At 39.0% G+C, this 144,179-nt stretch overlaps 1 protein-coding gene and 1 pseudogene across 1 annotated transcript; one reads left to right on the plus strand and one right to left on the minus strand.

The window, feature by feature from the left end:
• Nucleotides 1–44,253: 44,253 nt before the first annotated feature.
• Nucleotides 44,254–45,114, plus strand: LOC142451625 (proline-rich nuclear receptor coactivator 2-like; annotated as a pseudogene).
• A 6,163-nt stretch (nucleotides 45,115–51,277) lies between these two features.
• LOC142451626 (C-type lectin domain family 12 member B-like) lies at nucleotides 51,278–111,864 on the minus strand. Its single transcript, XM_075553348.1, has 4 exons — nucleotides 111,699–111,864; nucleotides 58,713–58,775; nucleotides 57,133–57,288; nucleotides 51,278–51,438 (listed from the first exon to the last, which is right to left on the minus strand). Exons 1-4 carry the CDS (start codon nucleotides 111,862–111,864, stop codon nucleotides 51,278–51,280), a joined length of 546 nt encoding a protein of 181 aa, XP_075409463.1.
• Between the last annotated feature and the right edge of the window lie 32,315 nt (nucleotides 111,865–144,179).

Raw genomic sequence — 144,179 nt, forward strand, 5'->3', positions numbered from 1 at the left:
TCATCTATTTGTGAGTTAGATGTATGTAATATGAGCACAAAACATGAAAATTTCACTCCTCTTTTATAATACAAATCCTATGATCAGCTCTAAAGAAGGTCAGAGGGAACGTTTTTAAGTGTTCAAACATCAAAGCTCTAAAATAGGTATTTGAAAATATTTGGGGGGAGAGAACAAATGAAACGCAAATATCTTTAACATTCTATAAACTACACACAGAGTTCCCTAGTTTAATCCTAAGAACCATTCACCTCCTGCAAAATATAATTTAATTCATTTTACATATATTGATTTAATTTACTTTTTAATTCATATTTATAAAGTACATTGATAAGGAGGATAATATAAATACTGTTGGTATGGAAGAAAACAGGGGTCACTTAAATTTAAGGTCCTGATAGTTTTGCTGCAGAATTTACAACATACAAGGGGCTTCAAAACATTTAATGAAAAATTCCATTGACTTTAAAAAAAATGTTTAAAAACATTTCATTAGGGGCTCATACAACTCTTATCACAATCCATACATATACATACAACAATTGTATAAAGCACATCTGTACATTCTTTGCCCTAATCATTTTCTTTTTTTTCTCTCTCCTCTTTTTTTTTTACATTTTATTAGGGGCTCATACAATTCTTATCACAATCCATACATATACATACATCAATTGTATAAAGCACATCTGCACATTCCCTGCCCCAATCATTCTCAAAGCATTTGCTCTCCACTTAAGCCCTTTGCATCAGGTCCTCTTCTTTTTTTTCCCTCCCTCCCAGCTTCCCCCTCACTCATGAGCCCTTGGTAATTTATATATTGTTATTTTGTCATATCTTGCCCTATCCGGAGTCTCCCTCCCCCCCCCCGCTTCTCTGCCGTCCATCTCCCAGGGAGCAGGTCACATGTGGATCCTTGTAATCAGTTCCCCCTTTCCAACCCACTCACCCTACACTCTCCCAGCATCGCCCCTCACACCCTTGGTCCTGAAGGTATCATCCATCCTGGGTTCCCTGTGCTTCCAGCCCTCATATGCACCAGTGTACAACCTCTGCCCTATCCAGCCCTGCAAGATAGAATTCGGATCATGGTAGTTGGGGGGAGGAAGCATCCTGAATCTAGGGGAAAGCTGTGTTCTTCATGGGTACTACCTCGCACCCTGACTGACCCACCTCCTCTCCTAAACCCCTCTATGAGGGGATCTCCATTGGCCGACACTTGGGCCTTGGGTCTCCACTCTGCACTTCCCCCTTCATTCAATATGGTATATATATATATACATATATATACATACATACACACATATACATATATATATATATTTCTGGCATGATGCCTTATACCTGGTCCCTTTGGCACCTCGTGATCGCACTGGCTGGTGTGCTTCTTCCATGTGGGATTTTTTTGCTTCTGAGCTAGACGGCTGCTTGTTCACTTTCAAGCCTTTAAGACCCCAGACACTATCTCTTTTGATAGCTGGGCACCATCAGCTTTCTTCACCACATTTGCTTATGCACCCATTTGTTTTCAGCGATCCTATCATGAAGGTGTGCAGCCAATGATATGATTTTTTGTTCTTTGATGTTATCAGGCATCAAATTCTATTGACTTTTTATCAAAATTTCCATGACATTTTGAAGATCCCTCATATTTCTAATTATGCTCAACTTTTTCTGTCTCTATTTTCTGTAGAAAGTTTTTGCTTTTCTTTTTTTGCTTTTGCTAACTGGTTGGTCTAATCACTTCTCGTTTCTGTTGTTTCCATCTCTGCCTTATTAAATCAGCCAGGACTGGCGAAGAGCCCCACAGTATCTTCCTATTACTGCCCTATCATGCCCATAAACACACAAAGCCCCACATACACACACAGAGTTTGTTTTAAATGAAGTAGAATCAGAAATTGTATCTTCCCTTTTATGTTATATGTAGACACACATACACTACCATCACCACCACAGCCACTTACACACATACACATACAAACAACACTCTTGTCCTCTAATGCAGCCTCACCTGGTCTAAGCCTACACTTCAGTTCCTTGGTCAGGTTAGCCTTGAACTCTTCCAAGTCTTTGCTCTCTAATGTTCTAGTATCATGAGGTCTTTGGACGTGACTTCAGTACTTTTCATAAACATATTTTGTTTATGTTAATTACTTTAATTATTTATTTTGTTATCACACTCAAATAATGTTTGACATTTCAACTTACACCTTTTTTGTCTTCACAAAAGAACACTAATAGATATTTCAAATGTAAGTTAGATAGACAAGTATTCTTGACACAAATGGTCTTAATTTATACTATAGAATCTGGAAATATAACCCCCTATTCATCCCAATTCGAAACACACTTCAATAAGCAAACAAACATATAACTAAAACACACTTCAAAATAAGTGGGAGGGTTTTTGTTTGGTTGTTTGCTTGCTTGCTTAAGGAACAGAGATGGAAAACTATGATCTTGTTGACAGAAATGAAAGTAGAGGTTGCATTATAGAATTTTGAAAGATTGATGACTTGTTCATCATAAAAAAATTTTTCAACAAGACAAACCTCTTTCACAGGGGTCTCCCAATTCAAAATTACAGGTATGAAGCAGCAATGAAAATAATTTTATGGTTTAGGGGTCACACACATGAGGAACTGTATTTAAAGTTCACAGCATTAGGAAGGTTGAGAACCACTGCACCTGAAGCACTTACTCAGCTAGGCCACTACATTTGGAAGACAGCTGCTTGGACAACTGAATGGAGGGGTTCCATATTTGTACTCATTCCAAAGAAAAGTGACCCAATAGAATGCTCATATTAATAAACAATATCAAGTTTCTTAATTTCATATGCAATTTTTATATGCAAACATAATTTGGCTGAAGATCATCCAACAAAGGTGTAGCAGTACAGGAAAGGCGTGGGACAAAGTTGTATTCTCTCACCATATTTATCAGTCTATATGCTGAGCAAATCGTCAAAGAAGCTGGATTATATAAAGAAGAGTGTGGCATCAGGATTGGAGTCTGGCTTATTCACAACCTGTGGTATGCAGGTGACACAGCCTTGCTTGCTGACAGTGAGGAGGACTTGCTGATGAAGACCAAAGATGCCACCGTAAGAATAGATTACAATTCAATGGCAAGAATACCAAAATCCTCACAACTGGAGTCAGATCATAATACATGAAGAAAAGAATGAAGTTGTCAAGGATCTCATCCTGCTTGGATCCACCATTCATGCTCATGGAAGAAGCAGTCAAGAGATCAAATGAAGGTTTAATATTGTCCCTGCTCAAGGTAGCTGGTAGCATATCCAATAATTGTTCAGGTTTCCCCTTGTAGCTACTGCTTGGGACAGGGACACTAGACTCTATGACCCAGGCCCCTCCATTTGAAGAAGTGGACAGGCTCCTGATGACCAGTTATGGTGACTCGAATTCCTTCCTCACAATTGATTTCTGGATCAGTGGGAGAACTCCTTTTTATATTATACACAAAAGACTATATATTTACACAAAAGACTGTCACCTAGCGATGAAAACAGTAATGTTTGATTCCCTGGAAGAGTATTATCAGCTATAAGGGTGATTCTTGTTGCTGTTCTAATACTATAAAGGGCTGCCTGTAGGATGGGGAGCATCTGAACTACCCAAATAAAGGGCCCCCCTGGTCAGATATTGGACACTATATAGGGCAATATTAGTGTGCTTTCAGAGTGAGGTTCTTCCCTGCTTACAAAATTGAAGGGGTAGCATCATGGGGCAAGAATTGGACTGCTAATCCCAAGGTCAACAGTTTGAAACCACTAGCCAAACCTTGCGAGAAAGATGAGGCTTTCTATTCCTACAAAGAGTTACAGCTTTGTAAATCTACAGGGGAAGTTATCTTTTCTTCTACAAAATTGTTATAAATTGAGTTTGCTTTAATGACAGTGAGTTTTTTGGTCACCAAAGCCCATGGGAACAGTTGTCTGCAAGACAAAAGAGAGAGAGAGAAAAATGAGGCCTTTATCCCATTTATGTTGGTCTTTCCAAAACAAATACATTAGGTCTCGTATTGGAGTACAGGTATCTTCAGGTGTCACAACAATAGGTTCTGGGTCTATCTCTCCCTCTGGGGGAGGTTTCTTCACGGAGGTGTAACGTATCCAGGAGTCAACACCAGCTAACTGTAGTGAAAAGAACATTAAAGGAACAGGGCCACCTGATACAAGTGCATCTCTGGGTACTGGTCTTTTCAGGTCTTCCAGGAAACTTTGTTTCCTGGATCAGGAGGATCGATAGGAAATTACAAGAGAGAGGAAGCAAAATGGTTGAGGAAAACACTTTTCCAAAGAGGTGCAATTGCTCCTGATGTTCTAATTTAAATTAAAATTGCAAGGTAAATTTCTTCCCTAACCCACCGACTTAAGGAATGATCTCCACTATATTATCCTATGGGGCTCAAGACGAGCCTGCTTCTCAGGGCAACTACAATTCTAAGCAGGCCATGGTGAAGTACTAGGTTAAATGAGTTCTTTTGACAGTTTTTTTTTAATAGAGTTTCTTGAAGTCTCTTTCATCTTCTTTGTCTTCTTAACAGGTTGGAATCTTCAATCGGGGTGCAATTTTCAAGTGAGCCCCACACTTGGCTGATGCCCTCAGATAAATTTGAAACAAACAAACACATTTTTATTATCACTCTGCATATTTAAAGGAATCCTAAACTTGGGAATAGTCCCCTTCAGAAGTGCTATCAACCCTTCCACGAATTTTCAGTTCTCTAGGCATAGGCGTCTCCTAATCTGGTGAAGGTGTCCACAAATCTAAGTGGTACCTTGGTCATGCGAGGCTCAATGATACACTCCCTGAAGTAGACAAGAATGGCATCCATTCCACAACTGGTGCAAGGATGCAAAGCCAAGATCGAATTGGTCTTCAGGTGATTACAGGCTAAAGTTATTTCTTGCACGTTTTGAATTTATCCCCCTGGTCCATACCAGAGTCGGGGCTGATAGACTTACAAGATCGCACAACTCTCTGCTGCCAGACCAACTTGTTGGTTCCCCAGGGCCTCCAATGTCCTGGCTTGCAATGTCCTTGGCAGTAGATGACAGCTAACTGTTGAGGCCCTCGGGCTACATCTTTTAAGTGTTGCACGTTTCCCGGAGTATGCTTGATTTCCTTTTGAGCCTGTGGGTGGTTGTCTTTTTTTCTACATAGCTCCAGGTGTTTGAAGTACAGAGAAGGTATGTACTCACTCTTTCTTAGAAGTAATGTTCTTTGAGGAAGATGTTTCTATGGATGACAAGGCAGCAGCTTTCAACATCTCAGTCTGTATTACCAATGTATATGTTTCTGCTTAGTCCATCAGTGAGCAGCATTACATCAGTCTCACTGAAGGGCCGGCCTATTAAGTCTAGCCTGTGGGAATATATTTGTTTAGTTGTCTGGGCACATTGATGGAATTATGGATGGACTCTTCATTTGGGGGAAGGAGTGTGACTAGAGTCAGGGAGATGACTGCCAGTACCTTAATGCTTTGGGTTGTCTAAAAGATGGCCTGGTATTTTTCAATCTTCTTTACAACTTGTCAGTACCCAACTTGTTGCTCAAGGAGGGATGGGACACGATACGGAGTTTTGTAGTTGTTGGCTGTAAGCAGACTGGCCATCCCTTAATGGCCCTGCCCATTTGAGTAATAGGCTGTCTGTTTTCTGGATGTGCTGAGTGAAGACTCCCTGTACCACACCCTGTGTCTCATGTATGTAAACCAAAAGCAAACCAAACTCACTTTCCCTGAGCTGCTTCTGACTCGGAGTGTCTCTGTAGAACAGAACAGAACAGAACTGCCCCCGTGGGTTCTCAAAACTATAAATCTTTGTAGCCTGGTTTCAAACTGCTGACCGTGTGGTTAGTTGACCAATGCAAAATCCACTTCACCACCAGGGATCCTGCTCTCATAATAGAGAGTGAAGCCTAGAGGTTCTGGATGTCTAGCAAACCTAAAGCAGGAATGGGATTGTACTTTCCACGTAGTTGACTGCCTTTTGACCCTTGAGGGGTCACAGAGGCTGATTCCTCTCTCTCCTCAAGGAAAGAAAAAACATAATCAAAATTCCAAATGCACTGCCAGTAAGTCAATGCCGAATCACAGTGACTCCAGAGGACACTGCCTGGTGAGATTCTGACATGGGGACTCTTAATGGGAGTAGAAAGCCCAGCTTTTCTCCTGTGGAGAGGACGGTGGTTTCAAACCGCTGACCTTCAGGATCATAGCCCAACTTGTAAGTAATATGCCGCCAGGACTCCTCCTCTTCTCCACCCCTGGCTTTGTAAAAAGACCTAGAATTTAACCCTAAATTAGATGTTTAAACTCAGCAGAATCTAGCCATTACTACAAAGTCATGCACTGGGTTTGTCTGCAAGAGAAAGACAAGGACTCCAAAATCTCCCAAAGATTTACAGCTTCCGAACCCCTCAGGGGGCAGTTCTAATTCAATTCATAGGGTCACCAAGGGCCAGAATTCATCCATCCATCCATCCATCCATCCATCCATTCATTCATTCATTCATAATTCAGCAGTTCTTGAAGTTGTCTTCAAGACTTGGAAAGGACTACCCACACCACAGTTTCCCTAATATTTGGAAGCAAATTAGATTTTATACTTGCTTTTTACTAGATGATTTAAAACCTTGGTAGTATTTTATTAGAGTCTTTCTTTGAATCATTTTATTAATAAAAGTATGTTTCTTTGCTGTGGGTTTATAGGCAAAAGTTTGGGTATGCTAGCTTGGTTTCCCATTGCTGCTAACCTAAGATTTTTAAAATTCTTACTTGCCTCTTGCTAGTGCCTTAGGAGCCCTAGTGACAGTGGACCACCCACTGGTCATCAACATACCAATATCAAGGTCATCTTCCCAAATGCACCAGCTACTCCAAGGTAAAAAGGGGAGGTTGTCTCGTCCTGCAAAAATTCAGAGCTTCTGGTCCCCAAATGCAGCTCCACTCATGCCCCATAGGACTGCCACGAATCAGAACCCACTTGATGGGTTTGGGCCTAACCCAAAGGACACAGAGTGGGCCTTGTCCATCAAAACCTGTTTCCACAAGCAATAGGTTAATAGATATTTCGTGGTCTAAGTCTGGGAGAAGGGACTCTGCTGGAGCAGTTTGGCCACCTGATTTTCAGATACTGTTTGCTTGGAAGGGCAAGTCCACATTCCAGCTTTGGGTGTTGTTATCTCAGTTCTGCCCTCCAGACAGAGACAGGCTAATTTCAAGAGCAGAATGAAAGGGAAGCCGGTTGCTGGCTGCCTCAGCTAAAGTCTGAGTTCCAAAAGGGGGGGAAGGGAGACGCCGGATAGGGCAAGATATGACAAAATAATAATTTATAAATTACCAAGGGCTCATGAGGGAGTGGGGAGCGGGGAGGGAGGGGGAGAAAGAGGACTTGATGCAAAGGGCTTAAGTGGAGAGCAAATGCTTTGAAAATGATGAGGGCAAAGAATGTACAGATGTGCTTTATATAATTGATGTATGTATATGTATGGATTGTGATAAGAGTTGTATGAGCCCCTAATAAAATGTTAAAAAAAAAAAGAATTGGAGGAAGCTTCCTATCTTCAGTTGTGTAAATCTCAGGATTTTATATATAAATATTGCAGTTTCTTTAAGAAGCAACAGATTCACCATGAAATGAAATAAATGCCTAAAAAATAAATTCCTCATCCTGGAGAGAAAAAGAAAATCCCTGAATATGAGAGAAAAGTAAATAAGCATGATGGTGGGAGACACTGGAGAAAGTGTTAGGTAGCTTAGCCTAGGGAATTGGGAAGTCCATTTACGCATGCCCAGGAGAGCCAGCATAGGACAAAGCTGTCAGATGGGCTTTACACCTGGAGCAGCCCACCTGGGCCAGGTGATTGCAATTCAGCCAATGGGCTCCACCTGGGGGTCATTCACCACACCTCCCCCAGGAACCCTTGAAAAGACAGGGACCGGAAGGGAGAGGGGCTTGTCTTGCTTGGGTGGTCTGGTTGTCTTCGTGGGAGGTGAGAGATCTTTGCATGACCTGGGACAGTCTCTGCCAGGCTGCATGGTCAAAGGAATCCTATGGGTGCCGCGTAAAACATGATGCTTCTTTGAACTTTCATTAAATTCACTTGGTTCACGAGCCCGGCTTTGGCGTGAAATCTTTCTCACACGGAGCCAAGGACCGAGGCTGAAATCTAGTCCCAGAGAGAGAGACCTAACAAAAGCAGATAGAGAACTTGGAGAGTGAGAAACTAAGACTTCCAAAACGAAGAAATCCTGCTGTGAGATGAGGCGGGGCCACAGTGGTGGCACTCTCATTCTCTGAAAGCAGAACTGTCCTTCATGGACGTCTAGAATCACTCTGAACAGTGAGTTTACATTTGGATGATTTTAGCTATTAGTCTTATTTTTCACTGCTGGGAAGTCACTCTTCTTTGTTGGCAAGTAAAATGTACTCTATTAAATACTCCCACGACAAGCCTGTCCTTGGCAGCAGTCAACCATTTTACAAGCAAAAACGCAGCTTGAGCACTGATGTGGGGATGGAAAAGAACATCTGTGAGCCTTGATTTGCCTAAACACAAGAACCTTCCTAAGCTGGAAGCACAATACCTTCCCTCGTCTATAAATAGAAGGCTGCTGAAAGTTGCAAAAGCAGAAGAAGAATCATTTACCCTTTGGGGCGGGACCAGGCTGAGAAGTGGTAGGAGAGACATCGGTATATTTCTATCATTCTCCTTGCTCTACTCTAAAGTTTTAAAGCATAAATATGCTGTGGTTTGATGGGGAAAAAGGAAGCAGCAAACTCTGTAGCTTCAAGAAGCATAATACATACCGTCCTAATTTGTATTCTTATATTTCTAAATAGGTGGCTTATCCATTCGATGTTCTTAAAATTTTAAATAAACTCTTAAATCATATTTATTTCCCATAACTTTCATCTTATTCAAGTGTGAAAACTGTTCTGCTCTGATAGAAGATTGGAGTTACAACTTGAGAAAAACATGCAGGAGGTTTTGGTTGTTGTTGTTTCTACAACGGTATTTTGTAGGATGAAATAAAATAATATGCACCTCAATTGTATTATGAAATATAACTTTTGAATCACTATGAGTTAAGGTACTGTCAATCAATGATAGTGGGTTTCTATATGTCTGCCTTTGTAATAGTCAAATCAAATTTGGATGAATTCTTTCTCCTACAAAATCTGAAAGCCATCATATGGAGACTACATATTTCACTGTAAGTACTAAATACATTCAGTTATTCTACACAGCTCAGGAGCATTATGGGAATTGTGTGCCTCTCTTAATGCTACTTATGAGGGTACCACCTATGATAATGTCATCTCTGAATCCATTTTTCTATCAATCAACATCCAAAAAGACCTGACACGGAGCATGAACACATTGTCATTTTACTTTCTGTAAAATGAGGCGAGGATGAAAATTCCAAGGCTCTTTACAGGGCATATGGAGTCGTAATGGAGCTTTGGGTTAGACATTGAGCTGCTAACCACTGGTGGGCTGTTGACTGGTTTCTTCTCAGGAGAATGACGAGGCTGCCTGATCCAGTAAAGATGTCCAGTCCCAGAGGCCTAGGTAGAGGCAATGGGAGCAGGGCACATCAGTGGCAGTGGGATTGGGGCTGGGTGGACAGAAGTGGGCATACTGGAAATGCAAAAGCTGGAAATGGAGTTGATATGTATTATTTCATGTCAAGTCCAATCTATTTAAATTTCAACAGAAAAGCACTACAAGAAGGTATGCATAAAATTTAATTTAACATTACAACATATTCAACAAGACATAGAATAAAACTATTGACTTTGAAGATTTATTAATTCAGGTGTAGGTATAGAAATTCCATCAATTTTAAAAGAATTTGTTTCCAAATACACAGAAATGACATAAGACACATTTTTGAACAGCTTACCGCCATCAATTAGTAATAATGTGACACCATTTTGAACCATATGGGACATGGAGTGCTATGCCCCATTACCCCAAAAACTTAGACCGTTGCTTACAGATAAAACGATTTTTTTTCCAACACGATTCAATGATAATCTCTCCCCTTGGACTATACAATGCACATTGCTGTGCAGTTAACATTTGAGGTAGTGAAAATCTGTAATGAAGAAGAAAATGTTGACACGTAAGAAATGATTAAATAACATATTTTTAAAGTATTTGAATAGCATTAACTTATCAAGAAATTTAAGTTTTTCCCTAATAATCACAATTTTCATTACTTCAGAGTAAAAAAATGAGCTATTTTCTCAATAATCAATGGAACTGAGACCAGGAGATTTTTTGGGCTTGATTGCTTTTCGTTTGGCTATTGTCTTTAATGGTCTCAATGTAGGATGGGTTTCATTTCTGTTTGATCCAAGGGTTTGAGTAATCTAGTCTAGGAAAACAAATAAAAGCATATAGTTTGTTATTGAATGATGTTATCAAATCCATGTTTATAATAAACCTAAATATAAGTATAAATGGGACACTTTTAGATTATTTGAAACATAAGAGGATGCAGAGAATATTGGGCTCTCCCATAACAAAGAAGTAATGGATTCAATACTTTCATGAGTGTGTTTGAATGCATTACAAAGACATATTTCTTTATTAAAGTCACAACAATATGTACCAAAGTATTTCAGGGACATGAGGACATTAACATTTGTATGACTTTAGTGTGAATTTGGATGTCCTGAATTGGGCCAAAATTGTATTTGGCTGCCTCAAATCCCTTTTCTGTGAACTCAAGCTCTATGCTGCGTAACTCTGTGCTTGTGCTCCTGGGAATTATCTGTACTGATGAGATCTAAGTATAAACTCACAAAGAACAGAAAAGGTCCCTGACTGTAAGAAGCTTACTGATCCTGGGCGACAGCAGAGCCATCCTCCCACAGCCAAGCACCTCTTGTTTCGTTGTAAGAGAGACCCAGCCAGTAATAGCGCTCACGCTGTCTGCAAAAACCCTGTTGGAAAGAAAGACAATCTGAGATTAATGAGCATCGGGCAAACCCAAGTTCCCTTTCGTTTCTCTTACAGACGTGCTCACTCACAATCCAAGGGCTCTGATTTCTCATTTATTAGGTTCATTAGTTTATGGAGAAGAAATCAATACCACAAAATCTCACTTCACTAGAGTCAAATATATTACAAAGGGAGTTGGAGTCTTATGAAAAAACAACTTTTCAAGGGATCACCACTGTAAATTTTATCACAAATCAACAGTATTTTAAATGATTGCAATTTTTGGTTAATCTACTACATTCGTACTCTGCACATGTTTTGCATATAAAGAGAATGTTTCTTTTTACTTTAGAAGTGGATAGTTTTGATAATTATATCTTCTACACTCATTCCAAATTTTATCTCAAAGGAGCAAAAGATCAATAATTACAGAAAACATGGGGAATTCAATGAAGAGAATAATTACACTTGAAAAAATGAGTAAAAGTATGATCTATCAATTATTCTTTGAATTCTTTTTTCCCTTTGAATTCTTACAGAAGAGTGTCTTGTACTTTATAGAATATGTGGATTTTCATCCCTATGGTATAAATCCTTAAGGAATTATTATTAGTAGTTTTAGGGATTAATTGAAATATATATGAGTTAAATAAGTCATTGTTCAAACAAAAACATTTGCTTATTTCCTGATTGAAAATTTGAGCTAAAATAAATACTCAGATTGTCTCATGCAATATTTTTAGGAAAATGTTGAAAGATAAGTAAATAAATAAAATACATGCCAAATCATCTTTGCTTTGTAGATATAGTAGCTTGGACTTAAGGGAAGCACAGGTGTTCCTACTTCCTGTCAAAGTTTCTTCCTTATTAAAAATGATGTAACAGTTGGAGCAGTACCCAATCCACTTTTCTGGACAAGAATAGCAAGAGCCTAAGAAAAAAATATAACAAAACAAAACGATTTATGGCACTGAGCTTTTCAAATTTTTAATGCCATTTATTTATTTCACAAAAATTATTTATTTATTCATAATGTATTCTTTGAGATTCTACTATAATGGTACATGGGCACAATATGCTATATCCAGAAAATATTAATGTGTCCAAATCAAACATGACCTTTTTCCCAATGGAAATTGCACTCTAAAAATAGAGTCAAAATTGTATGACTTTCAATCACTTATTAATTACATTAAATAATAATCTTACTAAGTACACAAAAGAAATACACAATATAAATACCATGTAGCAGAAAATAAAATAAACAAAGTTAGAAGAATCATCTTTGAAAATTGTTTTCAAAGAATTGGCACATGTTGAGCTAAATTGTATAAACAAAAATTAATTAAATCACAAGAGAAATGCAATGAGGAAAGTATTTTAGCATATTTCTTGAGTCCGAAAAGAAAACAATGCTTTGTCAAGATTATTATAAATGTATTGGTATATAGATTTATAAATACAAATTCTAAAAATAAAGATAAACTTGTACTACCTCTGTAGAAAGCAATATGACCTATCTAAAATAACCGGGATAAAAATATGCCATGACCAGCAATAACTTTGCCTGGAATATACCCCAAAGAAATAAGAGACAGAAGATGAACAGACATGTGCTCCCTATGTTAATATCAGCTCAGTCGATAATAGCAAGAAGCTGGGAACTACCCAAATGATCCTCCATAGAAGAATAGATTAAGAAATTATGGTACATACACACAATAGAATATCATGCATCCCTAAAAAACAGAGATGAAACCATGAAATACCTAATGACATGGAGGAACCTGGAAACCACCATGTGGAGTTAAGTGAATCAATCACAAAAGGACAACAATCACATGACTCTACTGTTATAAGAATTAGTACCAAGATGAAGGCAGGCTTCTGCTCCTAAATCATGCAATCTTCTATTCCCATCTCCCAAGTAACAGGATAAAGATTCTATCTAGCGTTCATAAAACCTGTATCACCCCCTCTAAATGTACATCTTAACTACCACTTCAAAAGAGGACACCTCATGTCAGCCGAAGTCGGCTTTTCAAGACGTGGGGAGAGGGAGAAGACCACGCAGCTGCTACCAGACAAAACTGTGCTCAGGTCTCCCTAAATCAACAGACGTTCCTGCCAGAGTGAGAAGTGACTCTTACTGGAAACCCAAGTGAAGGGGAAAGGAGAGGAGTGAACAGGACTTACATAGAACCCAAGGAGAGAATATACCTGGGTCTATGTTCCTAATTGGAAAAGAGTTTTCACCTAATTTCTGTCCAGCCCTTGGTGACCCAAGCCACATGCCACAGCTTACTGGGACTATAGACTGTGTTCCTGGAGGCACAGCACATCCTTCATAGGACACACCAGAAGGACTTGATGTGGAAACCCCACAAGTAGGCTGCGCTTCAAACTCACCTACTCTTGGACTTAAGGCTGAAACTCTCTAGTGTGGGAAGAAGCAGATGCCTGCTATCCCAAGTGTGTAGAACAGGTGTGATTACTGGACTTTGAGGTGGCTCGGTGAATGGTGGCCCAGGGCTACCAAATACTTACATTTTAAGGCCATCTTTGCTTTATTATGACATGTCTTAATCTGGTAAGCATGGTTCTGCCTTTGTGAATGAATCTGCCTTTGTGCAGGAGAGCATTATTAAAAATTGTGCCCTATCACCAACCCCACTGACAAGTTTATGCGTATATAGTGTCCAGCCACTTAAAAGTTTAACCAATACCAGTCAAAAATGTATGTATTGTGAAGCATAGCTGTCCTATATTTTTATAATTTCCTTTTCTTAGTGTTTTAAATATTATACCATTGACAAAATTAATGACATTATCAATAGAATTACCTTATGCCCAAGGGATGATTTATAATGTTCTCTAACCTAAAATGGTAATGATGCCCTAAGGTGAACTAAAAACACATATAAACCATATATCTGTGAATAGATTTGGGGCTCACACTTAATTCTAGTCCCAATTTAAGAACAACGAAGTATTCTTATGACATGGCCTTGCTTGGTGCTCACTCTCCTGAAGAGATCACTGAAGATTTGGGTACTGTAGCAAGTGTGGTGAAGAATCTAGATGGTACCCAATTATCAAAAATTATAGGATTTGAAGTCTTAAGGGATTGTCTTCAAATAAACAATCATCTAAGTGAAGGATCAATGAAACACACATGGAATAAGCATAGCAGCCTATGTAAATCAATGATTGTAAATAATAACATCCAAGTCCAAAGGAGGCAGTGACAGCAGCTTAAACTGTGAATGGCTGGTTTGCAGAGGGCATGGATAGCAGTGGGAGGATAAAACCCAGTTGCATTGTCCACACATGGATTAAGTCTCCAGGAAATCCCCTCCGATCGTAATTGAGGAATGTGTACAGCCTTGGTATCAGGCAGAGAGCATGGTAAAGTCAATTATGGCAGATGTAGTTAGGCTACAATGAATTATCTTATTTGATCTCCCTTTTGACACATATAAATTTTGTTCTACTTTTTAATCTTGTCTACTTTCTTTTTGATTGAAGTGTTTCTCTGTGTTACTTTGCCATTGTTAGTCTTTGTTCATTTGTTTTATGTTTCTCTGTATATGAAATCCAGGATAGTTAAATCTATGGAGACAGTAATTGAATTAGTGATTTCTTGGGGTTATGATAGGAGAGGTAGGGGGTAATGGGGAACTAATATCAATGAATCCAAGAGAGAAGAAAGGTTCTAAAATTAATTTTGGTGGTGACTGTAAGCTTAATAAGACTGAACTTTTGGAGTATATGATGTGAATTATACATTTAAATTTTTTAAAATCAAGATAAACCAAGCCATTAGCTTAAAGTCCAAAATACAAGAACAATGTCTTCAAAGATTCTTATCCTCGATGATAAAAGTTATGATGACTGGTTGTCATTCAAATGAGGAAACAAATGCATAGCTCTTAAGTCTTGGAATAAAACATAAATTAAGTGCTATAAGACAATAGATGTTTGGGGATCTGAAAAAAATAGTGAAATAGAATGACTCTTAGTAGGAACTAGACTTACAGAAATGACATTGAGTCTGAGTCAAACTAAAGCAATATGAAAATAAGAATTAGGAATTAGGAAAAAACACAGACGATTAATCAGGATTAGCTGTGATATTTACTGTTGCTTATTTTTAGTTTATTACCTAATAAAGAACACTGGAAAGGAAAAATAGATATCATTTTAAAATGAATAGTTTACTATTTTAACATAAAAATGATGTACACAATGTAATATAATTGTTTTTATTAGAGAACAATGAAATTAGAAAGTTTGATAACCAAGAATGCAAACATATATGATTATATTTCTTCAAGCCACATACGCAAAACAAGAAACTGTCCATTTTAAATTTCTTCCAAAAATGAGTCGAATCAATTCAACAATATGGTACACCAACACTAAGTTTTTTGAGTTTTCAAAAAAATACTTTGGTTTTCTAAAGTATGGTGCCTACCTTTCTGTGGTACTGTGGTGAGTCTTGGTAAGACAGTTGACTGAATATTTTGTTTATCAAATGCTATAAGAAATTATTAGAATTTTACACAATTAGATATACATTTAAGGGTACCCGTGAGACAATAAAATACTACTCATTGGTAAAATGAGGCCATATTACGAAGTTGTTCATAACAGTCTTAATCTTTATAAGGCCTTTGCAGAAAAACTTACACTTTTTCAGTATAATTCCAAAAGGAACCATCAAAAAGAGACACATTACTCCTAAAATACCAGATATCAGTCTCCAAGGAGTAGTCTCAAAAACTGTAGAAAAAGAGAAATTGGGTAAGATTTAAAGAACAAGAGAGATGTAGTTTTTTTTAAATACAGAAGCCAAATAGAAACTTCCCCTGATGTCCTTTTTGATAAATTTGATGACAATCATTTTGCTAAGGAAAGTGAAAAACAGACATTCTGCTTAAAGCTTTAAGTTATGCCAATGGCTTTATACAGTGTGCTTTATTTTCAGTGCAATTATCCAGATATTTGCTGCTCTACAAGTCTGCATCTAGAAGATAACTAATTTAACATTAATATCTTAACTGGAAAAGAAATGGAGAAATTTGGAGTAAAACGTGAGCAAGAGGCCCCACCATATGGTTTCTGAACTTCCAGAAAAGACCTTCATTTTTATCCTCTCAAAAAATACCACAAGGTTATGAACATGATTATCATTAGGTAGGTGGTAAAATGTTATTTTTACATGGTACCAAAGAGAATGAGTATTCACATAAAAATCTCAATGTGTCTACACCCGTCATCTTTCATTTAGTACATCCTGAAATTGTCGCTCCCAATAACACTATTGAGAGTGTACGCTTCTGCTCATCTTAATGCAGGCTCTGCTCTGAGGATGTCTTCCTGCTCACACACGTGTGGCGGCCTTACAGGGACGAGACAAGATAGAGCATTCTGGAGCTGACTGGCGGAAAACTTCCACAGCCAAGGCATGGCTAACACCTGGGTCTGCTTTCTTGGCTATCAAATTGTGATACATCATTGAATTACAATACATAAACAAACTTTATTATAAAAAAACCAAAACATTTTCTCAGGTGTCAAATTTGCCTCCTGACTCTCCCCCTCAAACAAGGCAGCTTTAGGTGATTCTGTATTAACATTAGCACACGGCCAATGACTGATGATTTCATCAGGAGCAGGATATGTCGAATCCATCCAGCACTTCTAAGTCTCGCATCAATAATTTTAAGCATTCTCGGTTTCTATGATAGAATTATGGTTAGTCACGATTTAACCTGACGAATTCAGAGCTCATTCACAAGATAGATTACCTTTTCAGAGCCACTCTCAACCTCTTGGAAGAGCATCACAAAACAATCTCAAAGAACCAGAACGAACAAGCAGGAAGTTAAAATTAATGTGGAAAGTGCTGACACATGGCTAACATAAACTGTCCACTATTAATCAGAACCATGCCTCCCCCAAAGCACCGTCTTCACATCGCTCGGTGCCGTCAGAAAACTTGGATGGCTGCTTTTATTTGTACATTCTTAACAGAGGACACACATACCTGCCATGAGAATTGATGCTTCTAGGTCGATGGCGATGAAGGAAAGGTGTGATGAGAGCTTTTCGGAGAAGAGCTGTCCTGGAGCACAGAGATTCTCCTGAAGATAAGTAATCAGAAATCATATGTGTAAAACATTGTGTGCTTCAATCGTTTCTTTCATTGCTTTCAGTGAGCAAGGTATGTAGCGTGAGAGAAGCAGTATAGCTGCCGGCTTCTGAAATGTTCCAGACATCACAATACAGGAAATTATCACTGACCTTTGTAAAAGGACACCTTGTGACTGGAACAAGAGAAGGTAAGAGGGACTTGGTTTTTAATCTTTTAAATTCAAAGGTATCTAGAATAAAAAAACCCGTTTAAGCCAAATAAAACATGAACAAAGAAGGTGCATTTATTTTTCTAAAGAAAAATTCTTTGTTAATAATAAAAAATCATATACTAAGCATTTATAATGTGCCAAGTGGCATGAAGCATTTTACATATATTACCTTGTTTGTTTGTCACAAGGTAAAAATAAAGAAGATACAAATATCCTTAATTATCAATGAGAATACCCAGGTCTAGTGGGGTAAGAGAACTTACCCAGCATCACTTAAGACTAACACACAGACAACTTTACACCAGAACACACAGTTTTAGACACCATGTCCACCTAACGAAGCCCACCTTTTCTGTAGATTTACAATGTGTCTCTTACACAGAATGATTTGTTGAACCATCCCTCGTTTTATATTTACCTTTAGGCCCCATCAAGCCAGCCAGGAAGGGCAGAACAGCCATTCTGCTCTACATATACACATACACACACTCAGACACCTGTGCTATAAGTCCTTATTACACTGTAATAAGCTCATACTAAATATCTTACTCACCTTGAATTCTTCTTTCAACCCCTCACTTTCCAATGTCTCATTCCTTAAAACTCTTTGAATATGACTGCAGCTACTCTGATAAATTTTATTATAATGAACATATTAATTGGAAAATTATTTACAATACTAGATCGTTTGGATAATCTGTTGATATTTCAGTTTAGGCCTTGGGTGGAATCTGTGGCTTAGTGGGTGTCCAATGAAAGGTGACCCAGAAGTGCCATCTATTTGGAACCTCACTGCTCTCCTTGAGTTAATATGACAGGTTTGAAGCTTAGAGGCAAATATTTGCCCTTGTAAGAAATGATGCAGGAACTTTCCCCCAGCACCAACTCCCATGCTCAATGGAAACAGAGCTCAATCGATTAAGAAATCAATCCTCTCAAAGCAACACCTCATGGATTGCACTTGGCTGTTAGACTATACTCACATAAACTCCTCATATCATTATCACCTTAAATTCTGTGCCATTGGGTAAATTATTGATGTTATCAACATATATATTATTTCCCTTGGTTCACCCCCCCCCATTGTATTTACCTTTTATAAGCCATTTTGTTTTTTACAATGTAAAATGATGTCCAGATATGCATACAGAATGACTGCTCAGTATAAAATGAATGTTAACATTTCATTGAGATTTGATTATTTCTAATACTTTGATGCCAGAAGTTGGCTTCAGAGGAAAACTGGGGATCCATGCAAAGAGGTCACTATGTTAGTATCCCCTCGTGTGGTGATATCAAACCAATGGTACCAGACACGGACCACTTGCATCTAGTTGCTTCCTAACCATAACTTGGGAACTTAGTTTTTTTTAAAAAGCCTTCATTTGAAGTTGCTTTTTGGCATTGAACATTTTGATGTAATGACCAAGAAGTTATGAGCAACTCCCTTTTGGCTGCAACATCACGCTCTCTTCATGGAACGACTGCGTTCCCTTCCGCGCTTTCCTTTCATTTCCCCTTCGAGGAAGTTTCTGAGGTTTGAGTTTCACAGGGAGTTTCCCCGTTTACATTATCTGAGCATTTTTCTTGGACTAGCTTCACGAGATATCAAATCGATCTCAATAGAGGTCATTTTATTGGAATATTTGACCCAATTTGGGTGCAAGGGTCCCCAGACTGGGTTAAAAGAATAACTCAAATAATATTAGCTGACTACTTGGACTGAGTTTAGGATAATCCAACCAGGCTTGAGGCAGATCTCAAATCATTGTATAATAGGTCCACCTGACTGAAATAACTTAGAATTGCCTAGGTACTTTGTTGCGTATAGATTGCCACATTTGGTGTTATGTTCTAAAAAATAGGGTATGTTGCCATTGACATCATATTAACTATTGATGTTATAAACTTGTTATTTTTGCTGGCTCCCATGACAAGAAAGTATGTCCTTCTCATCAAAATGGCATCAACGTGTATGCATGTTCTGGTGGGTCATTTTTATGGAGCTAACCATGTCTCCACAAAATAATATTGTAAATCCTAGCCTCTGTGGCTGTAGTTATAACTTCATTTTAGGAGATATTTTCTTTGTTAGGTTAATAACAACAGCAAAATGGGGTATGGTGTAGCTTGAATCAATCTTCGGGATATGAAAGATATTAAATGAGAGAAGCAGCAGAAATGAGGGAAAGGTGGGTGTCTAACTATATGAAGATATATGAAGAAAACGAAGTTCACAAGAGACAAAGGCCTCCAAAACTAAATGTCGACTTGTAGACTCTTAAGCTGCAAGAAACTCATTTCTGCCTGTGTAAAACAGAGATACCCACCTGTGGCATTTCTGTTACAACAGCACTGGATAACTAAGGCCAAACCAACAAAGAAACAAAACTCACCATTGATGCTGACTCATAGAGACCCTTTAAGACAGGCTAGAACGATACCAGACTCCTTTTTTTCTTTAAGTCATTTTATTGAGGGCTTATCTAGCTCTTATTACAACCCATTCATCCATTCATGTGTCAAGCACATTTGTACATATTTCCATCATCATTTTCAAAACATTTTCTTTCTACTTGAGCCCTTGGTATCAGCTCATGCCCCCCACCCCATTTACCCTTGATAATTTATAAATATTATTTTTTCATGTGATCAATAATGAGAGTAAGCAATACCAGAAGGGGAAGGGGAAGGGGAAGGTGAGGGTAGAAAGGGTCAACCAATCACATGATCAAATATAACCCCTCCCAGGGGAACGAACAACAGAAAAGTGAGTGAAGGGAGAGAGTGATCAGTGTCAGTCTCTATTAGAGCCCTCTTTGTCTTTCTCCAGAGAAGTAGATGATGGTCTCCAACTGCTGACCTTACAGGTGTGCCTGGTCACTACTACTGCACTAAAAAACAGTTACCTATGAAAAGCGAAAACACTTCTGTCTTGAGGTCTTTGGCTTTGACCTAGCGCGATCATCCAGTTTGTTACATTTTTGTGTTTTGTTCTTGTGCCATCGTGAAGTCTCTCTCAGTGTTAGCTGCAAGAAAACTTGCTTTTGTTCCTGTCTCAAGATTTGGCCTTTCAGCACCTGCTCTGAGAAACTTTGATTCTAATAAATGTTAGAATTCTTGGGTGGGAAATACCTGGGTCCTTGACTTCACATGAGAAATTCATGCCAGAGCCTGGTTTGTGATCCAAGTGGGTTTTTATAAAGGATGGAGGAAGTTTTAGGATTTACAGTCTCAAAAGGGCACACTCTAGACTGCCAAAGAGTGCTGAACCACGTATGAGCTGCAAGTTAGGCTCACCATGGAACACGTGCAACCTTGTGGGACTGCACCCCCACACGTAGTGACCTGAGGCCAGAGAGACTGAGGCACAGCTGAGTGAGCACAGGAGCAAGGTCAAGGGGAGAGGGCAAAGGGTCCCAAGGGCGAAAAAGGGGCAGTTATCCCACCGCTAAGGTATTTAAACCTCAGGCTGGAAAGGCATGGTTGATGGTCTTGGTTGACCTGTTGGCTGAATCAAGCCCACCTGGGCCTAGTTTGGACCACCCAGGTGTACCTCCCCCTGGCTTGTTGGCCTGAATTGGAGCATGACTAGTTAAAGTCTTCATAGGTGCCTAAGGCTCGCCTAATTCTCTTCCAACCTCCTTTATGGGGGCCTTCAGATATAGGGAGGGACAACCCCGTCCCTTTTCTGCTACCTAGTAAATAAATTTGAAAAAAAATTATGAAAGGATAGATTGCGGATTTGAGTTTGTAAATTGTCTCCTCCAAGGTGTGAAGCCCCGCCCTGGATCAATTGAACTCAATCAGTAGCCACTCCAAGTTGAGCAGAAGAACAGATAACTGAGTTTATTAGAAGCTGATCCCTCCATTACACTCTCCCAGTAATGGAGACTGTGTCTGAGTGATTCTCAGTTTGCAAGCATCACAAAGGCTGTGTACTTGGCTAATCCCTTACAATGATTTACAGACAGGTGGGAATTCCATTGGAGGAAGCTTATTACCCAAGGTTGCCTGGCTTTCTCCCAACTCTCAAGGAGTACCTCTTATTATTAGCACCACAAACGATTTAGGACTCCAGGAATTAATTAGCAAAGGAAGACTCCTTTTTTAGCCTCTCAATCTAAAGTCTGTGGCTTTAGTCGAAGTAGACAGACCTGTTTGCAGAAAACCAGAGTTGCTATATATGACATGGTTTCTGATTTTGGACCTTCATAATGAGGTCACCAAAGGAAAAATATTATTCTGAATGAATTTCTCCAAAATATTCTTTAAACTGGGGCCGAGGCATTGCTGTTGCTCAGAATCAGCGGGCAGAAATACCGCTAGGTCATCCTCCCTGCCTCTAAACCCCCTCACAACTGTGCATGTTCAAGTCCACGGTAGCCAGGCTGTCAATTCCTTTCATGCAGTGTCTTCCTCATTTTCTCTATGCCTCCACATTACCAAGTTTAAGGTTCTTCCCCAAGGACTGATCTCTCCTGAGTATGTGTGACAAAGTGTGGCCATTCTTGCGTCCAGGGAGCGTTCTCGCTGTACTTCTTCCTTCTTTCCCCCCCACCCCATCCATTGTGTCAAGCACATATATACATTTGTTGTCATCATCATTCTCAAAACATCTGCCTTCTATTTGAGCCCTTAATATCAATCAGCTCCTCATTTTCCCCCCTCCCTCCCCATGACCCCACCTCATGAACCCTTCATCATTCATATATTATTATTATTATTTTGTCATATGTTACACTGTCTGATGTCTCCCCCTACCCTCTTCTCTGCTGTCCCTTCCCCAGGGAGGAGGCTATATGTAGATTCCTGTAATCAGTTCCCCCTTTCTACCCCACATTCTCTCCACCCTCCTGGCATCGCCACTCTCATCACTGGTTCTGGAGTAGTCATCTGTCCTGGATTCCCTGTGTTTCCAGTTGCTATCTGTACCTATGTACATCCTCTAGTCTTTTTTTTTTCTTAAATAGTTTTATTGGCATATGTCTCACATATCATGCAATTTAATCATTAGCTTAGGGGTTTGGGCATCCATTACACATGCTCAGAGGTCCCGAGCTACCAGCTCATGAAGGCTCAGGTTTCCGGTCAGAAAGGGGAGGTACCCCTGGGTGGGTGCTGCACCTGGATTGGCGCACCTAGGCCAGGTAAATTCAATTCAGCTAATGGGTTGACCAGGGTCTTCCACCACGCCTCCCGTTAAATAATTGAAAAAGGCAGGAGCCTAGAGTGACCACCTGACTTTCTGAGCAGCTTCTAGGGAGGCTGCACAGGGTGAGGAGCCCTGCGAGTGCCTGTGTAGACCTGAAACTTCTAACTCTCATAAAATGCACTTGGACCACAAACCAGGCTTCAGCGTGAATTCTTTCTCACACAGAACCAAGGACTGAGGTATACCTCTCCCTGAGAGATATAACAATAATTTCAAATTATAAATGTGCAATCATCACCACAATCAATTTCAGCACATTTTCTTTTCATTCACTGAGGTCAGCTAGTCATTTCCCTCACCCTGACCTCCACTTCCCACCCCATTCTGTTGATATCTTTTCGCTAACTCTGGAAATCTTGCTCCTCACCTGGGACACGAACTGAGAGGAGGAGAGGCTTGAAAGTTCGAGCCTCCCTCTGCTAAGAATGCAACCTCATTAAAACCAGGACTTGAGAAAAGATAAAAGCCTGGACTAAGACCTTGTTTTCTCTTTGAGCTAAAGAAAAATCCACACACCATCAGTTTCTGTTTGTTTTTGTTTTTCATATCGTGAGTTTTAAGGAATACTTTTTCCTGTAAGTTAAACCTTTCGGCAGACTTAAGTACATATTTTAAAGAAATATTTTAATGTTCTTAAGGGGATATCTTGACACAGATATTTATCAGAAGTCCACTCAGCAGCTCTTAGGACATGTGTAATCACCCTATAAAACGCCTTCCGCCATTTAAGCAGACGACTCCAAATGGACCACATCCTTGTCTCCCCCCAAGAACTACCTGCCAAGCCCTACCTAGAGTTGTTAAACTTCCTAAACGTGCATTTTTTCCATCAGAATATTATAAACTGGTTTCAGTCCTACATCTGTCCTCAGTAAACAGTCATCCTGGGATTTATTGAACTTCACTCTGTATAGAACAATGCCTCCCCATGCCAAAGTTTATTATGATTTCAGAAAACATCATAGCTAAATTTTAACACACTCTAAGAATTGTACTCTAGGGCACTGAAAATCTATGGAATATGTTAAAAACTTACAAAGCTGCTCAATTTTGTTTATTGATGTCAACAGTAATAAAAAATTTATTCTTATGTGTAATCTGTCTAGGAATAAAAGATTCAGCATCACCAGTTTATATTAACTTTTACAACTTCAATTAAGAAAACCAAACCTCATAGTTATTAAAACACTAAGAAATTAACTATTCAGATTTTTATTGTCACTTGGTTAAATTAATATTCATCTTGGTGACCTATGATAAATTCCTAATAAATTAAAAATTTTATGAAAAATCTATCAACAATTTGTTCCCACTTTCTAAGAAAAAGGATGCTAAAAAGAAAAATAAACCAACCTATTTAAAATGTGGTTTCAATGAACTCTGTGGTTAAATCAGCAGAAGTGTTTAATTTGGGGAATTAAACGTTTGTGTCAGCATCTCCTATTTTGTCTAACAATAGAAAGCAAGAATGTAGTATTATTAGTTCTCTTATTGATAACATATGTACAATTTTATTCTATAATGTATAGCTGTGTCAGTGTCAATGGGTTTCAAATAAGGTTTAACTGTATTTACCCCCAAAGTGTTATTAATATTCAGATGTGAGAAAGTGATCAATTTGGTATATACTTTTATATATTCTAATTATATACTTCATAGCCATATTATGTTGTTTCCTAGTTATTGTATGTAACATCTAAAGTTTTCTTTTCTTACTGAGATTTATTCTTATTCACTTTTCAAAATGGGAAAGAATGTTAAACACTTTATAGACAATTTTGTCTAATTTTGCGTGGTAGGTTGTCTTTTATTTTGTGTAGCAATTTTGATAATTTTGTGTGGTAAGTTGCCTTTTATTTTGCAAAGCATTACTTGTTAACAAATTCTTATGAAGCTTTTTACTTGTGTGAAAGTATTAGTAGTAAACTAATATGAATATGTTTTAGTTTTATTATCTGAATACATTATTATATTTACAACAAATATATTTGTAGAACATAATGTAGAATTGCTCCTGTCAGTTTCTGTTTCAAACTATGAACCTTGTGGTTTGTAGCCCAACACGTAACCACTACATCACCACAGTTACTTGCACAAAATAGCTGTTCACATAAAACAAGGAATGACTTCATGCTTCAAAATCAGGAAAGGTATGTATCAGGGTTGTATACCTGCCAAAGTACTGCTGCAACCTTTTTTGAATGATCCTTCACAAAACCCAAATGAAGGCTGAACATGATACTGAGAAAAGAGGAAGTAAAAGGAAATAGAGGAAAGAACTAGGAGGCAAAGGACATTTATGGAGATCTAAATACAAGCATGTAAATATATTTATATATAATGATAGGGAAATAGATCTATGTACATATATTTTACGTTAAGCATTAGGGCAGCAGACAGACATTGGGCCTCTACTCAAGTGCCACCTCAATGCTAGAACACTTGTCCTACTAATCCAGCACACTGTGATGCTCACCTTCCCTGACACGATCATTGAAGACAAAATGGATGCATAAGAAAATGTGGTGAAGAAAGTTGATGGTGCCTGGCTATAAAAGATTTAACATCTGGGGTCTTAAAGGCTTGAAGATAAACAAGCGGCTATCTAACTGAGAAGTAACAAAGCCCACATGGAAGAAGCACACCAGCCTGTGTGATCATGAGGTGTCGATGGAATCAGGTATCAGGCAACAAAGACCCAGAATAAAAAATCATATTAATGTGAATGAGGGGGAGTGTGCAGTGGAGACCCAAACCCATCTAGACAATTGGACATCCCTTACAGAAGGGTGACAGAGGAGACAAGCCAGTCAAGGTGCAGTATAACGTCAATGAAACATACAACTTTTCTCCAGTTTTTTAATGCTTCCTCCACACCACTATCGTGAGCCCAATTCTACCTTACAAACCCAGCTAGACCAGAGCATGTACACTGGTACAGGTAAGAGCTGGAAACACAGGGAATCCAGAACAGATAAACCCCTCAAGACCAACAATGAGAATACTGATACCAGAAGGAGAAGGGGAAGATTAGGGGGACAATGGGGAAACCAATCACAAGGATATACATCCTCTCAGGGGACGGACAAAGGAAAAATGGGTGAATGGAGACAGCAGTCAGAGTAAACAGCAGTCAGAGTAAGACATGAAAAAAATATATATATATATAATCAAGGGTTCATGAGGTAGGGAAGGGGGGGCATGAGCTGATATCAAGGCTCAAGTGGAATGAAAATGATGATGGCAACATGGATTATGATAAAAGCTGTACAAGCCCCCAATAAAATGAGTTAAATTTTTAAAAAGTCTTCATGAAAAACTATATAGATTTGATCACAAATCAACAGTTTTAAGGAGTAAAGCTTATAGGTAAATGCTACTAAAGATTGAACTTTAGCAAACATTTTTATTTTTATCCTTATAATGTCAATCTTTGAGGCATTTTATGGGATCTACGATGATTCTTTCTTGCTATGGGGAATCAAAAGGCCATTGTTTCAAGTACATTTATAAACTTGGCTTTCAGAGAATAGAAATAGTTCTTATACCTACAATAGTACATAATAGAGCTTAGAAAATTAAATGTAAGAAAGTTATGCGATACACAATCATGATATACATCATTTAATGCCTCTATAAGTAAACTGTACAAGTAGCTTATGATAATTCCTATAACCGCATCCAGGTGATGGTACTCAGTGAAAATCTTGAATGTCCATGAACATGCTCTGTTTCCGGACTCCAGAGGGCTTGTAACCATGGTTCACTGGGGCTGTGACTGTCTTAGTAAGGATTCTGTTTATGACGTTTTTTCTTTCCAATTATGATTTGAGTGAACCTTTAGAGAGTTATCTACTCAACAACTAATAATGCTTCATAGTATTTTGTGCATATTGCTTGCTTATATGTTTTCTCTATGCTTATATAATCTTCAATATCAAAGATTTTCTGTTTAAAGTTGCTAATAGGATTGTATATAACTACTTTGAAATTTTTATTAATTGTAGCACACATTTACTTGGTAAGGGATATTTTGTCCTGTTGGCAAATTGACTATAAAACCTGCATAATATAATAATCTGTTAATGGTGTTCTGAATTGTTTATATTTAACAAAGTATAACCATCTATGAACTAACTAGTTTCAGGGTAGAGTCAAAGTGTACAGCTAATTTTGGTGTTATATATTTCTAACTCAAAAAAATGTTGAAAAACAAAATAAAGCATACATCATTTCATCTCTGCATTCCAACTGAAGTAGTTTGGAATTCTGAGAAGCACAAGAATTCCTACTTTCTGCCCAAGTTTTTGCTTCATTAGAAATGAGAAACGCTCCCACCCCGCCAAAAATTTTTAACAAATAAATGAGATGACAGTTGCATCAGTATCCAACCCACTTTTCTGGGCAAGAGTAGAAGTTAGAGTCTAAGAGGAAAATAAAAGGTGATCGATGACAATGAACATTAAACTTTTTCAGTGCTATTTACTCATTAAAATCACTTATAACTTATTAACATGTTCTACAAATACTTTTTGAGAATTGACAAATGGGCTTCAAAAACATTGTGAGAAATTTACATTATATTTTCATCTTTTCACAGGAACTTTCTAAAGCCCTCATGCGTATGTTTCTATCACAGTGTGCTATATCTGGGGATATTAATGTGACCAAGTCAGAAATGCCCTTTTCCCTCTCTGAAATCATGCTCTGGAGATAGAAATAGAATTATATCATTTCTAACCACATATGAATGACCTTTAATGAAAACTTTGGTAAGTATACAAACTAAGTTCATTATATTAAAACAATCAATAGCAGAACACAGGATAGAGGAAGGTAGAGAAATCTTTTCTTTTTAAGGAATTGACTCAAAGAAGAACTCAGCAATATAAACAAGATAACTAGATCAAAGAAAGATTTAAATAGGGAAAGACTTTTAGCATATTTCTTGAGTAGGTAAAAATGTAGTGTGCGTTGGTAGCTTCCTGGCAGCTCAGTGGTTAAACACTCAGCTCCTAACGCAAACATCAGAAGTTCAGAGGTTTGAATACATCAGCTAGTCCAGGAGAGCTTGGTGTGGCGGTCTGCTTCCCAAAAGACGGCAGCCTTGTAAACCCGGTGAGACAATTCTGCTCTGCCCTAGAGGGCACCTAGGAATAGGAATCAATGCATGGACTCCTGAAGAGACTGTTGAAGGTATAAGTGCTATATACAAAGTATGGTGAAGAAAACACACTGTGCCCAGCTGTAAGAAGGAATAGTATCTGGTGTCTTGAAATTTGTTGGTTTGTTTGTTTGTTTGTTTGTTTGTTTTCAAATAAGCATCCAGGAGCAGCACACCAGCCTGTGTGATCCAAGGATTGTCAATAATAAAATCCAAATCCAAAGGAGAGAATACTACGAGAGTTAAAATGGTGAACACCTGGTTTGCAGAATGCAAGTTCAAAATCTATTTGCAGGGTCCATACATGGATTAAGCCTCTAGCAAATTCCCTCTGACATCAGAGAGGCATGTGACTAGCTTTACTCTCATGCAGAGTGCATTGGAAGGCGAGTTACAGACGACACAATTAGGTTACAATTTAACACCTTATCATTGGATCTCGCTTTCGATCCATTTCATATTTTTCTAGATTTTAATATTTTCTGCTTTCTTATAGATTAAGTTTTTTCATTTTATTTCATTGGTGTTGTTTTGGCATGTTTTTCTTTACTGAAATCCAAGACAGGCAAATCGAGAGAGAGCATAATTGGAGTAATGGTTTCTTGGGTGTATGGCAGGGAAATTGGGGGTGTGTGGAATGGGGAGCTAATAACAATCAGTAGAAGAAAGAAGAAAATATTCTATAATTGATTATGGTAATGATTGGACAACTCCTTTTAATATGATTCAGCTATTGAATTATATGCAATGTTAATTGTATGTCAAGCAAACCGTTAAAATGTGTTTTTAAAGAAACAATGGCTCTTTAGAGATGGCTGATTGAAAAAAAAGAAATGCATAACAATTGTATTTTTAATCCTGGCTATTAGAAAGAAAATCCACTAATATGAGGTAAAAGTAACAAGCATAGTCGCAGAAGAGGGAAAGAAAAGACAACGGGAAGCTTCGAGAGAGAATGTAAGGCGCACCAAGACGAAGGCTCCCTACTTTGAGAAGGGCACACTGGGTGGTTTCAGGTCAAGCACACTGGGGGCTACAAAGAGGCTTCCATAAAGTTTCGTCCCTTGAAGCCAGTGCTCTTCTTCAATGTCCCGAGTCACTCTTGGAATTGAGTGAATGCTGGGGAGATCTTACCTATTATTTTTATCAGTACCTGGAGATAATTTCTTTAGAAATCAGCTAATGTGAATCTTAGTTAATACTACCAATACAAGCCTTTGTTACTCTGGGTAGACTAGAGAAACAAATCCATGGACACACATATGTGTATAAGGAAGAGCTTTATATACAAGAGCAATTGAATATTAAGAAAACATCCCAACCCAGTCCAGACCAAGGCCATAAGTCTGATATTAGCCCATATTTCTGATACCAATCTATAAAGTCCTCTTCAGACTCACAAAACACATGCAATGAAGCCAAATGCAGGACAATTACCAGCATCAGCAGCCAGTGGGTAGAAAGTCTTTGGGTCCAGTGGCATTGTAAGCACCTCAGTGCTGGCAGGGATCTCTCTGTGGCATCTCTGGCTTCAGAGGTCTAGTTGCATCCATGTGGCTTGTCAGCTGCCATGTCTTCCAGGCAGTGGCAGAGAGAGAAGTGTCTCCCGCCTGGATTTCCTAGAACTCTCAGGAGAAAGCCATGCCCACACAGAGACCTCATTGGCTATGATCTGATTGACAAGCTAGGCTCCAGCCCTAAACTCTTAATCCTCAAATTGACAAATGATTTTATAACTACCACAAAGCCTGTCCTTGACATTATTCAAATTCTTTTTAAAAAATCATTTTACTTGGGGCTCATACAACTTTTATCACAATCAATAAATCCATCCATTGTGTCAGGCACATTTGTACATTTGTTGCCACCATCATTCTCCAAAACTCTTAACAGCTATCAGCAAACACAAACTATCCTCTAGTTCTTTAATATATTGTCCCCTTATTATTATTATGGTCTTTGTTTTACCTCATTAATTTTGTTAGACCTGAATATGTTCATTTGTATATTTAAGAGCACTCAATGCATGAAAGCCAAGCTAGATAACCCTTGAGAAACAGTAATGGGGCTAATGATTCCCTGAGGGTACAGGAAGAGAGGGGAGGAAAGTGGAGAAGGGGAAACTGATAGCAATGATGACTGTATAACCCCACGTAAGAGGAATGAATAACAAAATTGCAGGTGAACAGACACATGGGATGGTGTAAGATAATAATAATATATAACAATAAAGGTTCCTGAGGGATGGGGTAAAGGGAGTCGATATCAAACAGTTTGAGAAGAAAGAAAATGTATTGAAACTGATGATGGTAGCATTTATCATTTATGATTGTTTATCTGTACGAGCTCCCAATAAAATGATAGACAAAAAGCATAGGTTTGGGGATGCTTGGGATAAGTTGATCTCCTGGGGAAGACTCAGACATGTAATTATGTAAATGGAATAAAATATATGTGTGACTCAAAACAAGGTCAACAAGAAGGCATCATTGAACACCAGTTTGCAGAGGAAACGAGTATTTCTGAAGATTGATTTGGCTAAGCAAAAGAAATGTGCGCTCCCTCCTAGGCAGCAGGTGTAATCTCCTCCTTACTCAGTAAACAGGAGGCTGATGCAGAGAGAAGGCAGAATGAGTGTAACCCACCCTTGGAGAGGGCGGGGGAAGAGAAGTGGGACAGGGAATTGTTGGTTTGTGCAATCCATCCTTCTCCACTCCAGAGTTTTAAAACAAATGTGTGTTCTGCTTACAGTTTGAAAAAGTAAAGAAACAAAATTTAGATCTCCCCTGTACATAACTCAGCTTAGCTTGGGTATATAAGTTTTTTTTAAGCATTTTATTAGGAGCTCATACAACTCTTATCACAATCCATGCAAATACATACATCAATTGTATAAAGCATATCTGTACATTCTTTGCCCTAATCATTTTCTTTCTTTTCTTTTTTTACATTTTATTAGGGGCTCATACAATTCTTATCTCAATCCACACATAGGGTATATAAGTTTTTAAAGATTATGCTTCTCTATCTGCATCTCATACCAAATTTCAGCAAACTCTTCATCTTACTCAAGAGTGAAGCATGCTCTGGTTAAATAGTCACATTGCATTTACAGCTTGAGGAGCGCATGCAGGAAGTTGTGTTATTGTTATCTCCTGTAGTGATATTTTGTGTGAGGAAACAAAATATGTATCAATTTTATTATGAAATATAAAATTTGCCTCCCTATGAGTCAGAGCGGACTCTATGGTAGTAGACATATCTTTCTGGCTCTGTGCACAGTAAAATCCAATTTAGGTTCTTAATTATTATTGCTTAATGGAAAAATGAACCTGGAAATGAGATAGAGCTGTAAGCCCCAAATTTTTAAAGATAAGAATGCAATAGTTATAGAAGAGAAGCTGTCTTTGATGACTGGTAAGGCACAAGGATCCCGAGCCTGAAACATCACTGCGACCGGACCCCTGCTCTCAGAAACTCAAAGTAAACCAAAAACCAAACTGCCAACTCACAGTGCACTCCCTGTGGGTTTCTGAGACTAGCTATTTAGGGGAGTAGAAAGCCCAGTCTTTCTTCCATGAGCATCTGATGGTTCCAAACTGCTCACCATGTGGGTTACAGCCCAGTGCACAACCTCTATACCACTGGGGCTCCAAGATTCTTCAATATCCTCCCTCTGCCCACCCCACCCTGGGATGGGGACCGTGCTCTCTGATAGATGTGATGGTGATTGTACAATTTCCCTTGATATGCTAGAATGATTGAACTACTCAGCTGTATGCTATGTAAATTATATGCTAAGAAAACTCTTGGAAAAAGTAAAAAAAATAAAACTCTGACAGACTTAGTGAAAGAGCTACAGCTGAAAGAGGTGCTGGCTATGAAATATGCAGATAGATAGATAGATAGATAGATAGATAGATAGATAGATAGATAGATAGATAGATAGATATAGATACATAGTTATATACGCTATGCCCTCATAAAAGGGAATCATGCAGCATTTGGCATATGGCTAGCAGGGAAATCTTTTTGATTGATCAGATAATAAGATCTTCAACACATGTACAAATGATGATTTCCCTAATGGATAAACATAATGCAATAAAGGTCTGTGGGATATAGCATGGTGAATTCATGTGACCAGGTTAGAATTCTCTTTCTCTTAAGGAGAAAGAGTCCTGGTGGTGGAGTGGTTATGTATTGGGCTACTAACTGCAAGGTTAGCAGTTTGAAACCACCAGCCTTTCTGCGAGGGTATGAATGAAGAGTTCTACTCTGTAAAGAATTCGTCTTGGAAACTCACAGGGACAGTTCTACTCTGTCCTATAGGTTGCTCTGAGTCAGCATTGACTCGATGGCAGTGAGTTTAGTTTTTGGGTTCTCTACTTACAAAATGTGTTGAAGTCCATCGTACGAGACTTTATATTTCAATGTAATGGCCAAAGCTCTGTTATTCTTCAGACCTCGGGAACATTGACGAAGAACAGATAAATGTGTTCTCCTCTTAGTGATATTTATATGGATGCTGAGTTAGTTTATTGTGCCAACCTGGCCAATAAACACATGTGGGATTAATTGAAGGGCAGAGGGATAAATGGCTCAATGAGCCTCAGGTCTCTTGCTTTCTGATGGTTGCACCAAGGTGCAGCTGCCTTAACCAGTTCCCTGCTTCAGCTGGCAAGGCTCACTTCCTGCAAGACATCCCTGAGGAGAAGCCACATGGACCTACCCCGATGCAGCCCTGGGTGCTGGAGCTCCCGTGTGGAGACCCCTGCCAGCACTGAGATGTTTATACATTAACTGACTTGGCTTTCCTCCTGCATTCGGCATCATGGTGTGTGTTTTGTGAGATGGAGGAGGATTTTGTGGATTGGGGTCAGACATATGGGTTAATGGGTTAATGTTAGACTTTTGGGCTTGGGCAGCACTGGGTTGGGATGTTTTCTTGATGTACACTTACCCTTTACAGAAAACTCTCTCCTATGCATGCGTTTCTGTGGATTTGTTTCTCTAAAGCAACAAGAGTAACACAGTTACCAACTATGAAACTTTTGTCTCTAAATTTATATTTCCATAGGTGAATAGAGAAAGAGAGCTGGAAAAGAGCATTAACCTTTTCCCCTTTATGTTTAGGACAATAAGATAAGGATGAAAATTCCCAGTATAATATATCATACAGACATTGGCCTAAGGATCCCTGGGAGGCATACAACTGCAAACCACAAGGTTGAGGTTTCAAATCTTCCACTCGCTCTGAAAGAGAAAGGGAAAGTTGATTGTTATCATAACATGTACAATTTCCGAAACCCTCCCCGGGCTTCATGCGAGTCAGAAGTCACTTGACAGCAGTGGGTTTTGTTTTGGTTGGACAGAGTTTGGATGGGCATATTATAACTATGAAACGTTTAAATGAAGCTCATGCATCTATTATTTGGTGTTAAGTCAAATTTAATTTTCAACAGAGAAAGTATACAAGAATATGTGCACAAACTACATTAAATTTAATATAAAACATATTCAATAAAATTCAAATATAAAATTATTAACATTGATGGTTTGAATTTCAGTTGTAGGCACAGAAATATCATTAATTTTAAAACCTAAGGTTTCAAGGATATGGAAATTACAGGATGACACAATTTCCAACATTTTACAATAGCTAGTTAGTAATGATATGGCATAAAGGTACATTCTTAGGAATCTTGGGGTAATAGGACGGCAAGGACCCACACCCTATGACTCAAGAAAACTTAGATGACTGTTGTTGACAGATATAATGGTTTTTATTTCCACAGGGCTCAGTCAGAGTCGTTCCTACTGGATCGTACAAAATGCATTTGTCTGGAATTAAACCTTGAGAAGATGAAAATCTGTAACGAAGAAGAAAAGGGTGACATGTTAGCAAATAAAATGAGACTTTGAAGGAATACCGTCTTAATTAACATTTTAATGTATTTAAACAATACCTTAGCATATGGATACACTCATTATATTTTCCAAAACAATCACAATTCTCATGATTTCAGAGTGTTGTGAAAAGAAAGCTGAGTTACTTCCTCAATAAGAGATACAGTGAGTCCAGAAATTTTATTGGTTTGTTTGTATTTGTTTATGCTCTGGTCTTTAATAGTCACAATGTTTCATTTCTATTTTCTTCAAAGATTTATTGGCTGATCTAGTCTAGCCATAAAATTCAAAGCATATAATTTCTTATTGAATAATGGCACAAATTCTATGTTTATAATGAAAGTTAAAATACATTTATATAGATGATAATTCCAGAATATTTTAAACATGAGAGGAAGTTAAGAATGTTGGGATACCCCAAATTTAAAAAAAAGGATATAACATTTTTTGTGGCCATTTCAGTATGTGAGTGTATTTATATGCATGCGCACAGCATGTGTCTCTATAAAAGCAATTTATATGTCCAAAAACCAAACTTGTTGCCTTCAAAAGTCAGTGCCCACTCACGGCCACCCTACAGGACAGGGAAGAACTGCCCCTGTATGTATTAAATGCAGTAGAAAGCCCTGTCTTTCTCCAGCGAAGTGGTTAGTGGTTTCCAACTGCTGCCCTTGCAGATCATGGTCTATGGTAGATAGATGCTTTTATGTCAGCCAGACACTCCTGGCTATGGGTGGAGCCAAGCCTGTCAATCAGGTGACAGCCTGATGCTGTGTCCTTGGAGGTGTGTCCTTATAAGCAGGGATCCTGGGTTCCACCCTTTCTGACTCTCCCTCATCACTGTCCTGCTTGCTGACCACCCTGATTGTTGCTAGAGCCCGTGATGTTTCCACCAACCCTTGATACCACACTACACTACACCCACATGCTGCTGATCTACCTGCATTCTGCATCAGTGCATGTGGCTGCATGAGTCTGAAGAGGGACTTATAGATCTGTAATGGATTTATAGACTTGAGTTCAACTGGGCTGGGATGCTTTCTTCATATATAATTACTTCTCTGCATAAACCTTTTTCTTATATGTGTATGAGTATCATTAGACTTGTTTCTCTGGTCAACCCGGCCTAACACATAACCACTATGCCACCAGGGCTCCAACAAAGGTGCACTGTCTAGGATCTGAAACCACAGAAAAGGTGTTAGGTGCAGCAGAAGACAATTTCAGCTCCACTCAGAACATACAAATCCGTGCTCAAATCACATGAATGTTGATATCTTTATGTCCATAAAATAACTTGTATTACACACACACACACACACACACATACAAAGGGCCATCCCCACGCCCCACCAATGGAAAAAGTTCCGCTGGGTGAAGCTTCCTTAATAAGAATTTTCCCAGCTAGGTGAACATCGAACAACTTGCAGATCTGTCAAATGTATTCAGTGTAATGGCGAGTACTTTGAAGGTGAGAAGGTTGTTTTGTAAAAAAATTTAAATACACAGCTTTGAAGGAAACCTTCCAGTTTTTTTAGTATCCCTCATATACACACACACATTATATACACACATATACCGTATTTACCACACATAAATAACATATTATATATAGAGCGATGTGTATGTTTAAGTGTATACGTGTGTTATATTTATAAATACTAAAACTTATTTACCATATATACACACACAAATACCATCTGTTATTTACCACATATATAAATGGTGTGTTATGTATATATTGGCTATATTACGGTATCTATATCTATATATGCTCTAAGTTATTTACTATATTTTTCATAAGTTACTTTATGGACATGAAAATATCAACAAATTTGCATGTTTTGAATTGAACTAAAATTTTATTCTGTTGCCCCTAAAATGCCCTTTCTGTGATCTCAGACCCTAGACTGCATCCCTTGGTTGTAGTCTCCTAGGAGACACCTGCACTGATGACATCCAAGGAAAGTCTCACAAGGAACAGAAAAGTTACCTTTTAGAAACTTACAGATTCTGATTGAAAGCCGAGCCATCCTCCCACAACCAGATGCCATGCGTTTCATTATAAGAAAGCCCAAGCCAGTAAAAGCGTTGACTGTGTTTCCCAAAACTCTGGTTGGAAACAAAATCCAGCATATCAACCTAATTTTAATCGACTCTGGGATTAATGCTTATCAGATTCAATCTATCAGCCATGCAAATCAAAATCCTCCCAGTTCTAATGTAGGAGGCACAGTTAGGATTCAGATGTCTCATATATTTATACACAAAACATATCACAAAATCTCAGTTGACTATGCAGTGAAACATATTATAAATAGGAGCCGCTGTTCTTAAGCAATTTCTTCACAAGAACCATCATTAAAACTTTATCTCTAATCAATAGTATCTTAAGGGATAAACCCCATAGATATAAAACTACTAAATTCATATTCAGGACAGGTTCTGTATACAGAAGATAATTTTAAAATTTATTAAGTGGATAATTTTTGTTAATATCCTTTATAATAATTTCACAATTTATCCCAAAGAAATAGGAAAAGCAGCATAATTACAAAATAAATTATAAATTCAATGAAAAAGTGAAATACAGTTCTTTAGTTGATTACTTGAGTAACATTTTTAAGAATCTTAGCACTTCTTCCTTGACTTCCTACAGAAGTGTTTCTTGCACTCTATGTAACAATTTGATTTTCACTCTCATATAAATCTTTGAGGAAATTTATGTATATTATAAAATTATTTAATTCAAGATATAGAAAGTTAATTAATCCTTTGTCAAATATAAACACCCACAACCTAATGAAAAACTTGAGTCAAAGTACTCAGCTTATTTAATGATATAATTTTTCAGACTGAGTAAAATGCTGAAAGGAAAATAAAGTACGTGCCAGATCATCTTTGCTTTTTAGATGAAGTAGCTTTGAGTTTTGGGAAGCACAGAAATCTCTACTTTCTGTCCAGGTTTTCTCCGAAATAGAAATGAGGTAACAGTTGCAGTGGTACCCAATCCACTTTTCTGGACAAGAATAGCAGTCTGGGTCTACGGGAAAAAGTAAAACATGATTCATGACACTGAACATTTCAAAATCGCAATGCCATTGAGGCATTCTTCTTATTTATTCATATTTTTGAAATCTTCTCTGAGAATCTACTATAAATGTTCATATACAGAGCATGCTATGCCTAGAAAATATTCAAGTGATCAAGTTACACACGACCTTTTCCCCCATGAAGATAATATTCTAAAGATAGAGTCAGAATTATATCATTTCCCATCACCAATTAATTATATTGAATAATAATCTTAGTAAGTGCACAAAAGAAATAAAATATATTAAAACAGCATGTAAATGTACATAAAATAGAAGTATCATCCTTTTTTCATAAGAATCAACACAAAGCTGAGCTAAGTTTTTTAAGCAGGAGTTAATTAAAGCAAAAAGAAATACAAATGGAGAAAGCATTGTATCAACTTCCCTCAGAACAAAACCCAATGCATTGTCAAAAGTCTGATATATGTTATATAGATATATTTCATCTATATGAACAAAGCATTAAGGTGAAGTCTGTGTCACCGTTGTAGGGAATAGTGTCTTTGGTGTTTCTTATTCACAATAAAAGTCTTAGCCCACATTAGTCATTCGAGCAGTTACCACATCAATGACTATAAAGTTGTTGGGATAAAATACACATTATGTGCTATAATAAAATGGATGAGGAGGATTGGAAAAAATGAATGAAAGAAAAGCGGCTCTTGCTGGATGAATGAGATTTACAATGACAGAAAGGTCGGAATTGAATTCTGGGCACAGTGGAAGCAAATGAGAAAAGTATGAGTCCGAAAAAACAGGAAGGAGATCAGAGGTAGCTGTTATATTTACTATTGTTTATTTGTAACTCGTTGCTTGATTATGAGTACTCATAAGGGAAATATATCTGTCATTTCAAACCATTCTTTTATTATTGTATCATAAGTTATATACACTTAATAGAAAATCATATTTACATTCGAGAACAATGAAATGAGATGGTCCGTTAACCAAGGAGGTGAACTTGTGTTACTATTTGTCAAATGTTATCAGGCCACCCGTGGAAAAGAAGAAACTGTCCTTTTCCATTTTCTACCAACAATAGTGTGTCAGAATAAACACGATAGTAATGGGGTATAGGACCTTAAGTCTGGTACTTACCTTTCTGGGGCTCCATGGTGAGTCCTGGTGAGACAGTTGACTGAATATTTTGTCTACCAAATGCTATAAGAAATTATTGGAAGTTTACACACTTAGGTACAAACAAGTGTATCGATTAGATAATAAAATGTAGTCACTAGTAAAATAACATATTTGGCACTAAGTGATTTATCACAGTTTTTACCTTTATACAGACTTGCCTTGAGAAACTTACAATCTTTCAGCAAAATCCCCAAAGTAGCCACCAATAAAAGACATATTGCTCCTAAAATAGCAGAAATCACCCTCCAGGGAGTAGTCTGAAACACTGTAGAAAAAGAGCAACAGGGTAAAGATTAAAAAAGAAAAATACAGCCACAAATCTTTTAAAATACAGAGGCCAATTAAAATACTTCTAAAAATTCTCATAAAAATTAGAAAAACAAAGACATCCCATGTAGAACTTTAACTAAACCAACATTTTTATATAGTATACTTTATCTTTGGTGAGATTATCTATATGTTTATTGCTCTACCCGCTCAGTCTCTAAAAAAGAAAACAAACTCACTGCCAGGAGGAGACAGAGCCCCGGGCATCTTATGAAGGGGAAATTCCACAGCAAATGCGGGGCTAATCCCCTGGAATCTGAGTTCATTTCCCAGTATAATAAATTAGCTCAACTCTTTGCATTGAATCTATTCCAAGTCATATTATGATGCATGAATAACCTTTATGACAAAAAAATATATTTGCTCATATTTTACCTATACATTTCCCCCTCAAACAAATCAGCCTTAAGTAATTCAGTATGAATATGATCATACCCCCAGCTAGTTATAATTTGATTGTAAACAACATAATATGGCAATTTCATCATTTGGCTGATCTTTTCATGTTATAATACAAATATGTTTTTAATATAATACTTCTAAACCTGTGTCACTTTTTGCATTCCGTATTTCTAGGAGAGAATTACGTTAGTCACAATCTAAATGACAAATTTGGTTCTCACTCCGAATATAGGTGTACCTCTGTCAGAAACCACTTTAAAAGCTTCTTGGAAAAACAGCACAGAATCATTCCTAACTATCAGAATGAAGAGCCAAGGAGCCCCAGTTAACGTGAAGAATAGTAACAAGCGGCCCACTTATAACTGCACCCATTGATCCCCAACTCTGCCATGATATTAGGCAGAGTCATTAGAGAAGATTTTGGCGATTTTTATATTTTAAATTCCTGATTGCGGATGCACATACCTGCCATGAGAACTGATGGTTCGCGGTGGATGCAGGAAAGGTGTGCTGAGTACTTTTTGGGAGAAGATCTATACCGGATCACAGAGCTGGCCGGGAAGTTAATAAATGCCCTAGTTGTATGAGCATAAAATGTAAAGTAAGAGAGAATGAAAAATTATCTATTTAACTGATGCTCTTTCATCCTCTGGTAAAGCTGCCAGCTTCTGAAGCGTTCCAGATATCATAATACAGGAAATTATCGTTGACCTTTTGTGAGAAAAGTCTTGTGATTGGAACAGCAAAAGGTGAGAGGGAGGTGTTGCTTTCTAAACTTTCAAAATCAAACTTCTCTAGAAAAAAAATTTAAGCCATCTAAAGATATGGACAAAAGAACATGCATTTATTTCATGTATTGAAACTCTGCAAAAATTTTTCTTAATAAAATTACAAATTTAGAGGACATTTACAATTAAAAAGCAGGCTAAAGCTCTCTCTATATATACTCATCTGTTTCTCAAAATGCCAAGATAAAGAAGATATTCTTAATTACCAATGAGAACAGGGAGGTCCCATGGGTGAGAACCTTGCCCAAAGTCACTTAAAACCGAAACACAGGACAGCTTTACCCCAGAACACCTTTGAGAGGCACCATGCCCAACTAATCATACTGACCTATATTTTCTGTCGATTTCTTTCTTCCTTTTTCTTATTACCGAGAGTTGTTTGTATAGCCATCCCCCGGCTTTGTGTTTCACTTCTCTTCTTCATCACACTAGCTGGGAAGGCCATGATTCCATTACTATGCTCTGTACACACACGCACATATTCACAAACATGTGCTATGAAGCCTTTTCACCAGAATGAAACCACATTTCATTGTTTTGCTGACATGAACCTCCCATTCTTCGTTCAAGATCTAACTTTTCCATGTTTTTTTTCTTTTCCTAAGGTTCATTGAACATAGCTGCAGCTTCTCTGATAAACATTATTTTAATTCAGACCTTAATTACAATTATTTAAAGTATTATTTCATTCTGTAAATAATGATCACAACTAAGGTCTTAATTACAATAAAATGTATTAAAGCAATGGAGTGATCAACGAGCGTTCGGAGCTGAACATTGGATCGTGTTTTGTTTCTCAGGCTGTTGGAATGAGGGAAAGCCTGTGGGAAGGACAAAGCAGCCTATGGAACTGTCATTCGCTGATGGGGTTTGAGTAAAAAAAATGGTTAAGAATCTAGTTGAAATATACAAAATATGATTTTAGGAAAATTGGACGTTTTCAAAAATCAAAAGAATGCAAAATATCGCTACTGTAGGTGTTAGTGAACTGAAATGGACTGGTATTGGCCATTTTGAATCACAAAATCGTATCGCGTACTGTGCTGGTAATGACACTACCAAGAGGAATGGTTTCGCATTTGTTATCAAAAAGCACATTTCAAAATCTATCTTGAAGTAGAATACTCTCAATGATAGTATTTTATCTATCTGCATTCAAGGACGTCTCCTCAATGCAACCATTATTTAAATTTATGCACCAACCACTAAAGCTAATGATGAAAAAAAATGAAGAATTCAACCAACGTAGATTATGCACTGCACAGAACCAAGCAGTGGTTCACTCTGTTGGGCATATGGTTGCTATGGGTCAGAACCAGTGTGATGTCATATAACCAACAAAACAAATTCAGACTGAAGCCAAAGAAAATTAAAACAAGTGTATGATACACGAAATCTGACTTTCAATCTAGCCCACCTGAATTTTGAGAACATCTCCAGAAGAGATTGGCTGCATTGAACACTAATAACAGACGACTTGATGAGCTGTGGGAGGATATTAAAAGCATCACTCATGAAGAAAGTGAAACATTATTAAAAATATAGGGGGCTGGAAAGATCAAAAAGACTTTAGAAGGTAAATTAACTGAGGCACATGGAGGAAAAGATGAAGTAAAGACCTGGACAGAACATGTCAAAGAGCAAGTAGAGAAGAAATAGTAAAATATTGCAATGAAATGTGCAAAAAGGAAGAACACATCCTGCACATCTTAAGTGGAGAACTAAAATTAGTCCAAACCTCAAGTTGCAGTATTGAAAGATTCTATGGGAAAAGTATTGAATCATGCAGGAAGTATCACATGAAGATGGAAAGAATACACAGTCACTATATGAAAAAGAATTAGTTACAGTTCTACAATTTCAAATGGTAGCACATGAGCAAGACCCAATGGTATCAAAGGAAGAAGTTCAAGCTGCACAGAATGCATTTGCCAAAAAACAAGGTTCCCGTATTTGGTGAAATGCCAATTGAAGTGTTTCAACAAGGTGATGAAATACTAGAAGCACTCATTTGTCTATACCATGAAATTAGGAAGACCGTTCTTTGTTCAACTGACTTGCAAGAACTATATTTGTACCATTCCAAAGAAAGATGACAACACAATGCTCACCTATAGAACAATATGTTTCATATAACATGCAAGTAAAATTGTGGCGAAAATCAGCCAACAGAGATTGCAGCAATGCGTTGACAGGGAGCTGCCAGAGATTCACGCTAGATTCAGAAAAAGATGTGGAACAAGCGATGTCGTTGCTGATGTCAGATGGATCTTGGCTGCAAGCAGAAACAGCCAGAAAGATGTTTACTTGAGCTTCACAGACTCTGCCAAGGCATTTGACTCTGTGGAGCATAAATTATGAATAGCCTTAGGAAGGATGGGAATTCCAGAACATCTTTATTGTGCTCATGTGGAACCTGTACACGAATTAAGGCGCAGTTGTGCAAATATAGAAGGGAATGCCGCATGGTTTAAAATGAGGAAAGATGCGTGTCAGAGTTGTAACCTCTCACTATATTCCATCTGTATGCAAAACAGCTATCAGGAAAGCTAGATTATATGAAGAAGAATTCGGCATCAAGATCGAAGGAAAGCTTATTAAAAACCTTGATGCAGATGACACCACCTTGCTTGCTGAAAGTGATGAGGGCTTGCACTTGCTGATGAAGATCAGAGATTACAGCCTCCACCATAGATTACAACTCAATGTTGTGATGAATGTAAAGAAATGTCAAGAAAATCAAACTCCTCACAACTGTGCCAACAGGTAACATCATGATAAATGAGAAAAGATTGAAGTTGCCATAGATTTCATCTTGTTTCAATCCACAATAATGCTATGGAAGCAGCAAGTCCAGAGACCCATGACTTTGCACTGGGTAAATCTACTGCAGAAGACCTCTTTAAAGTGTTAAAAAGCAAGGTTACTTTGAGGGATAATGTACCGAAGTCATACATTTTCAAATGCCTCATATGCATCTGGAAGCTGGACATTGAATAAAGAAGACAGATGAAGTACTAATGCACCTGAATTGTGGTGCTGGCAAAGAATATTGAAAGTACCATGAAGTGCCCAAAGAACAAACAAATCTGCCTTGGTTCAAGTACAACCATAATGCTCCTTGGAAAAAAGTTTGCTGAAACTTTGTCTCACGTATTTTGGATATGTTTTCAGGAGAGACCAGTCCCTGGAGAAGGACATCATGCTTGATAAAGCATAACTCACTCACTGCTATCTATTCATGCTGACTCATGGAGACACCCCCACCCCAACCCCATGAGATTCAAAGACTGTAACTGTTTATGGGAGTAGAAAGTCCAGTCTTTCTCCTGCTTAGCTGCTGGTGGTTTCGAATTGCCAACCATGAGGATTGCGGTTCAATATGAAACCACTGTACCAACAAGACGCCATTGGTAAAGTACAAGGGCAGTGTGAAAGAGGAAGATTCTCAATAAGGATTGAGGCAGTGGCTGCTGCACTGGGCTCAAATTGAAGAATGATGGTACAGATAGTGAAGGATGAAGAAATGCTTCTTTCTGTTGTTCACAGGATCACTCTGAATCAAACCCACCTGTGGCCCCTAACAATGACAACATTAACTCAATCAGGTAATATATTGTTATTTCTGCTTAGTGTTTTTTGAAAACGTGGCATAGATATGTAGACTAGGGCCATTGAGAGTAAGACCCTTGTGAGAGCTGAGCTATGAAATTACCTCAATAATAAATTGTGCTTTTTTTCAAAGTATTCTTTTTACAGATTAATATTCTTACAAGATTGCATTTTTCATTAATCAAGTCAAGGTTGTGGTTTTATTTCTCAGTTTCCATCAAGTCAAAGGTTTTTCCCCTTTTCAGTTGGTCTCTAATATATAGGAAGGAACCTCGATGGATTAGTGGTCACATGCTGGGCTACTCTCCTAAAGTCCAGCAGTCTGAAACCCCCAGCCATTCCAAGAGAGAAAGATGAAGCTTCCTACTCACTCCTATAAAAGGCTACAGTCTCAAAACTCCCTTGGGCAGTTCTACCTTGTCCTATAGCATCACTATGCATTGGCATTGACTCGATGGCAGTGAGTTTGTTTTAGTTTTTTAGCATTTGTTAATATAGTTACTCGCACTCACTCACCAAGATTGCTAAAATCTAGATTCTTAACTGAAAAAATGTGAATGTGCAAATTCCTCTACCCGGTTCTTATGCAAACCCTATGTTGTGTTGAGTTGAGTTCTCTACAAAAGCAAAACTAGTGGCACTTGCATATGTTTGAATATAGAAAGAGCTTTATTTTTCAGCAATTCATGCATACATTTTCATAATAGTTGACTAAATTTCCTTAAATGCAGACAGATATTGTCCTATCACAGACAAGAATGTCCTGTCACAGAAAAGAATGTGCTTCAACATAGATCTTGACATGTACTTTTTACCAATGAGTGCAAATGCAACATCAATTCTCTTAACTGGACATCCCTTGCGGAGGGGTAGTGGGGAGGAGATGAGTCACTCAGGGTTCAGTGTAGCAACAATGAAACTCAAAATCTTCCTCTAGTTCCTGAACGCTTCCTCCCCTCCCAATTATCATGATCCCAATTCTGCCTTGCGGATCTGGTTAGACCAGAGGATGCACAACGGTGCAGTAGGGATCTGGAAACACAGGGAATCTAGGACGCATGAAGCCCTCAACACCAGAGGTGGGAGTGACGACACCAGGAAGGAAGAGGGTGTAGAAAGGGAGAACTGATCTTGGAGATCTGTGTGACCTCCTCTCTGGGAGATGGGCAATGGGAGGGTGAGTGAGGGGAGAAGCGGGACAGTGTAAGATAAGATAGAAAGAGATTTCTACTGAGAAATGGATGGCTTACACAGTTGTAGAAATAGGTAAATCCGGGCGGAAGCAGGCGGCGGCGGCCAGGTCGGAGGCCCCGAGGTGGTCCCCAGCTCCCTTGTGTGTGCTCACGGGCTTCCCTGGTCTCCATCCTCATCGCTCTGGGCAGGGGAGGGAGGCGTCCGCGTCGCGCAGGAGCCGCCGCGGCCATCGTTCCCAGCTCGAAGTCGCAAAGGCTTCTCTGGAGCGTGTGTGCGGAGGAGACTCAGATGTTGGCCTCAGCCCCCAGGGTGGACTCGGCACATCCGCCCATGAGAACGTCTGTGTTCAGACAGACAAAGGAAAGGACTCTTCGGAAAGCACCTATTCTCCAGGGCTTGGCAACAAGGAAGAGGGCAGACTGGAAACCCTGCAATCTGAAAAGCAGACCGAAAGGTGACAGAAAAGCTGAAGAAGGGGGGTGGAGAGAGGTTTAACATTGCAGTCCCCCAATCTAGAAACGTTAGCAAGAACCAACCAACAGCTTAATAGACAGAAGACCAAGGACCAGAATTCCCAGATGAAGATTGTTCATAAGAAACAAGAAAGAGGCCACAGCTGTAATGCATCAGCAGTTGCGTGGCGGGCAAGTGGGGGGAAGAACAAAGTACATTTTCCAAATAATCAAACTTGGGACTCTAGCTTATCAAACCCCAGCCTACTTTTAGGTCTCAAACAAATCAGAACTATGCTGGAGCCAAATTTAGAGAGCCGCCATCCCCCAGTGTTCCCCTCAACCACCAAGCCACTGGGTTCCTGTTTCCTTTCATCCTTCTGATCAAGAAATGATGACATTTCAACTGAAAACCTTACTTAAAGTGCAGGTATAAAATAAGTACTAATGTTTACATTTAAGTAGCCTAAAAAATAGTGGGTCTGAAACAAATCCACTAGCAAACTAATCTATTTCTGTAAAACTAATATAGAAAACAATTAGACTCGTTTGATGTGCACTGTGGTGTACTGATTTTATCAGTGCAACTTATGACAATATTTACTTGATAAATATTTTTTCATTTGACTTAACTCTGTAATTGTGAAACCATTCCAGTTTAGATGTTGGGAATGATGAGATGAATCAAGCTTTTTCTACTTTTTATTGAGGGAAATACTAATTTATCATTCATGGTTTAGTAGATTTACTTGTTGAAAACAAGTGGTTGAGATTATAAGCAGATAGCTCCAACAAACTAGGGTTGAAATCTTGAAGGTTTACTGTTCTAGAAACACTTGACCAGTAATAGCCCAACTTGATGTATTGCTAGAACATGTGAATTTTTCTTAGTGGGTAGTTGTATTTTAGCAATTAATGGTGAAACTAGGTAAGGGCATTAGGGTCTTACTTAAGTGGCACAGTACACACCAAGAGCCCTATTTATGAATGTGCAGTAGAAGGGCATCTATTAACAATTACACCAAAAACATTTCCCACACAGTACTGACTGCTGAATAGCTTTCAAAGTACACTTGTGTCCCAGCACTGCATGAGCTATTGACAGTGACAAGAACCACGCTGTAAAGCTTGCTGCAAAGCAGAGGGTTGCAAAATATGTTTCAAATATCTAGGAAAGAGCCATGTAAATCATGTAATACACTTGTGGCATATGTAAGGTTTTGTTGGCTTTTAGGCTACAGAGATGATTTCAGTATGAATTTGCTGAATGTAAGACCATCGACTGTTTTTATACTACAACCTAATTTGAAAGCTTCAAACAATGTTAAGTTTGCCTTTGTGCTAGAGTGCCAGTGTATGTACGTTCTAATTGGTCTGTTTGTAAGCTATATTTCAAAGAAAATTGTAGGGTAAGATGTCTTATAATGAAAAAAGTTTAAGCTGCTGAAACACTTTCTATTTTTATGAGATGTGAAATGTAGCACATACCATATATACTCGAGTATAAGCTGACCCAAATATCAGCCAAGACACCTATTTGACCACAAACTACATTAAAAATGTACTGAAACACTCGGCTTATACATGAGTATATACGGTAACTTTTTTCCCTTTAGCCCAAAGATTAAGTATTAAAAAGATCCTGCTAACAACCTTTAATATTTTGACTTAGACCAGATTTTGTAACCTGATACAAGTCACTCAATGCCAGTGTACTTTTGTTGTCATGAGGAAGTGGAGCCCCACGGTGGCCACATAAGCAAACTTTCTTGCACAATATTTTGATCAACAGTAATCTTTGCCTAATGAATTGCCCCCACTCCCAGTAGCAATTTAAGATAAAAATGTGGGAGGTTAATTATAAAATTCTCATGGCAAAAGCCATTTTCTAGTTTGGCAGCCTAGGTGTGTTTATAAGCAGAATGACTAAATGAACTTCAAATAAATCCAGATGAAAAGAAAATGTCCCAGTCTAATACTGGTATCCTAAAGACAAAATTATACAGTGCTGTATAAGAATTTGACACATGAAATTTAAGTAAATAAATTTTCTGCCCCCGGCCCCCCCCCCAAAAAAAATAGGTAAATCCAATTCGATCTGGTCCAACCAAAGTATCTGTTTTGTAGTAGCAAACTTCATTTAGATCCCACTCATGCTAATCTGTTTACCTGAGCTAGTGTGTGTGCCAAAGGGAAAGAAAGGGGCTTGGAATGGCAGGCCCAGGGTTCTCCCTGCTTCGCTTGTGCCTCACAAATATAGTATCCCTGGAATTACTCTCAAGCTTCCTCTCTTGTAGAATTTGTCTTTCGCTATGTGTATATGCAGCTGCTTTCAGTCTGTCCATTTTGTATCTTAGAAATGATGAGGTTTAGGACACATCCTAGATTGATAATGGTCTCATTAACATAACAAAGAAAGCCCTATATCTTAACCAGGTTACTTCCTTGGCATAAGGGTTAAAGTCCCATACATAGTAGATTTTTATTGGGGAGGGGGTTGATAACACAATTTAATTGATACTATTGAGCAATTGATAAGTTTTCTCTACCCAGATAATGAAAAAAATATGATATATTACACACCAATTACCAGTCATCCCTACTTGTATCAGATGTTGATATCATCCCACTCATATCCCTATAAACTTTTGATGAACTTTGGTTAACATTTACATCTACTGTCTGGAGCCTCCTTTCTCCTAGAACTATAGGAAACTTCATAAGTTCACTTGCACAAATCTCAGGATTTCATATAGACTTATGCCAGTAACTTTTGCTTCTTCAAGAAGCAGTTGCTCTTCAGAGTTGTGTGTTTGAAACATATATACATATATGTATGCAACAAACATATATTCCTTATCCTGCAGAGTAAAAAGAAAATCCCCTGAGAAGAGAGAAAAGTGAATAAACATAATGATAGAAAAAACAAAAGCAAAAAGTACTTTTACAGGAGTAGAAAGCCTCGTGTTTTTCCCTCATAAGTGATTGGTGGTTTCAAATGGCTAATCTTGCAGTTAGCAGTCCAACTATGACAAGTAGCCACTATGACAATAAGCCTGAAATCTATGCTAGACCGAGAGGATAATATTTTTCCTCTGCCCTTAAAAAGGAGGCTGATGAAAGGGGGGGGGGAGGAGTAAAAATAGAATTAGACATTAATCCTTAGGACATGAAAAAGTCTAGGAAAAGATAACTTGTTAATTTTCATTAGTCTTTCTCTACTATAGATTTTTTAAAAGTATATGTGTTTTGCTTTCATTAAGATAAAAATAAAAGAAACAAATTTTAGATCTCCAAGAAGCACAATATAAAACTCACCTTAGTCTATGTATATATATGTTTTTAAACATAGTGTTTTCCCAGTTTGAATCTCATACCAAATTTAAACAAACTCTCACCAAGAATATTTCTCAAAATTTTCATCTTATTCAAGATTGAAAATTGCTCCACTTAGTCACATTGGACATGCAGATTGAGAAATATATGCAGGAGGTTTGCCTGTTTGTTTTTTCCTATGATAGCATGATGTATGATGAAATAAAATAATTGCCTCAATTTTACTATGAAATATAAAGTTTGAGTTCCTATGAGTCAGAACGGACTTTATGGCAGGAGTTAATATCTTTCTGGCTCTGTGCACATTAAAATAAAATTTGGGTTCTTAATTATAAATGCTTAATTGAAAACTAAAACTAGAAGTCAGATATATTAAACCCAAGGTTCTTATGACATAGATGAGACAGTTATAAAAGAGTCATTTAATTGCTAGTATGGCAGGACCACACCAGCCAAGCTATACATAGATCTCAACCCCATTAGTGCCCCACACTAACACATTAGGAAATTCTTCAGTAAGATAGTTTTTCACTACAACTTCAAAAAGTATTTGACTCATGACTATTCAGCGGTTAGGGGAACGTTAGCCTTCTGAGATAAGATTTTCAATGCACATACAAATGATTATTTCCTAAAGGAGAAACATAGGCAATATTATTTTCCTGATGGATAAAAGGTCTGTGGGGTTAAGAATACAGCATTATGATTTCATGTGGCTGGATTTGAATTCTCATTCTCCTTACAAAACCTGAAAATCACCGTATGGAGACTACACATTTCAATGTAATGACTACTCAGTTATTCTGCAGAGTTCAAGACCATTAAGGGAGACTAGCTTAAGGCGCTCCCCTCTTATGATACTTATGAGGATACCAACTATGATACTTTCATCTCTTCATTTGTATTTCTATAAATAAATGTCTACAATGAGTTAATATGAGCTAAATCAATGACACTGTATGGAGAAGGTCCTTATGCTCCAAGGAGATGATCAATTAGATTCACCACCATAAAATAACAAAGGTGTCTCTAAGGTGAACCTGAGGCAGAAAGAAAACAAATTCAGGAATGAATTTGGGGTCTCTCATTTAATCCTAGCACCTATCTAAAAACAATTAGTTCTTATGGCATGGCTCTGCTTGACACTCACTCCTGTGAAGGAAACACAGAAGATGAATGCTATAGCTCAAGATGTGAGTGGTGAAAAAATTAGATGGGTGCCTGGCTATCACAGAGAATGATGTCTGGAATCTTAAAGGCTTGTTTTCTCTTGTTCTTTTTTTTAATCAATATAATTTGTTTTTTGTCTTTTTTTACTTTTCTTTTTAAAAATTAACATATTGTACACAATCCAATACATCCATTCACATGCATTCCTGTTGTTCAATCCCATCCACATTGGGTAAGGTTATACAATCAGCATTGCTATCAGCTCACCATTTACCCTCCCCCCCACTCCCTTCCTTTCAAGGAATCATTACTCCTGTAACTGTTTCTGAAAGGTCATCTTATCTTGACTTTCATGTACCACATAATCTTAAATATCCAAATAAATATATGCAAAACAAATTAGATCAATGGGGCACAACAAGTAAAAACGATAATAGTAAGGGGGGAAATATTAATAAACTAGAGGATAGGTATGTGGTTTATCAGTGCACCCTGAATTTATCATCCATTCCATGTGGCCTTTCTGAGAGGGACTGCCCAATTATCTTACAGGCGGGTTTGGGGTCTCCACTATACCCATGCCCCTTCACATTCATTTGGCTGTGTTTTGGGACTTCTGGTACCTCTGCCCATTGACAACTCGTGATCACACAAGCTTGTTTGCTTCTTCCATGTGTGTGGGAAACAGAAAGATTTCTTCCAAGTTGTGTCCCCCAAATATATGCCAAACTTAGCTGCTTGCTACACGTAGCAAGTGACTATACATTTGGAGGTCAACAGCTGTAGGTCAGTGGTCATTCTCCCTAAGGGTTATCAGCCATCCAGAGCAAGCAGACACCACTGTTAATCCCACAGCAAGTAGGCCACACTCCCTTCTAATAAGAATAGTAGTAGATTGTTTCCCTGAAGGAGATCCTAGGGAGGTCAAGCCCACTCAAGGGTGGCCAAGGTTAGGCCACTATCATGAATCATGGGTCCACCCTTCTTGTCACATGTATACCTCTATTTCTACCCCTTCCTATCAGGTGCACACCCCTAGTTCATCCCCTTCCTGTCACACTTATGTCTGTTGTACATCCCCTTCCTATGATGTGTATGCCTACTGCATTGCCCTTTCCTGTGACTTGTGGTTACCTGTAATCATACCCCTCCTACGTGGATATAAGCCTTGGTTAGCAATAAATGGAGGTCTCTGCCCCACTTCCAGCCCTGTGCATGGACCTGGCTGGTAAGATCATTGCCCTCGAGGAGGTGTGCATGCTACTATGAAATATGTCTGATTTCTTTATTTTACCCTCTCTCCTATCTCTCTCATGCTCTATGACTTTATTGTAATCTTTATGTATCTTAACTGTACAGTTGTGCTTATCGAACCTGTGATTAGTTGTGGGGGTGCTGGCCTTTCCCCCACACATGTGGGCTTTGTTGCTTCCCTGCTAGATGACAGTTGGTTTAACTACAAGCTTTTAAGACCCCATATAGAAAATGATATATCTTTTGATAGCTGGGAACCATCATCTTTCTTCACCCCATTTGCTTATGCACACATACTATCTTCAGCAATTGTTACAAGGGTGAGTATTATATAATGTCACATTGTTGGAACAAGCCATCTTGAACTGAGGCAAGATTTAAGCAGGACCCCAAAGTCCATCTGCTTCCTTGTTGCAAGTGCATATACATATATATAAACAAATACATCAGAATTTATATATATACATACATACATTTTCCTATTCCACTATTATGATTACCTAGCATTCACCTCTCAGTAAATCCTCCCAGATATAAATCTATTGAACAAACACAATCAGAAAAGCTACACCCTCCTCATCGTCATCAAATTTAGACTACTTATTATTCCCCACTACCCATCATTGTTGCTCCCTGTTCACCTCCCCTTCCCCTCCTCTCCTCCCATGACCCCCTAGGCCCATCAGTCTATAAGTTTGCCTATTCTGCCTATCTTGGATTGATAAACAGCAAGCAAACAAACACAAACATACAGATAGTCACAAGTCTAACAGGGACTATGACATAGAACAGATGAGTGTCTCTGTGTTACAGAGAGAGGAGGACATGTTATAAAGCATCCCTCCTGACCCCAGTTCTTTTAGGTTTTCCTGTCCCGGGTCCCGGCTTGTCTAACAGCACATACATCCTTTTCATCTTCATCCATAGTGTTCGAAAGGCGAGCATCCTGTAAGACCACGTTGCTATTGCCGAGGTCAACGATGGAGCCTTCTAGAGACCCCCACACATGCCCAATTAGGCCTTTAGAGAGTTAGACCCCTTGTGAGCAATCCTCAACCAGTTCAGATGGGGGTACAAGCGCTGCCCCCCTATTCAGAAGTCTATGATCATGATCCTATCTTGGCTCCCTTCGCTGATCGGTTGCACACCTCTCATGTTTTGTCCCCCAGGTGGGAGGGTGAGACCGGCCTCTCTCCTCAAACTGTGTCTTCAGGACTGTCCTCTGCAGCCCTGTCATTAAGGGAGAGGGTGCCTCCTCCGAAACGGTGACTGGCTCTGCAGTCAGCTATGGGAACAAGCAAGTATGTCACCCTCATGAGTTGCCACCCAGCGAGGTGGTCTACCCTCGCATTCCTTTCCTGTGGAGATATAAACAAGACCCTCCTCTTGGGGTGATTAGAACACTGCCTTGGGGTGATTAGCACACTTAAATATTTATTTTCAAACAAGCAACAATCGAAGTGACATGTCAACTAAGCCCACAAGGAAGAAACACACCAACAACCGTGATCCAAGGACTGTAAATTTTATCATCCAAATTTGAAGGGGCATAAATTGTATGATTCTGGCGAGCACAAGGCTATGGATGAGAGTGGAAACCCAAAACATATTTGCAGGATTGACATAGAGAATAAGCCTCTGATGGTTTCCCTCCAATCACAATTGAGGGATAGGAACAACCAGTCGATCAGAAAGAGAGTAGTGTAGGGAAGACTGTAATAAATTAAAATGATAAACCTGATTCAAATGGTTAAAACCCTGCCATGTGAATAAATAAATAAATAAACAAACAAACAAATAAATAAATAAATAGACCTTGCTGCGTGATCTCTGGTTTGATACAATTTGTGCTTAATCTGTTTTTTAATATTTGCTGTGTTGTTTGTTAGTTTTTCATTTCAGGGTTTATCTCTTGTATTTTGACATTGTTGGTACCTTTCTTGACTCTTTTATATATTTTTAATGATTTTTGGTATGTGAAACCCAGAATGGATGACACTATGGAGATAATAGCTAGACGCTGATTGTGGTTGTGATTATGCAACACTGCTTGGTATGATTGAACTATGGAAAGTATGATGTCTAGATTAGGTCCTAATAACATAGTTTGAAAGAAAAACAGAGTTAACAAAGAACATTAACATTGCCTTTGATTTATTCTCAAGACAATGAGATGATGACAAAAATTTCCAATTTAATATACCATAAGTTTGGCATAAGGTGCTCTCATGGTCATTATGCCTCATGAGAAATATAAGGCTGACTGTGCCCAAAGATTTAGTCTTGGGAACCCGATACACTCATAGTTGAATTGATGGCGGTGGATTTGGTTTCCGTTTGACAAACGTTGCTCTATTATAAATATTAACCTTTAAATGATGTTTATACATATATTTTTTGTGTTCAGTACAATGTAATGACATTCTGACAGAGAAAATATGCAATGATGCATACACAAGTCCCTTTAAATTTAATATTAAGACATATTTAATAAAAATACATGTATAAAATTATTGACATTAGTGATTTATAACTTTTTAGGTAGACACAGAAATTTCATCAATTTAAAAATAATAAAAATTCACAGATATGGAAGTTATATGAGACATAATTTTCCACATATTCCAATAGCGAATTGGTAATAGTAAACATAAATGAATTGTTCTTAGCAATCCAGTGTCTGTTCCCCAACACATGACCCAAGAAAACATAAATAGACTCAGTGCTGACAGATGTAATCATTTTTTTCCTCGCAAAGTCCATTCAAAATCTCCTCCTTTGGACTATATAAAATGCATTTTTCTCAATCTGAAATTGAAGTGAATAAAGGTCTGCAATAAAGAAGAAAATATTGACATTTAAGAAACAAAAATGAAAATGTTAAGGAATGCTCTTTATGGTATTTGAATACATTAAAATTAAGAAGCATTACTTATTTTTAAATTTCATAATTGTTTATTTTTACCAGTTTCACTGACATAAAATTCACATATTATATACTCCCTTTTTATCATTTTATTGGGGGTACATACAGCTGTTATCACAATCCGTACCGTGTCCATTGTGTCAAGCACATTTGTACATTGGTTGCCATCATCATTTTCAAACATTTTCATTCTACTTGAGCCCTTGGTATCAGCTCCTCATATTTTCCCTCCTTCCCTCCCTCTCACTGCTTCCCTCCTTCCCTCATAAAACCTTGATAATTTATAAATTATTATTTTTTCATTCTTACACTGCTGATGTTTCCCTTCACCCACTTCCCTGTTGTCCATCCCCCCTGGGAGGAGGTTATGTGTAGATAATGGTGATCAGTTAGGTTTCCCTTTTCTCCCCTACCTTCCCCTTCCACTCCTGGTATCACTACTCTCATTATTGGTCCTGAGGGGTTTATCTGTCCTTGATTCTCTGTGCTTCCAGCTCTTATCTGTACCAGTGTACATGCTCTGGTCTAGCCAGGTTTGTAAGGTAGAATTGGGATCATGATAGTGTGTGTATGTGTCAGGGGGTAAGGGGGAAGCATTAAAGAACTAGAGGAAAGTTGTATGTTTCATCGATGCTTTACAGTGCTCTGATTGGCTCATCTTTTTCTTGTGACCTTTCTGCAAGCAGATGTCCAACTGTCTACAGATGGACTGTGGGTCTACACTCCACAATCACCCTCATTCACATTGATATGACTTTTGGTTCTGGGTCTTTGATGCCTGATCTTTGATCTCATGATCACAAAAGATAATGTGCTTCTTCCATGTGGGCTTGTTTGTTTCTTAGCTAGATGGCCTCTTGTTTATCTTCAAGGCAGTAAGCCCCCAGATGCTGTATCTTTTATAGCCAGGTGCCATGAGCTTTCTTCACTACATTTGCTTATGCACCCATTTTGTCTTCACTGATGGTGTCAGGAAGATAAGCATCACAGAATGCCAAGTTATTAGAACAAAGCGTTCCTGCATTGAGTGAGTACTTAAGAAGAAGCCTAATGTCCATCTGCTACCTTAATACTTAACATAAAATATAGGTACATAGATCTATTTCTCAACCATTATATATAAATATGTTTACATATGTACATGCCTGTATTTAGACCATTGTAATTGTCCTTTGCCTCCTAGCTCTTTCCTCCATTTCCTTTTACTTTCTTGTCCCACTATCATGTTCAGCGTTCATTTGGGTTTCAGTAATTCCTCTCACCTAGATTGACCTTGATCAAGCCCCACCAGGCATCCTATACCCTCCTTGCCATCAATTTTAGATCACTTGTTGTTCCCTTATCCCTAGGTTCATTGACACCACCTTCCCTTTCCCCCTTCCCCCTCCCATGTTCCCCCAGAACCATTGGTCCCATTGTTTTCTCTTCATATTATATATTTCAATAGTTCAATCACATTCATAAGTGTATAACCATCATTAAAATCAATTCCAATACATTTCTTCTTTCTTATATACTTGTTAGTTCACCATTTTTGCTATCCTCCCCTGTCATGTCCCTTTGCATCTATTGATCCAGTTGTTCTCCCTCTAGATTTCCTTAATCTAGATTTCATATACAGAAAATCACACAGAATGAAGACAAAATACAAAAAGTCCAACAACAATAACACACTGAAACAAAGGAAAACCTCAATTGATAACAAAGCAGAAAATATTGAAACTGGGGTAATTACACGTTGGGTCAAGAGAGAGAGCACTGACAAGGTGTCACATTTTGATCTATGTATAATTGATATGATCTTCCTGCAATGTACTTTGTCTAGTTACAAGGTCTTTCCCATCTATGATCCATTGTGAGAGGATCTTCCCCAGTGGCTTAATTTATATGGGGGACCAGCAGAAGAGTTTTGGGCTTTCTCTGTCATCCACAGCCTTCTGCAAACTGGATGTTCAGAATTTAAGCTCTAATACCAGTCCTTTTTCTGGATTTGGATTTCATTGTTTACCATTCTCAGATAACACAAACTTGTGTATTTCCTCCCGGGGAACCACCTGAAGCCTCATTTAGATGGCTACTTTTTTTAAAAGAAGCTTTTATCACTCTGGATGCTATTCTTTCTGATAGCTGGGCACTATCTGTTGTCTTCAGGACTCATATCTTCAGTGATTACTTTATGTAGGTAAATATTGAGCAGGGAGACATTCATTTATTATTTTTTCCTAAGTAGCCATAATCTTCATGATTCTGAGCTAGGATGATATAGGAAACTTAGTTATTTCCTCAATAATAGCTAGCAGTGAGACAGGAACTATTTTTTGGTATGTTTCCTATTATCTTTAATAGTCTCAGTGTATGATGTGTTTCATTTCTATTTTATTCAAAGATTTATTGGCTAATCTTGTCTAAGAAGACCAATCATATACTTGTTTATAAATGATGGTATAAATTCTATGTTAATAATTAAAATAAAGATACATATAGGTACAGAAGATAATTCATAATATCATTAGAGGATCCCCAAAATATTTGGCTTCCAAGAATAAAGGAAAAAAATCAATATAGCACTTTTGTTGACTACCTCAACATGTGTGAACATGTTTTATACATATGCACAGTTTTGTGTCTTTCTAAAACTCACAAAAATAATATATTAAAAGTTACTTTTTATCCATAAAGATAAAAACATTCATGTGACTTGAGAATGAGTTTTTTTGTTCTGCATTGGACTAAAATTTTATTCTGTTGCACCTAATGCCTTTTCTGTGATCTCATACCCTGGACTGTGCACCCTAAGTATAGTGCTCCTGGGACGTATCTGCACTTATGAGATCTACATATAAACTCAGAAAGAACAGATAAGGTACATGAGCGTGAGAAACTTACAATTGCTGAGATAAAGCAGAGCCATCCTCCCATAACCAGATGTCACCAGTTTCATTGTAAGAGAGCCTAAGCCAGTAAAAATGGGGACTGTATTTCAAAAAACCCTGCTTAGAAAAAGACAGACATATTAACTTAATTTGAATCTATTCCGGGATTGATGAGCATCAGACTCGGTCTGTCAGTCATGCGAACCAACGTTCTCTTTCATTTCTAATCTCTGAGTGACAGGTGTAGGCCGCATATTTCTAATTTATCCACTCATTTATGAAGAAAAACAATCGAAATGCAAAATCTTATGTCACTATGAAGTGGAACATGTTATATAAAAAGTAAGAATTTTTATGGAACAATTTCTTCACCAGTGATTGCCATTTAATTTTTATCTGAAATCAACAGGGTCTTAAGGGATAAATCCATAAGCAGAGTCTACTTAATTTGTACTTGGTACAGGTTCTTCATACAGATAAAATAATCTTTAATTTTTCTCAAAAAGTGAATAATTTTATGATAATATCCTTATAATCTTTTCATCACAAAGAAATAGTAAAACTCACATAATTAGAAATGAAATGATAAGTTCAATGAAAAAACCTAAAAATTATACTTGTTTGGTTGGTTACTTGAATAAAATGAGCAAAGGGAGCAATCTAACAGTTCTCCTTTGATTTCTTTGAAGTTTCTTGCCCTTATATAAAATCTTGACTTTTACACCTCTGTTATAAATCTCTGAGGGAAGTTATTTGGACTTTTAATGACTTATTCGAGATGTAGAAAATTAATAAGTAATTTTTTTCAAACAGACCCATCCCTTTACTCTGTGTTTGAAAATGAATCAAAATAATCAAGTTACTTGGTACTATATTATTTTCAGGCATAGAAAAATGTGAGAAAAAATAAAGTACATGCCAATTGATCTTTGCTTTTTTGGTGAAATAGCTTGGAGTTCTGAGAAATACAGAAATTTCTACTTTCTCCCCAAGTTTCTTTTTTATAAGAAATGAAGTAGCAGTTGCTTTGGAAGCCAATCCACTTTTCTGGACAAGAATGGCAGTCAGAGTCTAAGACAAAATAAACATGATATGTGACAATAAACATTTAAAATTTTCAAAGACATTTTACTTAGTATTCAAAAATGTTTTCCATTTACTCATTTTATGGTAACAGTATCTGAGAACCTACTATAAATGTACACATGCACAGCATGCTATTTCCAGAAAATATTCCTGTGCCCAGCCAGACAGGATGTTTTTCTCCATGAACATTACATTCTAGAAAGAGTTAGAAATATTTCACTCCTAATCACTTATTAATTGTATAGAATAATAATCTTAGCAACTACACAAGTGGAATATGGTGTACAAAGACAGCACATAGCAACTGAAAACAGGGAAGTTAAAAGAATCACCTTTAAAAAAATAAAATTTATGCAAAGACAAATACCATAAACAGAACTTAACTAGATCATGTTTTTCGGTATGTGAAACCAAGGACAGGTAAATTTATAGAGACAGCACCTGAATTAATGATTCCTTAGGGATGTGTCAGGGGGAGTTGGGGAGAAATGGGGAACTAATAATGTTGAATACAAGAACAAAGAAAATGTTCTAAAAGTGATTGTGATGATAATTATACAACTCTTGTTGATGTGATTGAAATATGGGATTTCAGGATTTATGAATTATATGTCAGTAAAATTGTTTTAAAAATAATTAAATCATAGAGAAGTGTAAATGGACAAAATATGTCAGCATATTCCCTGAATTAGAAAAAAATGCTATACATTGGTAAAATTCTAACATGTAAACTTCTTAAGAATCAAGATAAGGAAACAAATAATGTCCAATAATGCAACTTATCAGGAATAGTGTCTTCAGCATTTCTTATCCATCATGGTTAGTCATGACACGAGCTAGCCATTCAAGTGGATAGCAAAGGAACAGCTTTGAAGTTGTGGGAATAAACTGGGAAGTAAGGGCATTAAGGTAACAGGTGAGGGGGAGTGCTTAAGGGAAAAAATGGGCATTTCTGGATAAGTGGAATTCAGAATTGTGGAAATGAGGCCACAGAATCCTGAATCCAACAAAAGCAACTGAAAAGAGAAGAAAGTTTGAGTTAGGGGAAAATACTACATGCAATCAGAATTAGTAAATAATATTAGTAAATAATATTTACTATTAGGCTTAGTCTATTACCTAATGATGAGCACTCAAAAAGGAAAAACATCATTTTGAATTAATATTTGCTTTGTTATTTTAATACATGTACACTCAGTGTAATGTAATCATTTTTACATTACAGCACAATGAAATGAGACTGCTCAATAATTGATGGAGCAGACTTGTATAAATACATAGACTATTCCATCAAATCACTTGTAAAAAAAGCGATTAATGTTAATTTTTTACCAATAGTAATTAGTCAGAATTGACTCAATGACAAAAGGGTATACCCACAATAAGCTTTTCCAAAGAAAGAAGCTTACCCCTCTTGTGTTCTGTGGTGCATCCTGGCAAGCGTGTTGGCTGAATATTTTCTTTCCTAAGTGCTATAAGAGATTATTAAAGATTTAGATAATCAGATAGAGATTAAAGTTGTTGATAAGATAACTACTTACTACACATTAGAAATGTCAGGCCTTTGTTGTTAAATGGTCTATCACAGCTTGGATCTTTATAAAGACTTGCCAGCAGAAACTTACACTTTGTCAGCAAAATCCCGAAAGTAGCCATCAATAAAAGGCATAGTATTCCTAAAATCCCAGAAACCAGTCTCCATGGAGTAGTCTGGAAAACTGTAGTAAAAGATAAATAATATGACGGCTTAAAGAACAGAACACAGTTTGAAGTTTATAAAAACAGAAGCCAATTAGAAAATTCCCAGAAGTTTTTCTTTTAATTTTATGACAGTCATTTTCTAACAGAACTTTGAAAAACAAAGATACCCTATTTACAACTATGACCAATGCCAATGTTTCATGCAGCGTACTTTATTCTTGCATGAGATGATTACTATATTCACTGTTCTACCAGCTCTGTCTCTGACCTGCAGTAGATTTACCATTTTATTTTTTAAACTGACAAGAGAACATAAAAATGTTGAGTCAGAAGAGAGTATGAAGCTGTAGCATAAGGTTGACGAGCCTCCAGAGTACACATTCATTTTAATTCTCTCAACAAACATCACAAAGTGGAGGGCATGATTGTCTTTAGGTCACTCCAAACCAAACCACTGCCAACTCACGGCATCCCTACCGCATGCCCTGTGCGTTTCTGAGACTGACTCTTCCCGGGAGTGGAAGCCCGTGTTTCTCCTGCCAAGGGGCTGGCAATTTCATTCCGCTGACCTTGCAATTATCAGCTGAATGCTTAGGCAGGTGAGAAACTTGAGGGTCCATGAAAATGTTATTTTCTCATGGTATCAAAGCGAGTCCACACCAGAAATCCAATTAAAGTGTGTCTAGACCCAGAATCTTTCACTTAACACATCTGCCATTATCGTTAGCAATAACGCTGTTCAGGAGTGTGCTTTTCTGCTCATCTGCAGGCAGGCTCTGCTCTGAGAGCGTCATCCTAAGAGAAGACTCTGGATCTGCCTGGAGGAGATGTCCCCCCACAAATGCCTGGCTAATACCATGAAAGATGGGTTCATTTCCCATTATAATGAATTATGATCCATAAAGAACGTTTATTACAAAAGCAAAAACAAAAAATAAAACCAGGACATTTGCTCACATATCTAATACCTTATTATGATAAATCAAATTGAATTATGATACCTTAGTTTTTAAAAGAGAACATTTGCTCGTATCAAATTTTTTCTAATAAACTTCATCCCTCAAACAATCAGCCTTCAGTAAGCCTGTATTAACTAACACTCGTTAGCGTGCCTCCATGCAGTTTAGCTTGATTAGCGTCAGTATACTTTTGCAACTTCATCCTTTGGGTGACCTCTACAATCTGTTTCAGTATAAATGCTATGTTTTCAGCATAACCCCTCTAAACATTGTGTCAATCATTTTATTCTGTATTTCTAGGAGAGAATGGTGTTAAATTTATTGTCACAATGTAACCTGGAGAATTTAGAGGTATTTCTGGTGGAAAACCACTCTAAACCTCTTGAAAAAACATCACAAAAGGATTTATAAGTATCAGAATGACGTACCAGAAATTTAAATTTAATGAGCTTACAAGTGACAAGCCTAAAAATGCCCAGTACTGATTGGATTCATTTCCCTTCTAACACCACCTTAACATTAGGCAGAGCCATCAGGTGGCTTTCTATTTCAAGTTTTAAAATTCCCGAGGACATACATACCTGCCATGGAAATTGGTGCTCCAGGTCAATGCAAGAAAGGAGTGATGAGCGTTTGTTGGAAAGCAAAATTATCTCACAGAGCTAAAGAATCCACAAGTTGTATATATATATAAAATAAAAGAGAATTGTGTGTTTCAACAATGCTGTTTCATCACCTACCGGTGAGCTACGTATGTAGCATGAAAGCAGCCGGAAACATGTGATTTCTGAAATGTTCCAAATATCACAATACAGGAAATTATCACTTACCTTAGTAATAAAAACCATGTGATTAGAATAAGAAGTGAGAGAGAGATGCTGGTTTTTAAGCTTGTACCCGAATAGTGATGTAGAAAAAAAAAATTCTAAGCCATATAAAAATATGGACAAAAGAAGGTACATTACTAAAACTCTGTGGATATTTTTTCTTTTAATAAAAATAAACAATCATTGTGCATTTACCATGTATCAAGTAGTCTGAAACATTTTATATCTACAAATTCATTCAACAAGATGTCAAGATAAAGAGGATGCAGATATCTTTATTTAACGATGTAAATACTCGTGTCCTCTTGGTTAAATAACTTCCGCCTTGTTACCTGAGCAAGAAGTACAGACAGCTTTACAGGATGCCCTTTAGAGCTCACCATGCTCAGGGGATTAAGCCCATCTTCTCTGTAGACTCCCCTTTCTTTTCTCCTACACGGTGTAATATATCTAACCATTTATTATCTTTGTGTTTCTCATCTCTGTCTCATCAAACCAACCACATAAAGTAAAGATTCCACTATTTTTCTATGTATATAACACACACACCTGTATTATAATGCTTTATCACTTGTTCTACAGCCACACTTCCGTGTCTTACATTAATCTTCTTTTTACAACTCCTCACTTTCCAATGTTCTATTTCCAAGGCTCTTTGTATATGGCAGCAGCTGCCCTGATAAATTCTGTTTAATTTACATGTTAATTGTTATAATCATTTACAAGTATTACCTCATTCAGATATTATACTGATATTTTAGCTAAAACTTTTCAAAAATCCTCAAAAAAACATTTACGTGAGCATTGCAAATGTGAGATAGATAGAATGGGAGTCTTGAGAACAGTTCCTTGATCTGTGATCTAATATCTAGCAATAAAAACTACCATTCATCCCCATAGGAAATGATCTCCATAATCAATTGTGCTATTATACTTCGTTCATCTTAATATTTCTACAGGTGAACCTGCTCTAAAGTTGAATTTTACATTCAACAAATCAGGCTTGTGGCTTCATTTCTAAGTTTTGTGAAGACACAGTTTTCCATCTTTTTAGTCATGTTGATATATTTGCCTTTACTCACACATCAAAATTGCCTAAATCTAGGTTCCTACTGGAGAATATGAACACGAGCCTTCCTTTATCCAGTGCTTATGGAAATTTAAGTTGAGAGGAACTATTTTTATAAGTAAACCTTTTGACCAATATAAACTACTCATAGATAACTAGTTGGTGTTGGACATTGCTGAACCAGTAGAAACCTGCCTAATGTCAAACACCTTTTGCCCCCATATAAAGGCATTGAAACTAAAATGAGTTTAGGATTTTTCTTTAGGTTTTAGGTTTGGGATCCAACATAATTTTCAAAACTGTAATGAAATATGCAGTAAATATTATTGGTACAATGCTATCACTTTTAGATAATCTTTTCTTAATCATTTTGTTGGGCTTATACAACTCTTAACACAATCCATACATACATCAATTGTGTAAAGCACATTTGTACATTTGTTGCCATCATCATTCTCAAAACATTTGCTCTCCACTTGAGCCCCTGGCATCAGCTCTTCATTTTCCCCCTCCCTCCCTGCATCTCCCGCCCTCATGAGCCCTCGATAATTTATAATTTTGTCATATCTTACACTGTCCGATGTCTCCTTCACCCACTTTTCTGTTGTCCGTCCCCCAGGGAGGAGGTTATATGTAGATCCCTGTAATCGGTTCCCCCTTTCCACACCACCTTCCCTCCACCCTCCCGGTATCGCCACTCTCACCACTGGTTCTGAAGGGATCATCCGTCCTGGATTCCCTGTGTTCCTATCTGTACCATTGTACATCCTCTGTTCTAGCCAGATTTGTAAGGTAGAATTGGGTTCATGATAGTGGGGGGATGGGGGCAGTGAGGAAACATTTAGGAACTAGAGGAAATGGTATGTTTCATCATTGCTACAGTGCACCCTGACTGGCTCGTCGCCTCCCCGTGACCCTTCCATAAGAGGATATCCAGTTGCCCAAAGATGGGCTTTGGGTCCCCACTCCGCACTCCCCCTCATTCACAATGATATATTTTTTTTGTCCTTTGATGCCTGATTCCTGATCCCTTCGACACCTTATAATCACAAAGACTGGACTTTTAGATAATCTTTTGGGAAAATTACCTTTTAAATATTTTAGAATCATCCCTGATGAAAGCTAAATAACTGATAATTTCCTTTTATAGTTTAGTCAATAACTCAGAAGTAGGAAGCCGGTAAAGCCATACTCAATTCATAAAGTCTACACTCATGGTTTAAATTAGATACCTGCATCTTAATCAACATATATTACATATGTTATATTTTTCCTGCTTTATACCTAAAATCCATTTGATTTTTAAAGATTCAGAATAGTCTCTCTATATGCATATAAAACAACCATTCAGAATAAACCTTATATTCAAATTAAGAACCTGGACAAATTTAAAATGAGTCAAAAGGGAGAGCAAATGATAAGGTGCTACATTTTAACCTAACTATATCTGCAATAGTTCACTTTACAATGCACTCTGTCTAATAACAAAGATATGGACATCTGCAGACTGTGCTCAGAGGGATTGCCTCACCAGAGGCTTACTCTGTGTGGGAGCTTTTGCATTCTTTAAACTTGAAGGAAAAGGCAGAAGGTGTGTGCGGGGGAGGAGGGGGGATTATTTCTGAGTGTATTGCCAGAAGAAGTAAAATTTCTCATTAACCATATCAGGAAATAAAACAGGGGGGTTCTAATTAAAATTCTCACTTATTAAATGATTTGCTGATAGCAATAATGAATACACCGTGTATTGACACCTTCTTGATAATATTGTTAACAATTCTGACCTCCCAGATCCTCTGGGAAAAGACACAACGTCTCAGTTTGTTCCAGAATATGGAAGAGGATACTAAAGGAAAGAACTTGGATAATTCTATTTTCCTTAGCTTTATAATATCTAAATCTGATGTATGTAAGTTTTGGAACCGAGGTGCCTGATATATTTATCATGGCTAAGCCTCAGAGTGGGCCTGACTTCATCATTTTCAAGCTCTTGTTTTGGCATTATCTAGGTACCGGACCCCTAAAAGCAAGGTGCTTGACCAAAGAAAAATGATTATTCTGAGGCTTAATTCAGTTGCCAACGTGACTAAGGCTAACTTCCTCACACACAAAAAAAAAAATCAATGACCTGAGTAGGGAGTTCAAAGCCTGTGCGTAAGAAATGGTTTATGCTACTTTGGGTCAGATTTCAGGTAACATAAGTAAATAACAAAGCATTTTTCTACAAAGTTAAGCCCTTTGGCCTTCTTACATTTTTTTTTAAGAAGAAAGATTTTAAATGTTCTTAAGGGAGTATAGAAACAAGAGCCTTACCAGAAGTCAATGCAGCAGCCTTCAGGAAAATGCTTATGACAGTTCCCTTGTAACTTTCCTGTAAAATTTCTTTAGCCACATAAACAAACCTATCCAAGTCGAGCACAATTTAAAGTCACTGCTTAGGGTTTCTAGCATCCAGACCCTGAAATTTCCAGTTCGATTATGTAGACTAGTTTCTGGTTTCGACCCTATGTCTATCCTCAGTAAGCAGCCATCCCTGGGATTCATTGGTCTTGTCTCTGTCAGTCACTCTCCTCCATTCCAATGTTTATTGTGATTTCAATAAACCTTTTTGTTTCACTTTAGCAGTCTGAGAATTTTACTCTAGGACACTGTCAAGCTGTGGAATATATTAACACCTTAGCCAAGCCGTTCAGTTTTGATGGTCTTGTTTCTTTGATTCACTGTTCACTGCTGTCCATGAAAGGTAGGACAATGGGGGGAAAGGAGATTGTCTCCACCTAATACCTACACAGAACTTAATTTAGCCGGCCCTGCCACAATAAAGGGGTTGGAAAGAGATTAGGGACACATTAGACACGTGTGGTGACAGGCCAAAGCTGGGCATGCTCAAACCAGTCGCCTAGGCTCAGCGCAAGGTCAACCTGGCATACACAGTAGGCACCAGCAATGTTAGGTCACACATGCACCTGAACTCAGCCACCAAGAATGATCAGTACCCTCAACCATGCCCATCCGTCACCCCCCACACCCCACCCCAAGAGGGGACAGGAAGGGCTTAATGGGCAGGCTGAGGGCCGGCCTCTCTCAGGTGCTGTCTCAGGTCTGAGAACAAGATCTCTTCCTTGTGTACGGTGTCCATTTGTGTAACCACTCAGGGCTTGAGCTCTTTCTTCCCTTTCGGTTCTGGCACTTCTTTTTTCACATAGTTTTTCATGCTCCCCTGAAGTAGCTATTTTCAATCGTGACCCATCCCACAGTCCTACCATATGGTCTCGCATGCTTTCTAGGTAATTGAGACAGTAATACTCAAAACTTCCCTTTCCCTCTTACAAATTACTTGGATTACAAAGTGCTTTTGCCTCATGAATTCTTTCAGTGTTGAGATGTAAGAACTGGGGGAAACCATTCCAGAAACCTAACATCACCAGAATATGAAAACTTACTCTTCTCTGTAATCTTCCCAGAGTTAAGAGGTTCTGCGTCACTAAGTTTAGGTTGACTTTTGTGACTTTGATTAAGAAAACCAAACCTTTTTGTACATCGTATAAACCATTTTGAGAGAGGAGGTCTCTCTCCAAGTGGGTCAGTTTCTCATGACATGTGGAGAAGAAGACCACTCATGTCCTTCCACTTATAAAAGTACAAAAAAAAAAAAACATTGTTGTACAATCACCCAAATCCACAAGCTCCTACAGGAGTGATTAGTGAATCTTACTGGAAATTCAAGTTACGAGGTGGGGTGGAGCCGGGGAACTAAGAGTGGCATGTCTGTGTCTGAGAGGGTGGACCCAGTGGGCCAAACTGCTATTGGGAGAAACACTTAGTGTTACTTATATAGACCCCAAAGGGAGAGTGTGCCTGGTACTATGTTCCTAACTGGATACTTTTGACCTAGTTTCTATCAAGCCCTTAGTGACCCAGTCCATGCTATAGACCACTGGGACATTAGACTCTGCCCTTTCCAGGTGCTCAGCATCCTTCATAGACTATACCAGAAGGATCCCATTTGGAAACCATAAATTCATCTTTAGCAGATTTAAGAAAGTGAAATTCTCCTTTGGACTTAGTCTGTCCTAGAGCGAGAACAAGCAGATGATTGCTGCCCTAAGGTGATGGAATTGGAGAATCTTGGATTTTAATTTGAACCTCTTGCTTTGAGAGTGCTCAATGAATGGCAGTTCAGGACTATCAAATATTCAATATTTTCATGCTCTCATTCCTTTTTTATGACATGTGGTAGTATAGCAGGCATAGTTCTGCCTTTGTGTTATTGAAAGTTTTGCCATATCTCCAATCCTAAGTATATGTGTAAATAGTGTCTAGTCACTTAGGATTTATTTTTTAAAGTTAATTTCTATTTTTATGTTTTATTACTTTATTGGGAGCTCTTATAGATATTATAACAATCCATAATTCAGTTTGATCAAGTATAATTTTATAATTATACTTGGAGAACTGTCCAATTTTCTTAGATGTTGGTTTTGGGTCTCTACTTTGTCCACAATCCTTCACATCAATTTGATTGCTTGTTTTTGAACTTCTGGTACCTATTCCCATTGACACCTCATGATCACACAGGCTGATGTCTTTCTTCCATGTGCACTTTGTTGCTTCCCTACTAGATAGTCGCTTGTTTAACTTCAAGCCTTTAAGACCCCAGACACTATCTCTTTTAATAGCCAAGCACCAACAACTTTCTTAACCACATTTGCTTATGCACCCATTTTTCTTCACAGTTAAGCTTTTAATCTGTACAAGTCAACAATTCATGTAGTGTGGTCAAAAACACTGGACTACACATGCATAATTTCCTTTTTAACAGTGTTTTAAATTTTATACCATTGCCTAAATTAAGGATATTATCAATAGTATCACCTTATACTCCATGGAGATAATTTATAATGTTCTCCAAGAAAAGTATAATATGTTTAAAGTAAAACAGGGATGTATATAAACCATAGATATATAAATGGATGTTGAGCTCATGGTTAATCATGGGTGTTGTATTGTCTTAGTTTTTTTAATTTACCTCTGTAAACTCTAATATAATCTAATCAATCTTTCTGGCTTCTAATATCCATTGTGATCACTCCACAGAACTCACAGAAAAATGTACATGAATAAAGGCTTTATTAAGGAAGTTAACAAGTTATAATGTCAGTGATAAATGTTCAGAGTAGTTATTTACTAGAAGATGCTGCAAAGCTTCAGGTCTGCTAATAAAATCCCAAAGAGGCATGCTACTCTGTTGTAACCTTCAACCCAAAGGTATTTAGCTCAGGCTCTGTGGGTCAAGTCCAACGTCCCTAATCAAGTGCATAGGGCACCCACTCCACAAGCCAGGGTCCTGCACAAACACACTCATTTTAGCTTGCTCTGTGATTGAGAAGTCCTTCACTCTGTTCCATGCTCTGGCTTTTGGTTCTGCTGCTGTTGCTAGTGGTATCACTGTCATATGGATCCACGAGGTTCACTGCACAGAAATCGTGAGTCCAGATAACATCCTCCAACCCTGGTTCTTGCTGGCAATGAGATCCTTCCTCCTGCTTCCCAGTGGGCTCATTTTATCCACAGCAGACGGCACTCCAGAGAATCCTGTTCATAATTACTCACAGACAAATCCTATCAGAACCTTCCCCAACCTTCTTAGCAGGTACATGCAGGGAAAGGTCACTTGGTGGGAGTTAGATAATAGTTAGAGAAGACACACTAAATAAGTCTCTGCCCCTGCAGGTTTAATCTAAGAACTATTAGTTCATATGACATGTCTCTACTAGATGCCCCACCTCATGAAGATATCATTGAAGATATGGTTATTACAGCAAAGTGTGGTAAATAAATCAGATATTGCTCGGCTATCTGAAAAATGGTGTCTAGAGTCTTAAAGGCTTTACTTCTAGCAAGCAGCCATCTAAGTCCACACAGAGGAAGCATGTCAGCCTGTGCGATCCAAGGATCCAACAAAATCCAATTATGGAGCAGGGATTAGAGTATTAGACCTTAAGTTCTGACAACCCAGTTTGCAGAAGACTATTAGGACAGTTGAAGACCAAAATCCATTTGCAGAGACCCCGCACAGGATAAGCCTCTGGGAATCCCTTCTGATGCTGATGGCCCTGCTATCAGACAGAGTACATTTTAAAGTGAATTATTGCAGATGTAGTTAGGTCATAGTGTGATAAGATGTTAGGATATAACACCTTATCATTTGATCTCTCTTTGACGCTTTAAATTTGCTCCTGTTCTTAATATTTTCTACTTTTTTTCTATTGAGGTTTTTTCCTCTGTTTTATTTTGTCATTGTTGTTGTTTGGGGGTTTGGAAGGGGTGTATGTTTTTCTGTAAATAAACTCCAAAGTAGGGGAATCTATAGAAACAGTAATGAGTAATACTTTCCTAGGGCCATGGAAGGAGAGGTTGGAGAAATGAGGAGCTAATAACAATGAGTCTAAGGCAGAAGAAAATGTCCTGAAATTGACTGTGGTGATAGTTGTACAACTCTCCTTAATATGATTGAACTATTGAATTATGGGATATCACATGCAAGTAAAATTTTGCTGAAGATCATCCAACAACCGTTGCTGCATTGATAGGAAGCTGCCAGAGGTTCCAGCTGGATTCAGAAAAGGATGTGGAACAAGGCATATAACTGCTGATGTCAGATGGATCTTGACTGAAAACAGAGCATACCAGAAAGATGTTTATTTGTGTTTTACTGACTACGCCAAGGAATTCAACATTATGGATCATAAGTATGGAGAACCTTAAAAAGAATGGGAATTCTAGAACCTTTCATTGTCTTTATGCACAATTTATACACGGCTCAGGAGGCAGCTATAGGAACAGAACAAGGGAACGCTGCACGGTTTAAAATCAGGAAAGGTGTGTGTCAGGGGTGTGCCCTCTCACTCAATGTATGCCATCTGTATGCTCAGAAAATAATCAGAGAACCGGGATTCTATGAAGGAGAGTTTGGCATCATGGATGGAGGATGGTTTGACCACTAATCCTGATAACGCAACCTTGCTTGCTGAAAGTGAGAAGTACTTGAAACACTTATTAATGAAGGTCAATGATTGCTACATTTATTATAGATTACAACTCAATTTTAAAAAGACCAAATTCCTCCCAACTGGACCAATGGCTAACATCGTGATAAATGGAGTAAAGGTAGACATTGTCAAGAATGCTGTCTTGTTTGGATCCACAATCAATGCTCATGGAAGCAGCAGTCAAGAGAGCAAAAGATGTATTGTGTTAAGGAAATCTGCTGCACAAGACCTCTTTAGAGTACTGAAGAGCGCGGCTGTTACTGTGCGGAGTAATGTGCACCTGGCCATGCCATGGTGTTTCTCATTGCCTCAGATGCAGGTGAAAGTTGGACATTGAATAAGGAAGGCTGAAGAAGAATCCATGCATCTGAAATGTGGTGCCAGAGAAGAATATTAAAAGTACTATGAACTACTTGCTAAAAAGATAAACCAATCTTTCTTGGAAGAAGTGTGGTCAGAGTGTTCCTTCGAGGCAAGAATGGCAAGATGTCATCTTACAAATTTTGAATATATTGTCAGGGAAGACCAGCCCCTGGAGAAGGACATCGTGGTGGGTAAAGTGGAAAGACAGTGAGAAGGAGGAAAGCCTTCAGTGAGCTGGATTGAAACCGTCGCTGCCCCCTGAGCTCAGGTATAGCGACAGTGGTGAGAATGGAACTGCACCAGCGGTTGTTTCATTCTGTTGTATGTGGGGACACTGTGAGTTGGAACCCACTCAATGGCACCAAACAAGAATAACATTGAATTATGCAATATGGAAATTATGTGAATAAACATATTTTAAAATGTCACAGCTATTAAAAAGCTAAGAATTTTATCATTAAAATATTTTGTCATGTTCATTAAATCAATATAGCGACTTATGATAAACTCCTGGCAACTTTAAAACTTTGTGAAAAGCCGCAGGAGATTTGTTTCCACTGTGTAAGAAAACTTGTGCTAGGGAAAAATGAGGCTTGCTTAATGTGTCCTCAGTTGCGTGAAATGTGTTGCTGAGTTGGCAGCAGTACAGTTTTCTTGGGATTAAAATCATATCTATTATTGGACAGCAAGAGCATAGTATTTTAATTTCTTTTTCATTGCTAACATGGGTACAACTTTAATTTTTAATTTAAATCTAGTAACTTCAATGTCAATGAGTTTCAATTAAGGGTTTATTCCACTTACCTCCTGAGTTCTATTAATATGCAAATGTTTAAAAAGTGATAATCCTGATATATTTTAATACACCCTTACTAAATGCTTTATAATCATATTATGTTATATCTTGGTGTTATTATATATAATATCTAAGGTTATATTTTCTTACTAAGGATTATAGTTGTCCAATTATGAAGACTTTCATAGGTTCACATCTGTTGATCCAGGATAATTGGAGCAAAAATTGATATAAGACTAAAATATTATTATGGAGTTTATGTAAGGTTCTATTATTTTGTTTTAATGCTCTGTTTTGTAGGGATAAGAACGTACTTCCTTCTCTGCTTCTAAGCCATCTATAACTTATAAAAATTTAATAGTGTGGGTTTATACTCAGGTAAGAAATTTGTTATTTCTTTTTCCCTAATCCCTGAACGATTTTAAAATCGTTCAGGGATTATAATTGTTTGGCATTATAATAATTTTCATAATTCCAGTAAGAATCTTTCTCTTTTGTTAACAGGACACTGGAATTTTTAGTTATATAACTAAGCTTTGATAAGAACAATATATTTGAGAATAGTGCTCAGAGAAAAAGGAACAATATCTAATGAATCATGGAATGCAAGAAATTGAACAAATGGTCTTAGAAAAAGTGAAGTCAGAATGTTCTTTAGAAGGTAGGCTGTTGAAAGTTGGTCTCATACTTCGGACATGGTATCAGAAGGACCAGTCTCTGGAGAAGGGCATTGTGCTTTGCAAAATTGAGTGTTATAGAAAAAGAGAAAGACACTCAATAAGATGGATTGACATAGTATTTGTAACAATAGGCTGCAACAGAGCCAGGTTGAGAAGATGGCACAGAATGGGCAGGGTTTCAGTCTGTTGTCCTTAGGTCAGAAACAAGCTGACGGCACCAAACAACAGCAAATAGGTTTACAGTTCGGTGGAAGAAAAGATCAGGTGATCTGTTCTCACAAAGACTACAACTCATGAAATTCTATGGACTAGTTCTACCTATATTATCTGGTCAATTTGAATTGGAATGGACTAGATAGCACAGCAACAACAACAAATGTTGCATGTATCATTAGAGAAACAAACAAAAAAAGATACCTTATGTTCAAACCAAATAAAGAGTAGCTAAATATTTCATCATTTAAAATAGTCTATTTAACTATTGAATAAACGAAACTTTAAAATTGTCCTTTATATGAAAGTCAGATATTAAACTCAGAATTTTCCCTTTTGTCTCTGAGGTAGTTTATTATGCCAACCTGGCTGATAAACACATGTGGGGTTCATTGAAGGGCAGAGGGATAAATGGCTCAGTGAGCCTCACCTTTCTAGTTCTTGGGTTCTCTTGTTTTCTGATGGTCCTGCAAGACATCCCCAAGGAGAAGCTACATGGACCTATCCTGGTACAGCCCTGGGTGCTGGAGCACCCGTGTGGAAACCCCTGCCAGTACTGAGATGCCTACACATTCACTGATTTGGCTTTCAGCATCATTGCGTCTGTTTTGTGAGATGGAGGAGGACTTTGAGGATTGGTGTTGGACATATGGGTTAATGAGTTAATGTTGACTTGTGGGCTTTGGCAACACTGGGTTGGGATGTTTTCTTGATGTACACTTATCCTTTATATAAAATTCTCTCTTATACATTAGTTTCTATAGATTTGTTTCTTTTAAGTACCCAGACTAACACAATCTTTAATCTCATCAAAGAGCAAAAATGGAGCCTAAGAAACTTATTTTTAAGTGGCAGATCACATAGCAAAAGAATTAGTCAATGTTTTATTAATTACTAAAACCAGTTCATTTAGGTTTAGAGATTTTTATATTTACTATATTAAAATTATATTATATATTTCTAGAAGTTTTGCATACTCTACAAAAATATGTGTATTGCTCATGTAATTTAATAAAACTTTATATGCTGAGAGTACATATAAAAGTATTTTAGAGTACAAGTAATACATTTATATAAAATTATAATGATAACATGTAATCATTCTAGATTTGTATCACCTCTAAATAATGTTGCCCAAGAATTAAAGAGCCTAACAGCAGTTTAATTTCTGTGGTCAGTTTCTTATTAATCACCATTCTATCCACTGGACTTTTTTAAAGAGTTGACGAGTTCTGTATCAGAAAGGCCTAATTCAAGTAGAGAGCTGACTTTCTGTTTATTCAACAGGCTTTACATTTAATTGACCCCCATATGTTATCCAGTATTTCTATATGTATGTTTTGGGCTTTAGATAGTATATTGTTGTTTTTATAAGTATATGATCATTTCAAAGCCAGTCTTTTTAGAGAGTTGTCTACACAGAAAAAAGATTCCAATGACAATGAAAAAATTGGCAACGTATCTTGCACAAAACACTAAGATTCTCCATTTGTTTATGGTAGAGAAAGGTTAAAAAACAAGAGTGCATTGAAAACGACTACTTGTTTCAGAATTTCTTTTTTCCATCATCATGTGTATACAGAATGGAACGTGCGCAAGGTGTTAGAATCTCCTGATCTAGCTGCAAAAAAACGTGTCTGTGACTGCGACTTGTCACCTGTGTGCGGCTGGAAACGGTTTCTCTGTGGTGTACTATTGAGTGCTAATGGGTTATCGTTCTAAAATAACAAGCCAATATAGGCAAATTGGTCACTTCTTGAAGTCTACAGCCCACAAAGTCTGACTACGTGTTAGTGAAATGGTGGTGGACCTCTTGCATAGGCAAGAAGAACTGCATTGCAGTATCCTGTGCTCTGGGCATAAAAGTAAAGTGACAAGAGAAGTAAAAAGAATTCCCTAACTAAGGGCAAAAAGTAACACCAGAAAAGAGAAAGAAAAGCTATTCTCAATCTGATATGATCAAGTGATGATTCTCTTCCCTTCTTCCTCAACCTGCTAAAATTGACCTATCCTATTCAAAGGTTCCAATGGCCTGGGCCTGTTTTGTAAACAGGCCTTGTCCTGCTAGATTTGTAAACAAGAGCAGGTGGCTCCTATGTAAGAGTCATTGCCACCATCTATAAAATGTATAACAGAGTTTAATCATATGCTAGAAATGTGTTGCAAGAATGCTTAAATGTAAAAACACCTAAAGCATGTAGCATAGGATCTTGCCCTTAATAAGTTCACAAGAGCATTAGACGCACAGACAGAAGTTATTCATAAAAGTAAGTTTTGGAGATAACTTTCATAGAATTTTCTAGATTTTGAGCTGATTCACTTGTGAGTAAGGAGAGGTCTTCAGAAATGCTGCTAACTTGGTGTTTTGGAAAAAGTGACCTATCACATCTTCTTCAGGTGTCAGGTATCCATTCCATACACACTATGTGTGCCGCAGCTAACACATCTACCCACGGTACAAGACAGAAGATTTTAACCACAAAGTTGCTGCTCCTGGAAGCAGCATGCGATATAGATATTACACCTAATGTACTTATGTCATTTTAAAATATTGGAAATATGGTAGATACATATTGGACAGAAGGAATAGCATTTCTGATAAAAAAAGAACAAGATGTTTCTTCAAAAGATGTTGGGAGTTAAAGCAGTATACTTGGACAAGCAGTGGAAAATGTAATTGGGGGCTAAAGGAGAGCAGAGGCAGGTTTACACGCTGGAGGTGGGTGACCATTAGCACATTAACCATCAGTATTTGTGTCATCGTTCCGACAAGTGTAACCACAGGAAGTCCCTCTGGCTTCTGAATCATAGCAGTATTTACCCAAGTAGAGGAAAAAGCAGTGTGGGGTGGGCTGTGGGCAGGGTGGAGACCAAACACAAAGAAAAATAACACGAGTGACATAAAATATTGATTAGCCTGTACTTGTATTTCAGAATAAATACCTGTCCTGGATTCTGTTGGTACGTTGTGCCGTTGAGTCCATTTTGATTCATAACTACTCTGTAGGACTGAGTAGAACGACCTCACCGTTTTCCAGTGCTGCTATCTGAGAATTGGCATACGTTGACAAGTATTGTTAAGGAAAGAATTGAAACTATTTAACCCCATACTGGTATGAAAGACACACACCCTGATCTTTTCTTCAAAATCCTTAAATCCAAATATTTGTAAAGCAAGGTGGTTTTGTTAGATTGGTCCCAAACCTGAAATAAGATAAATATGCTTTTAAATTTGTATATTTTTGCTATAGAAGTATGTTATATTAGCTATAGAAATGTGCACTTGGCTATGTGATGAAATCACCTGTCTCATGGGAAGTATTAACATGCACATCTCCCACAACCAAAATAAAAATAAATAAAATACATTTCTCCTCACGGATTTAGGAAAAGAAAATACAGACTTTTATTACTATTTTGTGTGTGGATATTATAAATGTCTAATACGCATTGTTGTAAACCAAAAGGTGAGTTCTTTGAATCCACCCCAAGGCACTTCGGAGGAAAACCTGGTGATCTACTTCCAGAAAATCAGCCTTTGTAGCAGCTGTAGAACACATTTCTACTCTGACACACACGGTGCTGCCATGATTGGCTTTCACTCGCTCGTGCTTGGTGTTTGTACCTAAGCTCCATTTGGCTTTTATATGTGTGTATAGAGAACGCAATGGAGATAAAAATACGTACACTCAATCAACAATAAAGAGTATAGAGCATAGTTTTGGTGTCAACTTCCAGTTTCACTTCTTCAAATAAATGGTAAAAAAAACATGTATAAAAGAACAAGTACACTATGGAGTCTGACATCTCAGACTGTTTGTCTCACTCTTCACTCCAATGTGTTAGAGACCCATTCTTCCTTTGAAGGCAACTGGATTGAAAATCACTGCCTGGGAAACATCCCCGGAGAAGTTCCTAAATTACTGCTCACATGATTTCTTATGCCCTACAATATTCCCCATGATAATTAGCCAAAGTCCTTCCACAACAACAACTAAACTTAAAAAAATCCAACGTGACTCAATATTATAAATGTATTATTAGGTACACATTTTTTAATTAAGCAAATCTCTATCTGAGGAAAATTGTGTCTAATGACTATATAATGCTGAGATTTACCAAGATTATATACAATGTTATGTTGCTCATGTATTTAGAATTTTAATAAGTATAAAGAATAAATGAAATGTCATGTAGGCATCAGAGGAGGTGATTCTCAAATCAACAACATAGCAGATAACCCAAGGAGATTTAATCTCAAAGAAATTAGGAGATACTAATATTCCTAAAAGAAGTAAGATGAAAAGGCTTATCTTGTGAGAGAACCAATGGGACTCAGGATTCCCAGACCCTAGTCCCATAGTTAAAATAGAATAATTTATAAATTACTTATGTAAATTTAGGGCCAGAACAAAAATTAGACACTACAAGACTATATTTGTTGTACTGACTGGACTGGAAACAATTTTGTGGTCTCTGAATGATGTACAATGTAAACACTCTAAACAAAAGGTTTATGGGAAGTCCACCCAGAGATACAAGGGAAGACAGGCCTAGCAATAATCTATTTCTGAAAAGTCAGCTTAAAAAAATTGGAAACAGCTGTACTCTGACACACAAGGCAGCATGAGTCAAAATTTACTTGAGAAAAACTGGTGTTTTGGTTTAGAGGAGCTTTTTTGTCCTCCCGCTTTCCCTTAAAATATAATTTGGAAGCTTGCTCTTTTCTCTTTCTTGGGCATCTCTAATAATAGAAGTAATTTCCATATTATTAGAGTGTTTTAGTCCTCCCAGTCAGAGTCCTATTTCTTTAATAATTCAAAATCCAAGTCTGTGCAAAACCAAAATTATTAAATTTTGTTTCAGTCTAACATTTTGTCCTGTTTTGTTTTGTTTTAATTTACTTTGTGCTGGGAAACCTCTAGGGGGGAAACAGGATTATGCTTGATTTCTTAAATTCTACACATATTAAAGTATTATTCTTTGGCTTCTTCTTACCACTCTCAACAAGTTGCCTCTCCTTCAGATAGAGGATGAAAGATAAATAAGAAAAGAAACGTCTCATTTGTTTGATGCTGTGCTTAGTCTTCCAGAAGCTAGAAGGCTGAGTCTCTGACTCAGAAAAGGGCTCAAACATTCTTGTAGAAACCTCCATGGGGCCCGATAACAAGAGCCCATTGGACTTGGCCAACGAAATCCAGTGAATTATTTGGTCATGATACTTGTCTCAAACTGAAGTCACTCCAGGTTCCTTATCTTCTGCCTGAGCTCTTTCACGCTAAAAGACAATCTTCCTGTAATTACTCAAAGGTGACTCCGCCACAAGACCCTCCTTTATTAATCCACCAGAGACACTCAGATAGAGTTCCCCCCTTATTGGTGGAAGTTCAACGTGTTTTGCGTACACCCCTCACCTCTCTCCCACCACAGGCTAGTGTACAACTACCTGCCCTCTTGTTCCAGCTCCCTTCTCCATACTTCTTTGCCACATTCTATGCCTCAGAGAGTTGAATTCCCACAACTACGTCACTCACGTCTTCTGACTTCTGGCTGTTGTCAGCTATTGGGAATCATTTGCAAGAGACCTGAAAGGAGAAGAAAACCCGAGCAAATTATTTCGTGTACTTCCCCATTGCGTAGGTGGATGCTAACGTGTGCTAGAATCTCTCCACGGGAGCTGTTGGCATTTTGGTGCTCAACAAACAGTGCAATTGCTTTTCGAAGACCAACACTGCTTAGAATGTAACTGCTTGAATTTGTCATAAAAGCATTTCAAATTAAACATCTTGATTCTGATATGGACCACTGTCATATTTTTTAGAAATGATTCTCTTCTGTATTTAAGCAAATGAATATTTTAGCAAAGTCATCGTGCATCTGGTCAATACACTCAGTTTGTGAAAAGGGTTATACCAACCTATCTGCCCACGGTGTCTATCATTGTACAAAAACTCTCCAGCTTCAGTATTACATGCACTTGAAAGAACGTGGACAAGTCTTAGTATTATTGTACTAATTACTGAGGACACAGCAAGTCACATTAGAAAGCCAGAAAGGGCCTCAGTAAAAATAATTCTTAGAGTTAATGAACAAAATGAGCAAAATAGTCATAATTGTGTTTATTGAGGCAACACAATTTTAGTGATCATTTAAATACAATTTTAGCTTTGTATTTAAGTATCAAATTTAGGAAGAATGTACCTTGAATGTACCTTAAATCTGAAACACCTAGTTAACAAATAAGAATAAGGATTGTTTTTTAATCTATGGTTAACATGAGGCATGACTTATAGGGAATTCACAAGAGAACCAGCAGATCCAGATCATAAATTGTGATCAAAGTGGTACTAGTTCACGGATTGGTCTTAATAATATGATGCATGCACACCTTCTCTCTAAAGAAATAGAAGCAGAAAATGATATGAAATGCCATATATACACTACTACATATACAGAGAGACTGAAATGTCTCTGCTTTCCTTCTCTCATGATTTTCTACCTCACAGAGGTTCTGACTTTTGCAAGTTTGTGTGGAACTGCAAAATTTCACGCGAAAACAAGCTGCAGAAAGTGACAAGACTGTATCCTGACACACAAGCAATAATACATACTGCCTGTGTATTTGAGTTGTCATATACACAGAGACATATTTTCCCCTGGGTCTCAAAATTGAGATATATACACACACTCACACTGACACACATATATACATATATGTATACACATACATACACACACCCACACACATATAAGGAACACTGGCATAGTATTACATGCAACCTATTGGGCTGTGATCTGGAAGACCAGCACTTCAAGACCACTAGCCTATCCTCAGAAGACAGGCTTTCTATCCCAGTAAAGAGGTACAGTCCCAGAAGCCCACAGGGGCAGTTCTTCCCTGTCCTATGGGGTCACTATGAGTTGGAATTGATTAGATGGCAGTGAGGTGGATATTTTTATATGTACATATATCAGGACTCCAGTTCATGCATGCACAGGTTTATTCAGAACAAAATGTATTTCAGTATGTCTGGGATTGGTGCCTGACTGCAGACAAATCCTTCGAGTAGCCCCATTTTCTTAGTCCTTTTTGAATGCTTCATTAAAAGACCCAATACAAACAGTTGCTTCTGAGGCCTTTCTCAAAGGTCAGCAGATGATCTCAGTGAAGAGAGTTTAAGACACTTGAAAATCACTTTGGTGAAAGAAAGACCAGCAAAGCTGTTCTGGGAAATTGTTCTCATCATGGAATGCGCCTGCGCACTCTTTGAGTTTAGCAAAGGGAGCCTCTGTGAATTCCATTAGAAAACCTTACTTCATGCACCATCCAGACTTGATGTGTCTGCTTCAGAATTCTTTTTATTCCCCCAAATCAAAGAACATTTAAAAGCAACACCATTTGAATTCACTAAAGGAAACACAATTGCCATGTTGTTGTAGTTTAAATCCAAGAGTACAACATATTTTTTTCAGGGAAGGGTGACAACAATGGAAACACTGTCTTCAGAAGGATGTAAACCTAGATGGAGGATATGAGAAATAATAGCTTCCTGTTTTGATATTTTTAATTAATAACCATTCCTGTTATTTCCCATCCTTTCTGATTAGGACTTGGACAGATGCTGAGAAAACAGCCATTCCGTGATTAAATTCCCTTGCCGAGGTGTATGGGCCAGGAAAAGGAAGCTAACGTAAGAACTACTCGATGGCTGTCTAGGAGACCATGCCAATGTTCAGTAATCCCGATGGCTGTGGAAAGTACAGCTTACGGGGCGTCACAGCTACCTGAGCAGCTAAGGCTTAGCTAGTGCCACTTTTGAGTGGCTTTTGTAGAAAAAAAGCAAGCTGACCACTGTCACACTATGCATACTGCAGCAGCTGAGAACCTGGCCCCAGAGAGTTCCACAAACCAAAACACCATGATCTGAGCTGACGGACCCGATTGGAATAAAAATGCTACTGCCTGGAAAAGCGCTGACACTCGTGAGGCTATTGGCACTGGTCGTTCTAAAAGAGGTTCACATATCTCAAGTAGTGAATGCAGCAGGACGAAGTGGGGTCCATGTGGCCTTCCTTCCTTACTCGGAAGCAGCAGTGTCACCCCTGGGAAGAAGTCAGAAGTGTGGCGTGCAGCAGAAGTCGGGTCTTTAACTTTGTGTACAGTCTATGCGTGATGATGGGCCCATGCGGTAATTGTCAAATCAGAGTGGGAAGACCCATTTAGCACCTTCATTGCACGTTCTTTTATCATAGAATATGGGCATCTGCAAGAGAAACCTAGATATTTTGATCAATAGCTTCAAGTCACATCACAATTTATGGTCCCAAAGAGAGCTACCTTTGAGATACTATGTAGTTTTACAAGTAGCAGGATATGCATCAGGATACTGAAAATAGCTCTAGTGTCAATAAAAAGATAATAGATTCATCAAGGGTAGTTTTGAAGAGAGTTCTAAGAGTGATTTTTACTGATGTCAGATGGTTCTTGACTAAACGCAGAGAATACCAGAAAGATGTTTACTTGTATTTCATTGACTTTGCAAGGGTATTCAACTATGTGGATCAAAACAAACTATGGACTCAAAAAGAATGGGAATTCCAGAGCACTTAATTGTGCTTGTGAGGAACCAGGACGTGGACCAAGAGGCAGCAGTCCCAGAAGAACAAGGACATGCTGTATGGTTTAAAATCAGGAAAGGTGCACAACAGGGTTGTATTCGTTCACCATATTTATTCAATCTGTATGCTGAGCAAATAGTCAGATAACCTGGATTATATGAAGAACGCAGGTCAAGATCAGAGGAAGGCTTATTAAAAACCTGCAATATGCAGATGACATATCCTTGCTTGCTAAGAATGAAGTACTTTTGATGAAGATCAATGATGGCAGGTTCCATATGGATTGCAAATTATGTAAAAGATACTAAAATCCTCACAAGTGGACCAAGTGCAACATCATGATACACTGAGAACAGGTTGAAGTTGTCGGGGATTTCATCTGGCTTGGATCCATAATCCATGTTCACAGAGGCGGCAGTCAGACACATTGCATTGGGTAAGTCTAATGCACAAGGCATCTTCAAAGGTTGCAAAGCAAGGATGTTACATTTTGGACTTAGGGCTCAAACGAAACAATCCTGAGGCTTGTTCTGGACCAGGTGGTGTATTGTTCTGTTTCACATACGGTCACTTTGACTCGGAACTGACTTTTCAGCCTTTAACAGCAACAACATGAGAATGATCCTGAATTTGGCCCATTGAGTAAAGAGAACCTCTTAGCTTCAGGTTTGCATAGCTGGCGTAACATGAGGGCAGGGGTAGCAGCCCAGTGAATGGCATTGTTTCTTATGCTCATGCTATCAGTGGACTAGTCTCCAGCATTTGAGAAACCTCTAGACATCACGAAACCCACTAAAATCCTCTACTTCTTTCAGATGGTAGAGTTGGGAATGCTTCCTCCAAAGAGCTATGTATCGTGTTTTAAGGAAAGAGGAAAGGTTGCTGGGACTTAGGTGGCTTTATTGTTGAATATTATTTCCACTGAAGAAGGAAGTTCATTGGGTTCGTCCCACATTGTTTATCGTTGAGTCGGAACTTTGAAATCAAAGTAGAAATGTCAGATCTTCAAGTCACAAGGTCCTTAGGAGTCAAACATTTAGTTTCTAAAAGAGTTTCAAAACAAGTCCATAGCTATTTCCAAAGTTATGGGTCTGATAAGTTATGGGTCTCATCAAGGAGACAATGAGGGAGGCCATCAATCAAGGGGTGTCTCCAGGCAGAAAGTTCCTTTCTCTGTTAGAGGCTCCGTTCAGGAAAACCATGTTTCAAAGATCGGTCATTTTAAGGGGTCTACAACCATGGAGTCACCTAAGTATTTTACAGCTCTCTGGACAGCTTACAACAACTATTCAAAGTATGCAATTTTGAAGTTTCCTTTTCCGAGAGGATTTAAATAGAATGCCCAAGCTAGTCACATTCTGTCTCTCATATTCAACAGACTATTGATTTATTTTTTGGAAGCAGATGTAGGAACAAAGATCACGTTTTTCCCTGCCTTCTGGATTAATTAGATATTAGAATTTGTTCTTATTGACCCAAGAAACTTTATATGGAGAGCACATCTCTGAAGTTTGCAAAGGTTTATCAGCGACCCCTGCTGGCAGAGTTGCATTAGCACCACAGTGAAAGACATTAATAATTAGAACGTCATTGATGTTTGGACCTCAGAGAGTAGAGGAATGCCCCACCACTTCGTGGCAAATGGCAGTCTGCCATTGGGTCTCTTTTATCAAAGGAATCTTCTGGTACATCGGGGATGGAGAAGTTATTGTTGGGTGCCATCCCGTCAATTGTGACTCATAATAACTCTATAAGAGAGCAGAGCTGCCCCATGAGATTTCCGAGGCTAGAATTTTTACAGGAGCAGACCATCAGGTATTTTCGCAGATGGAGCTGCTTGTGAGTTCAAACCACAAGCTTATTGGTTTGTAACTGAGTACCTCATCACTGCATCATCAGGTATATATCAGTTCCTACTACACATGAAATCGTAAACACAAAAGAAATAATATATCGAATAATAATATGTAAGTGACTCCATACACAGAGTATGTTACCTTCCCTCCCAATGTTCATTTTACCAAATTCCATTGGTTGAAATCAATGCAAGGAGATTGAGAATGATAATGATGTGAGTGATTGAATCCAACAGATTTTAGTGTGTATTGTTTACTCTCCAATAGTTTGTAAGTAACACTGATGCTCTGTTTAATTTATGTTCAAGAGGATATTATTAAAATCTTTTTTTTTCTTCTAGGCAAAGGATATTTGCTCATGTGCCAATCAGTCAAAACCTCTCATTTTAAATGAACTGTGATAAAATATTTTAATACTCTGAGTATATTTAAAACATGCAAGAACTTATGGATAGACATTGGAGTTAAAATACCTAGAAGTATAGATTTAGATATCTTTATAAAGAACTCTTTGAGCAGACAAGTTACACTTCTTCGGTTTATTTATTTTCAGATTTACAGTCCTTTAAAGATAAAGGACATGAGCTAAAATATCACAGCCTAGGAAATCCTCTGAAGTAGTTTCCTTCGTATGCTTCCATGCGATTCAATCTACTCAGTCTATGAAGGTTGGATATTATTTTTTAATAAATTGTTTCAGTATGGCCTCTGTTAGTTTAACTAAAATACTTTTTATGAAATAAGATAAATCTAAATGTAATTCCTTATTTTACAATTATGAATTTTAATTGAGATGGAGCTGAGAAATTATTATTGAATTTCCTAATTTCACAGGACAAAAAACTGTGCAAGGAGTATTATTTACTAACCAAGGTAGCTACCTGCTTTTTTCCTCAAAAGTGTTGGTTTTTTTTGCCAGGTTGATGGACTCTCTGTTTTATGTTCATCCTATTATATAACACATTAATTGACAATGCATGTGCTTGGCCCTACGCAAAGTATCCAACTGAATACAAAATGAGCCTTTAATAAATATTTCTTCAGGTATGTTTGTACTTTATGTTCAGTATAACTTCAGATCTACTTTAATAGGTCCTACATATCCAAAGATGAGCTATATTTCACTCAGATTCTTATTACCCACTTCATTGCCCATATTAACTTTAGAATATCTCTTTTTGGCATATCTCCTATCAGTCTAAACACATTTGCAAAACTGTAACATTTTATACTGTCATCTCTGGGGAATGTACAGCAGAAACGCTTCTGACCGCATCCAGTAGTCAGAGCTACCATGAGCTTCCTGTCCAGAAGACCGTTTCCCGCCACAAAGCTCCACTTTCTCAGCACTTTCTAGCCTTGTGGCATAGAGGAAGAATTTAGTACGCACTCAGTCATGAGCGTCATCTTGTAGCTAACCGGTTAAGAGGACCAGTTGGTTAGCTCTTGATGTTTTTTCTCAAATAACAAAAGTAATTTCTAAAGAATCTGCTGTGGTGGTTGCTCACAAAGGACGTAAATGCAGGTTAGTTGCAATGATCTCACAGTGGCTGTCTTTCTCTTAATTTTAAAAGATTTCAGATGAGCATGTCCATATGAAACTCTAACTTGCACTCTCAATTCAAAAGTTCACTGCCATCAAGATAACATGAGCTCATAACGACCCCAAAGGGTAGGGTGTAACTTCCCCTGGAGATTTCTAGTTCTCTATGGTAGTAGAAGGCCCTGTGAAGTTCCGAGGAGTGCCTGGTGGTTTCAAACTACTGACCTTCCAGTTGTTGGCCCAACATGTAACCACTATGTCACCAGGGCTACTAACCTATACTCTAAAAAATCAAAATATATGCTTCCACATGAATTAAATTTCCTTGATTTCTCTAATTATCAAAACGAATGTTTCCTCAAAGCCATGCCATATCCTCTTCCACTTCCAAATCCACCGAACCAATGCTGACGCACAGTCACCTTATTGGAAAGTGTAGAGCAGCCCCATGAGTTTCCAAGACTGAAATTCTTTGTGGGAGTTAAAAACCTTGTCTTTTCCCCACAGAGCTGGCTGGCTGTTTCCAACTGCTGACCTTGTGGTTTGGAGCCCACAGCATAACTACCACTTTGCCCAGGCTTTAAAAATCTTCAAAGAACGTTTCATTATAACAGTTGCAGAGTACAGCATTGGGAAATAAATTGAAGTTTGTTTTCACATATTATTTACTTGCCCAATATTTTAACTCGATTGTTTAATGCATCTTAATCAAGACTCATCTAAAAGCATGTTCTACTTCACGAATTATTTCCTTGTTAGTAGAGCCAAGATGGTGAGTTAGCTGTAGTGTATTCCCCCACTCCACAGCCAGTATCTGAAAAAGCAAGGAAAAGAGATGCCAATTATAATCTGAATGCCAAAACGGAAAAGGGTTGAATCAAATAACAGCCGGAAGACAAAATTGAATGAATAAAGTGGGCAAGGTTTGTAGATGCTCTGCCATTCGCCTCATCTCAATTTAGCAACCTTGAAACAAAATCAGTGGTGGTCCAGATAAGACCCCAGGAAGGCAAATTCTCAGCATTTCCAGAAGCAGAGAAATTGTATAGATATGCCCAGAGAATCCAGGTGAGCAGATCATGATCTAGTACTAAGAAAGGAAAATACAAGAGGGAGAGTAAAATTCCAAGGATCTTGCTGTTCAAAGACAAGGGAGAGAGTCAGGAAACAGAGACATGTATAGGTCCCTGACACCTGGGGTGAGTCGTACACACAAAATAATAGGTCCGAGAAATATAGGAGGTGCTTGTCAGATTCTGGGCACACTCAATCACTCCTCACATTTGGCTGAGAACAGCTCCTGGCTGCTGGCTGCAGTGAATGGGAAGTGCCCTGCGCTTTTCTGTCTGCTAGCTAACGGAGCACCCTCCTGTTCTTTGCGTTCTCCTCATCAGAGGCAGTGGGAAAACCCCATAGCCTAGTTAACTCACCCAACTGGGAACAATAATGTGAGTCTTTTCTTCCCCGTCTACTACTGCACACTCCTCAGCCCTCCATTCACCTCTCCCTCTACCCAGGAAGCAGCAATGGTAGAGTCACTACACAAGCACACTCATCTATAATTCCACCCCAAACACAGTAAGTCGCTTCGATTGCACACCCATACACATAAATATACAACACCTCACCCACACTCAGTGAGCAGCGGCAACCATGCAACTCCCATACACCAGCCTACTAATTCCTTCTCCATGACCCAGGAAATGGCAGCAATTGCATGACTATGCATGAGACCACACCCTTCACTCATTACCCTGGCTCTGCTAGCAGTGGTATCCACGTGACCATGTGCATGCACAACAGCCATTTATGCTCTTCCCCACAACCTGGTCACTAATAGCAGCTGCATGACTACACATATATCACCCCTCTACCCATCACTCCAATGCAGCAAGCAGTGGTGACCATCTGCCCTCTACCCCCACAATAGTCTACCCTTTGATCCAACTAGTGGTGATGACTGAGCCCCACACTCATCTGCTACACCTACCACATATGCCACCTTACCAACTCGGAGAGTGCAATCATTGACTCTTGTGCTGCTAGATCAATGCCAAGTACTAGTGCCTGCCCAGTATGCTCTCAGATTCTCCACAAAAACCCACCTTCATACTACCAGCTGCTGTCCCACCCACGTCCTTAATGTTGCTGAACTAGCAGTCAAAGTATATGTCCCACCTACCCATATATGTCAAAATAAACCAAACAATAATAGCAAAGAAAATAAACATTCCATCTGTTAACAAATAAATACCATCTCAGAGAAAACAAATGCCATCAAATTAGACAAAGAAGCAACACAAATGGCTGAAACAAATGAGAGAGGAATATGGCAACGTGGCAGGATTTAAGATCAACAAGCAGAAGCCAATTGGATTGCTATTTATAACTGATGGGATTACAGAAAAAGAGGTCAAGAAGATAGTACTCTTTGCAACAGCCAAGAATAAATAGAGATATCAAGGGATATACCAAACCCCCAAGAAACAAAGGACCCGCATGAGGAAAACTACAGAACATTATCCCAAGAAACCAAAAGGGACCTTCATAAGTGGAAGAATATCTCATACCCATGGATCAGAAGACTAAATATTATAAAGATGTCAATCCTACTTATGACATTATATAAGTTCAATGCAATCCCAATACAAATATGAGCATCATTTATTCAAAGAAAAAGAGAAAAAAATGATACCAACTTCATATGGAAAGGGAAGAAACTCAGAATTGGAAAAGAACTCCCAAAGAAGACAAATAAAGTAGGCAGGCTTCCATTACCTGACTTTAAAATTTATAATACAGCCACATCTGTCAAAACAGCATAGTACTGGTACAGTGATAGATACTCAGACCAATGGATAAGAACAGAAAATTCAGAAATAAAAATAACAGCATACAGAGAGGAGATCTGGGATAAGGGCCCCTAGAAATATCAAATGGGAAGCAGATGCCCTTTTTAGAAAATGGTGCTGGAAAACCTGGATAGCAACCTGCAGAAGAATGAAACAAGACTCTTATCTCACTCCATTCACAGGAACAAATTCAAGATGGATCACAGATCTCGAAGTAAAACCCAAAACTATCAGGATCATCAATGAAAAAATTGGGACAAAGCTAAGAACCTTAGCACAGGGAATGTATAGGCTGTCAGAAATAAGGAAGGATATACACCTAGAGGAAACTAAAATAGATGAGTGGGATATACTAAAGATAAAACACTTGTGTACATCATAACCCTTCATACGAGAGTAATAAAAGAGCCCACAGACTAGGAAAACTTATTTAATAATGACATATCAGACAAAGGGCTTATTACTAAAACCTATAGAATCCTGAGAACTTGCAACAAGAAATAAATGAAGAGCCCACTGAAGAGGTGGGCAAAAGACCTAGAACATTCACAAAGGAGGAAACCTAAATGGGCAATAAACATATGAGAACATTTTCTTGATCATTAGCCATGTGGGAAATGCAAATCAAAATAACTATGAGATACCACCTAACACCCATAAAGCGAGCCCGATTTTAAAAAACAAAACAGAAAGCAACAAATGTTGGAGAGGGCCTGGTGGGATAGGAACTCTCATTCACTACTGGTGGTCTTGTAGCTGAGTACAGTCACTGTGGAAAGCATTTCAGCAATACCTAAAACAGATAGAAATCCAGTTAGCATACAACCCAGCAATTTCACTACTGGACATTTACCCAGGATAAATAAGAAACACACCACAACCAGACATCTGTGCTACAATGTCCATTGCTGCACAGTTGACTATCGCAAAAAAATGGAAATAGCCCAAATTTCCATCAATAGATGAATGGACTGGAAAAACTCTTGTATATACACACAATGGAATACTACACATCCCTATAAAATAGTGACTAAACTATGAAACACCTCATGTCATGGAAGGAGTTGGAGGATTTTATGCTGAATAGTCAGTCAGTCAAGCACAAAGGTCAAGTACAACATGAGTCCACTGAGGAAAGTTCAAATAGTAGAACAGGTATTAAGGGAAAATGCATACTACACACAATTCCTGGGATGGGGATCAGATAAATACTCTGGCATGAGCCAAACCAATCATGACAGATTCACAGATCATCAAAAATAGACGCAGAAAGCACCTGTGCTGAAACACATTTCCCTCCACCCCCCATACACTTTACGGCCTACAGAGGAGTGGTGGAAGAAAAAGATTGCAATGGCGGGTCAGGGCACTAACCCACCCAGGGGGAGGGCATTATTTATATCTCCACAGGAAAGGAAGAACAAGAGAAGACCTCATTCTGCTGTACCAACGCTTGAGGATGATGTTCCTGCTCAGAGCGGCTCATTCCCAGAGATTACTGCAGGGCTGGCCTCAGCTCAAGAGGAGTTGTTCTATCCCTAGATGGAAGTACTGTTGATGACAGTCCTGAAGATACAGTTTGGGGAGAGCCCATGGGGGCAAACCAAAAAGAGTGCAACAGACCAGTTATGGAAGTGAAGCCACAAATTCCCCCAAGGAATCCTGATTGTGGACTTTTGACTTGGGGGCAGTATTGGTACCCCACCTGACCTGGTTTGGGCTTACGCACAAAGGGACCACACACCGAAAGTCTAAAGGTATAACAGGCAGCGTAGGTTGGATGGGAGGGGAACTAGTCGCTCCATCTCTGACTGCAGAAATAGCAATGGGGTCTTTTAGGGTGTGTTCCTTTTAGACACGTATAATGAAGACCAAAAGGGTTTTGGTGTTTTTAGGTAGCGGGACCTGGGATATGGAACCCTGAAAGAAATGGGGACTGGACTGACAGATTATAACATGTCCTTCTCTCTATTTACCAGAGAGATATTCATCCACATTGTCAGGGTCCATGATAGACTTGTGACTGCTTGTATGTTCTTCGTTTCTGTTTTTTATATTTCTCTATACAAGAAAGGCAGGATAGGTAATCCCATGGAGACAGCAACAGGACTGATGGTTCCTGAGGGAATGAGAGAGGAGGAGGTGGGGGAAGGAGAGTGGTGAGCCAATAAAGATGGGTACAGAAAAATAGAAAGGGTTCTAAAATAGATGGTGAGGTGGATGTAGCTTTTCTGCTCATGTCTGGTCTATAGGATTATAACTGAAAGGAATTACTGAGAGGTGAATGATGGGTAAACATGATAGTAGGGCGGGAGGAAAGAAAGGAAAAAGAGGAAAGAAGAATATATATACATACATACATATATCTACATATAAGTGAAGATATAAATATGTAATTATTTAAATATAGGTATGTTTGTGTGTATACATTTATATAAATGCAAATGTAACAAGGAAGCTAATAGACTTTTTGCCCCTACTGAAATCTTACCTCAGTACAAGAGTGGTTTGTTCTAATAATATGATACTATATGTTACTCGCTGTGTTGGACAGGGTTCTCTAGAGAGACAAGACCAGATTGCTAATAATTATATATAAATATATTTATAAAGATAGATATATAATACAAGAAATGAACCCTTAAATTATATACAGATAGATAATACAAGAAAATAACAGTTAAATTATAAAGCAGTGAGACACTAGCAGTCCTTTAAGGCTTGAGAGCCACCAGTTGCCAGTCCCTTTCTGTAGAGAGAGCTGGACTATATATACCCAGGCAGCAAACATCAAGGAAGGTCACCAACTGTCACCAACTGTCGGTCCCCAGCTCCAGAGACGAACATTCCAATCGTGTGGGATTAAAGGGACCTCAATTTACAGCGACAAAATCCACAGGCTAGGCATCCCACAGGTAGTGTACCCCTTTAAACTGAGGCACAGACCAAGCAAGGCTAGGCTCACCGAGCATTTATCCCTCCGCCCTTCAATTAATCCTACTTGTGTTTATCGTCCAGCCTGGCACAATAAACTATCACACTCGCCTTCCTGACATGATTGCTGAAAACAAAAGAAGTACATAAGCAAATGTGATGTCGAAAGCTAATGGCGCCTGGATATTAAGATATATGTATAAGGGTGCTTTGCTCAATTGATGTATGTACAGACTGTGATAAGAGCCTTATGAGCCCCAATAAAAGATTTTTTTTTAAAAAAGAACAAATAAAAGTCACAAGATTAAATAAACTGATTAAGCAGTTAATAATCTTGATGTATGTTAAGATAATATGACATTACATTTTGTGCACTAGGGCAAGACAGACACTCTGGGGGTGAGTGGGAAGGGCAAGAGAGTATGAAAATAAGAAAACCCAAATTCAAACATGACGCTAACTCAAATGCAGTCGGAATCTAAGTCATGGTGAGAGTAAGGAAGAAGATCCATTTGAGCTTGTCATTTGGAACAGTCTACTCTGTGTAGCTCAGTTTTTGTGACATATGATTACATTTCATTCCAATTGCACATCAATGTTTACACGAGCATTTAACTGAATAATTACATGATTCATAATATTGTAAATTATTTTTATGTGTCCTGGTTTTATTGCAAAATAAAAGAAAGATACAGACAACCCCCCCCAAAAAAAAAAGATATATGGTGTTTGGGGTCCCGAAGGCTTGTAGTCAAACAAACGGCCATCTAGCAGGGAAGTGACAAAGCAGGGAAGTATACTGGCCTCTGTGGTATCAGAAGTTCAAAAACAAGCAACGTAATTGATGTGAAAGGGATGGGGATGTAGTGGTGCCCCAAAACCCACCTGAAAGTTATTTGGACAGTCCCTCTCAGAAGGGTCATGGAAGGGATGATGATAAACCCAGGGTGTGGTATAGCACTGATAAAGCACATCACTATCCTGCAGTCATTTAATATTTCCTTCCCTAACTCCTATGTTTTTTATTTGTTTTACCTCATTAATCATGTTAGACTTGTATATGTACATTTGTATAATTAAGATCATTCATTAGATGAAAGCCAAGATAGATAACCCTTCAGAAACAGTAACAGGAGTAATGGTTTCCTGAGGGAACAGGAAGTGAGGGAGGTGGGGCAGGGGGGTAAGCAGAGCAACTGAGAGTGCTGACTGTATAACTCCACTAGAAGGGAGGGAACTACAGAATTGTATGTAAATAGATACATGGATGCTATAAGATGTGCAGGGGTCGAGGGGGGGGAATGATAAAGAAGAAGGGTTCTTGCAGGACTCCTCTCAAGTGATGGAATGTCTCTAAGTAACATCACAACACCCAGAAGTAGAGGTCAACCTACATATAGAAGTGTCCAAGGTAAAATAAACCTACAAGACTAAAAATAGGGATCAAAGATATCAATTTGTAACAAAGTTAATTGCAACAATGTAAGAAGAAGGAAATAGTATAGTTACAGAACTTCCAAATAGAAGTCAAGTAGGTTTAACTTGGGGGAAAGAGCAAGGCAATATACAGTAATGGAAATTGGCTAAAAACAAACCAAGATGATAGAGGCAGTGAAAGACACACACGCATGAGGGAGGAAGGGAGGGAGGGGGAGAGGAAGAGAGAGAGAGAGAGAGAGAGAGAGAGAGAGAGAGAGAGAGAGAGAGAGAGAGAGAGAGAGAGAGAGAGAGAGACTATTTGCTTTCATTCTCCAGGTTCAAGGGAAGTTGCCAGTTTTCCTTCTCATCCTAGCGATTGGAATTCTGTTCCTGCACACCTGCATAGTTCTGTGACCATGCCTTACTTTGTCATAGATACACTTCCTCCCAACCTTTTGAAGTATCTTTTGGGCAAGCTTCTTTCTCAGGTGCTTGATCTTTAGTTGTGCAAAATTCCTTCACTTTTTAAGGGTCTCTGGAATAGTAAGAACTTTCTTTGTCTTCCCTGGGATACATTCTGCTGGTCCAACTGGGTAAAAAATAAATGTGTGTGTGTGTGCTCTGATTATATTTTACTGTATTTTTAAAAATTTTGTACTTAAGAGGAAAAAAATCACCCAATTTAATCTAATGCTATAAGTAGACTTTTCAGAAAAGGGTAATGCTAATCTTTTCATTCATACCTAAGAGCAATAACTGCACTACCCAGATCTGCCAATTAAAATAACAGGTATTACGAATTCAGATGCATGTGTTTATGTGTTTCTACCATATTCTATTCTTTCTACCACACAGGGGTAGCTACCATTCTGAATTTTAAGGTTGTAGCCCTATAACATTGTATGCGCTTTTATCACATGCTACAGTAATATGAAGACATATCTCCCTGATAAAGCTGTCCTTCTAAGAAGCCTCTTGAATTTAATGCTTTTACTTCATGGAAGAGATTTAACTCTGAATACTTATATAACATTATATTTGTATTCCTAAAATATAATTCAATCTGTTACATAATAGTGTATGAAAAGAGTTTTATTGTAACTACATTTGGCAGGGGAGAAAGACAGGGCTATCCACTGCAGTGAAGAGATACAGTCTGAGAAACCCACAGGGGCCATTGTACTCTGCCCTACAGGATCATTAAGTCAGCATTGAGTTTTGTTTGTTCAGACATTTAGTAGCACCCAGAATATTGTGCTTTGACTATTTAGATATAATAACAAACATTATCCCAGATAGCAACAATAAGAAATATTTCTCTAATAAAATCACTTTGTGAATCACTAAGAAATTCACAATTGTGCATAAATATGAATACAAAAAATTTTCTTCCTAAATATTCAATCTCTCACCTGTCAACCTCAAAGACAAATCAAACCTTTACCTTTCTGAAGTCTTTAGCTCAAAAATAATGGATGGTATATTTAATACTTGCCTAATCAGATTGCATCTTTTGTTGCCTAATCAGTACACAGTTTCAGTTGCCACAAAAATGAAAAATATTTCAACCAAACCATCCTCAAATGTCTTATTTTCCCCTATTATTACTACTTCCTGTCCTTAGGTAATATTATTTATTTGATATTTTCTAACATTTCCTTTATTACCTTTGGTATTGAACCCAATTAATGAATACTTTATATCTGATTAAGTAGTCTGTATCCTATCAGGTATGCATATGCAATCTAGCTAATTATCTTAGCGAAATATTGAATAAATTATCATTATTTTATATTTCGCCATTCAAAGAGAATTTTTTAAACCTCCCACCATGTCAGTGGATTTCATGTATTTTTCTATAATTTTTCCAGTTTGATACTATTTTATTAGGTGCATGCATTCTTCTAAACTTTTCAAATATTGCTGATCAATTGAACATGTTGCCATTTTCTATTTCTTCTTCTGTCCAACTTAAGTAAAAATTTTCAGTTTCATCCAGATTGAAAACCTAGTTGGTATCAAGTCATTGCTAGCAGCTTCCTGAACATCATAAAATATATCAAAGCCAGCATGACACAAACAGAAAAATCATGTGCCAATCTAAGTCCACCCCGCCAAATGATTTCTGAATTTGTGTCACTTGTGTAACTGTTTGAACCAGAAATTAATATTTATTTCCCTGTCCCCTTCCCTTATCACATTCCAAGAACCAATTATATGCTATTTCTTGCTGAGGATGTGCCTTGATTCTTTAATCATGTTTCTTCTCATCACTTGATTGCTACTACCACACCTTGGTTAATATTGATAATAAGAAACAGGCAACTTATCTTCTTCTGCTTCTACTGAATTTAAGGCAATTGACAGTATTTTTAGCTCTTTGGACACTTTCAGGAATTACATAATGCAGTCATAATAGCTCTTGGGAATTTAGGACATAACACAAAGCTGTCAGCTCTTTTTTGTTTGGCACTTCTCTTTATGTGCCATGTTGTTTTTTAAAGAAACAAACACAAATAATAATGTAGTATTTCATCAAAAGCATAATAATTTTTATGAGATGAATGAATAAATACTGAAAATATAGTTCTATTTTTTTATATCTGTGGATGGAATGGGGAGAAAGACAGGGATTTCTACTCCCATAAACAGTTACAGTCTTGGAAACAGTTTCATTGGCACTTCATCCACATGTCATACAATTCAATAATTCAATCATTGTCAGGGGAAGCCAGCCCCTAACACATCATTATGGGTCCGGTAGACTCAATTGTACAGCAATAATAAGTAAAGATCATAGTAAAGTTATAGAGAGCATGAGAGATAGAAGTGAAGTATTGAAATAAATGGGAGTCAGTCACAATTCATGGTAACATGCTCACCTCTGCTCCACTCGATGGTCCACGTGGAGGGAGAGAGAGAGGATTTAATGGTAGCCCCGGCCCCTGTTATATTCTCTGGGGACATGCAAACCCCCTAATTACAGGTGAGGACATACGTCACAGGAAGGGGCTGTACTATAGGTAATACAGTAATCAGAAGGGGTGGTCTAGGGACATACATGCAATAGCAAGGGGAGGGATTGGGGTTATATATGTGACAAGATGGGCGGACCCTAGATTCAAGATGGTGACCTAACCTTGATCATCCTTGGGCGGGTTTGCCCTCTCAGGGATCTCCTAAAAGGAAACAGACAACTACTATCCTTATCAGAAAGGATTGGGCCCTATTTGTTGTGGGATAAACAGTGGTAACTACTTGCTCTAGATGGCTGATAGCTCTCAGGGAGAATAACCCCTGACCTACTTCTGATGACCTCCAAGTATAGTCATTCCCAAGCAGCTGTCTGGCATATAGTTGGGGGAGACAGCTTGGGAGAAATCCTTCTGTATCCCACAAATCATATCAAGAAGAGTTGTATAATTATCACCACAGTCAATTCTAGAACATTTTATTCTTCCTTGTACTCATAATTATTCATGTTATTACTTTTTAAATTGTGGCCAAATTATACACAACACAACATCCTCCAGTTCCACAACTTAACTTCTTGTGTAAAATTTAGTGCCATCGATTGTACGCTTCATGTTGTACAAGCATTATTGATAGCCTTCGACAAATTACTCCACCACCATGGACATACACTCAATGCCCGCTGAGCAACACCTCTTCCTCCTCCACCCAGGCTTCCTATTGATCAATTTTAGTTTCCTTTTTTCTTTTTCAGTAGTTTTTTGATATAATATTCATACACTTCCATAGTTAAGTCACTTTTTAATTAAATACTTTTACTGGGGGCTCTGACATCTCTTATCACAATCCATACATTCTTCCATTGTGTCAAGCGCATGTGCACATGTTGCCATCATTTCAAAGCATTCTCTTCCCACTTGAGCCCCTGATATCAGCTCCCCATTTCTTCCCCCTCCCACCCTCCCTGACGACCACTTGAGAAGTTATAGATTATTGTTTTCATATCCTACATCATCCTCCATTGCCCCTCATCCAATTTTCTGTTATTCGTCCCCCTGGGACGGAGTTACAAATGGATCCGTGTAATCAATTTCTCCTTTCTCCCCCTACCCTACCCCAATCCTCCTGGTATCTCTGCTCTCATTGTTGGCCCTGAAGGGTTATCTATCCTGGATTCCCTGTGTTGTGGGTTTTTATCTGTAGCAGTGTGTATGTTCTGTTCTAATCTGATTTGTAAGGTAGAGTTGATGTCATGATAATGGGGGACAGGAAGAACTAGAGAAAGTTGTGTGCTTCATCAGTTTTATACTGCACCCTGAGTTCCTGTGACACCTCTGTGGGGGGGATGTCCAATTGTTTACAGATGGGCATTGGGTCTCCACTCCATGCCCCCCAACCATTCACATTGGGTATGATTTTTTTCTGGGTCTTAAATGCCTGATCCCATCAACAACTCCTAATCACACAGGCTTGTGTGCTTCTTCCATGTGGGCTTTGTTGCTTCCCAGCTAGATGGCTGATGTTTATCTTCAAGCCTTTAAGACCCCAGATGCTATATCTTTTGATAGCCTTGCACCATCAGCTTTCTTCACATTTGCGTATGTACCCACTTTGTCTTTAGCGATCATGTCAGAAAGGTGAGCATCACAGAATGCTGCATTATTAGAACAAAATGTCCTTGTCTTTAGGGAGTGCTTGAGTCAAGGTCCAATGTCCATCTGCAACCTTAATTCTTAAAATATAGCTAGGAGTACATAGTTCTATTCACTCTCGTTATATATAAATACATTTACATATGTACTTGCCTGTATTTAAGCTTCTATAAATGTCCTTTGTCTCTTGGTTCTTTCCTCTATTTCCTTTCACTTCCCTCTTGTCCCACCATCATGTTCAGCTTTCATTCAAGTTTAGTAATTGCTTGCTGCTATATTGCCCTTGATTAAGGTCCACTAGGCATCTTACGACCTCCCTTCAATTGATTTTAGTTCACATGTTGTTCCCTTGTCCCTGGGTTGGTTCACTCTCCACTTCTTTTCTCCCATCTTCCCTTCTCCCATATTCCATGTGTCTCATTCTTTTCATCTCCGAATTGTTTATCCTCCCTATCTTTGCAGAGACATTAATAAGCACAAAAAACAGGCAAAGCCAAACAAAACAACAAAGGAAGTCAATACCAACAAAACAATAACAACCAAAGCCCCAACCAAAACAAACAAAAAGAAAGCCACTGCAAAAATGGAATAATTCAAAATCTGTATGTTGGCCTTTACAAATGTTTTCCAGTCGAGTCTGATGGGGTGCCACACTCTTTCTCCCAAGTCTATTTTTGGTATTTCCCAACGATTTCATCATTTTGCTACCCTTGCTGCTCAGTTGCATGCCCTTAGTGTTGCACCCCAGTGTGATGGAGCCAGATTGTACAGCGTGCACTGTGTCTCCAGTGTGGTCCCCTACAGCACTATGGTTTAGTGAGGGTCATCATGTCTTGTAGTGGGGCCGGGCCTATGGTCATCCCCGTGCTTTGTTTGCTCTGAGTAGGAACATCATCCTCTGGGCTTGGTGGGCCAGGATGTCCTCCCTCCCTCTCCATCCCTTTGTGTTTCTCCCATGTGCTCTAATCCGATGCGCCCCTCTCTCACCAAGCTGTAGTTCCAGTGATGTCCTCTGAAGTACATTCATCTTGGGGTGGGGGAAGGGGGGTGTGGGTGTTCACATAGTTGGGATTAGGACCAATCCCACAGACCTCTCTATTGGTTCCCTGGTACATGCTGGTATGTTGTATTCACATCTTGGCACATCACATTGGGTTGAAGCCTGTGCTCTCCCTCTCCTGTGGAGATATAAACAATACCCTCCCTATTGGGCCCTCCTCCCCCCCTAACCGCCCCCCTCTCTTTCACTCTTTTTCTCTCTTATTTATTTGGCTGCAGTATGTATCCCTGGATTGGGTTTGGCCTCTGCCATGGTAGCTGGACCTCACTCCAGGGATGTATGTATATAGTAGCTTTTCCCCTATGCCCAATTTTTAAAATCACTTTTTAAAAGAGTTGTATCTACATAATCATAATCAGTTCTAATAATTTACTTTCTCTTTCCTTACACATTCATTGTTTGCTCCCCCAACTCCCTCCCCTCTCCTGCATAAACCATTACAAATCGCTGGTTGGTGAGCTTATACTACAAACCTTAAATACGGTGGCCCCTATTGAGTTGGTTCCTACTCATAGTGACCTTAGATAGAACAGAAAAAAGTGCCCCCCAATTAATCATCCTCACAGATGTATGTTTGAGCTCTTTCTCTGTGTCGCTGCCTTTCACTTTAGCAAGCATGATGTCCTTCTCCACGACTGGTCTCTTATGATAACATGCCCCAAGTACTCAGAGTACCTACAACTCTTCTAGAAGTATTCTGATGCACTTCCTCCAAGAGAGATTTGTCTGTTCTTTTCTTAGATTACTTTCTGTATTCTTCACCAGCACCGTAATTCAAACGTGTTGATTCTTATTCAATATGCCACTTTTACCTGCATATGAGGTGATTGACTATAGCATGACTTGGGTCAGGTGCACCTTAGTCCTCAAACGAACATCTTTGCTTTTCAACTCTTTAAAGAGGTCTTTTGCAGCAGATTGACCCAATGCAAGTGTCATTTGATCTCGACTGCTGCTTCTATGAACATTATCATAGATGTAAGCAAGATAAAATCCTCATCAGTCCTCCCTCCATTTATCATGATATTTCCTACTGGTTCAATTGTGAGAATTTTTGTTTCTTCATTACATTCAGCTATAATTTATACAGAAGGCTGCAATCCTTGATCTTCCTCAACAAGTCCTCAGGTCCTCCTCACTTTCAGCAAGCAAGATGTGCCATTTGCATATGGAAAGTTATTAATAAAACCTTCTTTCCATCCAAATACCATGATTTTCTTTATTTAATCCAGCTTCTTGAGTTATTTGCCCAGCACAGAGGTTGGATGGTGAAAGGATACAATGGTGATGCACACATTTCCTGATTTCAAGCCACCCCATATGCCCTTACTTTGTTCAACTTCCTCTTAATCCATGTACGGGTTTGGCAGGAACACTTCAAGTGTTCTGGAACTCCCATTCTTCTCAATGTTATCCATAGTTTGTTGTGATGTACACAGGGGATATTGCTTTTGCATAACCCATAAAAAACATGTAAATATATTTCTAGTAACAACAACTTTGAGCCAAGATCCATCTGACATCAGAAATGATATTTTTTGGTTCCGTGTCCTCTTATGAATTCAGATTGACTTTCTGGCAGTCCCCTGTCAATGTGATGCTACAGTCATTGTTGAAAGATCTTCAGCACAATTTTACTTGCTTGTAATATTAATGATATTGTTATCTTAGACGTTATCTTAGAAGCAACCATCAAGGATGATAAAGATCTCATAAGACATTTATAGAAACTACAGTTATTATAAGAATCAAGCACATGGTTTTTAGACTACAAACTTCTCACAGTGACCATACAGATTTGAGAATGTGCCAAGTAGAATTTCTAGAAAAATATAATGAAATCTTGAATAGGTTTAATATCTACTTATACACAGATGAAAGAATTGATGACTAGAAAGACATTTATTGACTCATTTTTCCAAGCATAGCATTTAACGACAAAGCATGAAACAGAAATTAAACATGAAGTAGTTGAAACAAGATATCGTTCCAGAAAGATGGAATATAGAACAGGGCAGAGGAGCTCCCTGGGAATTTTGGACAAGGTTTCCCTCACCTAGGCATAATGAAAGACACAATCAACATATTTTAAAGTTTAGTTAACAGAAATTAGAAAGAAGAAAAAAAATCAACAGTCAGAGTAAAACTGAAGAACAGCTGAAGCACTGATAAAGTTTTTAAAACAAGCGATAAAAGACAATTACTGTTGAATAAAGTTGGATATGTATTAGCTATTATACCTGCTAATTTTACAACAGTGGCTAAGGGAAGCCAGAAGAAATCTGATGAGACCTACAATATGCCAACAGAAAATAAATCAAATTAGACCTCAATACCTAAACATGTTTTCTACCACTAAGAGAGAGGGAAAAAATACTTTCAGATGAACAAAAACCAGTGAGATTGACATCTTTACTCAAAAAATGGAAATCATGGTGCTCTGGCACTTTGGCTCCTCAGAGAGCCCTGGCTAGTCATTGCCCACGGAAGCCCAGGGCTATAGTGAATGGGTGACACATGGAGCTGCCAACTGCACTGTCACCATTTCAAGCCTCTATTGGCTCCATGGAAGCAGGTTTTGGTGGATGGAGTGCTGATGGTGTCATGTCTGCTAACAACAAGGTTGGAACCCAAGATCTCATCTTTGAAAAACAGCATCCCCATTGTGGAATCCACTAATTTGCCTTTATAAACTTGCCCAGATACTTGAATCTGAAAGGGATAGAAAAGGCTAACAAAGATTTCCCAGAACGCTTTGTTACCTTGGCAGAAGTTTCCCACCTAAAGAAGTTTACTTAGAACTTCCCTGTGTGACCCAGAGATCAACAGATATAAAACTGGGAGATCCAAGCAGGCCGGAGATCTAACTGGAGCAGGCTGGTGATCTATCTGGAGCAGACTGGAGATCTATCTGGAGCAGGTTGGATATCTATCTGGAACAGGCCAGAGATCTATCTGGAGCAGGCTAGAGATCTATCTGGAGCAGGCTGGAGATCTATCTGGAGCAGACTGGAGATCTGGAGCAGGCTGGAGATCTATCTGGAACAGGCCAGATATCTATCTGGAGCAGGCTGGAGATCTATCTGGAGCAGGCCGGAGATCTGGAGCAAAGCTCTTGACTTCCCGTGGCTGTAGATCAAGAGCTAAGTCCATTTCTGAGGACATTCTCAGCCAAAGGCAGCAAAGGGGTCAAACTACCTGCCTTGCATCCCATTGCAACCCCGGACATCAGAAATCCAGCCAGTGTGACACCGAACAAACAAACAAAAAGAATATGCACAAATTGTTTATGCGCTCTGTACTGATTTCTCTACTGATTCTCAAAACAACCAACAAAATACCAGTTACCAAAACTTTTTTTTTTAAGAAAATCATGCTCTCATTGTTCAACTCTATCTTCTTGTGTTGCTGTTTTGTGGGGTTTGGGGTCATAAGCTTGATGTATTAGTTTATTAAAATACTTCCATGTCATGCTTTGTATATTGTGCTTTGTATGTGTAATATTTAATCTTTTCTGTATTTTAGAATTATATTCAAGGCTATATTAAAATGGTATTTGGTATGATACCACCTTTATCATACTAACCTATTCTTGATCTATTTCTTATGTACTTCATTTTGTCAAAAAGCGTTCATCATATGTAAATATAAGTAAGGTTCATTTTTATAAGTGCTTGTATAATATCTACTTTTATCTTTTATATTCTACCATTCCTCATCTTTATCTCTTAGATGTGACTACTGTAGATAAGTAAATACCACAAAACTTACTTTCAATTGAAAAATGCATAAGATGATTTTTATTGTGACACGGGAGCATTTAGAAGTTTCTCACATTTTGTTGCTGCATTTGGTTTGATACCACTCCTGTCGTCTTGTGTTTTATATTTAGCTCCCTGTTCTTTTCCCCACCACTTCCTGGCTTCTTTGGGGCTTAATTTTTTTTAATCTATTAACTTGGAAGATGCAGCTTGTTTCTTTTCATCCTTTCAATATATGCTTGAGAATTGTATTTAAATTATCGATATCTGACATTTATTAGCATCCATTTTACTATCAATTATTATCAGCAATACAGCACTTAAGAACACCCCCTTGCTTCTCCAGCCAAATTATTTACTCTTGTTATGAAGTTTATTTCTATCCATCAAAGGTGAGGATAGAGGCCCCTGTGGTCACTGGGGTGCTTTTGATCAGAGCAGGCATTAAGCTAAAAACTTCACATAAACACACTTTGAACTTTTCAAGAATAAATATAAATGATATTTATCATAAACAGTAGCACAAAAATAAATAAACATTTAGGTAAAATAGAAGCTTACCAAATTAGTTGATTAAATTTATCATATTTTGATCCTAATTGACCATACTAGCTACATGAATTTTACAGATGCATACATAGCCATAGACTTTTTAATTACAACATAAAGTCATAGTACGTGATAATTTGTAAAAGATTTTGTTGTTTGATATATCTCAGAAAATTATTTGTGAATTTTCATGTTCAATATATCATGGAAGCTTTTCCATATCACTACTTATAGAGGTAAGTATTTATACATATCATAAGTAAGCATTTATAGAGATAACATACTTATACTTAATGACTTATTGTGTTGATAAGCAAGTTTCTATAATTAAATTTCATTTATTGTCTTAAACAGCATGGTTCACAATATCTTTTGATCAGTTGAATGATTAGGAATGAGTAAGGATAATTAGGTTAACAGGGTTTATATTAAAGGAACAGCTACATATTATATTAATTTTATCATATATACTTAAATTGTTTGAACTCCTTGAAAGGAGCATTTATAATTTTCCCAAAACAAGAAATTTCTAAACATCAGTATTTGTTGTAATTATATTCAAATATATAATTTTTGTTATATAAAATTGTTTCAGTCTTTACTATCCATTTTGTTTTAACAATAACAGCTAGGACATAAACAAAGATGGCCAGGCTAATATTTTATATTTGGAAATTAAAAAGTGATTAACTGATGTAGAAGCAAGGATTGAAATTTATAAAGTAATTTATTACGTCTATAAGAAATAAGTTCATCTGCTGCCTGTACGAGAGTATACTGCCATTACTCTAGGTGTAAAGGCAGTTTACATATTATAATTAATGTAAACATCCTGTGTGCTGTTTCAGTATTAAAAGGCCTGTTACCTTGAACTGATCTCATTCGGATCCTCAGCTGGTCAGCTGATCTTTGCAATTGAATCTAAATTATGGAATTGGAGAAGTTGTCGCCACCCAACAGTCCTGAGGATCTTCATTATCTGCCCGTGGGATTTCACAATGGAAGTACAGGTAAACCAACAACTGCTTTCATACCTAAGTTATCCTTTTATTTGATGAAAAAATAATATGTATAATGACACCAATAAAAATTTAGAGAGATTGAAGACTATTTTCTTTATGCATAATTGTAAGATTTTTCTTATCGACGGGGCGTTAAACCCCAGACAATCATCCTTTGACAAATAAATATTTACACCTGGTTTAGATTTAAATGTCTTCAGAAAATTATTAGTGCCTTTGGGTGCCAGTGAATTATATTTACCTTGCTCTGAAGGAGTTTGAGTGGTATGTTGCTGAGTTCATGTAAGTAGTTTGTGAGCATTAGACAAGGTGTTCTGTTTTCCTGACGACCCTTTCATTAAGATAATGTTCAACTCCACAAGCAGTAGAGAGAAGCACTTAAAACAATTGTTATATTCCCTCTTTTGCCCTCCTGGAAGCTACTCCTGGCTATCATTCTGTTCTTAGAACTCCTGCCCCACTACGACTAAGAAGTGCAAGAGCAATAGGGACAGCATTGGGCATTTTCTAGATATGCAACTGACTGTGTGTGCACCAACCTCATCTTTAAGATCTGCCCGTGTGCTGGGTACCATTGCTGAACCTGTTTTACAGCTGAAGAAAATGAGCAGTAAGGAAGTATTAGTTTGTCACACTCCACAGAGGAGTTAGATGACTGAGGCAATTAAAGCGTGCCTAGAGGCATAAAGTGAGGCACTTTTATTTGCGATTTCTAACATGCTCTTTAATTACACGTTAGCTATCATAGATTTAGGCATAAGTAGATGTGAAATGACAGTATGGCCCTCTTATTTTCTTTCTTTCTTTCAGAGTTTTGTGAGGAAAATGTAGAATACTTAGTCTTCAAAAGCCCCCATTCTTCAACCAGACAAACTTTGAAGAACAAAGGTAAAGGGCATTCAAAACTCGAAACTCCCCTTTCGGCATGAATATGCTAATGAGCTAATCTAGAAAATAAACATTAAGGTGTTCATCTCTAAATGTGTGCGAATCCCGTATGCCAATACTTTTTATTGGTTAGAATTGCAAATGAGGATGGACAATGATTCACTGATGGCAGAAATTTCTAAAAATTACATTCAATATTTATAGGAAAAAGACTGCTTCACATGTAGGGGGTCTTCAAAAGTTTATAGAAAATGGCCATTGTTTCTCAAGTTTAGTATTCCATGAAGTTTTTGAAGCCCCCTCACACATTGTATTGAACTGATACTTTCATCCTGCAAAATATGTGTCTCTTTAATGTTTCAGTATTTCTAATATAAAAATTGAGTTTATGGGACATGCCATGTCAATTAACTTTAAACAAAATTGGCACAAAATATGTGTTTGGGCCAAGAGCTAATGAAACAGAACTTCGTTCTCATTGAAAAATAGAATAAGTGTGTTTTTTTCCCCCTAAATTGGGGCATGAAATCTATGAGCGTAGTAGAACTTTTGAAGTTCTCTTTTCAAATGCTTGAAAGCTTTTCCCAACAAGGCAATTAGTCCTTAGTGCAGTAACAGCTCAGTGCTACATCAACATGTTCATATAATTATCCTAAGGCATAACCAAACATGAAAAATAATTTTAGAGATTCCCCTTAAATCTATGGTACATTTTCCACAACAAGAGCTTAACATAAGCTCAAGTCAAATGGGTTAAATATTCTTGAGCTCACGGTTATTTTGAATCCTGAAATTTTAGTCTCTTCTTTTTAAGCATCACACTCACCCGCTCTCTCTTTGGACAGTCTCTCCATGGTGCATCGCTGCAGTAGTGTTTGCCTGTCTTTACTTCATTGCTCTGGTAACAGCCGCCATTATGATCGCTAGGGGTGAGTATATTTTAGCAGTATCTAATTAATTAACTTTTCAAAACCACTTTTTTGAGGAGTTAATACAGATATCATATCATTCCGTAGTTCCATCACATCAAGCAGTATTGTACCATTGCTGCCACCATCAGTTTCCAAACATTCTCTTCCTTCTTGAACCCCTTGGCATCAGCTCCCTTTACCATGCTGCCTCCACCTCCCCCACTCGACCCCGCAGAAACCCTTATTCTACGTGCTGTCCCTACAGATTCAGCAATCCCAGGTTTCATATACTGAAAAACAGAAAGACATACAACAAAAATTCAGGAGGGTGACCCCCCATATGACATAACATATATGAGATAAACCCCAATATGAACAGAAAAACAATTACAGAAAATGTGGAAAACCAGATTTACATTACTTAGAAATTTTTATACTTTAAAAATAATTCTAAGAATTTTATTATTCTTTCACTTTTTATTTCCATGATATGAACAATTCTTTTTTTAATGATATGAACAATTCTTTCCATTAGAATTTTAAACTATAAAAAGAGCACTCGGAGAACTTATCAAGGGACATTAATACATAGCTTAGGATTTTGATAAAGTGGAAAATAGTAGTATTCCATATTATATCCTATTCTTATATACATTCAAACTCAGAGATGTAATAAAATGTTTGTAGACTCTATTCATTAGCCAGTTAAAGACTTAGTATCAAGACATCAAATCAATTCTGACTCAACCCTGTAGCACAGGGTAGAACTGACCCTGTGAGTTTGTTACTTCCATGGAGCTGGCTAGTGGCTACTGGTTTCAAACTGCTGACCTTGTGGTTAGTGGCCAATGCTTAACTACTGTATCACCAGGGCTCCTGACAGTTTAATAGAAGTAATGAAATATATCGGGCAGAGAGTCATACAAAGAAGGAGACAAGATTACCTTAGTAATCTTGTAATCTTCATAAACATTAAAAATCCAAATTGGTATATAAACAAATAGAAACGTAAATATTTTCTTCACATATGGAGAGCGGAAAGAGTTAAGTTTACAAAAGTAGAGAAAATGATAGACCAAAATATATGGAAGTGAATTACTAAGAAAGCAGAAGTAGATCACAGGGAAATCTAATTTCAAAGTAAACGAATACAGAAAACACAGATGATATCATTTTAGCGGTGGCAGATACAATAACACTTGTTGAAATGTATGATTCCTTGGGAAGGCACAATCTGTGATAAAGAGGCTCAAGACAATGTAGAGAAATTGAATACATGTAACCAAACTGCACAATTAATAAGCAAATGAACGAAGTCTCACACACAGAAAAACTATGGGAACTCTGACAAGACAATAGGTATACGAAGCACTATAGAGATAGAATAAACTCCACTTTGTGATTAATCGAGCCAGTGCTATGTCAAAGATGTCTGCCATAAAGATAGCTTAAATAATTATATCTTCATTATCCAATTAAATGACCATTTGGAATGGCATTAATCACTGTGAAAACATATATTGACTAAAGAACCAATCACTGTCTGGTTAAAAACACCTCACAATTCATAGGCTGTTTTTTCTTTTCTTTTTCTCTATGTCTATCTACATCAGATAGGTAGGATAAACAATGTGACCAGCAGTTCTAGGGGGAACATGGGAGAGGAGGGGGTAGGGAGGGGAGTGGGGACACAACAAACTCAGGGACAAGGGAACAATAAAGCTCCTAGAATTGATGGCAAGGGGGGTGTAGAATGCCTGGTGGGGTTTGATCAAGCTCAATGTATCCAAGAGGAATTACTGAAAGCCAAATTGGGGGGTGAGTATGATAGTGAGACAGGAGGGAAGTGAAAGGAAATAGAGGCCAGATCTAGGAGACAGAATCTATTTATAGAGATCTAGGTATAGGCACGTATACATGTAAATATATTCATTTATAATGATAAAGATATAGGTTCATGTACAGATATTTAAATGTCAAGTATTAAGATAGCAGACAGACCTTGGGCCGCTACGCAAGGCCTCCGTAAACACAAGAACACTTTGTTCTAATCAGCCAGCACTCTGTAATACACACCTTCTCAACACAATTGCTTAAGACAAAAATGGGTGAATAAGCAAATGTGGTGAATGCCCAGTTATCACAAGATTTAGTATCTGGGGTCTTAAGGACTTGAAGTTAGACAAGAGGCCATCTAACAGAGAAACAAGAAAGCCCACATGGATGAAGCACACCAGCCTGTGTGATCACAAGGTATAGATTGGATCAGGTATCAAAAGATCTAAGGGGGTCAGAGTGGAGCCCCAAAGCCCATCTATAGAAAATTGTTCATCCCTCACAGAAGGGTCCCAAGGAAGGGACAATTTAGCCAGGGTGCGGTATAGCACCTATGAAACACACAACATTCCTCTAGATCTTTAATGCTTCCTGCCCACCAACTATCATGACCCAGTTCTACCTTACAAATCCAGCTAGACCGGAGTACACACATTGGTACAAGTAAGAGCTCTGGGCACATGGAATCCAGGACAGATAAACTCCTCAGGGACAGTAGTGGGAGTAGCAATACCATGAAAGTAAGGGGAAGGTGGGAGGTGAATGGGGATAAAGGGGTAACTGATCACAAGGTTGGATATACAACGCTCCTCTCCTCCCCAGGGGACAGATGACAGAAATGTGGGTGAAGGGAGACAATGGATGGTAGAAGATATGAAATAAAAATAATAATATATAATTGATCAAGGACTCATGAAGGTAGGAGGGTGGAGGAGGGAGGGAAGAAAACATGAGCTGATACCAAGGGCTCAAGTCGAAAGAAAATGTTTTGGAAATGATTATGGCAGCATATGTACAAGTGTGCTTGATACAACTGAATTATGGATTGTTATAAGATCTGTAAGAGCCTCCAATAAAATGATTAATTTAGAAATACCTGAAAAATAAACTCATAATTTAATATCAATCACTTGCAAATTGTAATTATAATAAGTTGCTTATTGAATAATTTTTAATGGATGAATTGCACTTGCAGAATTTTAGATTTCTATTGTATTTTTTAGTCCCATATGCTTGGACATGACAATAGTCTTAAAATAATTTTTCTATGTGTGAATTTTGTGGGTTTCAGTTTGTCAACAACAAGAGGTTATTAATCTTCTGAGAGCCCATGAGGAAAATGGGACTGCAAAGTATATGACATAGAAAATACAAGGTATGTATTGAATTACCAAAGGAATCTTATTATTACATACAAGCTATTTAAATCTAGGTGCATTGATATAAGTATATAAATATAAGATCAAAATTAAATCGTGATGAAGTATAAAGTTTACCAGATATCATCTCACGTATCATGATTTCTTTTGGGGCTAAGGAAGATAAATAAAAACAATTATGTGATAATTACATGCCTTGAGTGGCCATAGGTAATGAAGTTATCTTCATACATGTCCTTTGGGTTTGTTAAGGTGTGTGGTCCATTTGTGAAGAACATCGATGCTTAATGCCTATTGAAAAAAATATTGGCATCAAAGAAGTTGCCCAGAAACACTGGCTTGCAGTTCTACCAAGAAAAATAGCCAAAGTGAATTAGAAGCGGATGTCCAGATATTCACCCTAAGTATCTCTCATAGTTAAATAATTAGTATCTTGTATTCATTCAAGGATGTTAAGCCCAAAACAAAGTTGAGGAAAATATCTTTGTTAAACCAATAGCTCAAAACATACACTTTAATGATGATGTAAAAAAAAATGATGATGTGAGTTTTTAATTCTAAATATATTAAAAATAATCAAATAAATTTACTGCCATCAAATCAATGTTGACCATCCTGGGGGTTCCCAAAACTTTAGAAAGATAAATTCAAATATATAAGAGTTTGAGACTTATAGGAATAATTTTTTTTTACATTTTATTAGGGGCTCATACAACTCTTATCACAATCCATACATATACAGACATCAATTGTATAAAGCACATCGTACATTCTTTGCCCTAATCATTTTCAAAGCATTTGCTCTCCACTTAAGCCCTTTCTATCAGGTCCTCTTTTTTTTTCCCCTACCTCCCTGCTCCCCCCTCCCTCACAAGCCCTTGATATTTTGTAGATTGTTATTTTGTCATATCTTGCCCTATCCGGAGTCTCCCTTCCCCCCCTTCTCTGCCGTCCACCTCCCAGGGAGGAGGTCACATGTGGATCATTATAATCAGTTCCCCCTTTTCAACCCACTCACACGCAGAAATAAATTTTACAACTACAGATCATTGGTATGGATTGCATGCTTCTGGTATTCCTAGTGCTGCCATCATGATAGAAGTCCTATCACTTTCACCAGCTCATGAATAAGAAAAATATGAGAAATGTGTCCCAAGCTGCAAAGCAAGTAAGAAACTAAACTAGATGTTAAGCTGAAGGAATATTGCTATGGAGATCATGAGTATACTCCTTATGCTGTCTTGACCCCCCCAAGCAGTCATTGCAAGCCAAAATCATGCAAAACAGATTTCCTTTTTTCTCCCATGGATGTATCTTCCAGGGAGAAACAATAAGAAAAAAAACTTTCAGGAATCAAATATCGTAACAGCTCTTCATAAGAAATGGCTATTTTTCTACAAATTATTTTTTGAACCATTAAAATAGAGAGAGATTAGTAGGAATGCTATTCCCCCCATAGTACATGTGAGCATACCTACAGAACATAGCTCTCCTTTATTTCCACCGCACGCCTCTCTGGTCTTTCTTCTTTCTTTTCTTACATGAATCTGTAACAAGAACTTTCCTCTCCATTCTTATCTAGTCTTTGTTATACATCGCCTCTCAACTCACAACATTATAAGTTAGTGACTAGTAACTTATAATATGTAAGACATACAAATATGTCCTACTCATATTTATATTTTCTGTAACATATACCAGAGTACCTAAACTATCAAGTTCTCTGTGTCTTTGAGGAGTTGAGAGAAATGATGAATTTTTCTGCTGGTTAAATCAGCATCATAAACCTGACCGTATACATTGCCTACCCCTTTGCTAGGTTGTGAGAAGAATTTCTTCAGAAGATTCCACAAAACCCAGTCAAATACAATAATTAGATTTACCTTTAGATTGAAATAACAATTATCAAGAGTCATAACTCAGAAATCTTAAAGAAAGGAGAACGTTTGAGGTGGTAAAATTGTTCTGAACCTAAAATATCACATTGTCTAAAAGAAAGAATGGCCCCAAAGGGGAAGCCATGTGGAAACTCTGGAGTTAGAGTTTGCAGTAAGGAGAGAGAACAGGACAATGGCTGTTCCCAACAGAAGACACATGCCTCCCAGTACCACAGGGATGACCCTCCATGGAAGAGGCCAGTTAGAAGCGAAAACCGATGTCATTGAAACAAGTTAACAAGACAAACAACAACAACAATAACAGGTTTGAATACAGCATTTCTTTGGAGTCTTGGTGGAGTAGTGGTTACGAATTGCACTGATACCTTCAAGGTTGGTAGTTCAAAACCCCCAGCAGCTCCATGGGAGAAAGTTGTGGCTTTTTACTTCCATAAAGAATTAGTCTTAGAAACCCACAAGAGCAGATCTACCCTGTCCTACTGGGTCCCTATGAGCAGTCATGACTCCCTGGAAGTGAGTTTAGTTCACTTTATACAGCCATTTTACAGTTCAGAATGCATCCAACTACTTTTCTATTCGTGATTCTGACAATAAGAAAGTGCAATGTTTACTAATTTTTAAGTAACAAGGAGATATTTGAAGTGAAAACCTAGTTTTAACATAGCCTGTTTACTTATGAAAACAGAATCAAATAATCATAGAAATGAGCTCCCAGTTTTTAAAAATTATTTTATTGAGGGCTTATACAACTTTTTGAAAAATCATTTTATTAGGGGCTCATACAATGCTTATCACAATCCATATATACTTCCAGTGCAAAGCACATTTGTACATTTGATATCCTCATCATTCTCAAAACATTTGCTCTCCACTGACGTCCTTGGCATCAGCTCCTCATTGTCTCCCTTCCTGCCCTGCTCCCCCTCCCTCATGAACCCTTGATAATTTATTAACTAATATTTTGTCATATCTTACAATGGCCAACGTCTCCCTTCACCCACTTTTCTGTTGTCCATCCCCCAGAGAGGAAGTTATATGTAGAGGCTTGTAATCAGTTACCCCTTTCCACCCCACCCTCTTTCCACCCTCCCCATATCACCACTCTCACCACTGGTCCTGAAGGGATCATCTGTCCTGTATTCCCTGTTTCCAGTTCCTTTCTATTACCAGTGTATATCCTCTGGTTTAGCCAGATTTGTAAGGTAGAATTGAGATCATGATAGTGTGGGGGAGGAGGAAGCATTTAGGAACTAGAAGAAAGTTGCATGTTCCATCATTGCTACACTGCACTGGCTCATCTCCTCCCTACAACCCTTCTGTAAGGTGAGGTCCAATTGCCTACAGATGGATCTTGGGTCCCCAATCTGGACTCTTCCTCATTCACACTGATATGATTTTTGTTATTTGATACCTGCTACCTTCAAGACCTTGTGATCACACAGGCTGGTGTGCTTCTTCCATGTGGGCTTTATTGCATCTGAGCTAGATGGCCATTTGTATTTGTTTACCTTCAAGCCTTTAAGACCCCAGGTGCAATATCATTTGATAGCCAGGCAACATCAAGTTTCTTCACCACATTTTCTCATGCACCCATTTGTCTTCAGCAATCGTGCTGGGAAGGTGAACACACAATGATATGATTTTTTGTTCTTTGATGCCTGATACCTGATCCTTTCAACAATTTGTGATCACATAGGCTGGTGTGCTTCTTCCATGAGGGCTTTGTTGCTTCTGAGGTAGATGGCTGCTTGTTACCTTCAAGCCTTTAAGACCCCAGACATAATATCTTTTGATAACCAGGCACCATCAGCTTTCTTCACCACATTTGCTTATGCACCCGCTTTGTCTTCATCAATCATTTCGGAAAGGTGTGCATCATGGAATGCCAGTTTAATAGAACAAAGTGTTCTTGCATTGAGGGATTACTTGAGTGGAGGCCCAATGTCAATTTGCTACCTTAATACTAAACCTATAAATATGTGTATATAGATATATTTCTTCATCATGATATTTATATTTGCATATGTACATGCCTGTATTTAGACGTCCATAAGTGCCCTTTGCCTCCTATTTCTTTCCTCTAATTCCTTTTACTTTCCTCTTGTCCCACTATCATGATCAGCCTTCATTTGGGTTTCAGTAATTCCTCTCGGTTACATTGTCCTTGATCAATCCCTACCAGGCCTCTTACACCCTCCTTACCATTGATTTTGGATCACATGCTGTTCCCTTGTCCCTTGGTAGGTTAACACTACTTCCTTTCCCCCACGCCACCCTCTCCCATGTCCCCCCAGAACCATTGGTCCCATTGTTTTCTCCTCCAGATTGTTTATCCAGCCTATCTTATTTAGATAGACCTGTGGAGATAATAATATGCACACACACAAAAAAACAAGACAGAGCAAAACAAAGTGACAAAAGAAAACAAAACATTGACAAAAACAAAAAATGGGGGGAAAAAAGAAAAGCCTGTAAATAGTTCAAGGTCTATTTGTTGACCTTTAGGAGTGTTTTCCGGTAAAGTCTGATGGGGTACCAAGCCCTGGCTTCAATGTCTATTTTTGGTACTCCCTTGGGACTTTCTTGCTCTGCTTGATGCGCTCCTAATTCACACCCCCTTCTTCAAAACCCCATTTGACTTTAATTCTTCTCCACCATAAAGTAGAAAAATTGCTAAGGCAGAAATTATGCAAACCCCAAATGACCAATGATTCCCTTAGGCACTAAGCTTTCCTTATCAGACATTAAGAGTGACTACATTCCAATTTGGCAATGCAAGAAACTATTATGTGTTTATTATTCTCCTCTCCTCACTGTTCCTCTCCCTTTGTAAACTGCACCAACAAATCAAGCTTTCCTCAGTGTCCCTGGATAATTGATTGTCAAAATCCAGCCCCTCTCCATTCCCACTCATTCCAAAATCTGCAAATACTGAAATCTCGTATGTTAAATGGCATGTATTTGCTTATAATCTATGCCCACACTCTCATTTACTTTAAATTATCTCCAGATTACCTACTCTACTTCATACAATGTACATGATATGTAGATAAAACTCTGCACTCCTTTATCGTCTTTGAGGGATTGTTTTGACCACTTAACTGCTTCCTACCTCAAATAGTTTATATCTGTAGTTGGCTGAACCTCAGTATGCAAGGACCCTCAGCTATGCAGACGCAGCAGTGTTGAGGCTCACAATGTGTTATACAAGGGTAACCAGTAATGGCATGTGCATCACCTTGGCAGGAACTTCTGGGAGTGGTCTCTACCATTTCAGAAACCTCCCCAGCCTACATTAACCCTTCATCTTTCCCCCACAAGAACATGGGATTTTGAAAAATATCTTCCTAGTTCATGGCCCAATTTAGTGCATAATTTTAAGCCCTCTCCACCAGTGTACTAAATATAATATTTTAATATATGTTACCTTCATCAACATCAACTTCTGCTGTATCTCTATTGTGTTTTAAATAATTTTATTGGCACATAATTTACATAGCATATACTTCAATAATTCAGTTGTTCAATCACATGAAGGAGAATTGTGAAATTATTACCACATCAATTTTAGAACATTCCCCACCCGCATGGGTAAATTGACTTCTATGCTGTGTTTCACATTTGTGGTGTTTCATCATTTTCTTGGCTAATTGTAATTCCTTTGAATTATATCCATGCTTAATGTTACTGCTCTGTGTGTAATTTGGCAGCAAATTGAGTTCAGCATGAATTATGGGCTCTTCATTCATCTTTTTGTAGGGAAAATTGGGATAATAAAACCCAAATGTTAGTATATTGTTCTAGCATCTGTGAAGCATTAATGTAATAAGAAAGGGTACGCTACATTACACAGGGTGAAACACTAGTAAACTACTGGAGTTGCTAACTAGATCTGCCAAATGCTTCTCCTGGGTGCATGTGTTGACACTGTGCAGCCCCAAGTCCGGGAACACATGTCACTAAGAATTTAGAAGCAAAGAAAGTAAGATAGCCAAGACCGATTCCTGTGTAGGAGTCACAATTGCCTTCGCCAGAGAATCATAGGACAAAGTCTAGCTCTGTAATAAAGTCAAAGTCTCCAAAACTTCTAAGCTACCCTCTAACATCACTACCCTCTGAGTATTGAAATTGAATGATAAATCAGGCTTGATTTTTCTGTACCATTAGAAATCTAATGTTAGCCTGACTAATGCGCTCCTAAAGAAGTATTATACAATTTCTGGGGCAAAAAGCATTTTATGCTTTCCCAGAGTGACTATATAGGTAATAATATAACTAATGGACAACCATCTCAGGCTGTTTTGTGATTTAAATAAACCTACATTCTGCTCTAGGGAGCCCTGATGCTAACTTCAGGGGCAGCAGGTCAAACCACCGGCCACTCCACTGGAGAGACGAGGCTTTCTACTCCTGTGAAGAGTTACAGTCCAGGAAATTCACAGGTTCACTTGTACCCTCTCCTGTTAGGGTCTCTGAGTCACCTCTGACTCGATGGCAGAGAGAGTTTTATATTCACCTCTATGTGCATAGTCTATTGACTTACTGGTTTGTGTCTATGTTCTACAGAAATCCTGGATATTACTAAAAGAAAAGTAAATAAATTTTAATGCAGTTTGAAGAATGTCATTGTTGTGAATATTCCTTAATAATAGCTATTAAAATAAATAAATAATATAAATAAATATTAGCTCTTTGCATCAGGGCAAGAAAACAGTGATCAAGTTGATTAAGAAAATTATTAAACTTATGTCAAAGACAGAAAGAAAATAGTCACATAAAGCAAAACTTGGATATCTTGAAGCCGCAAAAAATACTAAAATTAATATGTGTTTTATGAAAGTGCTCAAAAGATAAGTAGCGTCAAGATTTTTCTATTAGCCACATTTTCTAATCGGTAGGCGTGGTGAGTCATAGAGGAACCACAAATGGTTAAACACACCTGAAGATGACAATTCCTGGATTGTGGACCAAGAATGCATTATGCGGCGGATGGCTGCAGCGTCTGGTAACTGGTAGTAGAATGGAGAGCTTGGAGGCAATGGTGTAACTAGATTGTGTTCTTTGTAATGTACTTAATTAACTGGTCGCAATTGTCACTCTTTGTATTGCTGTGTCCCTTGCGGGTTCCTTGAACCCACAAGATGGAGGAAGACATCAAGTTGCTTATTACTTAAGGTCAGTTTCAGAAAGCTACTACATGCATTTTGTTTTAATCATTGGTAAATTAAAAGATTTAACTTACCAATTAAATCTTTGAGAGCAAATCTTCTTTTCCAATAAGTACATTTTCATTAAAACTTCGCTTGATTTACCTCTGTGGGGCCATGGAGTCACAAATCAAATGAAAAGAAATTCTAAGGTCAAGAGAAATGCGAGTGTGTATTTTTTTCCTTTTATATGTAGTGACCGGGATAGCACACTGATGTTACTCATTAAAATTCTCTTGGGAATATCCTTCTAATCCATTTTATTCTTTCAATTTGAAAAATTAATAAGCTCAATCCTAGTACAGTACAGATTGAATTGATATTTGTGAATCATGGATAGAATAAATGAAACAATGGCACAAATATATATTAATGGTATAAATGATGGCTGGGAAAATATAGGAAATTTAATGGAAAGAACTAACTACTTCAGGTCTTGGGGAGCTAACTAGTCAAGCAGTAGATGGGAAGTGACTGTGATCCAGGCATGGGAAGCAGGAAAACGTATCTACCACTTGCCAGAAGTGGTCTGAACCAAACAAGAGAAGCAGGGGGATGGTAAATTATTAAAATATATTTTAAGTATCATAGTCTTTATCAAAACCAAACAAGAAGTGATGATTTTTCAGGCAATGAGTCACATGATCATATTTGTATTTCTCAAATATACTGTGACTTTATAGAGAATATACTAGAGGGCTCAAGACTGAATGTTTGGAGGCTACGTATAGGAATACTTCAATGGTTTTACTTTTGCTGTAGAGGTAAAAATAAATAAATGTCTCCTCCCATTATCTTCTCTTTGGTTTCTCTTTCACACCACATATTTTCAATGAAATTGTCCCTTTACAAATGTGGTGAAGAAAGCTGATGGTTACCAGCTATCAAAAGACATAGCGTCTGTGGTCTTAAAAGCTTAAAGATAAACAAGTGGCCATCTAGCTCAGAAGCAACACAGCTCACATGGAAGAACACACTAGCCTGTGTGATCATGTGGTTCTGAAGGAATCAGGTATCAGGCATCAAAGAACAAAACATATCATTGGGTGCACACCTCCATGATACGACCGCTGAGAACAAACGGGTGCATAAGCAAATGTGGCGAAGAAAGCTGATGGTGCCCATCTATCAAAAAATATAGCATCTGGAGTCTTAAAGGTTTGAAGGCACACAGTGGCCATCTAGCTCAGAAGCAACAAAACCCACATGGAAGAAGCACATCATCCTGTGCGATCACTAGGTGTCGAAGGGATCAGGTATAAGGCATCATCAGCAAAAAAAACTCTTACCACAGTGAATGAAGGGGGAAGTACAGAATGGAGACTCAAACCCCAGTTTTTGGCCACTGGAGATCCCCTTGCAGAGGGGTCTAGGGAGGAAATGAGTCAGTCAGGGTGTGATGTAGCACCGATGAAGAATACAGCTTTCCTCTATTTCCTAAATGCTTCCTCTGCCCCCTCCCCCCCGCCACCCCCCAACACACACATTATCATGATCTGAATCCTACCTTGCAAGTCTGGATAAAGCAAAGAAAGTACCCTGATGCAGATAGGAGCTGGAGGTACAGGGAATCCAGGGCAGATGATACCTTCAGGACCAGGGGTGTGAGTGGTGATACTGGGAGGTAGAGGGAGAGTGGGTTGGAAAGAGGGTATCGATTACAAGGATCTACATGTGACCTCCTCCCTGGGGGACGGACAACAGAAAAGGGGGTGAAGGGAGACGTTGGACAGGACAAGATATGACAAAATAATGATTTATAAATTATCAAGGGCTCATGAGGGGGGAGCGGGGAGGGAGAGGGAAAGGGCTTAAGTGAAGAGCAAATGCTTTGAAAATGATGAGGGCAATGAATGTACAGATGGGTTTTACACAATTGACATATGTATGGATTGTGATAAGAGATGTATGAGCCACTAATAAAATGTTTTTAAAAACAAACAAAAAGAAATTGTCCCTATATATATACATGTTTTTTGCCTCCAAGTTGGCTCGTAACCCACATTAAAATGGCTTTTTCCCTTAAAATTATCTGAAGTAACTTTAAAAAAGGTAAACCATGACTTATATGTTGTGAGATTCAGTGACAACTTTGAAAAATGCTAGTAAGGTGGCTTATGTTCCCATGGAGCCAAGGGGGTCTCAATTGTCTCATGACAGCCTCGGTTTATGCCTGCTTCCTCACTATAATTACAATACCCTCTTTCATTCGTAAGAATATCTGGGTTGGAGCATGCATTTTATGGTCATTCTAACTCTTGGCAATATTCTTTCTGATGAATTTTGTCTTTAGAAATGCTCTGGCAATAGAAAAATTGCCCTAGGTGAATACAAAGAACAGCAGAAAATATAAATACTTAGCTATGAAGGTTACCTGTTTAGGATGGGCACAGACTCAGATCACAGGTCGTCCCGTTGGTGGCCACACAGTCTTGTAGAGAGGCTGGCTGGTACCCATGAACCATGCACCATCCTCTGCAGGTGTGTGTCTTGAAGGTCACGTGGATGAGGGGCCCTCGAATCAACTGGGATCAGATTGTCAAGGGTGGGGAGGGGGCAATGACTGCTTAGTGGCTGCCATACAAAGTTATGAAGAGATCCAACCCCACCCTGCGCTGCACTGGCAGACTTTTTTATCAGAGGGGTGAGGAGTACTGATGGAAATGTTAAGTCGGGTTGTGAGGGGAAGGGAACACATATTTGTGGGAGACAACAAGGTCTTGACTGTTGGAAGGAAAAGGGGCAGGATCAACTTCCAAATACAATGAATAACAATACTTTTAAGGACTCAAATTGGGGGGCGGTATTCCTGGTAATATGCACCTAGTAAGCCACATTGGTCCGAGTTACTGGACACACCCTGGGGACGCAGGCCAAGTGCCATAGAACACTGGCTATTGAATCCAGGTTCATCAAGGGGCACAACACCTTCCAAATGCCACAGCAGAGGGATCCATTGTGGAAACTCCACTGGGTGTATTGGACACTACCTCAAGCACACCTGTAACCTAAGGACTTAAGACTCAAATTACATGGCGTGTGAAGAAGCAAAAGACAGCTATACCAAGGGTACTGAACTACCGGTAGACAAACCAAAATTGACTTAGCACATCAATGCCCGACTTGCTTATTAAGCTTTGTATTATTCTGGCAGACTTGTGACCAACATTTTCAGTGAATATTATTGCAAATTTTGCCAGACAACCAACTCCCATTGTTTGTGTAAACAGCATCAGCCATGTAAGGATTTATTCTGTACAAATGAACAATTCAGGCATTGAGACATGTAGTTGGTCTACACTTATTGATTCTCCCCCTCTCAATGGTGTTTTAAATATTAGTACCATGGGCTAATCAATGACACATTTTACAAAAGTTGCTTATGCACCAGGGAGATGATTGATAAGACTCTCTACCATAAATTAAAAAGGAGATCTCTAAAGAGAACAAACCAAACACAGATAAAAATCATAGATCCAACAATGGATTTTGGGCTCACACTTAATCCGAGCTCCAACCTAAGAACACTCAGTTCTTATGACATGGCCCTGCCCTATACTCACCCTCATGAAAGAAGCAGAGAAGATATGGGTGCTTATATTAATCTGGGTTGAGTAGAGAAACAAATTCATCATCATTCATATGTGTATAAGAAAGAGCTTTATATCACAGATCAAGTCCATAAGTATGAAATTAGCCCATGTATCTGCTACCCATCTATAAATTCCTCTTCAGACTTATGCAACACATGCAATGATGCTGAATGCAGGAAGATCAAAGGCCAGTGGATGGAAATCTTGTGGATCCTGTGGCAGTGGAAGCATCTCAGCACTGACATGGGTCTCCATGTGGCTCCTCCAGCTCCATGGCTCTAGCTCCATCAACATAGCTCCATGTGGCTTGTCAGCAGGAAGAAGCAGCGAAAGAGTGGGTCTGGCCTCCAGTGTTCTATTTATCTCTGTAGCACCTCCAAATGAGGTCATCAATCTGCAGCCTGATTGAGGCCAAATTCCACCCCTTCACTCTTAATAATCTCAAGTTGACACCAGATTATGTAACTACCACAGTGCTATACCAAAATGTGTTGAAGAAATTAAATGATGTCTGACTATTAGATAAAATAGAATCTGGAGTCTTAAAGGCTTGTTTTCAAACAAGCAGCCATCTAGTTGAGATGTCAACCAAGTCTGCATACCAGCATACCATGACTCAAGGATTGTAAACTATATAGTCCAAAGCCAAAAGAGGGAACCGTATCAGAGCTTAAATTGTGAGATTCTGGTTTTCAGTAGGCTATGGGTGACACTGGAAGTCCAAAATACATTTGCTAAACCTACATAGGAAATAAGCCTCTGCTGATTTCCCTCAAGCCATAATTGAAGGATGGGAATAAACTGTTTATCAAAAGAGTATTGGAGAGATGAATATAGTAGATCAAAACGATAAACCTGACTTGAGTGGTTAAAACCCTGTGACCTGATCTCCCACCTGTGGTAGTTATATACATAATCATTTGTCAATTTGAGAGGATTATGAGTGAAGAGGTGGAATCTAAGATGTCAATCAGGTCATAGTCAATGAGGCCGCATGTGTGGGCAGGGCATTCTCCTGAGGATTCTGGGAACTCCTGTATTTCCTCTTTTGAGGCAGGAGACATCCTGTCTCTTGGCTCACTCCCTGAAAGACTCTCTTCTGACAAGACACAAGAAGCTATGCTGATGGCGCTGAGAGCCCTGCACCTGGAGAAGCCACGTGGAGACCCCTGCCTGTGCTGAGATGCTTAGAACACCCCTGGATCCACAAGACTTCCCACCAACTGGCCTGTGATCTTCCTGCATTCAGTGTCATTGCATGTGTTTCATGAGTCTGAAGAGGACTTTATAGATTAGTATCGGACATATGGGTTCATATCAGGCTTATGGACTTCATCTGGACTGGGCTGGTATTTTTTTCAATATTTAATTGCTTTTGTATATAAAGCTCTTTCCTATACACATGTGTCTGTGAATTTGTTTCTCTAGTCTACCCTGACTGACACATCACCCGATATACTTTGGGCTAGATTTGATTTTGAATGTTTTCTGTGTTGCTGTTTGTTTTTTCATACTGGGGCTTCTTTCTGATCTATTTTGTCATCATGGGTAGCCTTCTGGAATCTTTGTTATGTGCTTGTCAGTTTTTTGGTATACGAACCCCAGGATTGATGAGCCTATAGAGACAGCAAGTCCAACAAAGGTTCCTGGGAGGGACAGTTGGCGGAGGGGGGTGGAGGGTGAAGGAGTTCAAGAAGGAAGATGTTTTGAAACTGGTTGTGGTAGCAATTTTACAATATTGTTTGATGTGATTGAACTATGGAATGTTATGATGTCTGGATTAGCTCCGAATAAAATGGTTTGTAAAATTAAATAAACACAAGCACGAGGCCAAAAACCAAGGTGCAACAAAAACAACAGAAAGAATGAAGTATCCATAATGAAATATGGACTTTTATAGTATAGGTACACTTGGACGCAACCCTAGGAGTGGGAGAGACTCTCTCTACACAGGTACAGCTGATCGAAGGGCCATAGCACAGTTTCTGCTAGGTTTCTGGGATGGTTTTCCTCCTCGTTTCTTGCTTTGCAATGCTGAAAGAATTCACACAGCAGAAGCACCTTTGTAATATAAGTAACTTTTTTAAAAAAAAATCATTTTATTGGGGGCTTGTATAACTCTTATCACAGTCCATACATCCATCCATTGTGTCAAGCTCGTTTGTCCATTTGTTGCCATCATCATTCTCAAAGCATTTGCTTTCTACTTGAGCCCTTGATATCAGCTCCTCATTTCTCCCCTCCCTCCTCACTTCCCCTCCCTCATGAGCCCTTGATAATTTATAAATTATTGTTATTTTGTCATATCTAGACTGTCCAATGTCTCCCTTTACCCCCTTTTCTGTTGTCCATCCCCCAGGGAGGAGGTTATATGTAGAACCTTGTAATTGGTTCCCACCTTCCCTCCACCCTTCCAGTAACGCAACTCAGCACTGGTCCTAAAGGGATCATCTGGATTAGATTCCCTGTGTTTCCAGTTCCTATTTGTTCCAGTGTACATCCTCTGCTCTAGCCAGATCAATACAAGTAACTTTTATGAGGGAAAGGGAAGTTTCGGTATTACAGTCAAAAAGTACATGCTATCTCTGGAAAGCATACAGAGATCCCCTGGACTGTGGGAGAGTTCACAACTGTAGATGGTCACTTCAGGGTAGTGTGAAAACCACCTGAAAACAATACTGGAACCAGAGCATGAAACCAAGCATGTGGGACCTAAGTCTCAAGAGACTACCCTGAGTGAGAGGACTGACATAGAAACTCCAATCCAGAGAGGGCATGGATTTCATGCATGGGCCCCCACACCACCCCACTTGCCCTCCGGCCCACAAGAGAGCACCCCACCCAAGCACAATAGAGAGGCCTGACTGCAGCCTGCTTTTATCCCTACTAGCCCCACTGGCTGGGGAGGCATGATTGAGAACATCTGCCGACCCCATGGGCTGAGTTTAGGCACACCTGTGTGATGTAATATTGCTGGTGCCTAAGATGGTGTGCCCAGGTTGGTTTCCACTTGGGCTAGTGGTCTGGGTCTCGCATGCCCAGTTCTGGATCTTCCCATAGGTATTTAATTAGTGTGTCTGATTTCTGCAACCCTTTTACTGTGGCAGGGCCAGCTGATCTTTGTTTAGGGTGGGTAGGAATTCAAGGAAACAACCCCCATTATCCCTAATCTAGCTACCTTTCATTTCCAGTGGAAGCTTGCTAGACAGAAGTTTCCACTAGGCAGCTGTTCTGGGGTTCCTTTCTTAAAAATCATTTTATTGGAGACACTTACAGCTCTTAGAATCATCCATACACCCATTGTGTTGAGCACATTTGTACATATGTTGCCATCATCCTTTTCAAAATATTTTCTTTCGACTTGAAAAATGAGTATCAGTTGCTCATTTTTCCTTCCCTCCTACCCTCCTGATGCCTTGATAAATGATAAATTATTATTTTCCTATCTTATGCCATCTGCTATCTCCCTGCACCCAGGCTTCTGTTGTTCGTCACCCTGGGTGGGGGCTGGGGGCCCCTTTTACAGCTTGAATAAGGTGGGCTACTGAAAGCATTCACACAGTGATGCTAAACTACCCTCAACTCTAGCCTCATTTTGAGGTCAGTTAGTCTTGCAATCCTGATTAAGGGGATGCACAACGTCCCTGGCTGTGCTGTAGCACCCTGGCTATTGGAAAGGTATAATCCAGGCAAGCAGGAGGACACAGGGGGGGTGCCTAATTTGACAGAAGCACGACCATTTGGGGAGCATTAATTCAAGTCCCTGAAACTAAACTAAAGGTCTGGCCACTAGTCACTTCAGCCAATCACGGAGATGGGGTGAGAATCAGCCTACATCTTAATGACAGGTCTGGACACCATTTGGCTGAGGTTTTTAAAGTCCTATGTGTGTCAGGACACTTGTTTCATTACATTCTTTATTCAGAATGTAGTGACTTTCCCACCTGAGAGTACAATCTATTGTTCGCTGAGTCCCAGAACTGACCTCCTGGGACTTGGCTGCCCCTGCACTATAGGAATATTCTTGAAGGAGCTGTTAGGTTTCTTGGGTGGGAAATACCTCAGTTCTTGGGTTCACAGGAAATACCTCAGTTTTTGGCAGAATTCAAAACGAAGCCTGATTTGTGACCCAAGTGGGTTTTTATAAGGGACAGAAGTCTCAGGTTTTACAGTCACAGAACACAGGCACCCTCATGGGACTGCAGAGCCACATATGGCGGCCTGAGGCCAGACAGAAGACCCGCTCAGGACCACACAGAAATCAGAGAAGCAGCCAAAGGGGGAAATGGAAGGGTCTCCAGGTGGTGCCCTTTAGGGCCTTAGGCTGGGAGACATGGTCGATGGTACTGGTTGACCCCTTTGGCTGAATTAAACCTACCTGGCCCACTTTGGGCCCACCCAGGTGTACTGCCTCCCTGGCTCAAGGGTCTGAATTTGGAGCATGTCCCTTAGCCATCCCTGCTTCTTGTTAACGAACAGAACCATCTTTCTAAGGGTTGACTTCATTGACAACTCTCTTATTCTAAGTTTGAGTTAACAAAAAATTAAACCATTAAATCACTCGGTCTATATGTTCTGGGAGCAGCTCACATGGAAAAAGTTAGTCCGAGCAGTAATAAAATTGATTAAATAGTTTTAAACATAGTATCTGCATCCTCTTCTTAGATAATAATACCTAATTTTAAAAACTTATTACAAAGCTTTCTTTCAAAACTCCTTTCTCATGCCTACGGTGTAAAAACAAAAGTTTGAGAATTATAATAACCGGTTTTAGGAGGGGAGCTGGAAAATAAATTGACATTCATTATTCTACTTGTAGTAAATATTTTCTTTTTTTTTTTAGTAGTAAATATTTTCTAATAGCAAAATAAATGTTGTTTTTTCCAACTCACACAGTCTACAGGAGAAGCAAGTGAGTCTTAAGCAGATGTCTAAATTTTGTATTTGTTAATAAAGCAATATATTTGCTTCTTAATTTAGTGAAATATTTCAGTACTGCTTGGTACAATAACAAGTGATGGCACTCTTTCTATAAACTAATATATTCATACTATCACTGTAAAAGGATGCTCCTGTAAGTTATTTATATTGTAACACATACAATAAAGGGCCCAGGTACTTGACCTGAGAAATTATCAAGGCAGGGACAATCTTATCTTCCCTAGGGTGCTGACACTCTGTATTCTCAGACGAAACCCCACAGGAAATGAGAGAACCAACCAAGTTGTGCTGCCACTCACACCTCCTTCTAGCCCAGGGCCCAGCAGGTTCAGAGCAAATAGCCTTTCCTGCATGAAAAAATTGCCAAAGCCTCAGGCACCTTCTTACATATGTGTGATGTTCTTTATGATTGTTCTTTATAATTGTGAAGAGCCCATGACAGGACTACATGTCCCAGAACCCTTTGCTGCCCGCAAGGGAAGTAGCTGAGCCTCTATTTTGCTGGAACCCTTTCAAAAGCTGGTCCTATATGCAGGGCACCGGAAGTACTGAGTCCAGGTGGCTGGGTAAGTTTATCTTCCTCCTAGGAGGTCTTCTGATGCTCTATGTCTTCCAAAAGTCAATCTTTCTCGCGGGAAGACAAGAACCTAATTCCAGTAACAGAGAAAGAGGAGAAAACCATCGATTGTTATTGTTTCCAGTTCAATATATTTTTATCTCTTTGTGTGGTTTTCCTCTTTTCTCCATCAGGAATTTTATAGTACAGACCTCATGATTCAAAAGGATCAAAGGCTACCTTAATTGTCCAAGATGAGGAATGCTATAGTCCTCCTTTCCCTCGTCTTCATGACCAATGTAGAGCCATCCGCACTGATGGCACATTGATTTGTATTCCGTCTGGCATACTGCAGTAGTCGCATGCATGTCTACCTTATACGTTTGAAATAAAACTTGCTCTGAAAGGGAGTAAAAGAATATAACAGACACCGAGCGAAACAACTCTAAAGTCGTGAACAATGGGGAGTGAATGCAGACAAGAAAGGGAGGCCATACAATGTGGGTTCTATTAGTCACATGTTCACGGGCTTTCTAAAAACATAAATAAAGAAAAGGAAATGCTATAAATTAGACTTTACTACTATAAATTAAAACTTCTTATTTAGAAAATTTTAAGTGGCTCCATATTGATATTACTTTTTAAAAATCATTTTATTAGGGGCTCATACAACTCTTATCACAATCCATGCATACCTCAATTGTGTAAAACACTTTTGTATATTCGTTATCCGCATCATTCTCAAAACATTTGCTCTCCACCCAAGCCCCTGGCATCAGCTCCTCATTTTTCCCCTCCTTCCCTACTCCCCCCTCCTTCATTGAACCCTTGATAATTTATAACTCATTATTTTGTCATATCTTCCTCTGTCCCATATTCCTTTGTAAAGACTAGGAAAGATTTAGAAAATTTCCAAAGACTCTTAGTAATAATAAAAAATAACTAAAATATTACTACCTCTACAGAGCTAACTAACCAACCGTCATCAAGTCAATTCTGATTCATGGGACAAGGTAGAAGTGCTCTCTAGAGTTTCTGAGGCTGTGAGCCTTTCCAGGAGAACATCTCATCACACTCATAGACTGTGTGCTAGAGTCAAGCTGCTGGCCACGTGAACGCCAAGACTCCTGCTATTTAGACAGTGTTCGCTGTGCAGAGTCAGGCGAAGGGGAGGCGCTGACAATTGAAGAAATGTCTAGCACAAAAGATAGATTAAGTCACATTTCCCCTAGCTTCCCAGCACAAAGGAAGGTAAGGGCAGTGAAAACACAATTCTTCCATAATAGAGCAGGAGACTGTGAAAAGGTGTGGGGAGAAACGCAGGATATTCACACTACCTCCACAAAGGCTGAATGGCCCTTCCTGGTCAATTCTGGGGTGCATGTACCCTTCAGAAAGCAAGTCAATAGTGGATGACCTCCCAGAAAGTCAGCCAGTGGTGGAAGGTCACAATTAGCAAGATTAAAAACCGTGACTGTTAGGTTTCTCAGGGTGGGAAATGCTTTGGTTCTTGGCTTCGCACAAGAAAGAATTCACGCTGAAGCCTAGTTTCTGATTCAAGTGGGTTTTTATAAGGACAGAAGCAGTTTCAGGCTTTGTGGTAACAACACCAGCACCCTCAGGGCACCACACAGCCACACGGAGTGGCCTGAGGCCCAAGAGTGAGATGACAGTACAACCGAGTGGAAGGCCGGCCCAGGGGCAGCTGGAAAAAAAAGGAGGTGGGCTCCAGGCACCAGCCTTTTGGGGCCTTCAGCTGGGAGGTGTGATTGACAGTACTGGTTGATTCCATTGGTTGAATTAAGCCCATCTGGCCTAGTTGGGTCAATCCAGGTGGACTGTACCCCTGGCTGAGGGCCTGAATTGGAACATGCCCTTTAGCCTTTATTGGCTTCCAACTTCCTGTAGGGGGTGGGGGTGGGGTGGGGTGGGGGGCTTGGCATGTAGAGGATTAACCCCTAACCACTTTGCATCCCATGTTCCCTTCCAGCTAGAGCCCCGTCAGCCGGCCATACTGAAGCATATGGACGTCGTGGCATCTGTCCAAACCTCGCCCCTCACCAAGGCCGCAATGCTGTCTCTACTCTGAATATTTTCTGGCTAATGTGGTTCTCAACCTTCCTAATGCCGCGACCCTTTAATACAGTTCCTCATGTGGTGGTGACCCCCCCAACCATAAAATTATTTTCATTGCTACTTCAGAATGTCATTTTGCTACTGTTATGAATCAGGCGACCCCTGTAAAAGGGCCATTTGACCCCAAGGGGGTCGTGACCCACAGGTTGAGAACCACTGAAATGGGATCAGAACAAAGTATGGAGGGACTTGAAACCTCCAGCCCCAACCTAGTAACAACAGTATTCCTCTATATTTTTTCAAAATAACCAAATATATTTCTTTTCTTCTTGCTCATAAAAGTGTCTTTTTTATATATATAAACAGAGACTATGTTTATGATGATAAAAATTTTTGGTGAAAGGAATATGTCAATCGAGTTCATATGACATTTACTTGAAAAATAGCATTTGTGGTTTCTCGCAGATTTTAAATGGTAGTAGCATCTGCTAGAGAATTAGTTCTTTGTTACCAGGAAGAGGCTCAGAGTTTCAAGCCTCTCCACTCCTCGGTTCTTGTTGGGCTTCAGGTTTCAGGTGAAGGACAAAATTCAGACAGGAGTCAAAGAAAAAGTCTGAACAGAAAGAATGAGTTTATTGAAGAGGGATACTTGGAAGAGAAGTCCAAATGGCCCTTAAGTAGTCTTAAGACTTAAAGGTCTGGGAAAATGTAATGCTGGACCTCATATGGTAAATAGTGGACCTCCCACCAAAGGCTGGCTTTCTGGGTGGGTGGGGGTCTTCTACTATTGGCTGCTCCTCTGTCGTGCCCTGTCCCCTTTCACTAAGCCTATTCCAGTGCTCTAGACTTATGCTGTGCCTTGTCTCAGACCCCAAACTATTCAGCCATTGTGAGGGCAGCATGAATATCTTGTCTTTCTCCGCCAGATCTTTTCATTAACTATCTTTTCCATTGATAAGGAAATCTACTCTATCTGCCCTTCCTCCCTATCTGCCCTTCCTCTCCTTTGTGTTGCAGAGGTATGTGCCAGCAGGAGTCTGTGTCCACCTCTTTTGTGTTTAAGATTCCTGCCTGTCTTCTTCCACTGATCACCTTTCTACCTTGGCCAGTTTCTGACTAGCTAACATGATCCAAAACGGAGCTCAGCCTATTGCTGTGGCTAGGCAATGGGCTGTGCTATCGCCAACTGCACACTGACCTTGAGACAAAACACTAACCTGGACTAAGGACACATTCAATCCTATTGCCCCTCCCTTTTTTGGCCTGTGCTATAAAAGAGCTCATTTCTTTGGGGTCTCTATTTTTTCCTTCATATTGTAACAGCAAAACTGTGACTTGGGAATAGCCAGGTGGCACTCTATAAAGAGGAAAAACTGTAAGAGCTAGCATTTCAGGAGATTTGGGCCCTGAATGTTGGGTGGGTGTCGCTTTTATACTATATTTGCATGAGCAAGGTCACAAAGGGGAATAGGCAGGGATTTCTAGTGGTCCTTTGTAGAGGAGGAAGCAGGTTGGAGGCGGGCCGCGGGAGGGGTGTGTGGATCTGGGAATGAGGAAGTGCATGGGGGTGAGGCAGTGGGTTTCTTTTCCAAAGTTTAAAATTCCTCATTTGGATTTTCCTTACAATATAAATAGGAAATTGGAACATAGGCATTTGTGTGTCAATTTTGTACCTTTATATAGTTGAAATTTGTGATTCTGTTTGTAGACAATTTGTTCCAGTAGTTTTTTAAAATGCTGTCATTCGATCCAGGAGGATATTCTACAGGAGGAATATAGTCACACAGTTCTGGGTCTTTAGACTCGAGGGCACATGCTCAACTTACACACACAGGTGAAGTTTTGTTAGGCAGGCTAGCACAGGGTTAAAAAATGTCCATTAACGCATGACCAGAGAGCCAAGCCACCGGAAACAAAGGAGTGGCGCACTGCACATGCTCAGAGGGTCAGGTTTCCCTCTGGTAGGCATGGGTGGGCACTAAACCTGGATTGGCCGACCTAGGCCACCTAGATTGGCCCACCTAGGCCTGGTGAATTCAGTTCAGCCAATGGGGTCAATCAGGATTGTCCACCATGCATCCCCGTGGAATCCTTGAAAAGGCAGGAGCCCAGAGTCAAGACACTTTGTCTGCGTGACGTGACGCTGAGCAGCTTCCGCCAGGCTGCATGGTCGGGCGGAGTCCTATGGGTGCGGTGTGAACCTGAAACTTCTTCTCTCATCAAACTCACTTGGATCATGAACCAGGCTTCGATGTGAGTTCTTTCTCACTCGGGACCAAGGACTGAGGTATAACTCTAGCTCCAGAGAGATCTAACAGTTTTACTTGTTTGTTTATAGAGTGTAATACTTCTGTACCGCTTGTTAAATGATAGATTCATCCCATGGTGTTAGTATTCATGCATAAATGAATAGCTATGGATATGTTAGGTTTCTCTCTCCGGCCTAAATCTCAGCCTTGGTCCTTGGCTCCACGTGGGAAAGATTTCACGCCGAAGCCGGGCTCGTGATCCAAGTGAATTTAATGAAAGTTCAAAGAAGCATCAGGTTTTATGCGGCACCCATAGGATTCCTTTGAATGGGCGGCCTGGCAGAGACTGCCCCAGGTCACACAAGGTTCTCTCTCCTCCCACGAAGACCACCAGACTGCCCAAGCAAGCCAAGACCAAGAGCCCAAGTGCCCAACAGAGACCCTCTCCCTTCCGGTCCCTGCCTTTTCAAGGGTTCCCGGGGGAGGTGTGGTGAATGACCCCAGGTCAATTCCATTGGCTGAATTGCAATCACCCGGCCCAGGTGGGCTGCTCCAGGTGTAACACCCATCCAAGCCCACCGGCGGGAAAATCCAGCTTTTGTCTTTTGCTGGCTCTCCTGGGCATGCGTAAATGGACTTCCCAATTCCCTAGGCTAAGCTACCTAACAGATATATTGTTGGCAGAACAGCTTTTCTGCTCTTGTAAAGAGTGGTAATCTCAAAAATTCACAGAGGCAGATCTACCCTGTCCCATAGAGTAACTATGAGGCAGCATCAACTCAGCGTTAGTGCGTTTGGTTTGGGTTCTGGTATTAGGTTTTGTTGTTCATTGCTTTCAAGTTGATTTGGATTCATGGAGACCCAACATGTGCAGAGAATGGTGCTCTACAAGGTATTCAAGGCTGTCATCTGATGGAAGCACATCATCAACCCTCTTTTCAGAGGACCTTCAGAGTGGACTTAACCCAGCCATCTTTCACCTAGCAGTCTATAGCTTAGTCACCCAGGGACTCCCCATGTGTTAATATATAATACTGAGAGGTGAGAGAAGAGTCTGCAGGCAGAATGGGGGGGAAAGTCCGAGTGGCTAGAAGCATTGGAAGTGCCAGGATATCTGGAAGGGTGATCCCAACAGCCTAAGACCATCTGGTCTTACACCTGCTGACACCAGACCCCCTTGGCTGATTCTAAACTCCAAAATCAGCAAACCCCAGCCTTCTTGCTGATCTTTTCCTATGTACTTCCCTGCCCATGCCCAGGCAAGATGCAGCCAAGGGGAGAGCATTCCGTGTTTGTGATTGGACTTAAGAATTAGGACCAGTCCCTGGATGGTCCACTCAGAACATGGAGATGCAGACATGCCAAGTACCTCACATCTGATAAGAGCTCGTAGACATAGTTCACACAACGGCAACTCACTCCAGGGTCAGCCTGCTGGGCCAGGTGCTTTGCTTTCCTTTCCAAATAAACCGTGCTGTCAGCTTGTCCTTTCGTGGACTGTGAGTCCTTTCTTCAGTTCGAGAGACCAAAAGCCCCTGGCCACATCACAACAGTTACAGTATGATGGCGCTGCAAAAATTTTGTGGGAAAATGACATGAAAAGATATAATTTCTCCGCAAACTGTTTAAAGCCCCTTCAAACATATGTATCAATTTATTCTTTCAATTTAATTGTCATACAACATTGTAACGACTACAAGTAAGTGAGCTACCTCTACTAGCAATATTTGACAAGTATCCACAATATTTGCCAGTATGACTTGGGTCATCACTGAAAGCTTAGTTGCATTGGCAGTCTTTATATTCTGTTTGAGAAGACCAGAGGTTCATTAGAATTTTCAAATTATATCCTTGTCAGAGCTTCTAAATATTTTTTCTTTGCTTTTGTTATTAAAGCACTATCATTACAGTATAATTAACAAGGAAGCAATGTTTGATGATTACATATTTAGAATGTATACTAAATACATATAAAGATAAACCTAAATAAATAGGCAATACCTTTTGTATAATTTTTATGTTATTTGTATTTCACAAATATTGACATTTGGATTTAGTAAGAAGAAATGAGAATCTGGTGCTGGAGGCTTGAAACAACTTCTAACAGTGTACATTTTTAGACTATCCTTGGGGATATTTGGATGTTGTATGAGAATTAGTCAAGTTGACTAATTAGTCAAGTCAAATTTCAAATTTTGTCGCTCTTGGCTCAGCATTGGTATGCAAATTTGTCATCATGAAAATATCATTGATAACCTCCTTACTCATTAAGATTATGAAAAACAGAAGTCTCGGGTTAATGTACTTCTGGACAAAGAGACATTAGTGCAGTCCACTTTACAATGGTTCTATATTATAAAGAACATGGTCAAATAGATGAAAATATAGCTATAAACAGCTAAAAGTAAATTTTCAACATTTTTTAAAACAAGGGACTTCTACATTAAAAAGGTGATCTGAGATTCTTCAATTATTGAATACAGTGAGCTGTTTAGTAACAAAAGAAATCACAAAAGGATTATTTGAACATTTTTGTCTCTTTAATGATATGACATGCTAAAACTGATGTATGATTACATTAGTTAATGAATGTTAATATGTTCCCTGCTATACTTGCATGAGAGATTACACAGGGGAAAAGCCAATGGCTTCCCCAAACACAGAGAAGCCCCTGGGATTAGTAGGTGAAACATGAAATTTGTAAATCAAGGAAACAACAGCAGGAGATATCCAATATTCAAGCTAAATAACTGTGGGAGAAATATGCTAGGTTTACCTGCAGAAGTACATCAACTCTTTTTAAAGAACCAGGGAGAGAGCATGTAGGGAAATAAATCATTTGTGGGTGTTTGTTCTATTTTGTTTCGTTTTGATTGCGTATTTTTAATATTCTGTATTAAAGATAAATTCATATTAAATTCACAAATTAAATTTTTATTAAATACCACCAAAAAAGGCTTTATTGAATATTCAAAACCTGTAGTGTGAATTCAAGTCACAGAACAACATGGCACGGTTTTCTCCACCTGGTCCCAGGTTATCTTGACTACAGCATCTTGTGACTCAGTCAAGGTACTGAGGTGGGGGGTGGGGTTGAATTGTTGCATAAAAAGCATAGTTCTAAGAAACTATTCATCCAGTTATTTTCTCTATAGATTTACCTATCCTGGATTTCATACAACAAAACTCTTACAAATTATATCTCATTTACATTAAATATCACAATGCAGCATAATTAAAGTTTTTGTTAGTTTTTCCACAGATTGAGCTCTTGTGTTAGTCTGGGTAGACTAGACAAACAAATTCATAGACACTCGTGTATATAAGAAAGAATTTTATATAGAGTAGTTGTACATTAAGAAAACATCCCAGTCCAGATCAAGTCCATAAGTCTGATATTAGTCCATATGTTCAATACCAATCTCTAAAATCCTCTTCAGATCCATGAAACACATGCAATGATGCCAAATGCAGGAAGATCACAGGCCAGTGGGTGGGAAGTCTTGTGGATCCAGTGGCATTGTTAGCATCTCAGTGCTGGCAGGGGTCTCCACATGGCTCCTCCAGCTCAGGGCACTAGCATAGCAGCTTCAATGTCTCCCAGGGAGTGAGTCTGTATCCCACCACCAGTGAAATAATTATCTCCTTAGCACCTCCAAATGAAGGCATCAAGCTGTGACCTGATTGACATGCTAAACTCCACCCCTTGACTCCTAAGTCTCAAATTTGACAACAGAATATGGAACTACCACAGCTTCTAAAATAGATGCTGAATATTTACATTATCTTACCCTCCTTCCATGTTCAACTATGTTCACTCTAGGGCGCCCTGGTGGCATAATGGTTTACTCATAGGACTCTTAACTCCACAGTGGGGAGTTCTAAACCACTAGCTCAGTCTGTTTCCTATGTCAAACAAACAAAGCAAACTGCCATTGAGTTGGCTCTGCCTCAAAGCGACCCTATATGATAGAATTGCCCCTGTGGGGTTCTGAGACTGTAACTCTTTACAATAGTAGAAAGGCTAGTCTTTTTCCTGTGGAGCAGCTATTGTTTGGAACTGCTAATCTTGTGCCTAGCAGCCCAATGTGTAACCACTGCATTACCAGGGCTCCTTTCTTACACATAGTATACATAAAATGTATGAATATTGAATGGAGAAATATTCTGCAATTTCTATATTAATACTGTAGTGAGAACTTTACACTTATATCTCTCCAGTCAAAGATTTCTCTTCATACACACACACAACTTAAAAAAGAGGGAGCAATGCACAATCATTTTGAGCAAAGACTGGAACTAAGAAAATAACAAAAGGGCCCTCTCAGTAAATGACAAGATCATAAAAATATAAAATGTATTATGGAAAAAAGTATCACAAACAGCAGCCTATATGATCCAAGGATTGCAAATAATAATATATAATAATAATTCCCAAAGAAGGAATTTTATTAGGGCTTAAATTCTGAGCACTGGTTTGTAGAAAGTTATGGATTACAGTCAAAACCCAATATTCGTTTGCAGACTCTCCATGCTTATTAAGCTTCTAGGGAATACCTACTGACCATTGACCAGGGATGACAATAGCCTTGCTACCAGACAGAGGGCATTGCAAAGCAGATTAATGCAGATGTAGTTGTTAAAAATTAACAGCTTATCATTTGTTCTCCCATTTGACCCATTTTTATTTTGTTTTAGGCTTCAGTATGTTCTGCTTTTTTTGGAGGGAGATTTTTCTGTGTTTCATTTTATTGTTGGGCAGGGGGAGGGCGTTGTAAGAGTTTTGTTCTATGAAATTCAGGATAGGTAAATCTATAGAGAAAATAACTGGATGAATAGTTTCTTAGAACTATGATGGGGAGGTTGGGGGAAAATGAGTACAAGAATGAAGAAAATCGCTTAAAATTGATTGTGATAATGACTGCACAACTCTTATGTAAGATATTTAAATTATTGAATTGTATATGTGAAATATATATCAGCAAGACTACTAAAGATAAAATAAGAAAATAATAATTAAAACCAATGACATGCTCTGCACAGAAAAGAAGAAGGACTACAGCCAAGAAGACTGCATGACACGTGAGTCACCATGAGTGGGAATTGACGTGGCAGCAACAAGAAGATTATCTGTGCGGCGCGGGCTGGGTTCTGCGTTCTAGCTCTGGCTGTACAGCTGAGCCCTGGGGGGTACGCAGTTTGGAAGATCTGGTCCTGATCTGGCACGTGTACCCAAGACAAAAGAACTAGACAAAAATAGGAGTCCGTGGACCAGAGAACGGAAAAACTTCACACACGACACAGAGCAAAGGCCTGCTATGTCGATTTTCTCGGTCTTGCTGGTCCTGTTTCCACTCAGCTAGGTAGTGATCTCAGCACCCTCTATTTACCTGGGAGCTGCCTTAGGGCAGCAGCTCACCGACACCTGCTTCCCATTGGTTGATGTCTCTTTATTGTTCGAGATGCATCATAAACTCGGCGGAAATCACTGATAGGGAAGAATTTGAGCTTTCAAGTCACAGCAGGATCTTTGAACCGTACAAATGGTTACTGTGCTTGCTTAGTAACCCCCAAAGCTAGACGGTCCCCTGGGAAGGAAGCCCTGCTTATCTACTGCAGTGACATCCCCATTGAGAACCTGACGGAGCCCAGTTGGAACCTGACATCCATGCGCACGATGAGCTGAGATAACTCCATGGCAACCAGAAGAAACATAGCAACAAGACCTTCAAACTATCACACACAAAAAATCCCCATCAATTCCTATGTGCATGAATAGGAAAACAGAAAAGGAATTTCTCATTATTTATGGATATTATGATTGTGCACCTACAAATTCTAGATGAATCTGAGTGCTCAACAAATAAGGCAAGATTCTTGGGTTCAAGACCATTTCACCTGTACGTGTGTACACCTGACATAAAGAGAATACATAATTTTAAGTGGAAAAAATATATCACATAATTCTCAGAGACAACAAACGAAGAGGGGGCGGGGCTATCAGGACTATTTGTGATCATAGGCTCCATGGAAAGCGGCTAGAAAATAGTGCTCATAAGGAAAGTCTGCCCATGGACATTGGCTGTAGCAGGGGTTGCCGACTTTAAGTAGACACACGCCAAATAAGCAACTCCGTGGCTGCGGCGCCTGTTCAACCTCATCGTGACACGAGAGGACAAAAAGGGTTTCCAGTGCTGTAGAGCTTTACCAGTCCAGATGGCCCCACCGTGCGCTCGTGGCTGCTGGGTGCAAACTGCAAACCGCCAGGGTAGCAGCCAAGAGCTTAAGCACGGCACCACCGCGCTGCGAGGGGCTTCCAAACCATTTCCCTGAGCCTTCGTAAACCTGCCTGAGCTTTTGACCAACAAGAAGTGGTCAAATGGCTCCTTCAGAATAAAACAAACAAACAAAAGTGACGCCCATCCAGCGACCACAGAAGAACTCTTTCCAACCACATGTAAAGGCGGCTGCGGCCACAGCCCAGCCCTCTGAAGTGCTTGCAGAAGACTAACACCTTTCATTGCTCTCCATTGCAAGCGCTTGTTCACAAGTTAACCCTCTGCTTATGAACTTGGGGTATCGTATTTTGAAATCAAATTATATTATTTTTAAAACCGTGTTAGACACTCAGGAAGACCATAACGACGCCCTTCTGTTTCCCAGAGTGCTCTAGCGTCCATTGGTGATCCATGCACGAGTATTTGCGGCGAGGTGCCGCACAGATCAGTGCTTTGCTTTTTTCAGGAGAAAAAGGATGGAAACTTCTTGTTCATTTCCAAACCCAGGGCGGTGTGAGAGGAAACATTTTCTACGCAGAGTTCTCAGTGATTTTGCTAACTCCCGGTAAGATACACAATTATAAAAACATCCCAGACTTGTAAAAGAGCAACCAACCTGGCACAGACAATCCAAGTCCACTTGCAAATACTGTGGTCGACACTTTAAAAAACAAATCCAAACAGAGAATGGGACACTGAGGCAGAGCAGCAGGGACAAGTGGGTCACGTCCAGTCTTGGGCAAGTGTTTCCTTTGCACAAGACAGTAGCAAGACCTTGAAGAAGCTGGATGCTTTGCTTAGGGCGCTGCCAGCGTTCACTCACCAGGAGAATAACTTTTGAGTCTGAACAACTTTGTAGGAAACACATGTTTTTGTATTTAGGGAGAATGGAAACATTGTGTCCACAATGTCCTGTAAATAATTTGTACTGAAAAACAGATACGATGTTTATAAATACTAGATCTGCAGGTGTCTACCATTTGTTCCCTTTCTAACTAAAAAAGTCTTTTCCCTACTAAGCTCACTCTCTTTTATAAATTTTTCTAAAAGAATATTTTCCCTTAAACTATTCCTACACAAATGATTACTCGCAGTAATAATCCAGTAAGAAATGACGGTATGCTAGAATTAAAATAACACCAGTTGAGATGTAAAATGAATTGTTGGCTGTAGTGGATGCTCACCAGAGAGAGAGAAAGAGATGCTTGATATTAAAGCCTTCTGAACGCAAGTAACCCAATGTCCTCAAGTCTATTCCAAGCTGGTGCGATACTATGTGCTAGAAGAGAAGTGCTCTTAGGGTTTGTGAGACAGTAAACTTTTGCACGGTCCTTATTATGAAATAGATGATTCGCCCCTCAGAAAAAATATCCAATCCCAATCTTATCTGTACCGAGGTCATAGGACAACATACAGGAAATACAGAAAGCAAAATCACTTATTCAACCACAATGCAGAAGTCAATCAGCAAAATGAAGACTGTTAAGAACCACTAAAGAACAAAACGGAAAAGCCCATGTGCTAAGTTTCGTCAGCAGCAACAGCAAGATATATGAGAGATGTATCAACCAATCGCTGCAATGAATTTCACTTTAAAAATATAAAGCCATCAGGGAAATTTGAACATCGATCAAATAACTGATAACATTAAGACATGAATGTTAATATTGGTTTATGGTTTATAAGAGAGCATTTATCTTTTGGGAAATTTAAAGATAAAATATCTAGAAGTTCACAACAATCAAGGCTAAGGATATGAGTTGATCTGTGTTGAAGCTGAGTGGTAAAAACCCTTGTCCATCCACGAATGACTGGGCACCAAGTGCATCGTGTGATGCTGCCTCCCAGTGGTCTATGCTTAGTCAGAAAGAGCATCAGGGCAGAAAGGCAGACAATGAAAGCAAATTAAAACCAATAGGAAGTAGACATGAAAATAGTAGAAATGATCACCCAAGGACACCTGGAAAGCCCATCTGTAGTTATTTTATTTCAAATTGAATTATTACAATGAGCCAAGGAAGAAAAAAATGAGTACTGGGCCGAATGTTTTAAGAAAGACACCGAGAGAGTAAGGGGAGTCCGCTGATGGTGAAGTTAGTAATATAACGGCCATATGTACTATGCATTTTTCTAGGTACCAAGCATTTTTCTAAGTACTTTTCATGACCAATGCGCTTCATCTCACAGCCACTCAAGCAGGTAGTGTGATCCTCATTTGGCACGGGGGACATACTTTTTTTTTAAGGACATGGATATCTCGCCCAAAGTTTCATAGTTAGCGAGTGAAGTCGCTTGGATTGGAACTAGAACGTGGTGGTGCAACAGTTAAGCACTTGACTACTAACTGAAAGCTTAGTGGTTTGAACTCCCCAGCAGTTCTGCGGGAGAAAAGCCTGGAGCTTTGCTCTCATCAGGACTGCAGCCTAGACAGTCCCAGAGGCCAGTGCATTCTTTTGCGTGGAACCACAGGGAGCCCAGCTTTGCAGCCCATGTGCTTAACCGCTGCTTCAGTGACTGCCCTCACAGAAGATATTGGGCCCATCCCCCAGGCCTTACTTGCTCCTCTCTGAGTCCGTGGAACGCCTACCAGCGGTGTGGATCGGGACAGCTGCCTGCATGCGCACACTCCACTGAGCACCACACAGCCCTCGCGGCTCCTCGGAGTGCAGGGTTGACACAAACACACTCAGCGTGCTGCTTGTCTAGCCAGGCAATTTCATGACTTTAATGAGAGCAAAAGAATGCACTTGACGTTACAAAACGAAATATTGTATTGCAGAAGATGGTAAGCTACTAGGGAGGAGAAAGGTAAGTCAAGCTAGCAAAGAGACAAGAAATGGCGGAGCCTAATTGGTATCAACCTCAGAGAGCAGGCGTTATCATTAGACCCTTCTGCCGGGACAAAGCAATGGCCCTGCCAGCCTCGTGGTACCTGACTGAGCGCCTCAGAATCCACACTCCTACATCTTCCCACAAAGCAGCAGCCCTCTGCCCTGAAGTGTCCCGTGGAGGGTTTCCAGGCCTGTAAATCTTCACGGAAACAGGAAGTCTCATCTTGCTCTCACAGAGCAGCTGCTGAGGTTGAACCACTGACCTTGGGGTTAGCATGCAGATGCTTAACACCTGCTACCACCGGGAATCCTTGGGAGAAGCCTACGTGATAATATTGAATACGTGTTTAGATCATTCGAGCTAAATTATGTCAAATGAGTAAATACAACACAACCAACATAAAGGAAAAATCCTTAGTGACCGCAAGCCCCCTCAGTTAGGGCCTCCAGAACTGGAGGGACGTGCGGACTATGTTAGCAGGTCCCCAGGGCGGGCCGCGAGGACACGCGCACAGGTGCGCTCACTCACTGGCCGCGCCCGCCGCGCTGCGCCATGGACCTCGCGCGCCACCGCGTGGTACAAAGTGCAAGGTACGTATCGTTTGCAGAAAATAAGCTGCCTTCGTGGTAATGGGGTGGACAGGAAGACAGGTGCTGCAGCTGCCTGGCAATTCGAGTGCCGCAGCGCCTTGCAGGGAGATCAAAATAGCATCTCAGGCATTGCTGGAAGACGAGCGGCCTAATTTCTTAAAGAAACGTAAGAAGTCTCATGCCCTACCCTTTAGACTGTAGCAGACCTCTAATTCCCAGAGTAGTCTGAGATGCTGCCGAACCCCATGCATTGAAGGAGAAGCAAGAGGGGGGGTGGTATCTATTTTTATTTACTTAGAGGGAAACAGGGAAATGTCAGGAAAACAGAACCTTGTGTCTTCGATTATTACCAATGTACTGTTTGACAAGCATATCAGTTAAAGGGAAACCCACCCCTTCCCCAATGAACAGTGCTGTGCAGTTGGTTTCTTGGTTTTTTTTAATGGCTACTGATGTTAATCTGTCACTAGAACAGTAAACCAGCACATAATGTAAGCCAGTCTGTTCGTCTGGGTGGTGATTCTAATTAAATGTGACTGGAAGGGCTGAGGTTATTTTGTTCAAGACTAAACTAACAAACAAAAACAGACTATAGCTATCACATGCAGCATACAGGAAGCCAAAATCTGAATTTTAAGAAAAACTAGGAGATTAAAAACACCTTGAAAGATTATTTAAATTTTTTCTTGGTTGTTTTTGTTGTTAATTGCCATCAAGTTGATTTCGACTCATAGTGACCCTCTAAGTTTCCGAGCCTGTAAATCTTGAAGGGGAGCAGACAGCCTCATCTTCCTCCCACAGAGCTGTGGATGGATTTGAACTGCCAAACGTGTGGTTGGTTGACAGTCCAATATTTACTCAATCATTCTGACATAGGCTGTGACAAATCCAAAGATATAAAACATAAGGGTCTCATGAACTTTGTTGCATTTTAGGCTATAAATGTATTGTCTTATAGAATTATTTTTACCTGATTGTGAATTTCTGTCGATATGGGGCAAGCACTCTAAGAGCAACAGCTTAGCACATGCTTCTCCACTGTCTCTCTACATACGGAACACCTGTGCCAAAGGTTGTTTTCTCTATTTACTCCCTTGAGCTGAGGGTAGAGAGAAGATAACCCTCTATTGAACAAGAACTCCAGATGAGCCCGGTGCCTATTTTGAAAAGTGGCTTTGTCATATGCAATGCTGCTTGATAATTGTCCGTGCCTTGTAGGGATGTGTGTGGTCATTATTTTCAACCACTGAAGTGTCCAAAGTGCGGTCCCTGAACTGCCTGAATCACTACCACTGGTCAGGTGTTAGAGATGCTAATCTTCCCCACCCCGATCACAGACATGAATCAGAAATACCAGAGTGGATGCCAGCAAGGGGACTTCAACTAGCCCTCCGGCTGATTCTGATGCATGTAGGCTAAGGGACCAGAGAGGTGCCTTGGCTGCTTGCTGAGGAGAGGTACTGCGGAGGACCAAAGTCTGTGTCCTTAATGTTTTCTGATCTTGACTTCTAGTAACCCATTAAGGTCTATGTTAAAGTTTAAATCTTGAACACCCAGTTTGCAAATGGCTATGGATAACAAGCCAAAGTACATTTTTGAAGTCCACATGTGGACTCTTGCTAATTGAGCCTCCATTGAATAATATCGTGACCTCAGACAGAGTGCTTGGGAAAGGGCATACCCTCCACTTCTCTCCAGCCAGCCCAGGGAAGAGCGGCCGCCCTGGGGGCTTGCTTGGGAATGTCTTTGGTGGCGATGACTGGGGTTTCTGAGTCATGCCCTCTTCTTGGTAACATAATAGTCATGCCCTCTTCTTGGTAACATAATCCTGATTACCTTCCATCTGCAGTAGTCCCACCTGCAACTGTGAGGTGGCTTGGCACTACCTGTGGTGACATCCTGACAGAATTCCTTGTCCTCCCTTCTTTTTGTAAAGTTCTGTTATCTCAGCCAACCCTTGGATGCCATTATGACCTCTTACTAATCGCCTCCCTCGACCAGACGCTGTATCTTTTTGTCCTTGTCCTGCTTCAGGCTTCATAAAGGCTCTCCTTAAAATACACAATCCAACAATAAAACTTTCTCGTGGCATCTTGGTTCTTAGGCCCGTTCCTGGGGTTATGTGGGGCGCTGACTCAGAAAGCTGCATTGCATAAACCATAACAGCCCTAGTGTCTCAGAGAGGGTGTTCCACTCTATTTTCAGCTATTAAGTTATACTAATTTATTAATTTATCATGCTAGTTTTAAATCTAAAAGAATTCAGACCCTCAAATGATAGGATAAGACAAAAGTGTAAGAAATATTTGAAAAGGTATTAGGTGTTAAGGGAGTTCCAAGTGAAGTTGTATATGGATCCATAGGGGCTAGTTGGTTATGCATTGAGCTGTCACTCTGCAGCCTCTGACAGATTTAAAGGCTTGGAACCCCAAAGGGCCAGTTCTGCTCTATCCTATAGGGTCACTCAAGTTGGAATCAATTCGATGGCAGCAGGTTTTTCTGTTTTGTCTGGGAGGCTGTGTAATACACATAGAGACTGAAAGTTGGATACTGTAGAGCCTGAAAACATCTTGAGAAAGGTGGAAAATTAAAAATAAAATTGAAAAGGTGTGAGGGAGATTTTAAGGGTAAAAAAATGTAAGACTTCATAACAACTGTCATACATATTTTGAAGAGCTCAATTTTTCTTCTTCAAATTACACAGGAAACATTTCAGAACACATTTTAATATGTAGAAATATTCATGTTAGATGTTTCAGAGGTGAGTCTGACTCCAAGCTTACATACACACACACACACACATATATATATATATATATATATATATATATATATATATAAATCTAACTTTTCTTTTAAGAGTCTGTGTGCACAGGTATAGAACTATTTTCATTTTAATAAAGAAGTTTGAACCTGACAGACCCGTTCTGGATTTCAGAACATTTGAATCTCTGTTCAGTATACAACCTCACTACCCCTCAGCTGCTCCAGCTCATAGCAACCCTGCAGGCCCGAGTGGAACTTCTCCTATGGGTTGCTGAGGCTAGACATCGTCATGGCAGCAGAAAGTTTCATCTTTCCCTTGCAGAGTGTCTGGGGGGCCCGAAGAGCTGACCTTGTGGTTAGCAGTCAAACATCACCTACACTGTTTATTTTACAGTAACTCTTATCTCTTTGTTTTACAGTAACTCTTATCTCTGGACCCTTTATCAGATTTAAAAAGGAATTGCCTGCTATTCAGATCCTAGTAAAGGTGAAGTGATACTTGGAGAAGATTCCAAGTTCATATGATTTTCACTGTTTAAATATATCTTTGGAACATAGGATATCATGTGAAGTGTAATTTGACCTAAATATTTAGTATAACACAAACTACTTTGATTAAAGCCAGGATGCACTTCCTCCAACTCATGTTAGCTAAGACTACATTAAAACATCCTGATTTTTATGGGTAAGCAAGGTGAAGAGTGGTTTATGGCACACTGAAAAACAAAAACAAAAGCCACAAAATTTCCCTGGGTGGAGGGGAGCTTTTGTAATTTGCATTGCTCCTGCTAGGCCAGCATCAAGCAACTCTCCCTGAGTTGGTGCACCAGTGGCATCACCTGGGAAGGTTCTCTCTGGTCACAGTGAATGTGTTCATGAAAGCAGTTTTACTCAAACCACATTATTTGTGTGTGATGAACAATGTAAGAGAACAACTTGAAGCTGTGAAATTTTGGTTTTTGATTGGGAAAAAGCTGCAGAAACTGTGGTGATGTTGAACACAGCTTACAAGGACACCACTATGGGAAACTCAAATGTATGATTGGTTTTGTCATTTAAAAAAAGATGAAATGTTGATTGATGACAAATCTTGGTTTGGATGTCTGTCAACTTCCCGAATGGATGAAAATGTCAAGTCATATACATTTGGAGTTCATTCTACCAGGTCAAACTGTTAATCAAGCTTTCTACTTAAAGGTTCTGAAAAAAAAATGCAGAACAGTATGCTACAAATAAAGGCCTGATTTGTGGCAGACAGGGGACTGGTTTTGCCACCACGACAATGCACCTGCTCATGTAACCATCTCAGTGCACCAGTTTTTGGCAAAAAAAAAACAGCATGCCTCTCTTGCCCCACACACCTTACTCACCTGACCTTGCTTCATGTGACGTCTTTTTCCACGAATGAAAAGGGACATGAAAGGGCAGCCATTTGAGATGAAGTAGAAGAAGTGGGGGAAAAAATGAGAGAAATGCTATCAGCCATCAAACAGATGAGTTTGAAAAGTGTTTCCAAGAATGGAATCAATCGCAGATTTGACAAATGTATTTAAGTGTAATGGAGAGTACTTTGAAAGTGATATGGTTGTTTGGTAAAATAATTTAAATACATAGCTTTGGGAAACAATGTTTTATGGAGGGGTACCCCCTCATATGTTCTGTATCTCAAAAACTAGAGTTGATAGGAGAAAACTGATGCTACTTTTGGGATGGAGTGGGAAAAGGGAGAGGGAAGAGATGGCAGGGGGCCAGGGTGGGGAAGCAGAGAGAGAGAGAGAGAGAGAGAGAGAGAGAGAGAGAGAAACAATGGAGAGCTTAACAATAAACATTGCTCCTTAGGAAAAAAAAATAACCTCCCCAGATTTCTTTCTCCTCAGAGCTACCTAATATTGGTCTGAGTGGATAAAAATGGAGGAAAAGTAAAACTGGAGTGGACTTGGAGATTTCAGTGACATACAAATTCATTTTTTTTTAAATCCCCAAGACAAACCTCTATTGCTGGATATTTGAACGGTTGACCGCTTTTTGCTTGAGGGACTCAGTTATAAGGAATAAACTATAGGGTAAGCCATGACATCTTGCAAAGATGGAGGCAACGTCCTTGCAAAAAATGAACCGCCATAGAGAGCCCCCAGAGCAGTTCTCCAAGGTCCCATGGTGCTGTGCACCCTGGGCGGGGGTTGAGTGGGGTGAGGGGGTGGAGGGGGAGTTGATTCCATCACAAGAGGTTTTATGGAAGGAGATGTTAATGGATACTGAGGGCAGCAAGCCACCTGTCAAACCTCTCAAGATTCCATTTTTAAGATAATCACACTTAGAAGATTCTGTCAAATCCAAGATTTTTTCCCCACACCTTGTATGAGGGGTTATATAAGAGTTCATGAGAAAACGGAATTTTAAAAAGGATATTGGGGTTTTTTTCCCACAAGTTTTTTTTAAGACTCCGCATATATTTTATGAAGGTCCATGTAAACAGTTTTTCTGAAAAATGCATACAATTGTCATTTTAAAAGAACTGAGAAGGAATAAAGATACCATTCATGCTAAAAAATAAGTGGAAATTATTAAAACTGGAAACATTATACAAGTCCAAATTTGCAAGTCACTTACCTTCTTTTGAAAATTTCTATGATCCAAAAAAGAACTAAGAGATTTAAAGTACTAATTTTAACAAATAGCTACCAATCTATCATTTTCTTTCAGCTAAGGAAGGTAAGAGAGGGAAATGAGCCTTATGAATCATGAAAATAACTCATCTCTTATTAGTAAGCGATTAGTAATAAGCTAATTTTAGAAGAACTGTAAGAATGTTAATGCTGATATTCTACCACTCTCTGTCACCTTGTCATCCTGTGGTGGCTGATGTGTTGCCATGACTCCAGAACAGCGACTCTCAACCTGCAGCTCGTGACCACTTTGGGGGTCAAACAACCCTCTCACGGGGGCCGCCCGATTCATAACAGTAGCAAAATGACAGTGATGAAGTAGCAACGAAAATAATGTTATGCTTGGGGCATCACCACCACACGAGGGACTGTATGAGAGGGTGGCAACATGAGGAAGGTGGATGCTATAGTTTATTGTGCCAGCCTGGCCGATAAACACAAGTAGGATTAACTGAGGGGCAGAGGGATAAATGGCTTGGGGAGCCTCACCTTGGTTGTTCTGTGCCTCAGTTTAAAGGGGTACACTACCTGTGGGATGCCTACCCTGTGGACTGTGTCGCTGTAAGTTGAGGTCCCTCTAAGCTCACACGATTGGATTGTTCATCTCTGGAGCTGGGGACCGACAGTTGATGACAGTTTGGGACCTGCCTTGCTGTTTGCTGCCTGGGTATATATAGCCCAGCTCTCTCTACAGAAGGGGACTGGTACCTGGCAGCTCTCAAAAACTTGAAGGTCTGCTAGTGTCTCACTGCTTTAAAATTTAACTGTTAATTTCTTGTATTATCTATCTGTATATTATTTAACGGTTTATTTTTTGAATTATATATCTATCTTTATAAATATAGTTATATATAATTACTAGCAATCTGGTTTGTCTCTCTAGAGAACCCTGTCCAATACAGTGGAGAACCACTGCCCTAGAAGCTCCGCCCCTATTTCATATACCAGAGAGCCATCCCTGATGGGCAAGTTTCACAAAAGCATCCACACTAAGGCACAGTAGGAAGAAGGACCTGGTGATCCACTTGGAAAACAAAACCGAAAAATCTCATCTATGAAAACTTTATAAATTACAGAAGAACGTGCAATGGACAGCAGCTGTGGTTAAAGAGACCACTGAGCAGCTCAATATCAAAAACAAGGCTGGGGCAGACTTCAAAACAGACTCTTACGGATGATGTCCAAGTTCAAGTTGAAGCAGAGGAACATGACGGCAGAGAGAGAACCATCTTTGAGAGTAAATGGGAGTGAGTCCCTATGCGGTGTCGTGGGTTTCTTGTTGGGCTGCTAACCACAAGTTCAACAGTTTGAAACCACCAGCTGCCCACTCTGCTCCCTTAGCCCACAAGGGGCAGTTCTACCTTGTGCTATGGGTCCCTGTGAGCTACATTCAAATCAAAAGCCCTGGGTGTTGTGTTTTTTGGACAGAAAGGAAATGAGCTCTTGCTGTTGGGATCTACATCAAAGGCTGGGGGGTGAGATGCCCAGGTCTGTGCATTTCACTTCATCTTCCCTCTCTTGGCCACCACGTGCATTTTCTACCAATAGAAAACGAAGATACAAACGGACTTAAAACCATCTAAGTGACCCCTGCCAGCGAGGCTGTTCTGGTCATTTTGGATTTACTCTTAATATATAATATTACTCTTAATATGTAAATTTACTCTTAATATGTAATAATACTGCCTAGTGGTTTGCAAAGAATTTTATTCTACATGCACATACTACTATCTATGTGTTAATTATTAAGTATATTTTAGAGGAAGACAACTCAGAATTCTGTTGTATAGAAAGTAACCCTGGCCAATCCCACAGCTGCCTATGTGGTGGTGTTTTACCAGAATGAGATCAATTAACCCACACGCAACTGTAATCAGAGTTACTAAGTTTCTATTAGCCAGTGAATTGGGACAGCTAGAGCCTTATTCTCCCAAGACCCTGAGTGTGCAAAGTGGCAGGTTTTGATACTAGGGAGAAAATAAGGCATAGGGGCCAGGGTGGAGTTGTGTTCCTTGTCTGGAGAAAGGGGGAAGTTGGATACAAAGGCATAGGGGATAGGTAGTGACTCGATGTATGGGGAAAAGGGGGGAACTTGAGCAGAGGTGTAAACACTTTTCAGCAATTTCAAAAATACATGGCGATGGTTCAGCAGTTACAAGAGGAATTTCAGAATTTGCAAATTGGTCATACCTGGGTCAGAACAAAATGTACTCAGATTAATACAATATGGTTACATTGGGGCAAATTGTGGTGGGTTACTACAGTGGAACTGATTGTAGGCCTGTTTCCTCCCTCTAGATCTTTCTGCTAA

This window comes from Tenrec ecaudatus, chromosome 6 (assembly GCF_050624435.1).
Source record: "Tenrec ecaudatus isolate mTenEca1 chromosome 6, mTenEca1.hap1, whole genome shotgun sequence".
NCBI lineage: Eukaryota > Metazoa > Chordata > Mammalia > Afrosoricida > Tenrecidae > Tenrec > Tenrec ecaudatus.

Coding starts and splice junctions, on each gene's coding strand:
- LOC142451626 (XM_075553348.1), bottom strand. CDS start 111,864: ATGAATGAAGAGCCCATAATTCATGCTGAACTCAATTTGCTGCCAAAT. Junction 58,776..111,698: donor AAGTCAATTTACCCATGCGG/GTGGGGAATGTT, acceptor AATCTCTTATAG/CACTTAGGAAAGAAAATATT. Junction 51,439..57,132: donor AAGCAAAGATCAATTGGCAT/GTACTTTATTTT, acceptor AACTCTCTAAAG/GCCTAATTGGGCATGTGTGG.